Raw genomic sequence first — 122119 nt, forward strand, 5'->3', positions numbered from 1 at the left:
GCTGAGTAATAATCCATTGTACATATATGTACCACATCTTCTTAATCCAGTCGTCTGTTGATGGGCACTTGGGTTGTTACCGAGAAGGTGTTTTTTAAAACTTGATAATGGATCAAGAGAATGGAATGGTAGTTTGTACAAGATAGTTGAATCCAACAAACATTTAAAAGTTTTTTTTTAATCTTGTATACTTGAGGTATACAACTTGATGATTTGATGTATACATTGTGAGATAATCACTACAGTTATGTTAATTAACATATCAATCATCTCAACTAGTTAGCTTGTGTGTGTGTGTGTGTGTGTGTGTGTGTCTCGTCGGAACACTTGGGATTTACCCTCTTAGCAAATTTCAAGTATACAGTACAGTATTGTTACCTATAGTCACCATGCTATATATTAAATCTCCAGAACTTATTCATCTGGCATAAATGAAACTTGTGTATCCCTTGACTGAAAACACCCTACTTCCCCCAATCTTCCCCCTCCCAGCCCCTGGTAACCACCATTCTACTTTCTGCTTTTATGAGTTTGACTATTTTAGATTGCACATATACATGAGATCATATAGTATTTGTCTTTCTGTGTTTGGTTTATTTCACTTACCACAATGTCCTTCACATCCATCCACGCTGTCACAAATGTTAGATTCTTTTTTGTTTTTTAAGACTGAATAATATTCTATTGTATGTATGTATCACATCTTCTTTATCCATTAATCTGTTGATGGACAGTTAGGTTGTTTCCATATCTGGACTGTTGGGAATAATGCTGTAGTGAAAATAGAAGTGCAGGTATCTCTCTGAGATCCTGATTTCAATTCCTTTGGATAATGCTATATACAGAAGAGATGAGACTCGGTTATTACCCAACTTGGTTTTTCAGTGATTGAAAATGTGATATATAGAGTTGAACTCAGTACTTGAAATGTGGCAGAAGTGTATAGTAAGCCTACTATTTCCTATGATCCCAATATGAAACTTTAAATGTCAACCTTTAAAGTATATTCGCTTTTTAATCAGCTGCATCATACTACATCAAGTAAAATTCCCTGCCCTGCTGTTTTTCATATGAATGACTAGAACAGGCCTCCACATCTTGTCAGTGCAATCTTTAAAAAATCAACAGTTTTAGGACTGTATTATTTTCTCAGTAAATTCCATCTTATTGGTTTTAGCTCAACATTTTGGCTTATCAATTTCAATTCTGAATCCTAAGCTTGTTATTATAGCAATTCCCAAATGTGGCCTATTGGCAGCAGAATCACTTTGAGTGCATAAAAAACATAAAAATTCCTGGGTCCCTCTTCAGAGATTCTGATTCCCCAGGTGTAACATGAGACAAGGAAGTCTACATTTCACAAGCCCTTAAGTAATCCCCAAACAGCGATATTTGCAAATCACTGTTCTCTCATATCCATTAATCAAAAAAGTTGAAAACAAGTACTCAAACAAATACATATACATGCATGTTCACAGCACCACTATTCACAGTAGCAAAAAGGTGGAAACGACCCAAATGTCCATAGACAGATGAATAGATAAACAAACTGTGGTATATACATACAATAGGACATTATTCAGCCATAAAAAGAAATGAAGTACTAATTTATGCTATATGTGGATGAACCTTGAAAGCATTATGCTAAGTCAGAGAAGCCAGACACAAAAGATCATATATTGTATGATGCCATTTATATGAATTATCAAGAATAGGTAAATCCATAGAGACAGAACACAGATTGATAGTCGCCAGGGATTGAGGAAACGGGTCATGGGGAGCAGATGGTTAGTGGATGTGGAGTGATGAAATGTTTCTTCACTTGATAGAGGTGGTGGTCGTACAACTTTGTGAGTGCACTGAATGCCACTCAATTGTTCACTTTAAAATGGTTAATTTTATCTTATAGGAATCTCACCTCAAAAAAAGATGTGAACCAGGTGTTTAAGACATCTAGAAGGCTTAAATAGGTACTAGGATAGTGAAATGGGAAGAGTGATGGTACAGCATATTCTTCAAGTTATGATAAGACAAAGTGCAAATTCGTTTTGTCTTAGCCCTGAGGAAGGAAATAAAATTAACCCATAGCAGATGGGAACTGTATAGAACAGGGGTTGGGAAACTCAGCGATATGTTTTTGTAAATGAAGTTTTACTCGAACACGGCCTCGCCCATTTGTTTATGTTGTCTATGGCTGCTTTCAGGCTACAATGGCAGACTTCAGTAGTTGTGACAGAGGCTATATGGCCTGCAAGCCTAAAATATTTACTATCCGGCCCTTTAAGAAACAGTTTGCTAACCCTGTATAGAATATGCTGTCTTTAGGGCCAAACTAGGTTCACACTGAAAGACTCAAATGGAAAAGGCAAGAAAAATGCTAGCCCATAGTTATGGTGCCCTATGTGAAGAGTTTCTGGAGTATTCAAAGCTTAACCTGAAGAAGTGGACATGATTAGGAGTTTGGGAACCTAATGAGAAGAACATCAAGTGAACACTAAGACCCATAACAGGGAGGTATTTAGCTGTAACCTGGCTGGCTATAAAAATCTATACTAAAGCTTTGGAAGAAAGCTTTTACTTTCTTCAAATCTAAAACTCTCAATAAACACAATCCTTTGGGAGGTAATAGGTAGGACTTCCTGTGGGCTAGCTGAACTCTTGGATAGTTAAAATGTAGAAGTTGAACTAGAAATACCTTTTCAAATCATAATGAGAATATATTTTAAAAGAATTAGCAATTAGCTTAAAGGGAAGCAGGACACTTTCATACTTTGCTTTCATCTCCATTCACTGCTAGAGTTCAAAGAATACCTTAAAATAATAAAAAAATCTACACTTTCCCCTTTAAAGTTTTTTTCATAAGAAATTTTATCTTTAGACTCTGAATTTAGTTAAAGTCTCTGAAAGCAAGAATATAAGTGAATAATGTCTGCTTTCCCTATTTGACATATGAATTTCAGGAGTTTTCTAAAGCATGGTCAGATCAAAGAACTTTCAGGAAAAGGGTAAAGGTGGCCGTAAATTTTCTCCAATAAAATCTCTCTACGCCCAGTGCCTTTCCCCTTATACGGATGTGAACAGTTACAGTGCTGGGTCAAGTAGAGGAACAGAACTAGTAGAAAGGGACTTGGGTCCTCATTTCAATTTTGGAGCTTATAAACAGTCTTTCCAAAAGTAACTTTCTCTTGAGTTGGTTCAGCGTGGGCACTACTTTACACCTATGACGTGGAGGATGCGCAAGGACAAGAAAATCTCCTATGTTTTTGTCCAGCCAATAGTCTCTGGATAAATTTACATTATCCCAGGACCTTAAGAGCCAAGGCTCTGAGGAAGTAAGTCATGGTTAATTGGTAATTTGTATAAGATGGCAATGCTGCTTAGTTTCAGTATTTGCAGGTATTCTGCAAAGACCTTTAAAGCATGGAATAGCACAGATATTGTATTACTGCTTAAATTCTGCAAGGATTAGCGTCAGAGTATCACTCACGTTTGTCATATGGTCACAGTGATAAGCAAACAGACCCTACAGCTTCCTGTAGGTGTTATCATATTTATCCTCTTTCCATTTATTGCCAAATTTCTCTAACAAGTGGTCTATAACTGTTCATTTTCTTGCCTTTGTATTTTCTCTTCACTCATTTTTCTTTCATCTGTCCAGTTTAACGAACAGCAGCACTAGAGGAGCGTTAAATAATTTAAATTTACCGTCAGACTAACATAGTTTGGTTATGATACTCATCAGCTCAGGAGGAGGAGCTGTTGAAAACTACCCTAGATTGGGAATTACCATAATAGCAGAATAGAAAGTTAAGGAAATGAATGAATCTAGGGTCCTGCTAAGGACACTGAAGATGGCTGACAGTAGGGTCCAAGCTGGGTACGGTCACAAATGACACCTAATATGCACATGGCTTGTTCCCTCTCTCCCTTCAGGTCTTTAACCATACGTCATCTTCTTAGAGAGGCTTTCCATGACGATCCCTTTAATTCTAAACCTTTACCCCATCACCCTGACATTTTCTATTCCTTTTCCCACATTTACTTTCTTCCACAGCACTTATCACCGTTTCACAAGCTATATATTGTACTTATTTAAGTTGTTTATTGTTTGTCTCCCACTAGAATGTAAGCTCTGTAAAGGAAGGGGTGTTAGTCTATTCTGTTCACTGTTGTATCAGCAACACCCAGAATGGTGCCTAGAATATTATATTCAATAAATATTTGTTGAATCATTGAATTTCAATCTCAAAGTGAATAAACAAGTTGTAACCTGGCCCATATTTTAAAACGTATGTCCAAGTAACTTGCTTGATGCAGTTTTTAAATAAAGTGGGCACAGGCTTTCCTGCCAAAGAAAAATATGCTCCTCTCTGATGATACATAGTATCATGAAACAGTACAGACCTCAAGAAGCAACAGCATCTTTTACCTGTTTGCTTCTAAAATAAATGGCTTGGGACTTCCCTGGTGGCTCAGTGGTTAAGAATCCGCCTGCCAATGCAGGGGACACGGGTTTGGGCCCTGGTCCGGGAAGATCCCACATGCTGCGGAGCAACTAAGCCCGTGTGCCACAACTATTGAGCCTGTGCTCTGCCCGTGAGCCATAACTACTGAGCCTGTGTGCCACAACTACTGAAGCCCATGCGCCTAGAGCCCATGCTCCGCAATGAGAAGCCACCGCAATGAGAAGCCCGCACACCACAACGAAGAGTAGCCCCCACTCACCGCAACTAGAGAAAAGCCCACACGCAGCAACAAAGACCCAAAGCAGCCAAAAATAAATATATAAATAAATAAGTAAATAAATTTATTTTTAAAAATAATAAATAAAAATAAAATAAATGGCTTAATACCTACTATGCTGCTAGTCCTAAAAGGCAATCTCAAAATATTACAATAGATTATGATCAATAGCTCCATCAAGGAAGTCAAATCATTCACTTACTTAGGGGTACATTTGTCAGTTTACTCAACTGGCAGTCCAGGAATTCGAGTTTGTCAATTTATATGGTCTAGCATGTTGGTTCCCAATCCTCAGCAGCTTTGAAAAATGAAGTTCCTGACACCCCTCCCCACCATATTAAGTCTGTTAAATCAGCATCTCATATGGTAGGTCCCAGGAATCTGTCTTTTTAAAACATTCTCCAGCTGATTCTGCTATATTGCCAAGTTCAGAAATTATCATTCTAGAAGAAGCATTCCAAGGCTCCTCCTATGGTAAAGATGACTGACTGATAATACCTATATACTTAAAGCTTTTCCAGTTCAAAGTAATTTCTTCCATGCCCTATGGTGCCAAATTTAGGAGATAACAAAGTCTGAATTTTTGGACAGATAAGAATTTGAGATTTGTAACTATGATTAATATTCTTTAGGATAGTTTCTAAATTCTAACTTTAGAATTCTAAATTTTCTAAAACTTCTGGATATACTAAGCACAAAAATTAGTTATGGCCTAACTCTGTGTTCTAATAATAAACAAATTAGTTTTCTTTTGCTTTCCATATTTAACAATGAGAGTTGTAATGAAGATTTTAATTTAAGAAAACTGCAAAGGATAAAAGAGAAACTTGGGACTTCCCTGGTGGCGCAGCGGTTAAGAATCTGCCTGCCAAGGCAGGGGACACGTGTTCAAGCCCTGGTCCGGGAAGATCCCACATGCCGCAGAGCAACTAAGCCCGTGCGCCACAACTACTGAAGCCCACGTGCCTAGAGCCCATGCTCTGCAACAAGAGAAGCCACCACAATGAGAAGCCCACGCACCACAACGAAGAGTAGCCCCTACTCGCTGCAACTAGAAAAAGCCTGCACGCAGCAATGAAGACCCAACGCAGCCAAAAATAAATAAATAAATTTATTAAAAAAAAAACAAAGGAACTTTACTAAAGGAATAAGATCCTTGAACAACTCACAATGGGGTTTAAAATTTGCCTGCTCATGGGTCGAGTTTTGAGATCCTTTAAGTATACACATCCATACATTCAATGACCATGGGTCTCACCAGAAGCTAAAAATAATCAATGAAGGATTAGTGTTGATCAAACAAGATTAATGAGATAAATTATGTGAAAAGATCCTTGATTTCTCTAACCAACTAACAGATTATGTAAAAAAAATGATTTATTATGGTAGCAGTGATGAGATTCTAAAAATCTACAGAGAAATATTTAATATAAATACATTACTACCTTAATTTTTAAGGTTCCTATTTTGGGTTTTTTTTTTTTTTTTGAGTAAATGGCTATATTAAATAAAAATCTAGTTAAAATGTATTAAGTTGAAAAGGTGCTAACAGCAAAGCAAATAACAGAATAAAAAGGAAAAAAAGCGTTATTATCCACATTTTCATCCATATTCATTTACATGACACTAGACATTTTCATAACATTGGTCCCTGCTTTTAGCTGAACTTTATAAAAATACCTTGTATTGCTGTATTTGGATCCCAGCCTTCAGTAAGGTACCTGAATAAAAATACGATTTCAATTTTACAGAGTAGGTAAGGGTGAATTTTAAAATTTTCTTCTCAAGAAGACAGACTTGAAAATATAGCACCAATACCATTCATACCTACATATAAGGTATCCTGTTCTGTTAATTCCATTAGTACAACAAACACCGATGAGTTTATCTATAAAATGTAATGAAACATTAAACAATATGAAAAAATAAAAATGAAAATAGTGCAATAAAATAACATGTTTTATACACAATTTGTAACATAATAACCTTATGGGGATTCCCTTGTATGTTATTTGATAATATAAAGAATGAACCAGAAGAGGGCAGCTTGGAGACAAGGAAATCAATTAGGAGGCTACTGTCAAGAGATGATGGCTACTAAAGCAGAGCAATGAGGACAAAGACAGGCTTCAAAGGAAAGCTGTTTATGATTCAGAATCAAATAATGTGCTGTGTGTGGAATGTTTTTAAAAATGTAATTTCAGAGTTGCTCTTAGTTTTAACTTGGGTTGACTGAATAGATACTGGTTTCATTAAAAAATAGGAAATATAGAGAATAAGTTTTGTGAGGCAAGGTTGGTTTTGAACTCCACACATACTGAGTGCTTTGGACATTGGGTTAAGGGTGTCACAGACAATCTGGAGCTTGGGTGAAGAATCTGGGCTAAGGATAGATTTAGGAACCACTATCCTACAGGTGGTAGTTGAAGCTATGATACTACTCAAGGGAACAACACAAAATGAAAAGAGAAAAGGATCAAGGACAAAACCCTGTAGAACAACAATTAAGGGCAGCAGAGGAGAAGAGTTTTGGTTTTTTGTTTTGTTTTTTGCTTTGTTTAGATTAACTTGAACATGTTTATATGCCAAAGAGAAGAAAACAACTAAAAAATCCCAGAAAAAGGAATTAGAGCAAGACCCCAGGAGAATTAGTATAGAAAATTTTAAATGGTGTAAGAGATAGGAGAAGAACGGTAGAAACTGATGTTAAAGAAACCGAGGAAGAGAAGTTCAAGACTGGGAAGTGGTCCGTAAAGCCAAGTGCATTTAAGAGGTCTAACAAGGTATACTGGCTTTGGCAATTAGAAAGTCCTTGGCACGGGACTTCCCTGGTAGCCCAGTGATTAAGACACTGCGCTCCCACTGCAGGGGGCACAGGTTTGATCCTTGGTTGGAGAACTAAGATCCCGCATGCTGTGCAGTCCTTGGCAGCACAACAGGTGCTGGAAACTAGAATATTGTGGGTGGAGGAGTTAATAGGTGATGGGGTAGGGAGAGGATTCCATTTTCTACAAGTCTGACTGTGAAGGAGAGGAAAGAGAGCAGAAATCAGAAAATAATCCAATCAGAAAAAATCCAATTTCTGGTTTTGTTGTTGTTGTTGGAAAGGGGAAATGAAGCTGGTATGGGAAGGTGGGGAAAGGGTATACTAAAGATAAAAGAAAAGGTTAAATGATGAAACAAAGCCTCAGGAGAGACAGAATGGATGGAATCTAGGACACATATAAGATCAGCTGTGTAGAAAAAAAGGGTACCTTTTCATCTGAGAGAGGAGAGAAGGATACCTGCTGATGAAGTTAAGCTGGCCTGGCAGTCAGTGCTGCAGTTCATGACTGAGAGTCTACTTCCCCCGAGAAAGCAATGCCAGCAGCTGAAAGTACAAGGTCAAAAGTGGGGTAGAGGCCCCGCCCCCCGGCGCGCCGGCCCTAAGGAGGGCCGGCTCCACTCCCCGGCCCAGACAGGCGGGCTGGCCGCCCTGAGGAGGCGGGGAGGGGAGGCCTGGGCCGGCCGGCTGGCAGACAACGATGCCGAACTTCTGCGAGGCCCCCAACTGCACGTGGAAGAGCACGCAGTCGGACCCGGCCTTTTTCACGTTCCAGCGGGATCCAGCCAGATGCCAGAAGTGGGTGGAGAATTGTAAGAGAGCAGACTTAGAAGATAAAACATCCGATCAACTAAATATTATCGATGTGTGTGCCAGACACTTTGAGACTTATATGATCTGTAGAACTATACATTTTGCAGAGGCATCAGAAAACTAAAGAATGATTGGGTTATTTTATTTCTCAAAATTAACTGAAGCAGATACTTGTGAAGTCATTGGGAGAGTCCTTATAGGACAGTTCTTCGAGATAATGCAATACCAACAACATTTGATCTTACCAGCCATTTGAATAATCCACACAGTAGACACAGAAAACGAATAAAAGAATTGAGTGAAGATGAAATCAGGACACTGAAACAGACGAAAATTGGTGAAACCTCTTAACAGGAACCAAAACATAAGGAAATAAACAACAGCAATGCTCAGAATCCCAGTGCAGAAGAAGGGGGTGAAGAGCAGGATGGAGACATTTTACCCTTAACCCTTGAAGAGAAGGAAAACAATACTTAAAATCTTTATTTGAAATTTTGATTCTTATGGAAAAACAGAACATACCTCTGGATGGACATGAAGCTGATGAAATCCCAGAAGGTCTCTTTACTCCTGATAACTTTCAAGCACTGCCTGAGTGCCGGATCAATTCTGGCGAAGAGGTTCTGAGAAAGCGCTTTGAGACAACAGCAGTTAACACATTTTTCTGTTCGAAAACACAGCAGAAACAGATGCTAGAGATCTGTGAGAGCTGCATTCGGCAAGAAACCCTCAGGGAAGTGGGAGACTCACTTCTTTTCCATCATCACTGACGATGTGGTGGACATAGCAGGGGAAGAGCACCTGCCTGTGTTGGTGAGGTTTGTTGACGAAGCTCACAACCTGAGAGAGGAATCTGTGGGCTTCCTGCCTTATGAAGCTGATGCAGAAATTTTGGCTGTGAAATTTCACACTACAATAACTGAGAAGTGGGGATTAAACATGGAGAACTGTTGCGGCCAGGCTTACATTGTGTCCAGTGGATTTTCTTCCAAAATGAAAGTTGTTGCTTCTAGACTTTTAGAGAAATATCCCCAAGCTATCTACACACTCTGCTCTTCCTGTGCCTTAAATATGTGGTTGACAAGATCACTGCCTGTTATGGGAGTATCTGTCGCATTAGGAACAATTGAGGAAGTTTGTTCTTTTTTCCATCCATCACCACAACTACTTTTAGAGCTTGACAATGTAATTTCTATCCTCTTTCAGAGCAATGAAGAAAGGGGCAAAGAACTGAAGGAAATTTGCCATTCTCCAGTGGACAGGCAGGCATGATGCTTTTGAAATCTTAGTGGATCTCCTACAAGCACTTGTTTTATGTTTAGATGGTATAAATAGTGACACAAATGTTAGATGGAATAACTGTATAGCTGGCCGAGCATTTGTACTCTATAGTGCAGTAACAGATTTTGATTTCATCGTTACCATTGTTCTTAAAAATGTTCTATCTTTTACAAGAGTCTTTGGGAAAAATCTTAAGGGGCAAACTTCTGATGTCTTCTCTGCAGCCTGTAGTTTGACTGCAGTGCTGCATTCACTATGCAGCCAGTAGTTTGACTGCAGTGCTGCATTCACTAAATGAAGTGATGGAAAATATCGAAGTTTATCATGAATTTTGGTTTGAGGAAGCCACAAATTTGGCAGCCAAACTTGATATTCAGATGAAACTCCCAGGGAAATTGCACAGAGCTCAGCACAGTAACCTGGAATCTCAGCTAACCTCTGAGAGTTACTATAAAGAAACCCTTAAGTGTTCCAACAGTGGAACACATTATTTAGGAACTGAAAGATATATTCTCAGAACAGCACCTCAAAGCTCTTAAATGCTTATGTCTGGTACCCTCTGTTATGGGACAGCTCAAATTCAATACATTAGAGGAGCATCATGCTGGCATGCACAGAAGTGATTTACCTAATCCTGACACACTCTCTGCTGAGCTGCATTGTTGGAGAATCAAGTGGAAACACAGAGGGAAAAATACAGAACTTCCATCCACTATTTATGAAGCTCTTCATCTGGCAGACATCAAGATTTTCCTAATGTTTATGCATTGCTGAAGGTCCTACGTATTCTTCCTGTGATGAAGGTTGAGAATGAACGCTATGAAAATCGGCAAAAGCGTCTCAAAGCATACCTGAGGAACACTTTGACAGACCAAAGGTCAAGTAACTTGGCTTTGCTGAACATAAATTTGGATACAAAACACGATTTGGATTTAATGGTGGATACATCTATCAAACTCTATATAAGTAAGTCAGAGCTTCCTATAGATAATTTAGAAACCATTGAAAATACCTAAGAGACTTTTAAAATAGGCTCTCTCTTATATTTGATATTTTAAAAAATCTGTAAGAAATCTAAAAATACCTTACAGAAAAGTTGTAAGGTGTACGTAGGCCACTTAATCACTGAATATCTTGACCTGTAGGCCTCCCATTGAGTACATTAGTCATTGATAATCTGCCTGTTTAAATGGCCTGTTTGAAGTTCCATGCTTTGGAGACCTAACTGTTCTTCCAGAAGATAGCATTGAAAGTACCATGTTACACTGTGTGATCTCTGCTAATGGCACTTTGGAATTGTATTAGTTAAGTCATTTTAGACATTAACATTTATCACTGTGGATCCAATTGTCAGGTATTGAGTTATCAGTTCTTTGAAGAAATAAATTTTGAGGAGGTATGGGAGGAAGGAATACATTTTATAAACATTACAATGAAGCTCATGACTGACCTTTGAATAGTAGGAGTTTTAAGTATGCTGTTAAAAATCTGTAAGGGACTGTTAAGAAAATTATCAGACTGTAAGAGAAACATGTGAGCTTGCCAAACAAGGATTTCAGTGTAGATTTTGTCTTTATCAAATGAAGTTAAAGGAACAAGTTATAGTTAAAGTTTGAATGGAAGAGCCTGCCATTGTTGTTCCACATCTGGTTGTTGTTTATATTCCTTTATTGAGCCTACATCTTCATAAGCTTTTTGGCAGGTACATGTTGAACACTTCTGTTTCATGGTCAAGACAGGATCAGAGGCCATGGATACTGACAACTGATTTGCCTGTTTTTTTCTGTCTTTTTCCATGACTGTATCTACTGCCTCATCTTGATTTACAAGCAAAACCTAGAAAACCTACAAAAATAAGTGTTTTGTGGTTTCTAGGAATAACACAGAAAATATTGCTGTAATTTTTGGTGAAGAAAATCAATTTTGTATAGTTTTTTTCAACCTAAACAAAATGTGAATTTTGTTTTTTAAAAAAAAGTGGGGTAGAAAGTTTAAGGAATGATAAAAGAACAGTAGCTATGGGTAGGAAAAGGAAAGAATGGCTAGCTACATTACAGATCATGACATATCATCACCACAATAATCTGGTTATGTGATTTTTCACTACTAGAATTTAGTTACATTTATATATATATATCTGTTGAAAAAGCAAATGGCTAAACTGAACTAGAGTGGAGAGTATGCTGGGAAAAAGTGGAAGAAAGACAAAAGGCAAGGAAAGTTTAGATACTGGTGTGAATAAATAATAAACCAAGTAATGTGGCTAGACAAGGAAGAAAGTTAATCTATTGACAGAGACTACTGATGATAAAATGGTAGTCAAGAGACAGGGTCTTCATGAGGTGAGGGATTAAGTATAGAAAAATAAGGGAGAGGGAGAGATGAAGAAGGAGAAGAGAAGAAGGAGAGGAGAAAGTCAGACTTTAGGATTTTTAATACTGAACAGTCTTAGATGTTATGGTCCTGCAGACAGTCAGTTCAGGGAATTTGGGGTGCTGAACCTGTGATACACATGAAGTTTTCTGGGTGTTTACCAAGTATGACAGAAACTAGAGGCAGGGTAGGGTTTACTGATCTCTGGATCTTAAACGAAACTTTCATAATACTGTTTCGGTGCCGAGCTGCCAAAGACATTGGGACTTTATTTGGTTATTAAGGTTAAACATCAGTATTAGTTTTGGTGGCTATACTATTAAAAGATAAAAACTCTAAGAAACTCAGGCAATTAATGAATCTCAAAATAAAAAGATTAATAATGTTTATACTCTTCTGTCATTAATATATACATTTAGAAAATAAAATCAAAGCTTAAAAACTCATCAGAGACTCACACAAGATAACTGTAAATTTCAAAGGAGAACTAAAGGTTACCCCTTGAAGCATGAGTATAGTTTGGAACATGAAACAGTATTTTAAACTCTAGATAGTACATTTATAGAACACTACTTAAAAATATAAATCAATTTTGAATATTTACATTAGAGAGTGAGGTCCCAGCTTAAACTCACCCGATGTTTGGCAAGAATCATGTATGACAGTACTCTGTTCCCAATTTTCAGGATTCAGGGACTTCATCCCCCTCATCCCCATACTGGGCTACAACTGCCCTTCTCATGGCAGACCCTCTGGTTTTGTGACAGAAAAGCTCCGAAAAATGGGCAAAGAAGTAGAGTAAGAGGGAGACACAGCTGTATGGAATTGAAGATCCCAACTGTTTTGGATATGAGTATAGAACTCAGTATGGTTATTCTGTTACAACATATATAATCCCACTAGGATACAAATATAGCAAAGAACAGAATTTTACTTGGAAAGAGTGGATCCAAAGTGTAACTACCAGGAATTGCTCTTATATGAGGAAAGTTTCTCAAAGTAAAGAAATAAGGCAGAGAGCTTAATAAAAGAGTTTTCCATTTGGATCAAATAAACAGAGAACATCTTTGAAATACATTTCTAAAAACTTCAGAAATCCATGGGAAAATTAATTTTTATTTCAAAAAACAAAAGCAGACCATCTGTCTCCAAATTTAGATGACTATAATAGTTCAAATCTGATGCGATCAAAGTATGTTAAGCAGCAGGGTTTAGCAAAGGTCATTTCTCACCTCTCTCTCATCTTCTCTCTTTTACTACCATCATCCCTCTCCCTCTCCCCCTCCCCCTCCCCCCCAAAAAACCCCTCATGTCAAAATATTCTATAATTTAAAAGGGCAATTGTACATTTTTTTTGTTCTTTTCTAAATCAACCCCAATCAGAGTATCTCTTGTCTGTGGCCATATATTTCCCCTCCCCCTCCCCCACTTTGGGAAGAGAGGTCACTGGGAGGTAAAAGTAAATCTGTACCTCCAGATAAGAAAATTGCTGCTTTAGAGTTATTGCAACTAATTTGTTTAATGGTTTTACATTTAAAAAAGCACTTTCATATTTCATGGTCACATTTCACCATAATCTCAGGTGGCAGGCAGGAGAGGGACTATTATGATCATCCAGGTTGTTCAGATGACAAAACTGCAGCTTACTGAGTTAAAGGACTCTAGGGATATCTGAGGCAGATTCATCTTCTGAGGCTGACATCATGGAAGGTAACCGCACCTCTTGACAAAACAGTCCTTCACAGCACTGTCTGGAGGACTCGATATGACACTTTATTCTGGAAACAAGTAATATAAATTAAGGTCCTTCTTCCCTCTTACCCTATATAGATGGAGTTGCAAATTCAAGCGCCAGGCAGGATCACACACCTAAGTAAAACATGTCCCAAATAAAGAAATGATAAAATGAAAAGGTAACTTACACTAAGCCTCAGTGCTGAAGAGGCCAGAGGGGGGTGATGGTAAATTGGACGACTGGACAACTGTAGAGGCTTTCTGTTCATAGCGAAGAGAGCTGCAAATCACTTACAACTGACTATTGCCTTGGATGACTGCCATGTACAGATCTGGTTTTTCTAAATCTGATTTTTCAAGAAATATAGACTTTTATGTTAAGTCTCCTGACCTTCAAATGACAGCAACTTAAAAAAAAAAACCAAAAAACTGGGGCTTCCCTGGTGGCGCAGTGGTTGAGAATCTGCCTGCCAATGCAGGGGACACGGGTTCGAGCCCTGGTCTGGGAAGATCCCACATGCCGCGGAGCAAATAGGCCCGTGAGCCACAGCTACTGAGCCTGCGCGTCTGGAGCCTGTGCTCCGCAACAAGAGAGGCCGCGATAGTGAGAGGCCCGCGCACCGTGATGAAGAGTGGCCCCCGCTCGCCGCAACTAGAGAAAGCCCTGGCACAGAAACGAAGACCCAACACAGCCAAAAATAAATAAATAAATAAATTAATTAAAACAAAAACAGAAACAAAAAACAAAAAACTGAATCAAAACACTTTGGCAAATGAGATTTGGCCCACTAGTTTGAGATATCCGCTGGACTGATACTGCTTCCCTCTTCTTCCCCCCAAAACACATAATGCTCTTTAAACTTGAATATATTTAGGGTTGATTTTTTTCCCCCTCTGAACTATGTCTACGATTAGAGCTCAAATCCTACCTCTATTTAGCCTGTTCATTATTTGGGCCTATATAGTTCATAACAATTAGGTGTAGTTATAATAATGCATCTCAGTAAATACATGCTATATGTATTTTTAAAAACATGTACCACTGTATAATAATGATTCCAGGAGTTAGGTGTACTTAAGGAACACCACAGAGTACATATCATTTGCATATGCACACATACTCTATAATGTTGCTATTTAAGAGATGTATTGGGTTGGTCGAAAGGTTCATTTGGTTTTTTCCATAAGATGGCTCTGGTAGCACTTAGTTGTTTTTAACTTCCTTTGAAACAATTTTGTTAGATTGTATTGTGACAACAGTCATATCAGTGTGCATTAAAAAAAAACTCATCAAAATTGGTGAATTTTTGTGTAGCCATTTTGACGAAATGCAAAATGTTGCTGAAAAGCAACATTTTTGGCACATTATGCTTTATTATTTCAAGAAAGGTAAAAACGCAACTGAAATGCAAAAAAAAAGATTTGTGCAGTGTGTGGAGAAGGTGCTGTGACTGATCAAACATGTCAAACGTGGTTTGCGAAGTTTCGTGCAGGAGATTTCTCGCTGGACGATGCTCCGTGGTTGGGTAGACCAGTTGAAGTTGATAGCAATCAAATCGAGACATTGAGAACAATCAACATTATACGACGTGGGAGATAGCCGACATACTCAAAGTATCCAAATCAAGCACTGAAAATCATTTGCACCAGCTTGGTTATGTTAATCGCTTTGATGTTTGGGTTCCACATAAGTTAAGCCAAAAAAAACCTTCTTGACCATATTTCCACTTGAGATTCTCTACTTAAACACAATGAAAACGTTCCGTTTTCAAAACAAACTGTGACGGGCGATGAAAAGTGGATACTGTACAATAATGTGGAATGGAAGAGATCGTGGGCAAGCAAAATGAATCACCACCAACCATACCAAAGGCCTGTCTTCATCCAAAGAAGGTGATGTTGCGTATGTGGTGGGACTGGAAGGGAGTCCTCTATTATGAGCTCCTTCCGGAAAACCAAACGATTAATTCCAGCAAGTACTGCTCCCAATTAGACCAACTGAAAGCAGCACTCGACGAAAAGCGTCTGGAATTAGTCAACAGAAAACGCATAATCTTCCATTAGGATAACGCAAGACCGCATGTGTCTTTGATGACCAGGCAAAAACTGTTACAGCTTGGCTGGGAAGTTCTGATTCATCCGCCGTATTCACTAGACATTGCACCTTCGGATTTCCATTTATTTAGGTCTTTACAAAATTCTCTTAATGGAAAAAATTTCAAATCCCTGGAAGACTGTACAAGGCACCTGGAACAGTTCTTTGCTCAAAAAGATAAAAAGTTTTGGGAAGATGGAATTATGAAGTTGCCTGAAAAATGGCAAAAGGTAGTGGAACAAAACGGTGAATACGTTGTTCGATAAAGTTCTTGGTGAAAATGAAATATGTATCTTTTATTTTTATTTTAAAACCAAAGGAACTTTTTGGCCAACCCAATATTTCTAGACATCTTCTCTTTCTCCATTCTCATTGTTCCTAAATTCCTATACCAGAAGAGTCCTAGAAAGATGGGAGACCCTGCAAGGATTTTATTCAGTATGACAGTTTGGCCAAATGATTTCAAGGTTTGGACACATTTATCCGTATGCATTATTTCAGATTATAAGGTGAGTGGAACTTCAGTTCTACTTGTACTTATGCCATAATGTACCAATATAACCTGGAACATTAGTTTTGCAGCAGTTTCTTTACTCCCACCTCTCCCCTTCCCCAAATGTACAAGGTTTGTTAGAAGTTTTTGTTTTTGTTTTTGTTTTAATTAATTAATTTATTTATTTTTGGCTGTGCTGGGTCTTCGTTTCTGTGTGAGGGCTTTCTCTAGTTGTGGTGAGCGGGGGCCACTCTTCATTGCAGTGCGCAGGCCTCTCACTATCACGGCCTCTCTTGTTGCGGAGCACAGGCTCCAGACGCGCAGGCTCAGTAGTTGTGGCTCACGGGCCTAGCCGCTCCGCGGCATGTGGGATCTTCCCGGACCGGGGCACGAACCCGTGTCCCCTGCATTGGCAGGCGGATTCTTAACCACTGCGCCACCAGGGAAGCCCTTGTTAGAAGTTTTAAACACTTTCTAAATTTCTCTAGGATTAAAGCGCTAAGCACAACGCCTCACACAGAAAGCGGCCATTAAACACTTGCTGAACATTTGAATAAATGAAAGCGTACATAACACTGCTGTGCTGCTTTCCATACTAGCAAGTTTCCTCACTTCGCCCCCGCCAGAGTTTTCCAGGACAAGTTACGGAACATTTTATTTAACTCGTTATTTTAACACGGGGTGAGTCACTGGGAAAAGAAAATAAATCAATGTAAGTTGTTTCTTTCATTAAGCGAAGATGACATGTCACAAGTGCGCATGTTCAGCATGCCCTATTTTAAGAGTGCAAAATAATTCAATTGGTTACACTAATAGCAAGCTCTGGAAAGAAAAAGAACCCCTCGCATATTCGGGGTGCTCTTTCAGATGCCACATCCAAAGCACCTGAACTCTAAGAACCTCTCTCCTCGGGGCAAGGCAGAGGCAGGTCCCGCCGGCGGCCCGGGTCTTCGCGCTCCTCGGCGCCCCGCACGCGGGTCACAGGCTCCGGGGCGCATCTCGACGGCGCGGCGACCGCACTTCCACGGCGGGCTCGGAAGCATCCTCCCCCGGGAACACCCGCTCAGAGGCGACTCCGGTGGTCACCGCGGGCCCGCGCCGGCCGGGGAGCGCGCGGCCGATACTCACCCCTTGGGAATAACGCTTCTTCTTCACCACAACGCGAGAAGTGCGGGGCTCTCACGACCCAGGCCACCCCGCTCTCAGATCTCTTCCAGAACAGCCGCCGGGGCAGTTGCGGCCACTGGAGCACAGACGCAGGCGGCGGGTGATCAAAGCCCGTGGCTCCCGCCGGGCGCTCTAGGCGGAGACCGGGCCGAGCCCCAAGCCCACGCAGCCGGGTGAGCAGACGTAGCGCACGGAAGATTCCCGAAGGCACCGGCTCCTCGCGCTCGCCGGGCCCGACCGGCTGAGGGGCCGCACCGCGCATGCTCCCGAACCGCCTCGAAGTTCAGCTCCGAGGAGCAAGCGCCCGGCTAGCTTGTGGAGCGGACGTCGGGAGCGCTGCCGGGCGGTTGGTGACCTCTGAGTATGCGGTGAACGGTGCGTCCTGCCTTCGCTGCCCAGACGTAGCAAAAGTGCAGTCCATCCAGGTGAATATCTTACTGCCTCAGAAAGCCTCCCCACCCTTCCCTGTCAGACGCTCCAGTATTTTGTCTGGTTGGAGACCGGCTCTGTGGAAAAAGCCAGCGGGGTCCCCCGGCTACGAGGGCCAGACCCGCATGGGCCACTGGGACTTGTAGTCCCCGGGACCTGGCCCACCCATTAGTCATCCCCTTGGGAATTAATAGGGTTGAGGACCACTCCATTGTATAGCTTTCGAGAGCAGTGGTTGATTTGCTTCGAATCCGGGTCCGTATTATTTATTGAGTCCCTACTGTGTGCTGAACACCTTGCTAGGACTCGTGGAGGGTAGAAGATGAGTTCATGCCCCAGCCCACTGTAGGGTAAGCAGCAAGTGGCCTTGTAAGGTAGACTGTAATGAACAAAAACTACGTATTATTAGTGCTAGTGGAGGTCACAGAAGGACCAGAGTCAGAAAAAATTTCCTGGAAGATGTGGGGTTTGAATCCGGCTTTGAAATGTGGAATGCTCTAGATTACGGGAGAAGCTGGAAAAATCAAACGATGAAATTAGCGGGGAGTATAAAGAAGAGTTTGGTCTGGGTATAGTTGAAGGTTTATGAGAGAGTGGTGAGCAGGGCTTAGGTGGGGAAGTGGACACAAGCGTCTTTTGGCCTCACTTACAGAAAGGGCCTTTGTTTTGAGTTTCTCTCCAGTGGAGACTATAAGTACAGGCACCCAAGATACATCTTCAGGTTTAAATAAAAGATAACATCACAGGACTTACTTGTGTCCAGTTTCTGGACCTCATGGCCCTTGTTGCTCTATGAATTAATACATTTTTATCAATCCTATGATGAACTTGTGGGTAGCAAAATTACATTGCATTGTGTGTTGGATATAATGTTTCAAAATATACTACAGTTTTTATAATTTGTTTTGTCACTTATTCAATTTTTTAAAAAAATTTATTTTATTTTATTTATTTTATTTTTGTCTGCATTGGGTCTTTGTTGCTGCACGCGGGCTTCTCTCTGGTTGCTGCGAGCGGGGGCTACTCTTCGTTGCAGTGCGTGGGCTTCTCATTGTGGTGGCTTCTCTTGTTGCGGAGCATGGGCTCTAGGCGAGTGGGCTTCAGTAGTTGTGGCACGTGGGCTCAGTAGTTGTGGCTCACGGGCTCTAGAGCGCAGGCTCAGTAGTTGTGGCGCACGGGCTTAGTTGCTCCGCGGCATGTGGGATCTTCCCAGACCAGGGATAGAGTCCCGTGTCCCCTGCATTGGCAGGCGGATTCTTAACCGCTGCGCCATCAGGGAAGCCCTCAATTTTTATATACCACAAGTTTCAAGGGAAGTGGACCCAGTCTTTCTTGACCTACAGAAGCAGGTTGTGATGATTTCCGGCTTAGTCCTGAGAGCAATGGATGATTTAGTTTTGATGCCTTTCAAAGACGTGTACAAATTCACAGATCAGAAAATTCTTTGTCAGACCTTTGGTTCCTAGGTTTTCATTTTAGAAAATAAGATCACAGTTAACTAAAAGATATTAATTTTTAAACTTAGGTAATGGAACACCTGGAAATCTTGATACTTTTTGTGAAACACTGTGAAATAATGCTGTGTCACACTTAATTGTGGAATATTTTGGTTAAGTTCCACCTTTTCCATATCCCAGTACCAATAAAGGGTAGCTGGTGACATGTATTTAATAAATTTTTATTTTGAAAAAGTGCTATCCATTGCTTTAATTTTATCATAACTTTGAATGAGACTAATTTTTTCGCATAGCATCCCCATTCAAATCAAAGAAATCTGGGAGAACATGATTTGTCAAACATTGCTATAAGGGAGTTCAGAAAGGATTCATGATACTATGTGACAATAAATGAACAAAGATAAAGATGAAACTGGGTTTTGGACTGAATTCTGTTCTGCTAAGGAAGAAAAGTGGATTAATACATTTGAAGTTATTTTCAACAAGAACTGGGGAAAAACTGAAGGAAAAACAAATTTCTAGTTAGTTTATACTTAACCAAAGAAATATTATTAGATACCAGAATATGCATTTTGTGACCATTTCATACACTAGAGATTTTCCTGTAATTTTGTTCTGCTAACACTCCTGAAACCGAGTGGCAGGTGGTTGAATGTTAAATTTACACACAACATAGAATAGGCTTTAGGAATTTTTATTTCAGGAATCACCATAGTGATAAAGGCATTGCTGGATGTATTTGCAGAACCCAGAGATTTCTAAATGCTAAGCAAGGGGCAAACATTTATACTTATAAAACACTTATAAAAATTGCCTTCTGTTTGGTATGGACCAGAAAAGGTTGAATGAATTACTTCACTTTAATTCTCAGGCTTTGACTGTGGACCTCCAGTTCATCTGATACAAAAATAGCTAATCTTCAATTTCCTTATCTTTTAGAAAAAGCTGTAACTACAAGAATTGTAAATTAGCAATATCCTTGAAGAGAATTTTGGATTTAACTGTTGGAGCCAGTTTTTTTTTCTTTTTAGAAATTCCTAATTTTTTTTTTTGTTTTTTGTTTTTTAAGTTTTAATATTTATTTATTTATTTATTTATTTATTCATTCATTCATTCATTCATTCATGGCTGTGTTGGGTCTTCGTTTCTGTGCGAGGGCTTTCTCCAGTTGTGGCAAGTGGGGGCACTCTTCATCGCGGTGCGCAGGCCTCTCATCATCGCGGCCTCTCTTGTTGCGGAGCACAGGCTCCAGACGCGCAGGCTCAGTAGTTGTGGCTCACGGACCTAGTTGCTCCGCGGCATGTGGGATCTTCCCAGACCAGGGCTCGAACCCGTGTCCCCTGCATTGGCAGGCAGATTCTCAACCACTACGCCACCAGGGAAGCCCCTGGAGCCAGTTTTTTAACACAGAAAGTTGAATTTCTGTAAGAAGGTGGAAGTCTGAGTCATAATTTTTCCTTACTTACGCATGTGATTTTTTCAATAGGGCAAATGCAATTTTCATCCGGATCTTCAATTTTATCTACTATTTTGTCTGTAATCATTTATTTATCTTATAGTATTTATGAAACGGTAAATAAACGTTTAGAAACATCTACAGGTCTGCAAAAAACGTGATTAATGATTTCTTCTACAATAAGATTTTTATTTAATAATTTACTATAATTTAAGTATCTATAGAATGTGCCACTGCTAATGTTTTCGCTAGCTTTAGCAGATAAAATTTGCAGGTGTAGGCATCGGTAAGCCAGGTATTGATTTGAAGTTCATTTTAGAAGTTCTTGCAGAATGGAAAGTAAATTCAAAATTCTCTTTTCCCAGCATTCTATTCCTGTTGTGTCCATTCTTGGTATGTTGGTGGGAAAAATCTTAAAGGTGTTGATTCTTTTCAAGAGTCATAGAATCAATCTCTTAAATGCTTTTTTTACTGATTAAACAAAGGAGTTAGCTAACTTAGACCTGGTTCTCTTCTGCTCCAAGTCAGTTCAGTATTGTTAATCACTTTTTGGACCTCTCACCTTAATGTCCCGTAAGCAGCCTCTGAAAACTGAACTCTTTAACCCCTTCCCCAATTATCTTCGACAGTACTCAGAATGATACTCCCTCTCAGTTACTCAAGCCCAAACCTTAGAGTCCTTGATTCCTCCTTCACTTTGTCCTACACAACTAGTTGCTCACCAAATTCTGTGAATTCTGCCTCTTAACTGAATCTCCATCTTCCATTCCCGCTTCCACTTTTGGATTCAGATCTCCAGAATCTCTCATCAGGACTATTATAATGGCTTCTTACCTAGTTTTCCTGCCTCCAGGGAATATCTCTTTGTTTAATCAGATTTTTTTCTCACTGTAAAGTTTTATACTTTTTTTGGGGGGGTGGTCCCAAATATTTTCACTGAAGTTATTCCTATGTATTTTGAAAAAGTTTTGTATTGCTGTTATGAAAGTGATTTTTTTCTATTATATTAGCATATAGGGAAGCTGTTAACTTTGCCATACATTCTCTTGTATTCTGCCACTTATCAACTTTCTCATTTTTTCTAAAGTTTTTTGATTGAGTGTCTTGGAGTTTCTATGTATAAAACCTACCCTCTACAAAAAAATCAGTCTGTTGTCTCCTTTCCAATAGTTTTACCTCTAACTCTTTTACATGTCTTATTGGACTAACTAGAATTTCTGTTAAATACTAAAGGTGATCAACAACTAAATACTAAAGGCAATAGTGTGTTTCTTTGTTTAGTTTTTAGTTAAATTAAAAAATTTAAATAGCATGTTTATCTCAAGTATCAAAGTAATTGTTTTCTCTCAGTAATATGATATATAATTCTTAAAAATATTTCTTATTTATTTAGAAAGTGGAAATGAAAGAACCATCATGAAAAATATTTCAAAGAGAAAAGAAGATATTTTTAGAAAAGTAAGGTATTAATGGAGTTTGTAAGGATTTTGATTATACTAAATAGCTCAATTGTAAATGTAGGATAATCTTGAAAAAATGTGATATATTTGGTTCTATATACAAATCGTACAGTTCGTATGTTAAAAAAATAATAAGAGAGTTTACAGATGAATTATACTCTTTGGTCTGTCAATTATGTAATAAAGAGTATTAGAGGTGAGTTATTTATATATTTATTTATTCCCTTATTTAAATATTTATTTCTCTGTTCTCTCAACCAGCCAACAATCCATTTCCTGCTTTGCTAAAAAAAAAAAAAAAAAAAAAGTTTTTCTTTTTTTAATCAATGAATGAGTGAAACATTTTTAGGACTGGTATCTACGTGTCACCTAGAGTAACTCCAATTAAGATTCATATTTTATTCCTGCCTTCTAGATGGGGATGGGAAGTTATGAAAAGTATATCCAGAATGCTGGTGAGATTATTGGGAATTGAAGGAGACATCTATCAATCACTTGCTGGGGTTGATGTCCCATCACACCTTCAAGGGTTGCTGTCTCCTTGGTCAAGAGTGAAGTTAGGTATTTTTAATTTTGTTGAGGAAAATACTGAAGGTTTAGTAAGAACAGAACATCTTAGTTCATACTGACCTTACTCAGTAGTTCTTAAGTGTGGTACAGGAACCACTGGTGGATTTGGAGTTCTTTCAGAAAGTCTATAGACTAAGCTCTTACAGTGATCATGTCAGTATACCCTGCTTTGGCTTTTGACACGAATCCATGTTTTTACTGTGATTGGAAATCTGATGTGTGTCTGCTTGCTCTTCCCACTCCAACTGCACATTAATTTGGTTAGCATGTACAGTTGTTATTTAAGGAGTCTTTTGCTATACTATTTTTTCAACTTAAAATGAAAAACATCCATATTGTTCTAAAAAAAACATTTAACATTGCTAGTATGGTTTAATTTTAGAATATTGAGGTTTAAAAAGTGGTAAAAGAAATAAATGCTCATTTTAAAATATTGAATTTTTGATAATGGTAGTACATTCAGTTAGAAATACCAGTAGGCAACTAGAAATATGGTATTCAGGAGAGCAGTCATGGTTGGAGACAGATTTGGGAAGCCATGGGAATCCATGCACTCTCCAAATGCTTGGAATGTGCCCACATTTAGGCTATGAAGAGAAGTGTGACCAAGAAAGGATACAAGGAATAAGTGGCCAGAGAGGTAGAAGGGTAGAGGAAAAGGATATAGAAAGCTTTTAGAAAGTTATCAGATGCTACAGAGTACTCAGGTAATAGCTAACGTTGATATAGTGTTGAGTTTCAAAGTATTTTCATATGTTTGATCTCATTTGACCCTCCTAAAAGGTATATGAAGTAGGCAGTATATGAACACTAACAACTATCTACTGGATTTTATCATTAAAAGGTTCTTTTTGATATTACAGAGAGCAATTTTTTAACTTAAAAATCTATCGTATATAAAGAGCTCATACCCATTGATAAAAGGATGAAATTTAAGAAAACAGGCAAAGGATATGAATTGTCATTTTAAAGGAGATGACTTTCAAAGGGCTGATAAACCTATGAAAAGATGTTAAATGCCAAAACAAAAAGATACAAGGTAACCCTTCCCCCCTTTTTTTTGCAGATGTCAGAAGACACAGATAACATTGCACTAGAAGAAAATGTAGACAAGCATCTCCAGAAAGGTTCTCAATAAGTATACCACAGCTCTAATACTGTTGGACTTTATTTTTTAAAGATGTAAATGACTAATTCTATCCCAGGGTTTCATTTGGGAACACAGTTTCTTAAGGGATAAGTTCAAACAGAAACTAAACTTCCTATATAATACAAGTGGGTATAAGGAAATAATGGTAAAGTTAGTGCATGTAATAAAACTAAGTTTTGTTTTCTCTCTCTGTCTCTGCAAACATGGAGAATCTTTTCGTTCTTCAGGCTATGTTAGACCATAAAGATACAGAGATACAGAACCTGTTTCAGGAAGTTTCCAGGTCTCAGGGAGAAAAATATATAAATAATGGTTGACTCCTGCTTCATTTATCCAGCAAATATTTATTAAGCACCTACTATGTGCCGTCTGTCATTCTAAGTTCTGGGAATAGAGTATAAACAAACAACTAATAATTTTTAAATTTTATCATGGAATACTGCAACTAAGAATGAAGATTCTCATGACCTATACTGATTTAGCTTTATGCTTACCCTTTATTTCCACCATTTTCTATTTAACCTTTAACTACTCAAAGGCAGGGAGAAGAAAAAGAAAAATACAAGGCAAAATGACCAGTAGGTCCTCCATTTTCTATTGTACCTAGGACTGCATAACCCCTGTCTTTCTCAATCCATACAGTAGATCATCTGGTGGATGAGAAGAAAATAACATGAGGCTTGGAGTACACATAACAGCTGGAGCCTTCTTTATACCCAGCAAGACTGTTTCATTTCCTCTAAGAGCTGGCAGTATTATACCGAATTTACAAAACTGACATAAGTAGTTAAAATGGGTGCTTGGAGACTTACCTCTCTTTTTTTCAGATTCCTTCCTCTTCAGTTTAATCAAGTTGAAGTAAACTGGTTTTGATATTTGTATATTCTGTGGACTGTAGAGCAGTTTATATAGAATATTACTGTTTTCATGGATTTTTTTTCCTAAAAGGAAAAAGATAAAGGTTTGCTTATCTGTGCCTTTTTTTTTTTTTTTTTTTAGCCTGACTACAAAATTCAGTCCTGACCATGCATGAGTATTTATTCCAGATGGAAAAGGGGGAAGTTTCTAAGCTTTATTTTCTAGGTTCTAAGCTCTCATGGGGCAGTGACCCAGTCTTCATAATTGTCATGATCCAAAGAAATGCATGCTATTTAATAAGTACTTTTGATGCTATTGCTGTTTAATTATATTATAAGAAAGTGTCATGAACTCCATATTATGTTGGCTTCTTGATAGATTTAAATATGGAAGAAAATCAAAACATAATAGAAACGCTGAGAGGCAAAGTAAGAGAAAAGCTAAAAAATGCCAAGGTAATATTATTTTTTCTTTCCTATTTTCAAATTTACTGTTTAAATCAACATATATCATGATAAACTTTTCTTTATCAAAAAAGAGCTAAAATTCTATTTTAATATAGCTCCTTAAATCCAAAAAGCTTCAAGTTATTTTCCATGCTTTCTATTTCCAAACTTGAAGCCAAGAAAAGTTAAGTGATTTGGTTATGGTAACTAAATTTGACATCTCAGGAGAAAACATGTATATACTTTTTAAAAGAAAAACATTGAGAAGTCTTTGTTTTTATCCATTTTGGGCAAAAGACTTATGAACACGATTATGTCTATATCTGTGAACATTAAGTTTTCCATACTATTTATTTACATTGTGTTTCAGATTAATCAAGGCAAAAAATCTTCAACTCAGCTGCTCATTGATAATAAGATGTATCAGTGGTCTAAGGTGAATAACTTTTTAAAAAAAACTTTTTAGAACAGATTTATTGAGGTGTACTTTACATAGTGAAAATTCATCCATTTTAAGCGTATGATTCAATGATTTTTAGTAAATTTACAGAGTATATAATCAACATTATAATCCAATTTTAGACCATTTTGTCACTCCAAAAAGATCTCTCATGCCAATATTTACTCACTCTCTATTTCTACTTGACATTATTTCTTATCTTAAAAAATTATAATAAAATATTATAGGTGATCCCCGACTTACAGATTTTGTTCTGAAATACAATGTGTAATCACATATTTGAAACTTCAAATGACAAAATCACTCACATCTTGGGCGAACTGCATTATTTAGAGTAAAGGCTAAGCAGCTTTAACAAAAAGATTCAAAGTAAAATGTCTTAATTAAGATAGAAGTTTTATTTCTCTCTAGTGTAATAGATAAGTAGTCCAGGCTCCTAGGAGAGTTCTGCCATCTTCAACACTTAGTTTCCATCTCTGAGTCCAATGGCAAAGCTCCTGTGTCTTCATTTGCTAACCAAAGGGAAGGGAGGAGGAAGAGAGCCATAGGATTGCAGATTGATCTCTTACGGGACAAGACCTGAAAATTGCACACATTATTTCCACTAAAAGGAACGTGGGAAAAAATGTCTCTGTATCCAGCTAAAAGTAAGTTCTATTATTAGAAATGGGAGAAAAGACAGCAATGAACAACTAGTCATTTCTGCCATAAGCAATGAGAGTATTTTAAAAATACTCTCAAATTTTAAAATGTAAGGAATGTATTTCGGGTTTTCAAAAAACTCATCTTTGTCTTCACTGCAGGGTCCCTCTTGGGTACTTAGTAAAAATTAATTAAATTTAATAGTGAAAGCAGACTAAAAAAAGATGATTGTATACATGTTGTTCATTCAGCAAATGAATAAAAGTGAGCCTAACTTTGATTTAATTTAACTGTGAATAGTAAAAAATTGGAAGTTTGTCAAGATAAGTCCATTGAATATTAAGAAAAGAGGTAAAAAGGAAGAGAAATTGGCTTCTAAGAGTTTCCATTACAAACTGCTAGGAAGGGATATCTGCTCAGGAAGTTGAGGATTTTAGCAAATGATTTTGCAATGAGCAGAGACAGAGGGAAGTAAAAGTATATATGGACAATTTATATATCAGTATTGTTGAAAGGTACATAACTTTTAAAGTTAATGGGACAGCGATATTGTAGATACAAACAGGATGTAGGATAAGCTTTTGTATTTTACATATTTTTGAATTCTTTGGTTCCTAGAAACTAGCAGATTTCCTCCTTCCTTCTTTCCTTTCTTTCCCTCCCTCCCTCCCTCTCTCTCTCTCCCTTCCTTCCTTCCTCCCTTCCTCCCTCCCTCCCTACCTTCCTTCCTTCTTTCCTTCCTTCCTTCCTTCCTTCTGATTCCTCTCCCAAACCTCTCTAAAAACAGTTCATTTAAATGTGTGTGACAAAGAAGTGATAGGTGATTTATATTTGAAAGATTCAGACTTGACAGTATTGAAAAATGAGAGCCTATTTATAAGCAAGTTCATCACTAAGAATATGCCACTTTTAATACTTTTAATTATCTCTAAGTTCACAAAAGATTATTGGTGGGGTGGGGTGATACTTGTATGTGAGTGCATTCATACATGAGAGCACCCAAAAACAGGGAGAGAAAAAAGAGTTTGCCCTGAGTCCACATTTTGATCTAACTGTAAGGTAATGCTCTCAATACTCTGACTAGAGTGAAGAGATAGATTGGGAAGATGGAGAAGATTTGGACCCTATATTTTTATTTTTTAATTTTAAAAATTTTCTAATTGAGATATAATTGACATATAACATTATATTACTTTCAAGTGTACAACATAAGGATTCAATATTTGCATATATTGGGAAACGATCACCACAATAAGTCTAGTTAACGTTTGTCACCATACGTAGTTACAAAAAAAAAAGTTTTTTTCTTGTGATGAGGACTTTTAAGTTTTACTCTCTTGACAACTTTCAAATATGCAATATAGCATTATTAACTAGTCACCATGCTGTACATTATATCCCCAAGACTTACTTATTTTATAACTGGAAGTTTGTACCTTTTGACCCCCTTCACCCATTTTGCCTACTGTTCCCTGCACCCCCTGCCTCTGTTAACCACCAGTCTGTTCTCTGTATCTATGAGCTTAATTTTTTGTTTTGCTTTTTAAAAATTTCACCAATAAGTGAGATCATATGGTATTTGTCTTTCTCTGTCTGACTTATTTCACTTAGGATAATGCTCTCAAGGGCCATCCATGTTGTCACAAATGGCAAGATTTCATTCTTTTTATGGCTGAATAGTACTCCATTGTGTGTGTGTGTGTATGTGTGTAAATCTTTGTCCGTTCATCGGTTGATGGACACTTAAGTTGTTTCCATATCTTGGCTATTGGAAATAATGCTGCAATTTTATTGTTTTTTTTTTTTTTAAAATCACAGTTACCGGACCTTAAAAACAAAACAAAATACAAAAATAATTCATGAGCCAAGCAGACTCAAAGTTAAATATAACTTGATACTATCTCTCCTACTGCTTTTGGTTCTTGAATAAGATACAGTTACTATTACCATATTACAGAAAACTACTTCTTTCCCTTAAAAGCAGAAAAAGCTTTCACTTCAACACTGAATACTGGTTTACCATTGTTTAACCTGCAGACTGAAGTCTCACTGGATGAAGGTCTTTCGTTTTTTATCCTGAGTGGTGAAGAAGACTCAACTTTAGGCCAGTCTGCAGAGCAGGTTGGATTTGTTTCCCTTCCTCCTACATCCTCATTCTCAGGAAAAATAACTCTTTATTAAAGGCATAGAATGAAATACTTGATGGGAGGTGAAATTTTTATTATTGAGCTGCCTTCTCTTTGAATTGAGAAGCTGCTCATAATAATAATTCCTAACATTTATTGAGTGCTTACTGGATGCCCAGTGATATTCTAAATTTTAAATGTGGATTGTCTCATTCAATCCTCATAATAACCTTGTGAGGTAGGCATTATTATCATCTCTGTTTTATAGGTGAGGAAACAGGCACACAGGGGTAAGAATTGATAGAGCCGGGAAGTACAGGCTATCAGCTCCAAAGCCTGTGTTTTCTTTTGTTCCTCCTGTTCATTTCTCCAAGTGCCCACGTTGTTCTCCATAATCTCTATTACTCTTCATTGATTCCCCATTCTTCGTCCCTCCTTGTACAATCCCAGACCCTTCTAATTTCTGTCAGTTCTTCCCAAACTCTTCAGCCCACTGTTATTCTTGGGCCGTCCTTTCCTCCAGTCCTAATCAGTGTCACTGGTCTTTCCCATCTCCTGATTTGTCAGTCTCATTGGTCTCCCTTCTGCTCCTATTCCTCTCAACTTTCTCCATTCCTCTCTACCTTCAGATCTCTCTACAGTTTCCTTGAGCCCCCTCCTGTATTTCCAGAGTTCTACCCAGTATCTTCTGACACCTCCCAGTCATTTCCAAATCCTTCAGGTCCTCCTTTTGAATTTCTCTTGGGCCCCCCTTTGCCTTTCTACATACTTCTCAGTCTCTTCCATTCCCGTTTCTTTGTATCCTGTATCCTGCTCCAGTCTTTACATTCCTTTTGTTGTTGTTGTTTGTTCCACAGAAAAGAGCTTTATCTTAAAAAAATCTAACAAATTTAGTATATACATTATAAAAACTTAATGCAGAAAACCATGAGGAAGAAAATAAAAATCATGTGACATCCCACTGCTCTGAGATAAACCACTATTACCATTTTTCCATACTGTTCTCTATGCTTATACCCATATATGCACACACAGACTTTTATATAAATAGAATCACAGTATAGCAATTCCATTTTTCCAATTGCTCAGCCAAACCTTGCTGTCATCCTTGGATCCTCTTTTACTCACATGCCTCATATCCAGTTTGTCACAAATCCTGTTGGTTCTACCTTCAAAGTATCCAACCCACTTCCAGAACCCAGCCCACTTTTCATCACCTCCCCTGGCACAGCCTAGTCTATGCGCCCGTAACCTCTCATCCAGATCATTGCCATAGCCTCCCTTTATTTTCACTATTGCCCCAACAGTCTATTTGGTATACCATACAGTAGTCAGAGTGATTCTGTTAAAATCTAAGACAGAACATTTTTTTTAACACCTTCTAATGGTTTCCTATCTCACTCAAAAAAAAGCTGAAGTCCTTATAGGGGCTTCCATGGCCCCCTTAGTACCTCTCTGACTTCCTTTCTCACTAGTTTCCCCTTCTCCCACCCAACTCCGGCCATACTGGCCTCCTTCCTGTTCCTGCCTCAGGGACTTTGTACCTTTTAACTGTCTAGAAAGCTCTTGTCTTATCCTTATGCTGTCTCCCTCACTACCTTTGGGTCTCTGTTCAAATGACACATAATTAAAAATACTGTGCCTGAAAACCTTATGTAATAGTACCCCCCAACCCCCCATCCCAGTATTCTCTAGCCACTTATCTTGCATCATTTTTCTTCATGACATTTGTCACCACCTCACATGTATTTCTGTCTCTTTGTTTATTTTCTTCCTTGAACATATTAGGCACTCCATATTTGAGTGAATATTGAATAAATGAGTATCAAACATGCACATGCTCTGCCAAGTCACCTGATATCCCAGAATCCCATGATATAGGTTAAGGAATGGACTTTTCAGGGGAAATAAGAGAAGGTCCACCCAGCAGAGTGCACCAGGGTGAAGCGCTGTGGTTATGGCTGCTTTTCCTTCTCACAGGGAAGACATGAGAGAAATTAGGTCAGTGGGGCAAGTAGACTATTTGGGCACAAGGAAGTCCAGGCTTGGATGTGGGTTGTTTAGAGAAGTTGTTTGGAAAAGCCATCTGCCCTGCACCTGGTAAGTTTGGGGACAATGGGAATCTACTGTCCTCATCACAGGGAGGGAAAGCTACTGTTTTGTGGGAGGCTGTGACTGTGGCTCCTTCCTACTAGGAGAAAGGGGAGAATATCTCTCTTTCTCTCTCTCTCTCTCTCTTTTTTTTTTTTTTTACCACATCATACTCAGGTGCATTCATTTAGACTTATGCATGGAAAATTAGGTGGTTGCCTTCTGACCTCATGCTTCATGTCACGTAACAGCTAACAGCACAGACACTGGTCTGCTGTGAGCTGCATAGTGAAGACCAGCAAGGTGATTGTATTGGTTGAGATCATAGCTTGTCTCAGGCTAAAAATATACGTAGATGTAGTGGGGTAGGATTCATGAAAGAGACCTACATGGTCATAAATAAAAGTCTGGGATCCAAGGTGAGAGGCTGACATGACTCAGCCATCAGGGCAGACCTCAGCTCTGAAGGCAGGTTGAAAGCCCTGGCCCACACCAGGGGTGCGGTGAAAGTAGCTTGGTAATGGGACCTACAGCAGGAGCAAAGAGCCCCTCTTTGTCTATGATTGGAATATTCAAAGAGATCCCCTATGTGAAGGTCCCCCAAATCTTGCTCCTAGGTATCAGTGTCATATCTTGTTTGACTTCTGAAAATGATGCCACAAAGATTTCTGGATATAAAATACTTTCTTGATTTCATGACAGGGATATAGGGAAGGTATGATGATGTGATGACTTGATATGAACCTAGGTGATGCTTAACCATGTTACTCACTTAATTTTGTCAGAGTTGATCAAGGCCATCTGCGGTTATCTATTCAATGGAATTCTATTATTAATTCTTTTTATTTAATTATTTACTCCTAAATGTTTGTTTTTGAAAATTAAGGGATTTTTATTTGCACGACTCACATACTCTGTCTCCTTCTCTCTTTCAACATATGTAGATTTTAAGTTAGACAACTAAAGTTATCCAAAATAAATTGGTGATTTTTTTTGTGAAGAGACTCATATAAAATTTCTGATATGATATAAAAGTATACATTTTTATATTTAGTAATATATCTGTTTCAATACCTACATTCAGATTGTTTGTAACTTTTATATATCATATTTCAGAAATGTATCATAATCAATCACACTGCCACAGACTTCTATTTGTATCTTTACTTTTCTTTCTTTTTTTTCTTAAATATCATCCAGAAAACAGCATGACTACTCCACATCACCTTAGGTGGTACTTCTTTCTGAATGGTGGGAAAAAATGGGGCTGAAGACCACATGGCTTGATGTCTCTAGACTTTGCCCTACACTGTGAATTCTCAACAGTTGAGATATCATAGTCCAATATTTCAGAACATTTTCCATAGGAGAGGAGAGACTTGAATTGTAGTTCTTTTTCAGTAGTCTTTCATTGAGAATTTCAATGAAGGGCTATAGAAAAATCATATTTTATAATATTAAGCCTTAAATGAGTTCCTCTGTGTTCAATGAAAGTTCATTGTCACACAGTTTCAGCTTGAACTTGAACTGGGTGGCATAGATCAGAAAGACTTCACAGCAAGATTCTAGTACCTTTCATTTATCTGCATGTTAATCATTGAGGACAAGCACGTATACTTATTTTTCTTTTTGGTATTCAACAGAGATCAGTAAATGATAGTTACCACAAACACTTTTCACTTGGTGATAATTTACAAAACTTTGCTGAGGGCCGAGATGAAGATTTTATGGAAGAAGTCATTTTCCTAGATTTACTTGAAGTAAAGGCTGCCGATTATGAAGATGATCAGGAACAAGTAAAAAAACAACAGGCAAATATTTTTGTTCCAAGCAATTCTCCGGGTAAAGTTTTTACAAGAAAATATTCAAGTCATTAATGAATCATATTGTAGGATAATAGCTTCTTTGTATGCTGGATAGATAAAAAGTACTGATTTAAAATTATAGAAATTTTTCTATATTTGTTCTTCATGCTTTCTCTGAGTTAAAGGGAATTGGTTTAAAGAGCTCATTCATTGTGTGTGTGTGTGTGTGTGTGTGTCTGTGTGTGTGTGTGTATAGACTTTCTGCTAGGCTTTAGTGGTAGAGTATATGATAGTTCCCTTTTGCTTCTTGTTTGGTCAATACCAGTTTAATATTTTGGACTTTAAAGTAATATCTAGGTTTTGTTATTAAGTGATCAACCAACTTAAACTGCCAAAAGATACGATGCCACGCATTTTAGAAGAGGAAGGATTCTATGTTCACAGAAAGCCAGAAATATATAAAAAGACCTGCAACAAAATGGAAAACCGCCTGCTTAAACTAGAAGAGGCAAGTTCACTAGCTAACAAGGGAAACCACTCACTGATGGTGTGTTACATTTGTTTTTAGTGTAATATTTACTTACTATATTCTTAAATATTTTTGATAGGGGAAGTGTTGGTTTGAAGAAAGTGGAGAAATAATGTCATTACCTTCACCTGTTAGACGGTCATGGAATTTCAGACTAAACATAAGTAAGGAACCTTTAAATCCAGCACTGAAGACCATATACAGGAAGGTAACCAACAACAGTTTATTTATGATTATGATTAGAATTCTTGTAATATCAATTATAACTTATATACTTATTTTTGTGGTGTTAATTCACCTTTTAAAGATATTAGTAAGTCTAGTAAAGGCAAAACTATGATGAAATATTAAATATCCATTAAAATTATGTTTTCAAGGAATATTTAATGATATGGAGAAGTGCTCAGAATAAAAGTTAAAGTTAAAAAAAAAATGCAAAATTTCATATGATCCTGATTTTATAAAAATAGATAACGAATGAATGAATGAATTTATCAATGAATAAATAAGTACGTACATATACGTGTATATAGATAAAAAGACTAGAAAATATATCATAGTTAATAACTATCTCTGGATAGTAGGACATAGGATTATTTTTATTTTCTTTGTTATACTCTTTTCTATTTTCTAAATTTCAGAAATGAATTTATGTTATACTTATAATTAAACTAATTTACGTGTATTCCAAAAGACATTATGAAAATTAGCAGTCCATTAACCTAATGAGAAGAAATACTTAGACAGAAATAGTTATGTTAAAAATTTGGCTTGAAAAAATTTAAATAAGAATTTTGTACAAAAACCTAATTGCTCAATCACTTGCATTAACCATTCCATATATAGGAAATATGGCTGTAGGTAGATACAAAGTGGAAATGATACTTCCTAAAAATACAGTTGACCCTTGAACAATGCAGCGGTGGGGCACCAACTCCATGCAGTCAAAAATCTGCGTACTGCTCTCTCTGCCTCAAAAATAAAGAAATTAATAAATTACTCATCCAAGGGCAGGAACCTGAGACTGTTTGGGTAGACTCAGGACTCAAACGCTAGTTCTTTTGATTCCACACATTGTGATCTCTAATCGAACACCAACTTTTCCCCACACTTAGTTAATTTAAAGATCTGTAAAATGAAAATATAGATACTGTATTTATTGAATAAATCTGTGTATAAGTGGACAAGCTCAGTTCAAACCCATGTTGTTTAAAGGTCAACTGTACTTACAGGACTTCATTCTCTATTCCCTCTGTTGCTTTAAACCTGTGAGTTACTTCTCCTCTTCTAGTAATTATATGCCTTCTGTAGTTAATGCTTTTTCTTTACAGTTGTCATCCTGTGTTTCTTGCATATTCCAGTAGCTGCAACATTTTAACAGCAAGAGCACTTAGTTCCTTATAAGGCTGTTACTTCTCAGCCTCCATAGGAAATGAGATTTCTCCCTAAACTGAAGAGATTTATACTTTTGGAGGTCTCTTTCTCTTTCTGTAACATGTGAGGATCTTCTTTCTTTATGATATATGCTCTCTTTCTTCTCCACAGTTTCTATTTCTTTCCCAGAGAGACTAGAAAATTAAAAAAAAAGTTCCTTATGTTGTAATATGTTTTTTATATCTTTATACCACTCATAAATTTCTTTCAGGATTTTCTAAAAATACACCAAAACTTTTTGCTGCTAAGAAAATCTTTTACCATTTTACCATGCAAAATGCTTTTAAGCTTTAATTAATTGTCCTACTTTTAAAATTAAAGACATATACAAAGATTTTTATCATGAATGAGTGTTGACATTCATCAAATGCTTTCTCTAAGCCTATTAAGTATTGTAATAGTATTTTCTTAACTTCTAATGTGGTGAATTACATTGATTTTCAAATATTTCTGAAATAAATCCCATTTGTGATGCATTTTCTTTTTATGTATTACTGAATTTGATTTTCTAATATTTTGTTCAGGATTTTTGCATACATGTTCCTGAGATAACTTTTTCTTTGATTTTTCTTCCTTGTAATGTTCTTGTCAGATTTCCATCTAGGTTACACTGGCTTCAACACAATTTGGGGAGTGTTCCCTCTTTTTCTCTTCTCTGGGAGAATTGTATAAGATTGGTGTTATTTCTTTCTTAAATGTTTGGGGGAATTCACTGCTGAATCCATCTTGGCCTGGAAATTTATTTGTGGGAATGTTTTCTATTATAAACATATTTTTTTAAAAATAAAAGACTGTCCAATGGAAGCACATCCGGTGTTTGTGGATTGGAAGACTTAGTATTGTTAAAATGTCCATACTACCCAAAGCAATATACAAATTCAATGCAATCCCTATCAAAATCCCAATGGTATTTTTCACAGAAATAGAAAAACAGTTCTCAAATTCATATGGAACTTCTAAGGACCCTGAATAGCCAAAACAATCTTGATAGAGAAGAGCAAAACTGGAAGAGTGACATCATCATTATGTCAGAATAAGAGTTTTCTACCATCTTCCTCTCCAGAGAACACTGATTTTGACAATCATCCATGGACAAGACTGCCATTACGGAATTCTGAGTCCAGTGGAGAAGTTCCAGCACACCATTGAAGTAAATGGTCTAGAATTCTGGGTTGGTTATTATTCTTCTTTTAGCACTTTGAAGATAACTTTCCACTTATTTCTGAATCTCATTGTTTCTACTGAAAAGTCAGCTTAAAGTCTTACTGTGGTTTTCAGTTTTTCTCTTTGTCTTTGGTTTTCTACTATAATATGTTAAGGTGTAATTTCCATTGTAATATGTTAAGGTATGCTTTTTCTTTATATTGATCCTGCTTTGGGCTATTAGGGCTTCCTTAATATATGCCTCCATGTTATCCATCCATTTTGGAAAATCCTCTGCCATTATCTTAGCAAATACTGCTTCTGCCCTAATCTCTTTATCTTTGTGTTCTGGAACTTCAAGTATACATATCCATTTTATCTTCTGCTTTTGCATTGTTTTTATCCCTTTTTCCCTCTGGTTTAGTCTGAATATTTTCTGTTGCCCTGTCTTCTAGTTCACTTAGCTAACTTTCTACTGTGTTTAATCTCCTGTTAGATCCATCTAACGAATTATTTCCCCTTCTTCATTTATCTTTTACTTGAAAAGATTTCTCTTTTTTTTACCTTAAGGAAAAAGCATTCTGTGATCTTTGTTTTTGTGTTCCTTCTAATTTAGGCTTAATATCTAAATACTTTTAAAATTTTAAATTATTTCTATTACTCTATTGTTACCTCATTTCTGAGTTTTCCAAATTCTGCTTTGTGTTTTTTAATGTCATAAAATTTTCTTAATGTCTTTTGGCTTGTTTTGTAAACCACATTTCTATTTTTATGTTTTTGAATGTCTTTCTGGTATGCTTTGACTGTGGGGATATTATATTACTGTTTATTCATTTTTATTATAGAACCTTTGTATAGATTTAATCTTGAGCCTTTTCTGCTGTTCATTCTTATATTAAATCAGTTTTCCTGAAATTTTAGGAAAAAAGCTTGTTTCAGATAACTTTTCTGATGTCACAGAATTCTGTTGTTTTTGTGTAGTGTTAAACAATATAGTGGATGTATTCTCCTTCCCAGATTTTTTTCTGTACCTTCTATTAATCTCTGTGGTGTCCCTGACCATCTCAAGTTTTATTCCACTTCCAGTAGTTTCTCTTTAGTGTGAAGCCTTGTCATAAAACTTTCTAGGGAGTAGGCTCCCCTAGCTGCTTCAGAATTCCTTGCTGTAACCCATAACTGGAGTAGACAAAACCTGTAACAGTTTTAGCTGCTGGCTTTTTTTTTTTTTTGGCTGCATTGGGTCTTTGTTGCTGTTTGCGGGCTTTCTCTAGTTGCAGAGAGTGGGGGCTACTCTTCGTTGCGATGCACGGGCTTCTCATTGCGGTGGCTTCTCTTGTTGCGGAGCACGGGCTCTAGGCGTGTGGGCTTCAGTAGTGGCGCATGGGCTTAGTTGCTCTGCGGCATTTGGGATCTTCCCGGACCAGGGCTCGAACCCTTGTCCTCTGAATTGGCAGGCGGATTCTTAACCACTGTGCCACCAGGGAAGTCCCTTTTTACTCTATTTTTATAACACATTAATAATAGCTACTTTAAAGTCCATATCTGGTAAGTCCAATATCTGGGTCCCTGAAAATCTGTTTTTATTATTTGTTCTTCTCTCTTGATTTTGCGCTTTTAGTCCTGTCTTTTATTATAGTTGGTATTTTTTTTATTATATTCCATATATTATATATGAAAAGTTGTAGAAACTCTAGATCATATCTTCTTCCAGAAAAGTTCCTTCCTCTACTTTTTAGGCATATTGAGTGGGGATAATCATCTTAATCCAATCAGGGACTTAACTGATTTCAGACTGGGTTGCAGTTTTGTTAAGGCTCAATCTGTATCTAAGTCTTCTGTTTACCTAATCTCTTCCCTGCTTGACTGTAACCAGGGTAAGGTTTTCTTTTTGTTTTGTTTTTTTAAATCACTAGCACATATCCAAATGCCTAGCATATAGCAGACACTCAATGAATACTTATATTATTTGTAATGGAACTCATCACTTCAGTAGATGTAAGCTTTTAGGGTCCTGTATAATTTAGAAGAGAAAGACACCAGTTGACTGGCATAATCTTAGAAAATCCTATTTTCTGCATGGTGCCTATCACACCCTGAGAGCCTGGCAATGTCTCTGCCTCATCGTAATTCATAGTATAACACACTTACCAAGATTTTATAAATGACCCCCTCACCCCCACCCAACAGTGCAATATCTTTCTGTTTTTCCCCAGTTTGGTTACTATAAAATCCATCTCCATTAAAAAATTAAAAAATAAAAGGATAAAAGAGGAAGGAAGGGAAATCCCATATTTATTTTATCTTGTTTTTTGCTGTTACATGACATAACTTTTGCACGTTATGGTGACAGTGTGTTTTATTTAAATTTTGCTCAAGATATAGCACAGATCTTTTAACATAGTTATCGGAGACCATTGCTCTTGGAGAAGGAGATCCTTGAAACAATGGCAGTTTGCTGAATGAATGAATGAGTGCATGAATAACTGAATGAACAAAGCGATGATAAGTAAATGCAGAAAATATAATTTTTGGATAAACATTAACCACTATCCAGATTAACCTTTGTAACCATCTGGAATCCCAAGTTGGAAACCATTGGGCTGAACAAGTAATTTTTCCTCAACTGCGTCTGTTCTAGCTTCATCCAAGCTAATTTCAGTGTTTCATGGATTCTTAGAGTTGGGAATAAACGTAAATGTCACTTCACCAAGCATATAAACTGAGTATTAAAATTCATTCTGTAGCAGCATCCTTAACAGGTAATGTTCTCAAATTAGTGTCGCACAAATGCCTCTGCCTGCCTTTCCCTTCTGTCTTCTCTACATTTTTCACTCTGCTCAGCCAGCCATGGAGGCCAGGTTCATTTGGGGTTTCTCACTGGAATAAAAATAACATAAGGGCCATTGAAGCAGAGATAATAGCTCCCTGAGTATCAGAATCCTCTCTTTGCTGTTGCCTCGGCCAGGTACTTTAATACTCTGTCATACCTCTATTACCCCAGGTCTTATTTGCTTGTTTTTTGTTGACTAGTTTTGCCTAATTATTTACTATATGCCCTTTACTCCTTCTTCTGGCATTCCTCTTATACATTTACCTGGATTTTATACATGTGCATGAAAAAGTTACGTTTACGCTACCCTGTAGTTTATTAAGTATTCAATAGCATTATGTCTAAAAAAACCCCAATGTACATACCTGAATTAAAAAATACTCATTTGCTAAAAAATGCTGTCATCTGAGCTTTCAGGGAGTCATAACCTTTTTGCAGTAGTAGCATCAAAGGTCACTGACCACAGATCACCATTACAAATATAATAATGAGAAAGTTTGAAATATTGCAAGAAGTACCAAAATATGACACAGAGACGGGTATTGAGCAAATGCTGTTGGACAAATGGCGCTGACAGACTTGCTCAACAAAGGGTTGCCATGAATCAATTTTTACAAATTAAAGAATTTGTAAAAAACAAAGCGCAACATCTGAGAAGTACAATAAAGCAAGGTACAATGAAATGAAGTATGCCTGGATCTAAAACTATATGGCCACTATATTTCCAGAATCACCCATCTAATGAATTCTTAATTTCAGATATTTTCAGTATATTTTTAGCTTTAAAGTGTTCATTTGACATTTGATTCTTCTGTATATATTCCAGTTTTCTTGTGGAATGCTCCATGTTTTCATCTTCTCATCTTTTCATGTATTTTATCTTTTACTCTTTTTAAAACACATTAATAATAGCTACTTTAAAGTCCATATCTGATCAAACTCCAATATCTGGGTCTCTGAAAATCTGTTTTTTTAACTTGTTATGCCATGTAACAGCATGGATGTTTTTGTACTTTCATCTGGTTTTTGATTCATTGTTGCCTAGATTTTTGTTCTTATGGTCTAACACACTTACCTAGTTCTAGAAGTTCACATAATTCCTTCAGTCAACTGCTGCTTTTAACCAGTGTCATGGAGCTTACTATCTCCCAAGAGAACTCATTTCAGTATTAGGCAGTTCCAATTGTTTATTGTTTTCTGTGTGAATTAAAATCTGCCTCCTGGATCACTATTGCTCTTTTGGCTTTGGCCATAAAGAACTCATAAACTACTTCACTTATGTGACAGCTCTTCAAATATTTGAAGCCTACTTCCACCTTTAGCTTTTGCTTTCCAGTCTAAACTTGCTTCCTTTGACTATTGTTGGATATTCCGCCATCTCAGTTACCCTTCTCTAGCATCTGAGCACCACAATCAGTAGGTATTGAATAGGACAGGACCAAGGGCAGAGGCTTGTGTTATTCCAGTAGAAACCCAAAGCAAGTAAGCAACATGGCTATTCGTCCAGTACTGAATCTGCTTAATAAGACAGGCATCTCTAGCTTAGCAACTTGAATTTCCAAAATTATTCAGTTATAATTTGGTTGTTTAAAATGGAAACTATTTATTTCCTTGGTGGTTTTGCCTGGTTAATGAACAATTTACTACCGATTACTGAATTTTATAGGTGGAATTCAGTGCAGGTTTCCCTCTCTGAGTTGGCCTTTACATTGAGAATAGAGACTTACAAGATAAGGATAAAACAAAAACAAGCTTTATGACTATTTTCTTGCCTCCCCTCAACCCAAAGAGGACAAAGGAGGAGATTCCTAGCTCAGGAGAGAGGAGGGAGGGAGAGACGTAGGCATCATCCTGGTGACCTACAGTCCTTGAGAAGCACTGGATATGCCACATCAGATCAGGGGTGGGACAGCAGTTTTTTCAGTGTAATAACAGGTGTAATAGCAATGACACAGACTGGAGGGTATGTTCTACTACTACAGATTGATCCAGAAAGAGCTCATGCTGTTTTTTTTAGGTGGTTGCAGTCATGGCTTATATCAGGAGTGGCTAGCCATTCATGAATTAAGCTGTACGTGCTAAGTAACCCAACTAACCTTCTCAAATTGTATCACTAAAAACTAATCACATGACTATTCAAACATAAGTACTTAAATTCAAAGTAGTGTACTAAAACACTGTTGAATCATTTTTAATACAATGTAAAGCCTACGGATTTCAACTAATTTAGGGACAATCTGGTTTACAAATGGAGACAGTCTCATGTATAAAGAAAGATGGTCTCCTTATAAGGTAACATTTGCTTAGAGAGTCCAGGCCCCTCCTGGGAATTTTCCAGGGAATTACCAACATATTCACTTAGGAACAATGTTTTAATAAGGGTTTGTCATTTAACTCTGGCCACAGATGACTGTTAGAACATCACATAGCGAACTATTGACCCACCAGTTCTAAACGCTATTTTTCATAGTGCTCCTATAGGAAATTATTTAGTGGCTTATAACTTGAAAGTTCAACCTCTACCAGCACACAATAGTAAGGTAGATGACAGTAATTTATAGCAAGACGATTAAAATGCTGCAATATAAATATATTTTATGAAATCAAGGGCTATAATCGATCTTGAGGAAGGAGCAAATAATTTTTTTTTGCTTTTCTCTATCTCTTAATTTTCTTACAGTTAACATATTACTTTTTTAAGAAGTTACTTGTAATTTCAAAAGAAATAGAATAAAATTAATATCTTGTAAATATTTTTCTTTAAAAGGCAGTGAAATCTGATCTAGAAAGCTCTATTAGGAACAAAATGGAAGGTCAAAGGGAAAGGTACCAATTAGATCTCAACATTGTGGGCTTGCAATTCAGTCATCATCCTCTCTTCAATCAAGAACAAGTATTATGTGCTAGGCTGCTCCAACTTTATGAGTGTTTTCAGGACAGGCAGCAACAGAATTTATCTCAGCTGCTTTATGAGAAGGTGAGAATGGTTTTCATTATATTTACAGAGCTGAACTTTTAATATTGAAAGAGAAAAGAGACTTCTTAGTACAGAGCAAGCTATCATTGAATATTTTCCCTTAGCACTTTGAATATTTAATCAAATAAAAGAATGGTTGATTTCAGTTTTCCTGAAAAGAAACTATAGGAATTAACTGGCCAGGGAGGCAGCCTCAAACATATCCTGCAGGATATTTAGCATCTATAAATGTTTGCTAATCAATGGTATTCTTGGTCCTATGACTCAAGAAGAATATTTGAAATCATTACTATTTAAAAGAGCCAAATGGCTGTTTTCAATCTTGTAAGAGTGTATTTTTGATAAAAATATTAGTGACCTTGAATCTCTCATCAAATATGAAGAGTGTTAGTCTGAGAATGATTAATCCAAGTAGTCATCTAATGACGTCATAAAGGGTACATAAAATCTGAAGAGAAATCGAAGGAGTACCCACTGATTATTTTTATGAATTTGCACCTCTCATCTAGACTCAGTGCTGAGTTTTTGATACATGAGCATTTTGTTAACTAGTGTTCTCTCTGAAAAGATATTTTGATAGGTCTCATTCAGCTACTTAATACAGTTAAAAATAAATATTTAGTGAGGTATTTAGTTAAATATTCAAACCTAATAGAGTCACCAAGATATTCCAATAAGCTGGAAATTAATTGTACCTTAATATATCTGCTTTTAAAAATACAAGTGCAAAAACTACAGGACTTAATCCATTTGATTGAATTTTCACGTAGCAATTGTGTGGGAGAACTTAACAGATGAAGACCATGAATTAATAAGGTCAGAATATGTCCTAAAACAAATATTGAATATTCTAACTTTTAGTTTCATATGACCATTGTTTTTATAAATGAAGGAATCAACTCTGAAATTAAGATGTAGGTCATTGAAAAAGTGACTTGATTTATAGATTTCTACTTAATAGACAGTTTTCCAACAATATTGTGTAATTTTTGAAGTCTGATCTAGCAATATCAATTATATTTCACTAGAGTACTATCTACTACTGTACATAAAAACTCTACATTTGTTTTTCATGTAGCATGGCTCTCTGTATAAAATAACATTTGGGGATCATTATTTGTAACATGTTTATTATTATTATTATTATTTTGATTCTTAGGAGCCCAAAGTAATTTCTTAGCTGATTTTTACTTTTCTTCAATTTATTCTTTTATGTGCACATAAACACTTTCTCCAATTTCCTGGTAAATTGTAAAAAGAGTAATTTGGTAGGTCATGTACATGCCCTTCTAAAATGAAAGAGGGGAAGAACAGTAGGGAGGAGGAGAAAAGGCCAAGTGTTACAGAGTGTGTCCATTGGTGTCCTACCAAAATACTGATTTATAATGTATGTATCCTTTTAGTCCGTTGGTGTGAAATATATGGCTCTGCTTGTTCTCAATGGGTTCAAACCAAGTTCAAAGTAGTGGGAAACTCACTGACATCCAAGGAATTCTGAAACTGGAATATGTCCCTTTATATGAGTATGAATCTCACTTAAAGAACAAGGAGAAATGCTGCAGACAGTGTTAGAGAGTAGAAAGGCTCCTCAGCTTTGCAGCGTTTTGCTATTTTTCCCTCTAGTTTTTTAAAAATTACACAAGTAATACAGGAGTACATTCTCATTGTAAATGATTCAGTGTAGAAGTTTCAAAGTGTGAAAGACCTACTTCAAACTTCACCTCATGGTTTGAACTACAGCTTTAATGTTCTCTTTTCCATGTATCTGTGTGTATACATATGCCTTGATAGTATTTAACATAAATTGGATCTTCCCATATGTATTATCTGGCAACTTCGTTTTTTAAAATTAATTCTGCATCTTGGAGCTTTTTCCATATCACTATATATAGACCCATAATATACCTGTATTTTAATATGTTTAATCACTCCCCATTCACGACACTTAGGTCATTTCCATCTTATTATGATTACAAATAATAAAGCAATGAACATCCTTGTACCCATATATTCGAGCACACAAGTGAAAACTTCTTTCACACAAGTGAAATCTAGGCTAGATTCATAGAAGTGAAATATTTTGGTCAAGGGTAAGGGTGCATGAAGTTTAAATTTTATTAGAGAGTAATGAATTGCCTTTCCAAAAAAGGTTTTCAGTTTGAATTTCCACTGACAGTACAGGACAGACCCCACTTCCCAGAGTCCTAACCAGTAGTTGATATTATTTGCCCATTTTTCTGTAGCTTTGTGTATCTTTATAAGAGCTTTCATATATATACACATATACGTATATACACATGTACACACATACACACACACACTGGATGTAAGTCCATACAAGACATATGTCTTTTGAATATGTTTTATATATTTTTGTCCCATTCTGTTTCTTGCTTTTTTAACTTCATTTTTCTTATCTCTTGGAAATATTTAAAATTTTATGAAGTCAAATCTGTCAGTTTTTTTCTTTGGGGATTTTAAGTTTTGTTGTTCACTTACTAAGCTTCCTAGATTTGTATCAATCAGCATACCTTTGGTTACAACTCACAGAAAACTCTCTCTCAATTGCTTTAAACAATAGGGAAAAAGTATTACCTTCTGTATCAAAAGTCCGAAGTTAGGGCAGCTCTACAGTTGGTTAATCTGGTGGCTCAACAATATCATCAACAACCCTGGCTTTTCTGTCTTTCTAATCTTCATCTTCAGAAAGTTGACTTGGTTAGCTCTTCTCATGGGAACTAACAGAGTGGCTGCTCCAGCTGAAGGCATGCTGGCCAGACACACAATATGCAGCCTAGAGTCTCACTTTGAGAGCCCTCTCCAACCTTTCCCTTACACCACAGCAGATTTCCCCTCATGTCTCATTGCCTAGAATTATATCACATTATCATGCCTAAACCAGTCACTGGCGAGAAGAATGACATTGCTACAAATGGCTAGACTCATCAGGGTTTACATCTAAAATAAATGGAAGAAGATTGAGCAACTGAACAAAATTGGGGCTCTGCCTACCAAGAGAAATGAGTATTCAAGGGCGACCAATAGTGTCTGGCAAACCAAAATTATAAAGATGCCTTTCTAAGGATGCTCAGCATCACTACTCATTAGAGAAATGCAAATCAAAACCACAGCGAGGTATCACCTCACACTGGTCAGAATGGCTATCATCAAAAAAATCTACAAACAATAAATGCTGGAGAGGGTGTGGAGAAAAGGGAACCCTCTTGCACTGTTGGTGGGAATGTAAATTGATACAGCCACTATGGAGAACAGTATGGAGGGTCCTTATAAAACTAGAAATAGAACGACCATATGACCCAGCAGTCCCACTACTGGGCATATACCCTGAGAAAACCATAATTTGAAAAGAGATATGTACCACAATGTTCATTGCAGCACTATTTACAATAGCCAGGACATGGAAGTAACTGAAGTGTCCACTGACAGATGAATGGATAAAGAAGATGTGGCACATATATACAATGGAATATTAGCCATAAAAAGAAACAAAACTGAGTTATTTGTAGTGAGGTGGATGGACCTATAGTCTGCCAAACAGAGCGAAGTAAGTCAGAAAGAGAAAAACAAATACTGTATGCTAACACATATATATGGAATCTAAAAAAAAAAAAAAAAGGTTCTTCTGATGAACCTAGGGGCAGGACAGGAATAATGACGCAGACGTAGAGAATGGACTTGAGGACATGGGGAGGGGGAAGGGGAAGCTGGGACGAAGTGAGAGAGTAACATTGACATATATACACTACCAAATGTAAAATAGATAGCTAGTGGGAAGCAGCCGCATAGCACAGGGAGATCAGCTTGGTGCTTTGTGACCACCTAGAGGGGTGGGATAGGGAGGGTGGGAGGGAGGCTCAAGAGGGAGGGGATATGGGGATATATGTATGCATATAGCTGATTCACTTTGTTATACAGCAGAAACTAACACAGCCTTGTAAAGCAATTATACTCCAATAAAGATGTAAAAAAAGAGTCTATATATTCTCCTAATAATGTGTGTGTGATATGTAATTTCTAACTTTTTATTCTATCTAGAGCTTATATCTGTGTTTTGTGAGGTCAGGCTTCAACTCAATTTCTTTCCCCTAAAAGATTAGCTTAATATTTCTACTGATTTAAAATTCTGCCTTTATTGTAAACCAGCTTCACATATTTACATAGATTTAAGGACTATCTACTCCACTGACATATTGGTCTGTTTCTGCCCTGTTTTAATTACTATGTTTAATTATTAAATTATGATGTGTAAGGACAAGTGCCTCCTCATTGTTTTTTTCCTAGGATGTATTTGCATATTCTTATAGAGCTGATCTTCCATATGAACCTAAGAATTAGCTTGCCAACTTCTATTTTAAAGATCCTATTACCAAGGCTTCCCTGGTGGCGCAGTGGTTAAGAATCCACCTGCCAATGCAGAGCACACGGGTTCGAGCCCTGGTCCAGGAAGATCCCAAATGCCGCGGAGCAACTAAGCCCGTGCACCACAACTACTGAGCCTGTGTTCTAGAGCCCGTGAGCCACAACTACTGAAGCCCATGGGCCTAGAGCCCATGCTCCGCAACAAGAGAAGCCCACGCATCTCAACGAAGAGTAGCCCCCTCTGAGAAAGCCCGCGTGCAGCAATGAAGACCCAACGCAGTCAAAAAGAAATAAATAAAATAAATAAATTAAAAAAAATAAAGATCCTATTACCAAAAGAATCTAAAAAAAAAAAAAAGTGGATATATGTATAACTGATTCACTTTGCTGTACACCTGAAACTAATACAACATTGTAAATCAACTATACTCCAATAAAAATTTTAAAAAAGATCGTATTACCATTTTTATTGTAATTGCATTGTTATATTAATTTTGAAAGAAATTTTATCTTTATAAAAAATTGGGTTTCCTCATCTAGGAATGTAGTATGTCTTCACATTTGTTGAGGTCTTCTCATGTCTGCCAGTAAAAGTTTATATCAGTTGACTCTAGTCTTGGAGTTGCCACAAACTGTCCCTAACTGTGATAGACAACTTTTGCACGTTTTAGGGTTTTGTTTCCTCTGGTTTTATTTCTCTGTTGATATTCTTGGTGGATATTTCTGTCTGTTTTATACTTTCCTCCGTATATTTTGCTGATTTTATTTTACTTGTTATCCTATGTTGTTATACACTTATTCTTTTATTGTGAAATATAGATGTGTAGATATAATTATAAAATACATGTATAGGTATGGTTGTGATGATGGTAGTGGATATGGATAAAGAGAGATAGATATCTTTTCTGTAACCATGGGATTTTAGATAGAAGATAAGATAAGATTCCTGTGCTCAATATGCCATCTTGATTGATTGGCATTTCTTTATATTAATTGATAAACTAATTACTTAGAAGTTTCAAGGTATAATGTTTGTTTCTTAGACAAATATTGAGGCTCTTCTCAGTTCTGCCCCAAGGTGCTTATATAAAATATATTTTGGAAGACAAGACAGTAATACACAAAAAGTTATACACTTGTGCTTCTGCTGCTCATACCTAGACCTACAGGTGAATTGGCGTGATGGTAACAAGTGGATGAAATGTACCAAAAAAGCTCTTTTCTTTGTTGTAGCTTAAAGCACTGAAGGATGCTACCAAATTAGCAAATGAAAATTTGGAAACAAGCCAGCTGACCAGAAAATCTTTACAGGATTATTATTGGCAGATAAGGTAGGTTTTAGGCCATTCATGTATTCATGAAGCATTTATTAAGTAATTTCTTTAGACAGGGTATAGTACAATGCTATGGATGATATAAAATAAGAAAATAACAATATCCTTACTCTTTTTCTTAAACTGAAGTATAGTTGATTTACAATATTTTGTTAGTTTCAGGTGTACAGTAAAGTGATTCAGTTGTATTTTTTTCAGATTATATTCCATTATAGGTTATTACAAGATATTGAATATAATTCCCTGTGCTATACAGTAAATCTTTGTTGCTTGTCTATTTTAGGTATAGTAGTTTGTATCTGTTAATCCATTACTTATAATTTGTTCCTGCTTCCCTCCTTCTCCCCTTTGGTAACCATAAATTTCTTTTCTATGTCTGGAGTTTGTTTCTGTTTTGTGTATAGATTGATTTGTATTATTTTTTAGATTCCACATATAAGTGATGTCATATAGTATTTGTCTTTCTCTTTTTGACTTACTTCATAAGTAAAATATTCTCTAAGTCCATATGTTGCTGCAAATTACACTATTCCGTTCTTTTTTATGGCTGAGTAATATTCCAGTGTGTGTGTGTGTGTGGGTGTGTATGTGTATTTTTTTTTTCTTAAGCCAATCATCTGTTGATGGGCCCTTGGGGGTTGTTTCCATATCTTTGCTATTGTAGGTAGTGCTGCTATGAACATTGGGGTGCATGTATCTTTTTGAATTAGAGTTTTCATTTTTTCTGGGTATATACCCAGGAGTAGGATTGCTGAAGATCCTTAGTCTTTAGGCAGTTATAGAAATGGTTCCAACCTTTCGTAAAAACTCATTTTTGTGTAAGAATATTTCATAGAAGTGTCACATGAAAGTAGTTGTAGTTTTACAGTCTATTTTTAAAAAATACATGTTGATTAAAAACTACTCTGAACTTATTAATACCTTTCAATTGACTTGGATTATATTTATCTCAAGTGTTTGTATATGTTTGAGAATTAGTCCACATACACATATGTGCAAGATATATTATTAATTCAGTCTAAAAACAATACTCAGATAGTATATAGAGTTAAGGACCCCTGTAAAAAAACGTGATCTACAAGTTGGGAATCATTGGCTGATAGACTCATTGGGAAGAGAAGTTAGGAAAGAATAAAATAACTGGAAAATTAATTTCAAGTCAACACATGATTATGTGTCAAGGAATCTCCAAAAGCAGGAAAGCTCTCTGGGAGGTACTTATTGGGTAGAAAGTTAAACTATGCACAAAGATATGACAACTGTGAGAGTGATTTGATAGTTAAAGAATTTCCCTGACTCTCTGCCCATTGACCTGAAATGGCTCTACAAGCTCTTAACCACTAGAGGCAAGTTGTTTTAAATAATTGGTTTCCTAGAATAACCTAGTTAAATGCAAACAATATTACTTGAGGAAGTTGACATATGCCTTGTACAAGTACTGGCACATAGTGTACTCTCAATAAATGTTAGTTGAATGAATGAGTGAATGAACAGAAACCTTCAGTATTTACAAAACAAACTAGTGTTATTTATAAAATTAACTACAACTTAAGGCAAAGAACAGTCATTGGCATAAGGAACACAGAGCAAGTAAGGAAGGATTGAGGAGCAAAGAGAGTGGTAAATATGTGGGTAAGTCTCAATGAACAATCCTGTAGTGATGTAATGATGTCTTACAGTGTATAAAAATACAGAGAGAGTTAAAATATAAAACTTTTAGAATGGAGTAAAGAATGGAGAAGGGTTAATGTAATTAAAGATATTTGCATTGACTAGGAGGAGAATAAAGGTAAAGCTTAATATTAGACTTTGATAAATCAAGGACTTAGATTTTAACTTGTGACCTCTAAAGAAAGAGAATTAAATATATCTTCCAAATCAATTGAAGAGGAAAATAGGGTAATAAGAAAATACTCAAACAATCCAAAAGAAGGCAAAAAAAAAAAAATAGAGAGAAAAGGGACTGTAGAGACTGATGAGACAAGGAGAAAGCATAAAAGAAAATGGTGGAGTTAAACCTAAATATATCTAAGTGAGTTAAGTGATCCATTTTTATCTAGACTGGATTAAAATAATTGGATTTTTTTCTGGAATTTTTCTTTGTGGCAGTTATGTCTGAATTTTATTTTATTTTATTTTTATTATTTTTGGCTGCATTGGGTCTTTGTCGCTGCGCGTGGGCTTTCTCTAGTTGTGGCAAGCAGGGGCTACTCTTCGTTGCGGTGCGCGGGCTTCTCACTGCGGTGGCTTCTCTTGTTGCGGAGCACGGGCTCTATGTACATGGGCTTCAGTAGTTGTGGCACATGAGCTCAGTAGTTGTGGCGCACGGGCTTAGTTGCTCCGTGGCATGTGGGATCTTCCTGGACCAGGGCTCGAACCCGTGTCCCCTGCATTGGCAGGCAGATTCTTAACCACTGTGCCACGAGGGAAGCCCAATAATTGGATTTTTAAAAATCCAGTTATATGTTATTTAGGAGAGACTTATCTAGAGCATAGGGATATAGAAAGTTAGAGAATAAAATAATGGAAAAAATATGCCACATAAACACTAACAAAAGAAAGCTGGCATAGCTAAGCTAGTATAAGATAAAATAGATCTTTAAGGCAAAAAGCTTTACTAGAGCTAGAGGACTACATCAGAATATATGGTTTAATTCAAACGTGTGCATACACACACACACACACACACAGACATATACATATATGCATATCATATGGCTTCAAAATACATAAAGCAAAATTTGACAGGAATATAAGGAAAAATAGCAATTCACAAATGTATTGGGCAATTTTAACACATTCCTCTCAGTAATTGATGGAATAAATAAACCAAAAAATCTTATTAAGGATATAGAAGATTTGAACAACATGCTTAATAGACTTGACTTGGTGTATTTGTAGAATATTGTACCTAACAACTGCAAAATACCACTGTCTTCAAGAACACATGGAACATTTACAAAAATTGACCTTACGTTATCTCAACAAATCTCAGAGTCTCAATATATTCAAAGGATTTAAATCATTTAGTGCAGAAACCCAATACAAAAATGCAAAAAATATTGCTAGGAAATCTCCATATGTTTGGAAATTAAGAAATACAGGTCTAAATAATTTGTTAGCCAGAGAAGACATCATATTGATCATTGGAAAATGTTTTGAATTTACTGATAAAAAACTAATACGTATCAAAATTTGTGAGATACAGCTAAAATAATTCTCAGAGGAAAATTTGATTATTTAAATACATATGTTAGAGAAAAAGAAAGGTTGAAAATTAATGAGCTAAGCATCTTTCTTAGAAAGCTAGGGAAAAGGATAGAAGGAATGAAATAAAGAGAACAGAAATTAATAAGAAAGCTAGGATAGAATCAACAAATCCAGATGTTTGATAAAAAATTGATAAACTCGGGACTTCAGTTTATGAGGTTATCTTATCCTTGAAATTAAAACCTAACAACAATACAAAAAATACTGCAACCCAATTTCATTCATGAAATAGCTAAACAGAATTTTATCAAATAATATAGCTAAACTGTGGTCATTCCAGGAATGCAAGGATGATTTAATATTAGAAAGTCAATCAGCATAATTTGCCTTACTATAGTGTGTTTGCAAAGTCAGGAAACCAGTAATAGTATATTACTTCAACATCCAAATAATCCGCTCACTACCCATCAGGCAAAGTACCTCTAAATTTGAAGCAATGGTTCTAATTGTTACTCTGAAAAAATGTATAAGAAATATACTACAGAATGTCCAGAAAATCTGGAAATACATGGATGTTAGCAGAGCAGTTTTGAATAGTGAAAAATCTTTAAGAGGTATGAATCTCTAAATGGAATTTCATTCTCTACAACAAGATGTGGGTAAAATGAAAAAAAAAAGGAAGGGTGGAAGGGCCCAGAAGAGTTAGTACAATACATTCTTCCAGGCCATTTGTAATGACTTGTACTGTAGTTCTAATCCACTAACATATTTTTTAAAATTTATTTATTTTATTTATTTGTTTTTGGCTGCATTGGGTCTTCATTGCTGCGTGCGGGCTTTCTCTAGTTGTGGTGAGCAGGGGCTACTCTTCATTGCGGTGTGCAGACTTATTGCGGTGGCTTCTCTTGTTGCAGAGCACAGGCTCTAGGCACGCAGACTTCAGTAGTTGTGGCACGCGGGCTCAGTAGTTGTGGCTTACGGGTGCTAGAGCGCAGGCTCAGTAGTTGTGGCGCATGGGCTCAGTAGTTGTGGCTCACGGGCTTAGTTGCTTCGCGGCATATGGGATCTTCCCAGACCAGGGCTCAAACCCATGTCCCCTGCATTAGCAGGCAGATTCTTAACCACTGCACCACCAGGGAAACCCCACTAACATATTTTTAATCTAACATTATTGTAGTAATACAAAACAGCTCTATGATTTAGAAAAGGAAAAGGACTTCTCCCTGCTACACAGTATATTATGGACTTGGAAACAGATGAAATCCCTTCGACAACGCCAAGGGTTTACAAGCACCTCGATAAAGTTGCAGTTTCAGAGGTGAGTGGCTGCTCTATTTGTTCTTATAGGTCTCCTGAGGAGCTGCCCACGAATAACTGGGAATTCACAGTAACTTGGAAAAGAAAATCCAGAAGCTAGTCAACTATTTGACGTAGTCAACAAAGAACTTGTATTTTGAATGTATAAACAATACTTACAACTTAATAAGACAACTCAATTTAAAAATGGGCAAAATATTTGAACAGACACTTCATTAAAGAAGGTATATGGATGGCAAATGAACACAGGAAACAATGCTCAACATTATGTTATGTCAATAGGGAAATGTAAACTAAAACTGCAGTGGGATACACTACACACCTATTAGAATGGCTAAAATCCAAAAAAAAAAAAAAAAAAAGAATAGAGAGAAGAAAGAAAGAAAAGAAAAAGGCAATAACAAATGCTGGCAAAGCAACAGGAACTCTCACTGATGGCTGGTGGAAATGCAGAATGGCGCAGCTACTTTGGAAACAGTTTGGCACTTTTTGATAAAGTTAAACATAGACCCAGCAATCATACTTCTAGATGGAACATGTAAGTCACAAAAACATATCTAGTGGAGGAGATAGTTACAAATTAAAAACTTTGCTTGTTAATCACTTCTTAAGCTGTTTGTGAAGCCACAGTGAAATATTGTGAACCCACAGTGAAATAACTGGTTCTCTCCCACAAGCCATTGTCCTGGGTCTTTTGTTTTTCAAAACTATAAAAGATTACTATAATTTCAGGCAATTAAGAAAGATGTTTAGCTTTGTTGATTGTTTTTCCTGCTGTAGTAGTTTTTAACAAAAGTGCTTCTGACAGTTTCTAAACCTAACCCTGCATGGACTTTGTTTATCTTAGGCTCCTGAATTCATGTAAACTTGCTGACTTGCCTCTCATCTTTTAAACCGGTCTAACACACTCGTGCATTATGAACCCCTCTTCAGAAAAGGAGAGTCACAGATGCAATAAGCTTGTTCAGAACGGTAGCTCTGGACCAATATTGCCTGCTCACCACCTACTCTTATTCTACTAAACTCCAATCCCACCTGAGGCCCTTTGCATTTGTTCCTTCTGACATTTACCATTCAACTTTCCCAGTGGACTTTGGCTTGGGTTTGCCTCTCCAGATTGCTCCTGTAGACTTCTGAACTAAACCCCACAGTGTCAGTGATGAGTCTGGCCGCAACAGGACTAGCTAGCCCCAGCTACCCTAAAATGGGGCATTTCACTTGAGCAAAGTATCATTCTTTTTTTTTTTTAACATCTTTATTGGAGTATAATTGCTTTACAATGTTGTGTTAGTTTCTGCTGTATAATAAAGTGAATCAGCTATATGCATACATATATCCCCATATCCCCTCCCTCTTGCGTCTCCCTCCCACCCTCCTTATGCCACCCCTCTAGGTGGTCGCAAAGCACCAAGCTGATCTCCCTGTGCTATGCGGCTGCTTCCCACTAGCTATCTATTTTACATTTGGTAGTGTATATATGCCCAATGTTACTCTCTCACTTCGTCCCAGCTTCCCCTTCCCCCTCCCCGTGTCCTCAAGTCCATTCTCTACATCTGTGTCTTTATTCCTGTCCTGCCCCTAGGTTCATCAGAACCATTTTTTTTTTTAGATTCCATATATATGTGTTAGCATACGGTATTTGTTTTTCTCTTTCTGACTTAACTTCACTCTGTATGACAGACTCTAGGTCCATCCACCTCACTACAAAGAGCAAAGTATCATTCTGATCAACTAGAAAAGCTGATGTTTGAAATGCTCCTGGGAACTCTGTTTCCAGGCTAAGTGTATCACCAGCAACCTCAACACAGGCCTTCACCTTGTAAACCCTAATTGAATAAGCTTGTAGCCAGGCCTATGTGAAAGACAGTACTTATGACAGGAAGACCTGGGACCTAGACACTGAGCTCAGGTTATCTTTTCTTCATATATTTGGTTTTGGGCATATCGAATTTGATAAGCTTTTGAGACATCCCTAAATAAAGCAACTGAATGGGCAGCTGGATGTATGGTTTGTACTAGAAAGAAAAATGCTGAATTTTGTGGCAGAGTAATAGTAATTGAAGCCATGTGTGTGCATGAATCTGGTTAGGGAGAGGGTAGAGAATGAGATGAAAAGAGGGCCGAGAGCTAAGTCTTGAGAAACTGCCTTGAATGGCTTGATAGAGGAGGAGAAACCAGAGGAGGGACAGAGAAACACCAGTTAGAGTGTTTTGCCACAGAGGCAAAGAAAGGGGAGTATTTTAAACAGGAGGGAGGGTTAATAGTGTTTAATGCTTCTGAAGAATCAGTTAAGTCTAGGACTAAAAATGTTCATTGGATTTCCTCACATGGAGGTTACTGATTGAGAAATTAGAGCAGGTTTTATGAAGTGATGGTGGCAGAATAAAATAGCAGGAAGTTGAGGATATAGTCCTGTCTTCTCATTCAGGCAATAAATTTTCCTTGTCAAACGTTACCAACACTACATTAAACTTAGAGAAACTGCCTGGGTAAGTAGCCACAGACCTTGTTGTATATTGGCTACTGAACCCAAACCACAGCACTGGTAAGTAGCACGGTGAACCCAGATTCCTGTATATTGTCTTCACCTGTGTTCTCTGTTAGGCTCCTACTTACCTGGAAGGGATCCAGATAACTGTCAGAGGGGCTTTTAAAAGATACAGAAAGAGCAAGCTATTCAAGCAGGAAAATCCATGTCATTTCCCAGAGCTACTGAATAGAAAGGAGGAAGCTGTGGAACCAAGACCACTGTCTCAGTGATCTCCTCAAAAAGAGACTGCCTGTTAAAACACCTATTGTCTGAATACTGTACATTGCCTAAGTTACTCCACCCTGGAATCACCTGGGAGAGATCTAAAAACCACTATTATGATTTAGTTGGTACGAAGTATGGTCTGGGCATCAGGAACTTTAAAAATATCCCCAGGTGATTTTAACATGTGACAAAGTTTGAGAGCCATTGGATTAAACAGTAAGTTAATTGACTTTCATATTGATTACCCTGAAGCAGAGGAAAATAATAATAATATTTGTTGAGTGTTTGTTATACTCCAAGCACTGGGCTGAGCACTTTACATGAATTAGTGCATTTAATTCTCATAACAACCCAATTTTCAGATGAGAAAAGTAAGGCATAGAGTACTTAAGTAACTTGCCCAAATTCCATAGTGTCAGTAATGGGTCTGGGCTTCAACACAGGTAGTCTGGTCTCTAGCCCATATAGGTAGTATCTACACTAGGTTCCCTATATTTTACTGCAGAAGGCAAAAAGCATATGATATTTTACAATGATAATGAGATATAATTCACATACCATACAGTTCATCCATTTAAAGTGTACAGTTCAGTGGTTTTTAGTATGTTCACAGCATTGTGCGAGCATCACCACAATTAACATTTTATAACATTTTAGGCACCCCCCCCCCAGTAGAACTATCTTCCTATTAGAAGTCACTCCTCACGTGTGTAGATATAGTTTTTATTTTTCTTGGGTATATACCTAGGAATGGAATTGCCAGATCATATGGTAACTCAGTGCTTAACATTTTGAGGAACTGCCAGAGTGTTTTCCAAAGCAGCTGCACCATTTTCTATTCCCAACAGAGCATATAATACTTATCAAAGAATCTCCTTTTTAAAAGATTAAAAATAAAAAGCTGAACTTTGAACTGAAAAGAATAAAGTCAACTCCCAGACCAATTATTTTCTGAAAGGGTTCCAGAGAACTGGGGTTTTGCTGGACTACTAATAGAAGAGGAATAATAGTAATACCTACTTCGTAGGGTTGCTGTGAGAATTAAATGAGTTAATATGTGTAAAGTACTTAGAATAAGCCTGGCATGTGCTTAGTAAGTACAATGTAAAAGTTAGCTGCTGCTACTACTACTAGTAGTAGTGGTGGTAGTAGTAGTAGTTATTAGTGGTAGTGGTGGTGGTGGTACTAGTTGTAGTAGTGATAATAGTAGTAGTAGTTGTCATCGTTGTTAGTGGTGGTGGTGGTGGTGGTAGTTGTAGTGATAGTAGTAGTGGTAATAGTTGTCATTGTTGTTAGTGGTGGTGGTACTAGTTGTACTAGTGATAGTAGTAGTAGTTGTCGTTGTTGTTAGTGGTGGTGGTACTAGTTGTAGTAGTGATAGTAGTAGTAGTTGTTGTTAGTGGTGGTGGTACTAGTTGTACTAGTGATAGTAGTAGTAGCAGTTGTCATTGTTGTTAGTGGTGGTGGTGGTGGTAGTTGTAGTAGTGATAGTAGTAGTGGTAGTAGTTGTCATTGTTGTTAGTGGTGGTAGTGGTACTAGTTGTAGTAGTGATAGTAGTAGTAGTAGTTGTTGTTGTTAGTGGTGGTGGTACTAGTTGTAGTAGTGATAGTAGTAGTAGTAGTTGCCGTTGTTGTTAGTGGTGGTGGTGGTGGTGGTAGTTGTAGTAGTGGTAGTAGTAATGTCATGAACTGCTTACTGTTTATGCATAAACCCCAAGGAGTATAACTGAGATTTACCACTTAATATTCCTATAGTGTCCTGCCCTTACACATGCTCATGTTCTCACAGCTTAAAAAATATGAGAGGGACTTCCCTGGCAGTCCAGGGGTTAAGACTCCACGCTTCTACTACAGGGGGCACGGGTTCGCTCCCTGGTCGGGGAACTAAGATCCTGCATGCCATGTGGCAAGGCCAAAAATTTTTTTTAAAATATGAGAGGAAGCAAAATGAGAGGAAACATGGCATGTGCCCTTAAATTTATATCTTCCATCCCCCTTGGTTACTTATTCTCACCAGAGAGGTTTCTTGATGTCCTTAGAAAAGGCTGAAGACACTAAGTAGGGAGAAATCTGTGAAAACTAAGAACAAGTTTATGAAGTTTTATGTATATACATATATATGTGTGTGTATCATACTGATAATTTCCTTGGGATGTAAAATTATTTTATGTAAGAAATTGTGGTGTGTGTGTGTGTGTGTGTGTGTGTGTGTTGGCAAGATCTCTAACAACTCTCAAATCCATTATTCCTGCTTTAAATAATTCTATTTATTATTAATTAGGATGAAAATGAATAAATGTGATGAACAAAAACAAGAAGAATTGTCAAAAATGTCTGAGACTCAGAAGAAAACTGAAGGAAAAGCATTTAAGAATGGGGAGAAACAGGAGGTATTTATATTGCAAAATAACATTCAACTCATCTTAACTAGTTATAATATTTGTTTGGTAGAATAGGAAATCTTGGTATTTGTAACAGTTACCCAAGAAAATGACAAATATAAGAAATAAAGTTTAATTTTAAGAATAATTGTCCTAAGCAATGAACTTACATTGTAAATTATATATTTATTTTTCTGTTTCTAGAGCTTCTCATATTTAGCTTCAGAATTTGAAGAAATAGATATTGAAAGAATAAATCCAATTACCTTGATGCCACAACTTTCTTTCACAGCAGAATTAACAAACTTATCTAGATGTTCACTGTAAGCATTTTTAAAGGATTATTTCTTCATTATATATTGTCTAGTAATTGTATTGTTTTTTTAATAACATTAGATTTCTTGAGTGAGTACCATATACCAGGCACTTAGCATGCTGAGTTTAAAAAATATATTTGCACATTTAATTGCCATCATAGCTCTATGGTATTATCTTCATCTTAGAGATGGGGGTCACACTTCTAATTCATGACTGAGGTGGGACATAACTCAGTTTAGACTGATGATTGTTTTTTGTTTTGCTACGGTAGTAATTTTTGTTCAGGTATAGATAGGTGGAATATAAAGCCACTGTGAAAAATAAGGTTATATGGTCACCCTTGCTTGTTGAAGGACCTCCTGGCTTTCATAGAAAGTGTTTGGTATAGAAAAGGCCCTCTGGACAATTTTCTACTTTGACAATGCAAGCTTCTTTCCTTCTCAGTTGTGACTTCTTCCTTGAGCTTTAAGGTTTTCTCCCTACTCCTAGGACATCCATGCATAAACAGATGTCATGCCGATTCCCATTTCTCCCATCTCTAAGCCTTTGGATCTCATCTCCCTTAAAGAGGATGTAGCAACTTAGAGCACTGAACTAGGTACAACTTTCCAACATCTCTGTCCCATGGAACACTTGGTACAGATTCATCTCTGAGTACTGTGCATGTGCATCATTTAGCATGGTGTTGGAAGGTAGTGTGTGCCCAATAAATACTAATCTTCATTAAATGAATGAATAGGTGGTTAAACTTTTAAATGAACATAAAGAGTAGCAAACACAAAGGCACAATTATCATTACCTTCTTTCTGACTAGAGAAGTGCAGCAGTGAAGCAATGTTTTATTTGTTCTATACCTACTTCCAAAAAGGGCCCAAGATGATTTATTATGTAAGACATCCATGCAAAAGGACCATCTAAATGAGGACAAGAGAATAACCATAAAATGGAAGTTGGAAGTAAAAAGGAGAAAGAGAAGGAGGAAGATATCTGTGCTGGAAAGCCTAGGCTAAAACTTAGTGGAGGTCAAGGCAAAAGGCAATATAATGCTTTATATCTTTTCAAAGCTATTGTTGTCATGTGGCACTGCTGTCATTATCCATTTAAAATGTCTAGTTGAATAAGAATTGATTCTCTAGAAAACAATAATATACTGATGTCAAGGATAGAGGTGAAAGGAGTACAGGGATTAAAGAAAAATTAAAAAGAGTTTACAGGTGAAGAAAAAGGCAAGATTTCATGAGGATAAATATAATCCCAAATTAACAAATTTTCATAATCAGTTCATAAGCTCATTATTTAAACTACTTTCAGAGGACTTATTTTATGAAACTATTTCTTTAAAGGTAATTGGGAGGAAGGTCAAAAAAGGCCTACAGGGAGACAGGAAGAGTAAGTAATCTTTTGTCCCATAACCCTCTGAGAAGGTTACAGAGAAGATGAGCAGATATGGGGGCAGGGAGATACTGGCCTATAGGATGATTAGGATGGAGAACAGAAGGGGATTTTATTTTTCATCCTATGGCTTATCTTCCAGCTAGTCTTCTACCTTCTGAAAAGCAGGATCAAGTCTTAAATATCATTAGGTCAGTTGCCTTGCAGCTGAGAAGACATTCAGTAAATGTTGGTTGAGTGAACAAATGAATGGATGGATTGAAGACTCTCTTTGGTAGTCTCATATCATTGAGTGGATCAATTTCTTCCCCAAAAAGTGTTTTCATAGCAGCCCCAGGAAAGTAACCTCTCTGGCTTGCCTGTCTGATCTTTGGGTTCAGAGAAACAATGTCCTGGGGAAAAAAAGGTATACAACCTAAAGCCTAAAGAGATTCACAAAGACATTTAAGAGGACACAGCAAGCCTATTGACTTAGAGCCACCTCCTTGAGGTTATTGAAGACATGGTGTGTGTGAGTGTGTGTGTGTCTTTTAAAAGTTAGAAAATATTTTTGAATTCTCGATTCAAGCTCCCCCACCACCATTCCTAAGTCCCTCAGCTTTCTCCTCTCATAAGACATCTTATAATGGGTAAGTGCTATAATCTCTTTAAGTTATAATTTAGTAAAATAGCTGAATGATTTATGGTACCTTAATTTTAGTTCTTTTTGTATTTTTGAGTAAATGTCTTTTTAAAAAAACATTTGACGAGTAGGAAAGGCTTTTATCCACATATAGGCAAATGTTATTGGGCTCAAATGTTATTTGTCCTCTAAAATGATCATATTTTAACATGTTGAGGTGCATTTTGAAAAGAATAATATTTTATATCTGGTTTGCTTTTCAAGGGTCCATTAAAGGTTTATTTAATTTTTAGGCACGAACAAAGGAGGAGAGCCAAAATTCAGAAGCTTAAATATTTTATTAAAATATTATACAACAATAAACAGGTTTCTTGCACTTCAGTATCTCCCCTACAGTTTGATTTTAAAGTCATGTTTCAACAAATTTTCAATATTCAGTTAATATATTGGCCTGAAACAATTTGTTTGGAGGTATGCCATTGTCATTTAATTTTGTATCTTATTTTATGACATACATAATTTTAAATTTCTTGTTAGCTACTGTTATATGTGATGAGTAAGTCATCTTTTCTTTCCTGCTAAAATTCTTGCCAACCCTAGATGTGCAGCATTATTATTCATTTGTTAGTGAGGTAGAAGAGAGTTGTTTAAACTATGAGTAGTATAGCTATTGTAAGTGTTGAATGATTTCTCCAAATTGCCCCAGCCTTGACTTGGTGATTTCAGTCTCTTGATATATATAAATATATATATATATTTGTTCATCTTTTTTAAAAATTTTGGATCCCTTTAAGAATCTGATGAAAGAACACACATACAGCAGACCCCTGATTCCTGCCCAAACACCCCACCATAAGAATCCCTTCACTAAAAGAAGAAGAAAATAGGATGATGGAGAAAAATTAGAGACAGTAAAGGAGTTTAGACAAGATGGTTAATATAAAGGTTAAACTTGCACCTAGAGCTGAAAGAAAAGTTAGGAGGGAGTAAAGATTTGTTAACTAATGAGAACCCGCTGTATAGCACAGGGAACTCCACTTCGCTGTACAGTACAAACTAACACAACATTGTAAAACAACTATACCCCCCCAAAAAAATAAAAATAAATAAAAGTAAAGATAAAAAGATTTGTGTATGTGAGTGTGGGGTGGAGTTTGAGGTATGGGGAGAAGATTATTATTACAAATCTAAATCAAAGTTATTTTTCAATGCCTAAAATAATTTTGTGCTATCCCTGATCAAAAGCTGTATTCATTTTGTTCATCTGAGCTGTCAAGTTACTATCATCTTAAAATGTACCTCTGTTGAAATTTCTATTTAAAAAATATACTGACTACACTTTCCTACTATTGTACCTAAAATAAATTGTGATATAATAATCCAACCACTTGAAGTTTAAAATCTGCCCCCTCCCAAAATAGATAAGTGTGTATTTTGAATCCCGCATCATCCCATGAATTAGCACATGATCTTAACAAAACAAGAGGCAGGGAAAGAAAGGAATCTATCTAGGGATAAATCGCACCATTAACTTGCTAAATAAATCTATATGCCCTAGACGAACAGATTCTAACCTACATTTCTAGTTTTCTTCTTACTATTCTTCTTTACTCTTTCTTCACTTCAGCCAAACTGAACTGCTTGTTTTTTCTGTACATCCTTGCAATTTCCTACTTAGAGTTTTGAATATTCTAGTTTCTCCACTTATGATGCCTATTTTCATTCTTCACACTCCATCTCAGCCACACAGTGGTGTTGATAGCTTCCATTAGGAGACCAGTCTGTCTCTGGGGAGATTCCAGGTAGAATTCTCTACATTTACATTTGCTACCATCCAGGATCTGGCCTCCAGCTCTGCAGTCTCAGAAACTGGATTTAACAGTTCCATGAGAATGCATCTACATATCCTAAATAAATTTACAAGGATGATGTGTAAAATCAGAATGCCAATTCAACATTTGAATATATTTATCAGTTCATTGTCTCATTTTAGTTAGTCAATTTACTAATTTACAGTAAGAAAATTTTTTCACAGACCTAAATACTTTAAGTCCATTAGCTATAACCCCTACAAACCTTTCTGTATTAGGGATGCCTTTGTCAAAGGGACCAATGTGTTGGGTTAAATTCACTCTAACAGGGACAGTATTTAGATGACCAGAAAAATATTTGCCTCTTTGTCTTTCCTTTTCCCCTGCTTTCTTGGTTAATCAACTAGCCTTTTGATTGGTACATTCTTTTTTATCTTTCACGGGGCATTTACCACCCCCCCTTGATTTCCTTCTTCTTAGAACACATATCACTGTTTCCCCAAACACTGATAACACAGTGTAAGTCAAAATGAGATTTTTCTATTGAAAAAAATTTAGGTTTGTAGTTATGGCATTGATGGAATTATAGTAGAAATCACAGCATACAGAATCAGAAGACCTGGGTTAGTACCCAGTGGACATCTATGGGACAGTCTACTCAGCAACCCCCTTACTCCTTCTGGGACTTTTCCTCCCTTCCCTGCCCCATAGCTTGTTTAACCTGTCCTTGGATTCCATGAGCCAACAAATCTCCCCTTTTCTTAAGCACTTCACCTGGGTTTCTATCACTTTTAATAAAATTTAATATAGTTTCATATAGAGACTCCACTTCTTCATTTACAAAATGGGAAGAATAATACCTATTTCCTATAATTTTTATCAGGTTTAAATGAGATAAAGAATTTTAAAAGTGCTACACAAAAGTAAGTTATTCGGGTATTGTGTTATATGTACTATATTCACAGAACTGTATTTGTAATCCTTTTATTCAATTGATTTTCTTTGAAACCAGTAAAAGGCATTATACTTTTAAATACATAGGATTATCTACTTTTCTCACAATCATGTGGATCAAATGCTATAGAGCAATACCTATTTTACATTCTAGTATTTTTAAAAGCATTATGTTAGTGATGATCTTTATTTTAGTTCTTTTTCTATTTTGTACTCTCAGTGATTTATCAACCATTTCTTTTATATTTAGGTTTATGAAATAAGTAAAAGGACAAGCTTATTGGCAAAACTATATTTACCCTTACCTAAAAACACAGAGCTAAAAGGCAAAACTGTTTTGGAATATGTAGAATTTAGCTCTGATAAGCTGGTCATACCTGCATATGGAGAAGTAGGAAGCAGTAAGTTTATTAAAAATGTTTCTTCCCTCCTATTTTCTTCATGAGTTCCATATCCTAAATGACCCTGGGTCATTTATATGAATAAAGAATCCTATATTTACAATATTAGGTTAAAAATGAATTAAGTTCTTCTTCCAGACATTAAACTAATTTTTAAAACTTTGACTTGAATCAGATCTTTGGGATATCTAAAATTCGGGATTAGCTCCTTTGCTTTTCCTAGGACATCTGAGACAAGGGCGCTATGCTCTCTGGAATGTGAGCTCCACTCCTGAATGGGTAGGCTGCTCTGCCTCTGCCTCTCCTTTAGTAAATCTTAAAGATGCTCCAGGACAGGTTGATTCATCTTTGAACTGAATAGGGGAGGGAGGAAGAGAAAGAGAGGGAAAGGAAGAGGTAAAGGAGAGAGGAAAGAAGAAGTGATGTTTTTGTTTATTGTTGTTCAATTGATTTTACTCCTCCTGCAATTAAATTTAAGTTAGCATGTCTGCCAGAATGCTGTCATTCCTCTTCTCCACCAGCTCCCTTCTCTTTCACCTTCCTAGGGGTTTTGCAATTGCTGCATCCAGCTGGTAAAAAGAAAGGGAGTATGAATGAGTGAGCAAGGAGGAGAGAGAAGAAAATAAGTAGGCAAAGGAACCAGGGGAGAACAGAAAATGAGGGAGGAATGTAGTCTGCTTAGACAGAGTCCAGATGAAGCAGAAAATAGGGTTGTGGAGACCCAGGAGAAAAGACTTAAGAGTGAAAAATTTAGGGAGCACTAGGAACTTGGCAGAAGTTTCAAGGAGTATCGTTAAGCTCTCTGGAGACAGAAGGAAGATGAGGAGAGGGGGAACACTCAAGAATGTAGGAAAGGAGACAAACAGTAGCTCTTTTTCTGCTGCCAATATTTTTTTCTTGCTGGCAGCCACTCCCAGAAAGAATGGGTTAAAAACTTCTGTGTTCAGATAAATATGTTCCTCTCTCTTTTGTGGTCTGTTTGAAGCAGTCTACCTTGAGGGATCTTAGATGTGAGGTGAGGGAGAGCTCCAAGATTAGAACCTGTGGTCAACATAAACTTTGTGTTCCTGAGGTTCCACAAGTAAATGTCTAGAAAAAAAATGTAATGTGCTCAAATATTCATTTGTTTTTAATGCCTTTTATAAATAGATGTGCCCTTTCTTCTTGAGGGAAACGGAACTGAAGAACTTTGTCTTTTGACTTCAGGAAAACTAAGCTATTCTCTATCATGGGCCTTAGATGAAAATGGTGTTCCTCTGACACCTATGTCACAGTCATTAAGATCTGCTTACTGCAGGTAATAAACGTTTATGCTTGAAAAATAATGCCAGTCCTTAGCAAAGCATCACACAAGACCTACAAAAGGGAAAACTCTAGAAACAGTAAGAACAGTTTAGTTTACTTGGATGTTGCTTTATTTTTCATTTGTATTTATAAGTATGTAAAATATTTGTATATTTTATTTATTATCACTCTACTAAGACAATAAGTATCTTTGTATGTAAGAGCATGTATGCTTCAGTGCTTAGGATTAGAGCCACATGGATGATGAGAGAGGCAGTTCCACAGTCCTTAAATTGTAGGCAAAGGCCAAGACTGAAAGATTTTATTTCTGGGACCTTTATATCTCCCAATCATTCTGGATTATGAAAGAATCATTTTTTGCATTATCAATTTGCTGGAAGAAATTGCCGGACATAGAAATTTCATCTGTATCCCAGGACTTCCTAGAGGAATTGGGATTAACTGCTAGACCACATCCACAAACAGGATTACTAGAAGTAAAGTAAAATTCTATAAAAACGATGATAATGCTGGCTTACCTATTGTGCTATGTTTGAGTAAAATGGTAAATATAAAGGACCAAAAGATCCCATCATTTAAAAATTAGTGAATGATGATAACAAGAAGATAGCCTTTCCCCTCCCCATCTAAACACATATGTTTTTAAAAAAACATGGCTATATCCAACTATATGACATTATGGGGAAGGCAGAACTATGGAGACAGTAAAAAATGTCAGTGGTTGCCAGGGGTTAGGAAGAGAGAGGGATAAATAGGCAGAGCACATAGGATTTTTAGGGCAGTGAAACTACTCTGTATGATACTATAATTGTGGATACATGTCATTGCATATTTGCCAAAATCCATATAATGTAAGATACCAAGAGTAAACCCTAATGTAAATCATGGACTTTGAGTGATAATGATGGGTCAGCATAGGTTCATGGATTATAAAAAGTGCAATTCTTTTATTGCAACAAACATAATAAATTATAACCCTGGTGCAAGATGTTGATAGTGAGGTAGGCTGTGCAAGGTGTTTTAGGAGAAAAATGGACAATTAATAAGGGTAATTCATTTTGGAACTAGTGAATAAGCTTTTAATACGCTGAACCATTATTTTCTTGTGTTTCTTAGTATTTCCCTAGCACAGTCCCCACTACAGCTATTTTTAATCTTTGCCTCATCATACTATTCTTTGCCTTTTTCTTGGAGTCAGATGTTTGTTCTCCTCACTCTAAAGCTAGCTTTTATACAAGTAATTTGGAACTTTCCTTCATCTCCGTTAGGATTCTGCTGACATATTTCTATCCTTTTCTTATCTTTTCTTCAACTTTTCCGTTTCCTATGCTATGAGTCTTTTGTATCCAAGAAGCCTTCTGTGCTTTGAAACAAAGAAAAATCCAAGCGTTTGATTAAACCCTGAAAACTCTTTCTGGTTGTTTTTCCCACCCAAGTCCTCATATGGGTGGTCTACTGGTCTGCATACATTGCCTCTAATTTTAATTCACACATTTCGTCCTTAACCCTACTCAGTTATTCCTGAAGGCTACCAGGGACCTTCTGGACATATTCATTGGCCAGTCCTCCTCGTTTTGCTTCTTGAAGTCTCTTGTCTCTTGGCTTCTGTGATGCTGCACTTAACAGTTCCAGTTAGTTGGGAACTCAAGTTTATAAAAGATTGAGAGTAATTATGCAAGATTGGAACAGATGACAGGTTTCAACAGGGAATGAATTGCAGGAGAGGTTTTCAAAGTTCAGAGTACTTTCTAAAGTGAACTAGAACTAAAACTTTACAGTTGGGGCCTGTGAGATCAGAGAGGGAAGTTACAGAACTCTCCTCCTCTACAGTTGTGGGAGCTCAAGGACTGGTGAGGAGCAGTGGTTCTAGGAACGGGGTGGGTGCTCCAAAAGGCAAGATTGACTTGTGAGAGTCAGAGCATGGAGCCAAAGGAGAGCAGAAAGAAAGTATGCTCATTCACTGTTTCACTCACTCATTCATTCATTTATTCATCAACTACTGACAGAGCCAGAGACAAAGAAGTGAACGAAAAGAAGATCTTAGAATGCTTCAGTATATAACATTAGGCACACCTCTCCAATCCCATATTGTCTAGAGTTTTTGTTTAATACATTTTTAAAACATAAAACAGTTTTCTTACACTCACTAGTTAATTATTTTCTGACGTGGTTAATTGACTTTTATGTTTGCCCTCATTTCTTACCTCCCACAACTTTCATTCTGGATTTACTTGCTGAAAGTTGCTCCTTTAATGATTCAGTTTTCATGGCTAGCAAGCTTGTTTAGTCTTTGTATATCTGAAAATGTATTTATATTTTCCTCCTTCTTGAATAATTGTTTAGATGGGCATAAAATTTGAGGCTGATATTTATTTTCCCTATTTGAAGCTATAGTTGCATTATCTTCTGGGATTTATCATAGCTGTTTAAAAGTCTGCCATCAGTCTAAACGTTCGTATTTTGTAGATTGTCTTTTCTCCCTGGTACCTTTAAAATTTTTTGCTTAATTCATAGAGACAAAGCCAGGGGCTGAGGGGAGGGAGGGATGGAGAGTTATTGTTTAATGGTACAGAATTTCTGTTTGGAATGATGAAAAATTCTGGAAGTACGTAGTTATGGTGGTTGTACAATACTGTGGGTATACTTAATATCACTGAATTATATTACTTGCTTAGCATTTGGTTTTGAAGGAGGGGGTGCAGATGACCGAGGAATTTTGCCGTAGCCCACAGCTAAACACCTGTAGGGCCAGCTGGGGGAAGCATTATAGCAAGAGCAGGAGATGTTCTGTGGTCTTTATTACTTCCCCTGAGGCAGAAATCTGGAGACTACCTTGAAATACAATTACAACCTCATTTTTTTAGGCTATAATGGGATAAGTTTCTCTCCCTAATCTATTCATTGACATTTAAACTGTACCTCAGCCTTTGTTCTCTAGGGGACCTGGGCTAAGAATCTTCCCAAGAGAAGGAAAATTTGTTACATGATGGTGTTAAGGGTGTCAGGCCCTAGATATCTCTTATGACAAGGACATTAAAACAGTTTAAATATGAGGGCAGACATAGGAATTAAAGAAAGGAAGAATACTCAAACTTTACCTATTTGTAATTTTGCTTAACATCCTGTCATACCAAGCATTGGCTTTGTTAGCAATAGCTTCCAAAGATTCATCATAAAAATATGAATAGATACTGATGGAAAGTAGACAGTGTAAAATGTATGTCCATGTTTGGGTTGACATCAGTGAATCTGAGTCAGAACTGTATTTCTGGAATCCTAGTTTATGGGCTGGAATTTTTCTTGAGTACTTTACAGAAAGGATCTTAGAAATCTTCTAGTCCAAATTGCTCTAATTCTACATGATGAAACAAATTATCTATGAAGAGAGAGATTAAATAACTGGGATAATTGATGGCTGAAAATAAACCCTTACTGTTTAGGGTTGAATTCCTTCTGCACTTAGCCTATAGTTGAAGTCACTAAGGATGCATTATGAGTCTAGCCTATCTTTTATAGCTCTCTTAACTTGTGAAGATGGCCTCATATGATCAAAGATATTCTTCTGGCCCATACTTCCCAGTTAATTGTATTACATACTCTATATTATGTTTCAACTGTAAAGATATAGCCTAAAGATTCTTTTTTATATTGTGGACTTTAGATAGCAAAGATGAATATTTACAGACTTTACCCTTAAGAAGCTTACTTGTCTCTTAACGGAGGGGTAGACATTTATCAAAAAGCTATGATACAGTTAGAAAGTGAGAAGAACCAGGAAAGATATCACATCTAAACCTTCTATTTTATCCTTAAACACAGGACAAGTTTTGTCTTTAAATACCTGGAATGGGTAGGTTTTACCCCATATAACAGATTTATCACCTGCATATTATATACAAATTCACAAAATAGTTTTCTTTATGTTAGTGTGTTAAGGAATGTAGATGCAAGAGGTGTTCCTGGAATTCCATGGCTTATTAATGCACAGAAGCTTTTTGAATGGGCAAATGAGGTCAGAATTGACCCAAATAATCCAGAATATTCTGATTTAATGGAATTTGTTACGGTAAGTTATAGCAAATATCTGTACTGTAAATATATTTTATTTCTTAAGCTCTACACTCTTATACTCCACAGTTTGCAGTGTATTTTTCTAGGCATTAGGAGGCATTAAAAGTAAATCTGAGGACAGTTAGAGTTTTCAGCCAGTTCATAGTATTGTAAGGCAGTTAGAAATTCAGCAACTGAAATAATTACTACTTTAGGCCTGATGATTGGTACTCTGCCACTATTTAGCAGCCCTTGCTTGGTGCATCTTGCATCTAGGCTGACATCTATTGTACATCTACTGAATGTCAGCCATATTATTAAATGCTGAGGATTTTAAAGATGATTTATAGACACACTCCTTCCCTCAAAGACTCTATTATCTATTCACTTCTCCTGCTCCTCCTTACAGCCAACTGAACTGCTCTGTGTGCTCCAAACAGGCTTTCTTCATACCTTTATTCATGTCATTCCCTCTGTTTAGAAGGGCACCTATAGCAGCTGTCTTACCCACCCTGCAAGTCTGGTAAATCCTTCCTTGGCAACCTCAGTTAGATATGGGCTTTTCTTTCCTTGCCCTCCTGTTAACTTTTTTTCTTTTTATAAACTCTTATGGCTCTAATATCATTCTGCCTTTTACCTTAGTTATTCGTCCATGTGCTTTATCTTTCCTTGTGGAACTACAACTAGTAAATCTTTGTCTCTCTTATGGCAGCTAGCACTTTTCCTTGCATGTACCATGTACTCACATTTGCATTTATTGAATAAAGCAGTGCATGCATAGATTATTGCAATTAAGTTTCTTCAGATCAGAGCTTCTCAACTGATGTGCTGAATTGATTACAGGTGTACAGAAATACTGATCCTCTGTCAACTCATAGGGCAACTAGACACAAAAACTCTCATCTTTTAACCCACTGTGCAGTACACATGTTTTCATTTTCTGTATAAATCATGACCAGGAAAAGGTTGAGAAAATGCATAGGCAGGATTCTGCATTTTTTTTTTCAGATTTTCTGTACAGATTCAGTTGCTCTATTTCCTATTTCTATTGCAACTCTCATATCTCACAGTTAGGGGGAAAAACTGTTTTGAAATAATTCTTGAATTTTAAAAAATTAATATTTTAAGACTTTACATTATTTGTGTTTTATAGTACATGAAACGTAAAGAACAGGATATTCCAAAGTATTTTCGTCTCAAACAGTTGCAAGATGAATTTAACTTTGTTTCTGAAGAGGAAATGAAAAAGAGTAAACGTTTCCAGCTATTGCAACTTAGAAATGCAGGTCAATTAGATGTTTTCCTTCTGCAGCAAATACCCCTCTATGACAGAGAGATTCCAGATTTACTCTTCCAGGTACTTGGTTTCTATTTGAATATAGTTTATTCTATGATAAGTTAATGTTTAGCTGCTTTAAATATATCTTAATTTTTTTTAAAACTGATAATCTGTAGACAACAATTTTCCTCTCTTAAATTTATTTTTTAATTGAAGTATAGTTGATGAACAATATTTATATAAGTTTTACAGGTGTACAATATAGTGATTCACAACTTTTAAAGGTTATACTCCATTTATAGTTATTTATAAAATATTGCCTATATTCCCTGTGTTGTACAACATATCCTTGTAGCTTATTTTATATATGATGGTTTGTACCTCTTAATCTTCTACCCCTATATTGCCCTTCCCCACTTCCCTCTACCCACTTGTAACCACTAGTTTGTTCTTTATATCTGTGAGTCTCTTTTTTTTTGTTGTTATATTCAGTTGTTTGAAACAATATGTTTTGTTGGACATATTAGGCAACATGTTGGACATGGATAGGCAACGGTCATGTCCATGTTGATAATACTTTCTCTTTCACAATTAAGTCGAGCTTGTTTCATGGGAATTTTTCTTTCTTGATTTTTTTGGGATCCCCTTTTCTTTAGGCATTAAAAATGTGTAGCTCTCCCAAATTTCAGAAAGTCCTTAGCTTAACTTTGCAACTTAGTTGTCCCAACAACCTATTTCACAGCCAGACTCCTTTAAGTATATTATAAATTTATGTAAATATTGTGGTTTTTATTGTAAAATGTATCACCAATTTAATAGCAACTTTGGGGGATAAGGGAGAGAAACACTGCCAGGTTAAACTTACACTTGATTATAAAGCACAAATCAATTTCAGAAACTTTAAAATGTGGGGAAAAAAGAAAGAAAGAAAAGTTCATCTTATGCTGTGTAGTGATGGCATGCTGGAGCCTGCTGGCACCAGCTGGTAAGAGCCTGTTGTGTGCATCTCTTCCCAGCTCCACCTTCAGTGATTTCATGTTGGTTGCTTTAAATGTATTGCTGGGAGAATGTCTACACCATAAATCAGCAAATGCTGCAAACTGGGGCTTCCCCTCCCACTCCCAGAGAACTGGCTGTTAAACATTTACCAGCACTCCACTAGGCTTAAAAGAATGGAATGATAAGAGCTAATTCCTGTAGAAAAAAACAATTGTACTAATCCTAACACTTGTGCTTGCAAAGAGATGGTTCAAGAAGAAGGAAACCAGTGTTTCATCTCTGAAGAAAACGCCTGTGTAGTAGAATTACCACTGTAGGGTGATGTCAGCCAGCTTAAAGATAGCAGATGCTGATGAAGGATATTGAGGTTTATACATCTTATGAGTCAGAAAGAGTGAATGCCTTATACTAAAATTGGTTATAACAGGTTTATTAATTTAACTCTGGTGAATTATTATCAATTGATAAAAAAAAGATAAACTTTTTGATATTTGTTTTCATTTGATTCTGGACTGAAGGGAAAGAGCAGCAAGCCACTTAATATTAAAAATAGCAAAAGTTACTTATAAAAAGGTTTATGTTTTTTTCTTGTTGTTGCCACTCAGCCATCCTTTAGCTGTTATACCCTAATATAGAGGAGACACAAACAAAACTATACAGGACTCATTACATTTAAAACTCAAGTAATAGTGGGAAGACAGTCATGGCTGAACAAAGTGGATTGTCTGAGAATCTCTTTTGGTGTGGCTCAGAGGTGAAAGAGGAAATGCAAATTAATGATTTTTCAATGATAATATCATGGCACCACCGGTTAGCACATATGACTATTATAGTCATAGGATTTGCAGATTATTCATTATTTTCACAAACATGGGTGAGTAGAAATATATGTATTCACAAACAGACCAATTGATATTTGGCTTTGGAAAACATTGCTCATCTTTTAATTGTGATTCATCTATTTTGAGACCTTAGGAATTTCAGTTAGTAAACTGCAGTGGGAAGGCCTTGGCTTAGAATGGCTGAAAAGTTACTCAGTTTCCTCCTGCTTCTCTCAATGATTAAATTCAATTCTACAGTTCCATAAACTACTATGGGCAAAGCACAATGCTCAGCATAATTGAGGATATAACATCATAAAAAAGGAATAGTTTCTGCTTCTGAAACTAGGGGCTTTGCTAACTTTCCTTATCTTATACAAACTATTCAGAGAACACAAAAAGAGGGAAAGCAACCCAACTCATTTTCTGAGGTTGATGACCTTCATGCCAAAATTGGGCAAAGAAAGCAAAAAATGATCATTTTAGGTCAATTTCACTTTTGAGCATAGATGTGAAATTACTAATAAAATTTTAACAAATCAAAAAGCAATATATTATGTATAAATATATAATTATACACCATAATCTAGTAAGGTTTATTTCCAGATAACAGAGCTAAGCTAATCTAATTAAGGAATCTATTAATATAATTTACCACATTAACAGACTTAAGGAAGGAAAAAATATGCTCCTTTTAAATGCCCAAGGGACTTCCCTGGTGGTCCAGTGGTTAAGACTTCGCCTTCCAATGCAGAGGGTGTGGGTTCCATCCCTGGTCGGGGAGCTAAGATCCCACATGACCGGAGACGTCTTCAGCCTGTCCCCCTCCTCCTCCTCCTCCCTCCGTCTTACTCCCCCTACCTGGTCCTCCTCCCCCTCCTCCTCCTCCTCTAATTTGTTTACAAGAAATATGAGGAATAAAGGAACAAGTTAAATGGCACCACAAAGAAACAATTAGACAAATTTGGAATGTGGGCCAACTGGCTAGCAAGTACAACTGTTTCTCTCTGTTGCATTTTGATCTCTTTAAAAAGTCATCATTTTTAGACCTAAATAGACATTTCTCCAAAGACATACAGATGGCCAACAGGCACATGAAAAGATGCTCAATATTGCTAATTATTAGAAAAATGCAAATCAAAACTACAGTGAGGTACCTCCCCACACTAGGCAGAATGGGCATCATCAAAAAGTCTACAAATTAAATAAATGCTGGAGAGGGTGTGGAGAAAAGGGAACCCTCCTACACTGTTGGTGGGAATGTAAATTGGTGTAGTCACTATGGAGAACAGTATGGAGGGTCTTTAAAAACTAAAAATAGAGTTACCATGTGATCCAGCAATCTCACTCCTGGGCATACATCGAGAGAAAACTCTAATTCGAAAAGATACATGCACCCCAATGCTCATAGGAGCACCATTTACAATAGCCAAGACATGGAAGCAGCTTGAGTGTCCACTGACAGATGAATGGATAAAGAAGATGTGGTACATGTATACAATGGAATATTACTCAGCCATAAAAAGAATGAAATAATGCCATTTACAGCAACATAGATGGACCTAGAGATTATTATACTAAGTGAAGTAAGTCAGAAAGAGAAAGACAAATACCATATGATATCACCTTCAATTTAGGAAGTGCATTACAAAGTCTTAAAAAGAGAGCTGTGCAATTATGTGCTCATACACATACATCCCTTGATGGTATTAGGTTTGCTAGGAATTTCCAGGCTGGAATCAGTAGCAATTTTCTAGAATTTTGTAAAGCCATCATTTGGCTGTCTCATGTAAAGCTTGTTCTCAATAAAATAAGATGAAAGAAAAAAATATCATATGATACCACTTATATGTGGAATGTAAAAAAATGATACAAATGAACTTATTTACAAAACAGAAACAGACTCATAGACATAGAAAACAAATTTATGATTACCAAAGGGGAAAGGGATTGGGGGAGGGATAAATTAGGAGTTTGGGATTAGCAGATACAAACTACTATATATAGAATAAATAAGCAACAAGATCGTACTCTATAGCACAGTGAACTTTATCCATATCTTGTAATAACTTATAATGGGAAAAAAATCTGAAAAGAATATATATATTATATATATATGGAGATATACAATATATATATATGGTGAAAAAACAGCAATTGGTGAAATTTGGATATTGGACTATTATGTAATATTGATAATTGAATAGTAGATATATTGGAAAATTGTTAGTTTTGTTGTCTGTGATTATGGCACTGTGGTTGTGTCCTTAGTTTTTGGAGATTCATGCTGAAGTACTTATTTAGGAATGAAGTGTCATGGTGTCTGTAATTTATACTTTGAGATATTTTAGCCAAAAAAAAGAAAACAAAAGAAACAGATTAAGCAAATATGGCAAAATATTAATTACTTAATCTAAAGGGTAGGTTCATAGATTTTAACATTCTTTCTAATTTTCTGTATGTTTGAAAAACTTGAGGAAAAATTAAAAACAAAAAATAAATAGCATTCTATACACCAACAAAAACCCACTAAAAATGTAACTTAACAAAGATACACCCTGCAATAGCAATAAAAACTCTTAGATTCATAGGAGTATATTGAACAAAACATGTACAAAAACTTAATGGAGAGAATTATAAAACATTTTTGAATGGTGTAAAATTAGATTCAGACCTCACAAAAGAAATAAATACCATGTGTAATGAAGATTACACATGAAATGCATAACTTTAAATGTATATCTTAAACTTGGGCAGGAAAGTATTTCTTAAACAAAACACAAAAAGTATAAATTATAAAAAAATAGGTTAATAAACTTGATAATATTAAAATTTAAACCCCACAGATTAGGAAAAGATATTTGCAAATTATATATTAATTAATAAAAATATCCAGAGTATTTAAGTGACTCCTATAAATTAATACTTTTAAAATAAATAAAGTGATATGAAATAGTAATATAATATATCCTTAGGTAAAAAGCTGTTACTTGTCAACAGGATTAATTTCAAGATTTCTTGTGGATAATTAGAAAAACAAATAAATTACTTTCAGATAATTTACTTAAGATAAGAGATACTTCATAACTTTTGTGTCATCTTTAATGCTCTCTATAATGTAAAATGATTTCAGTGTGCAGTTAGGAACATATCCCACAAATGCAGCTATAACAGATGCAATTTATTCTAAATTATATAGATGAAGCATCCTGACAAATAATCTTATACCAACTGCTAGATGTTAAATTAAAGTTATTGATTATGGTCAGCATATTTTGACTACTTACTGTATGTCATGCACTTTATAGGTATTGTTTCAGTTAAATCTCACAGCAATCCTGTGACATATTAATAACAGTAATATTATAATTATTACAAAAGAGGAAACTGAGGTCTGCAGTAGTTAATCGACTTTTTCCCAAACCACAAAGTTAATAAATGGCAGGGCCAACTTGAATCCAGGACTATGGCCTCCAAAGCCCACTCTCTTGACCCTTATACTCTACCACTTTCCATTTCTTTTGTTTCTAGTGATTACCAGGTAAATGCATTCATGAAGAATAGTTCTCAATCGTCTTTACATTTTCTTATAATTTTCTCAATCGCAAATTTTTTCTCAATCATTACTCAGTTTTAAAAGATGAATGGACCTCCTCCTAGAAGCAAACAAAATATGTGTTCTTAGTTAATTCTCAGTGGGAGAATCTAAAAGAAATATTCTCTTCTCTCAATTCCAGAACGTTGCCAATATCTCCTACACATGAACTGAAATGAGTGGTTAATATTTTATTGCAGTGTATCGTATCTAAACTCTGTTACATTCAAGAAGTGAAACTAATTTAATTCTCTGTTTATAGGAATATGAAAGTCAGATAGAGAAGGATATGTCCATTTCAGATATGAATTCTATTACCGCACAAAGGATTAATTCTGCCAATTTTCTGAAAAAGGTAACAACAACAAAATAGTTTTATCAATATGTTTGAATTTACTTTTGTGAAAACTGGTCTGCTGGATGCACAGTACTCTACTCTTCCCAGAGAGTCAGATGGACAGACCTGCTTACTCATCACCTCTTTCTGATCACTGAGGGGTTTTCTGTTCTATTCAGACTTCCTTTTCAGAGTTAGTTACTGACCATCTGTAAATGTACACTGTTGATGTGCATTATTGATGCAGCAGTTACTTCAATTGACAGCAAACTCATTATTAAAGCATATCCCAACTGTTTCCGTTTACAAATGAACGTTAAAGACTTCCCATCTCTTTTTGACCCTAAAAGTTCACTTTGGGAAGTACGCCAGCATTTTGCCAGAATCCCTAGTTTTATTAATAACTCATAATGCCGTACACCAGAGCAGTTCATGGGACAAAGGGATGGAGGAGCTACTAGGAGACAGAACACCCTAACAAAGCCTAAACCAGGTTTGAGGTGGAATCCCTCACTGAATTTCACCCCTGATTTCTTTCCACTGACCCCTCATCGCTCCAGGGACTGTATATATAGATCCATAATGCCCAGCACAGTGCTCTTCACTCAGAAAATGTTGAGAAATGTTTGAACAATTAATGAAGTAAAGGATAAAATTGCAGGCTGAGGAGGTTTCTAAGACTTCTGCAAGAGTAGAATCTATAGCCTTTGCTATAGGGCACCAGAGCAGCCTTTTAGGGTAACTTGAAAAGAAGCAGAGAGCCATGGAAAGATCTAAGAGATACATACAAATCCCTCATGGAGACAGGAGAGAAGCAACCTTGTGTGACTAGAAGAGCCCTAGGCAGGTGTGTGAAGACCTGTTCTGACCATCCTGTTTGTCTTTGGGAGGGTAATCTATGCACTGAGTCCTGCTTTATTGTTCTATAAAAACAGACAATAAAAATGCCTGCCTTGCTTTACTTCTGAAGTAAGGGGCAAGTAAGATAAAACCTCAAGTGCTATGCTAGTTTGTACTCTGCTCCTATGGAAGTGTGGCAGAAATGCAGACCACGATAGCTATTGTAGCCTGAAAGAGCACCTCCTCTTTATCGCTGGCAGGCGTTTTTTTCCACTCACTCTTGCCCCTCTTACACCTTCTTCATTAGCTCCATATATATTTTTTTAAGTTGAGATGTGATTTAATAATGATATTTATGTCTTAGGAAATAAAGAGGTGTTCTTACTTATAAGAAAAGAGAATACGTATCCTTCTTATGCCTTCTCTTTTTTTGGTGTATGAGGAAGCCCAGAAGGGAGGGCAGCAAAAGATCAGGAAGGTGGTAAGAGAGCAAGTGTCTGAGGATTCTTGACCTTCATATAGGAATTCTGGGAAGGAGCTTTAAGAACATTGTGTGATTGGGTTTCGCCTCCTTGTGAAGACTTCTTTGCTATCTCAGGATAGTTTAAAACTACAAGTTCAAGGGATAATTACTTTAATTACAGGTACTGGAATCCTGCGTTGACACTGGAGGCCTAATAGGGCCCTAATAGGGCCACCGGTGTTTAAATCCTGCTGTGGGAGGGACTGTGAGTTATATGCATTACACTTCCTGCCATGTTACTGGGGTCAGTGGTGGCTGAGGCCGGGATGGGAGCAGTAAAGTCCCAGCAGTCTCAAGGATTGCTAGATAAAGTTTTGCTGAAATATTTGCATCTAAGAGGCCAGTGCTTCTCCTCAAGCTGTCCCTTTCATTAATTTACTCAATAAATACTTATTGAGCACCTGCTATGAATCAATCATTACACTAGACATTGGAATTACAGCAGTAAACAAAACACACTAAAATCCCTGGCCTCCTAGAGGAGGTCGTTCTGGTGGGGGAAGTCAGATAATGAACAGAACATTAGTATGTTAGAAAGTGATATGCGCCATGACAAGTGAAGTAGGAAGAGAGAACAGGAGTGTGTATGGGGGTGGGGGTCGGGTGTGATTTTAGATAAGGGAGAGCCTTCCTTAGATCAAGGAAAGCCCTCGAGAAGCTAACGCTTCAGCAAAAGACCTGAAGTGAACTGAAGGAGCTAGCCATGGAGCTTTTTTGGGAGAAGAACATTCCAGGCTGATGGAACCACATGTGAAAACTGTGAGGAAGGAATATGCGTGGCCTATGGGAGGAACAGCAAGGAGCTCAGTCTGTGTGATAGCAAGGGAGCAAGGGAGAGGGAGAGAGAAAGAGAGAAAGACAGAGAGAGAAAGTACAAGTGAGAAGGCTCAAGCACAATGATGGGGTCAGAGGGAAGAGGGGTGTGGTTCAACTTCAAAGGAAACAATTTGTACCCCACATGGCGGGGTAATTCTTAGGAATTATAATTTCCCATTCTCTTATCACCCCATTTTCCTATCGAATTTAAGCAGATCATTAGGCTCTAGGTTACATTATCTCCGGGATGATTTGTGGCAGGACAGAAAGCAGAAAATTGCCTCCAGACACACTTCTTCCTGGTTTCATTTCTAAAAGTCTAAACCTGTTGTGAAACATGGGGTTAGAGGAGAAAGGGAGGGATTTCCTCAGACTAAAAAGAAGAATTTCAGAGTCCTTGGAGGAACCAAGGTCTGTGGGTTCTGCAAGTAGCAAGGGCTTAGGGGAATGGCTGTGTTCAAGCACTAAATATCTTACCAAGCTGACAGAATGAGAGCTTAAGGTCAGAATAGAATGGACTCAAAGGAAATACAGAAATGTGATCACATTTCCTTGTGGATCAAGATTTCTGTGTGTACAAGTGACTGTTGTAGAAACACATTCACAGGATAATCATCTCCGTTGGTGAAGATTAGTTCTGTCTACGTATACTATGAGTTAGGTGGAAAAAGAGATGAGAGGGACATTAATGAGAACGTTAGGAATGATTTTAATAATGGTAGCAAACAGAACCATACTTTCACTTATCTAATTCCCCTTTCCATTCATTGCTTGAAAAAATTAGGAGTAAAAAATAGTGACACCAGTAGCATTGTATATGCTTAATCTTAAAATATAAACTGTGCATTTCTTTAAATTCTAAAATTTTTTTTGTAGATGAGAAGGTTGATAATGAAAAGAATTGCCAAAGTTAGCAAATTTAACTTATCAGATATTGTGGCTGATTATGAAGAAATTGTATCTGCAAGGTACATACTAAAATTATTATTATTTGAGTACAAAATATAAAGCTATAAGATAATACCTTCAAAGTCCTCTAATAAGTTCTCTATTTTTATATTAATTAAGTTAATGTCAAAATGCAATTACAAAGCATATAATGAAATACAGTGACCTGAATATTTTTGGTCATTTTAAAATTGCATTTTGGACATAACTATATGATTTGTATTTTCAATTGTATAATATTTTAGATTTTAACCCTCTGCTTATTGATAGTTTTTAGGGCAAGAATGAAAAAAAAAAAAAAAGAAATACCTTTGTCCCAAATTAGTTTTGCCCTAAGATTTCCCTGTCCCGAGACTGCTACTGGAAAAGTCATTGCTGGTAGCACCACACACTAAGCCTGTAATCTCTCCCTTTCAAAACTGAATCCTCAGCCATATAAGGGCTCTGTGATCCACAGGCAGCAGTTGGGGGAGCCTTTGGCTGAAGTAACTCAGTTCTCATACTGTCCTATCTGGGAAACTTAAGGGTAGGAACAGGAATTAGGGATGCTGCGTTTGGGGAAACCGCCCTGGGGCCACTTGCAGATTCTTAGTATTAATAATAAGGTTTTAATTGGTGTAAGATGCTGAAATCTATTTTTTTAGGGGGGGTTCTATTCTAAAATATACCTTGAAGTAATTCTTTCATGGGCACATTTTTTAAATGAAAACTTACTTTTAAAAAATTTTTACTGGGGTAGGGACTTCCCTGGTGGCGCAGTGGTTAAGAATCCGCCTGCCAATGCAGGGGACACAGGTTAGAGCCCTGGTCCGGGAAGATCCCACATACCGCGGAGCAACTAAGCCCGGGTGCTACAACTACTGAGACCACGCGCCACAACTACTGAAGCCCGTGTGCCTAGGGCCTGTGCTCTGCAACAGGAGAAGCCACCGCAATGAGGAGCCCACGCACCATAAGAAGAGTAGCCCCTGCTCGCCGCAACTAGAGAAAGCCCATGTGCAGCAACGAAGACCCAACACAGCCAAAAATAAATAAATTTTTAAAAATAAAATTTTTACTGGGGTAGAGTTGATTTACAATGTTGTGTTAGTTGCAGGTGTCCAGCAAAGGGAATCTGTTACACATATACATATATCCACTCTTTTTTAGACTCTTTTCCCATATAGGCCATTACAGAGTGTTGAGTAGAGTTCCCTGTGCTATACAGTAAGTCCTTATTAGCTATCTATTTTGTATATAGTAGTGTGTGTGTGTCAATGATGAAAACTTATTTTTTTAAAACTTTTTATTTTTTATTGGAGTACAGTTGATTAACAATGTTGTGTTAGTTTTAGGTGTGCAACAAAGTGATTCAGTTATACATATACATGTATCTATTCTTTTTCAAATTCTTTTCCCAGTCAGATTGTTACAGAATATTGAGCAAGAGTTCCCTGTGCTATACAATAGGTCCTTGTTGGTTATCCATTTAAAATATAGCAGTGTGTACGTGTCAATCCCAAACTCCCTAACTATCCCTCCTCCCCTCCCTTCCCCCAGGTAACCATAAGTTCATTCTCTAAGTCTGTGAGTCTGTTTCTGTTTTGTAAATAAGGTTATTTGTATCTTTTTTTTTTAGATTCTGCATATAAGTGATATCATATGATAGTTCTATTTCTCTGTCTCACTTCACACAGTATGACAATTTCTAGGTCCATCCATGTTACTGCAATGGCATTATTTCATTCTTTTTAATGGCTAATATTCCATTGTATATATGTACCACATCTTCTTTATCCATTCTTCTGTTAATGGGCGTTTAGGTTGCTTCCATGTCTTGGCTATTGTAAACAGCGCTGCAATGAACATTGGGGTGAATGTATCCTTTCTGACCATGTTTTTCTCCAGGTATATGCCCAGGAGTCGGGTTGCAGGATCATATGGTAGCTCTATTTTTAGTTTCTTAAGGAACCTCCATACCATTCTCCATAGTGGCTGCACCAATTTACATTTCCACCAACAGTGTAGGAGGGTTCCCTTCTCTTCACACCCTCTCCAGCGTTTATTGCTTTTGGATTTTTTGATGATAGCCATTCTGACTGGTGTGAGGTGATATCTCATTGAGGTTTTGATTTGCATTTCTCTAATAATTAGCAATGTTGAACACCTTTTTTTAAAATTAATTTTTATTGGAGTATAGTTGCTTTACAATGTTGTGTTAGTTTCTACTGTACAGCAAAATGAATCAGCTATACATATGCATATATCCCCTCTTTTTTGGATTTCCTTCCCATTTAGGTCACCACAGTGCATTAAGTAGAGTTCCCTGAGCTATACAGCATGTTCTTATTAGTTATCTATTTTATACATAGTATCAATAATGTGTATGTGTCAATGCCAATCTCCCAAATCCTCCCACTCCCCCTTTCCCCCTTGGTATCCATACAGTTTCTTCTCTACATCTGTGTCTGTATTTCTGCTTTGCAAACAAGATCATCCATACCATTTTTCTAGATTCCACATATATGCGTTAATATATGATATTTGTTTTTCTCTTTCGACTTAACTTCACTCTGTATGACACTCTCTAGGTCCATCCACATCTCTACAAATGACCCAATTTTGTTCCTTTTTATGGCTGAGTAATATTCCATTGTATATATGTACCACATCTTCTTTATCCATTCCTCTGTTGATGGACATTTAGGTTGCTTCCATGTCCTGGCTATTGTAAATAGTGCTGCTGTGAACATTGGGGTGCATGTGTCTTTTTGAATTATGGTTTTCTCTGGGTATATGCCCAATAGTGGGATTGCTAGGTCATATGGTAGTTCTATTTTTAGTTTTTTAAGGAACCTCCATACTGTTCTCCATAGTGGCTGTATCAATTTACATTCCCACCAACAGTGCACGAGGGTTCCCTTTTCTCCACACCCTCTCCAGCATTTATTGTTTGTGGATTTTTTTTTAATAAATAAATTTACTTATTTATTTATTTTTGGCTGCATTGGGTCTTCGTTGCTGTGCACGGGCTTCCTCTAGTTGGGGTGAGCAGGGGCTACTCTTCATTGCAGTGCGCAGGCTTCTCATTGCAGTGGCTTCCCTTGTTGCGGAGCACAGGCTCTAGGCACGTGGACTTCAGTAGTTGTGGCTCACGGGCTCTAGAGTGCAGGCTCAGTAGTTGTGGCACACGGGCTTGGCTGCTCCGCGGCATGTGGCATCTTCCCGGCCCAGGGCTTGAACGCATGTCCTCTGCATTGGCAGGTGGATTCTTAACCACTGTGCCACCAGGGAAGCCCATTTGTGGATTTTTTTTTTTAAAATTTATTTATTTATTTATTTATGGCTGTGTTGGGTCTTCGTTTCTGTGCGAGGGCTTTCTCCAGTTGCGGCAAGCAGGGGCCACTCTTCATCGCGATGCGCGGGCCTCTCACTATCGCGGCCTCTCTTGTTGCGGAGCACCAGCTCCAGACGCGCAGGCTCAGTAATTGTGGCTCATGGGCCTAGTTGCTCCGCGGCATGTGGGATCTTCCCAGACCAGGGCTCAAACCCATGTCCCCTGCATTGGCAGGCAGACTCTCAACCACTGCGCCACCAGGGAAGCCCCCCATTTGTGGATTTTTTGATGATAGCCATTCTGACTGATGTGAGGTGATATCTCATTGTAGTTTTGATTTGCATTTCTTTAATAATTAGTGTTGTTGAACATCTTTTCATGTGCCTCTTGGCCATCTGTATGTCTTCTTTGCAGAAATGTCTATTTAGGTATTCTGCCCATTTTTTGATCGGGTTGTTTGTTTTGATGATATTAAGCCACATGAGCTGTTTGTAAATTTTGGAGACTAATCCCTTGTCAGTCACATTATTTGCAAATATTTTCTCCCATTCTGTGGGTAGTCTTTTCATTTTGTTTATGGTTTCCTTTGCTGTGCAAAAGCTTTTGAGTTTAATTAGGTCCCATTTGTTTATGTGTGTTTTTATTTCCATTACTCTGGGAGATGGGTCGAAAAAGATATTGCTGTGATTTATGTCAGAGAGTGTTCTGCCTATGTTTTCCTCTAAGAGTTTTATAGTGTCTGGTCTCATATTCAGGTCTTTAATCCATTTTGAGTTTATTTTTGTGTATGGTGTTAAAGAATGTTCTACTTTCATTTTTTTTTACATGTAGCTGTCCAGTTTTCCCAGCACCATTTGTTGAAGAGACTGTCTTTCCTCCATTGTATAGTCGTGCCTCCTTTGTTGTATTTATAGATTAATTGACCATAGGTGCGTGGGTTTATTTCTGGGCTTTCTATCCTGTTCCATTGATCTATATTTCTACTTTTGTGCCAGTACCATGCTGTTTTGATGACTATAGCTTTGTAGTATAGTCTGAAGTCTGTGTTTTATTATCAGTCTTTGGAGGAAAATAGGTGTGACCATAAAGCTATAATTGCATAGGTTTGTGTTGCCAAGGTTGGCAGCACATATAACTAACTCCTATTCAGAACCATGTAGAAAAGTTGAGTATCTAACCACTTTCAAGAGAACAATTCCTAAAAAATGAATAATCCTTTGATATAACATCATGTTTCATGGAATTACCTCTCCATGCCCTTGTTTCTTCTTGGACCATACACCCAAATGACGTGGAGCAATCACATTCTCTCTTAACATAGCATCTCTTCTATGCTCAGGAAAAGATTCTTTCCTTGGGTCTAAGACAACTTCGTCTCCCCTCCACAATGGAGAGAACATGGTTCAGAATAATGGCCTTATTTATAATAATTAATTTTAAAAATTGATATCTTTCAAATTTTAAGTTATCTTGTATCTATGTGATTGATCATTTTTTACTCTTTAGCCATTTGACACGTGCAGTTTGTAAGCTTCTTGAACGACGAAGAAAGTTAAAGCCTCAGAGGCAAGAAAGGAAAAAAGTGGCAACACAGACTATCTGTGATGGAGATATTAAGATTCTTGTCAGAATATTGAGGGCTTATAATATTCCTACAAGGAAAGCAATAGTTAATAGGTAAGGCAATTGCACCAATTTTTGGAGTTGCAAAAGATGTCTTAAATGTAAATTTCTATACTGTCTTCTTAATAAAACTTTGTACTTTATTAATACTCAATATACAGAAACTGAATGAAAGTTGAAATCTTCGTTTGGATAGTCAAACTTACTGTCATTGCTGTGTATTACAAATTTTCAGAAGTTTGAGATGCCTAAAGTACCTTTAACATGTATATTTTTGGGTGCTATATCAAATAAATACCTTCTGTCCCTATTCCCTATTGTGAAAACTTAAGCTGCTATTGCTTACTACACTGTTCTCTGCCACTGTCCCCTCACAGTATTGGAAGTATATAGACTACAGGAGAGAGTAAGCTCCTTTTTGGATTTATCATTTTAGGTGACTTCTACAAAAATCAGATCTTACCTATCTCTTCTGCAGGCACTCAGTGTGTTTTATTTGCGTTTCTTGGGCAGAGGATATGTAGGGTCAGAGTGGCCAAATTAAGGCATCATGAATATTAAATACTCATGAATATTTAGTATAACCTGAATATCAATTGTTTCATATATTTAATCTCATGTATAATTTATATATTTTGAATATTTAGTGCCCAGGTACCTCAGGAATACCGAGTATCCCTCTCTGTCTACATTTAACACTTATGTGCTCTACTTGCTTATTTTATGTTTACCACATCCCATGAACTCTACATATGAAAAACAAATGTTTTGCTTACTAGCTACGAATCTATAGTTAAAACCTCTTAAAGGTTTTGCCTGTGTTTTATATTATAAAATACGACTTTATTTATGATAGAATTGATATTTCAAAACAAATGCACATTTCAAGGCTGTTTTGTGAAATAAGGACATTATAAAATTACCACCATTTTCTATAATAATCAATTTGTAAAAGAAAGAATATTGTAACACCAAAAATAGGAAGAATATAGTCTCAAAGTATTACTTGTCCTATTTTTTTTCCTTTTGCTGAGGGTCAGTGAAAACTCTGTCACAGACTGGTTCCAATCCATAGTTCAGCATTTAGGAGCTACCCTTTCAGAGTAGTGATTGTCACGTATTTATCTCTAACCACCTATGTTATGAAGATCCAAAGCAAACTCTGTAAGATCCAGGGTAGCTGACTTATATATCTCTATAAGCATAAGCAAAAACCCAGCTACTCCCACCAAAACTAATATTAAAATTAATTAAAATGCACATCTCTATATTGTTTTTCAGAAGAGCCTTGGGTATGCCTACTTATTTGATGTCATCCATGTCTCGCCTCAGACATAAAGAAACAATCAAATCCGTAGCCTCAGATGAGATCTTAAATGAGATAAGTATTTAACACTTCTATAAAGTGCCGTTTTGATCGTGTTTTCCCTGAATTGCAACTGGCCCCTAACTGGACTATCCGTCTAATTCTAGTTTACTTTCCATAACACAGTGAAGGTGCTCTTTATAAAATGTAATTCTAACCATTTCATTCTCTGCTACCCTGCTTTCAGGGTCTATAGAATAAGGTGCAAGCTCCTTACAATGGTAGCTCCTTAGAATGGCTACCAAACTCTGTAATGATCTGCTTCTTACATACCGATCAGCCACATTTCTCATCAGCCCACAGCAGTATCATATCATACTACTACTTGTTCTAGAAGGCCTCCGTATATGCCCTTTCCTTTGCCTGGAATGGCCACCATACTTCCGTGTTATTGGCCACATGAACTACTGTTTAATGTTTCAAAGCTCAAGCCCAAGCAATGTTTTCTCTGTGAAGTTCTTCTTGTCCTCACCCCAGAGAGTTAATCATTCTCTCTCCTGAGTAACCATTATACCTTGAATATATTTCTTACATTTCACTGCAATTATTTGTTTACCTGTTTATTTTCTCCTGATAGACTTAAGATAAAAATCTTTAAGGATTTCCATTTATTTTTGGATCCTAGCAAAGTAGTACCTGATACTGAATAGGTTGAAGAAATGTTAATTGAATGAATGAATGAATAATGGTTGTTTGAAAAACTGGAAAAAGTAAGCCATCCAGTTATCAGACAGTAACTAATCTCTACCTTTTATCAACTATATAAAATATTACAAAAATCTAGTCAGTGTTAATTATGTGTTTCAGGATACTGTGCACCCCTTTGTGGAAGTTTCCTTTCAGCACACTGTGTACCAAACCAGTATTGCAAGTGGATCTCATCCATGCTGGAACGAAGAAATTAAAGTAGATTTTATGTAAGTTGGAGTCCATTTTTCCTCAGCTTCTAAAATAGAGCAGTAACAAAATTATTTTCGTGAGCCGTTTATTGAAAATAATGATGGATATAGGCTTAATTTTTAAGTTTTTAAATTATGAAGTATTTCTTACATAGATATTAATATATATAATGTATATGTAAATGTAAGTTCTGAGGAAAAATGATAAAATGAATACCTGTGTATCTACCATCTAGCTTAAAAAATGGAGTATTACCAATATTTTTGAAGGCTCCACTGTGCCAATAACTAATTGTATCCCCTTTCTTTCTCCCCAGAGGTAACAACCATGAATTTATGTTTATCATTCCCTCTCTTTATGATTTTAAATCATAGGTATTTATCCCTAGCTATGTTTTATTTACCTGTGGATGTTTTCCAACTTTATGTAAATTGAATGATCTTTTGCAATCTGTTTCTTTACTCTTATTTTGAGAGATTTATCCATATTCATACTTGTAACTATTCCTTCCTTCCTTTATTTTCACTTCGGTATAGTATTCCACTGTATTAAAATGCCATAATTTATTTATACTTTATCCTGTTGATGCAGATTTGCCTGGTTTTAATGTTTTGCTATTGCAAATAGTATTGCTCTGAACATTCTTGTACTTGTCATCTGGAACACACATATAAGAGTTTCTTTTTAAGACAGCAGTTCTCAAAGTATTTTGTGCACTGAAATCACCTGTACAGCTTCTTTAAACAGATTTCTGGGCCCAACTCCATAGTTTCTAATTCAGTAGCTCTGGGGTAGGGCCTGATACATAATTCTAGTTCTAACAAGTTCCCAGGTGTTACTGATGCTACTAGTCAGGGGATACTTTGAGACCCTTTGCTCTAGGATCTGTATCCAGGAGTGGAATTGCTTCAACTTTACTAGCTAATGCCAAATTTTTTTCTAAAGTGATTGTGCCAATACATACTCCCAACAGCGATATAAAAGTTCCTATTGTGCCACATCTTCAATAATATTTTGTATTTTTAAAATTAATTTTTCTAATACGGTGGATCTAAAGTGATATTCTTATTGTGGTTTAATTTACATTCCTGGATTTCTAATGAGATCGAATTTCTTTTTTTTTCCATTTTAAACAAATCGATAGGCTTTATTTTTTAGAGCAGTTTAGGTTCACAGTAAAATTGAGCAGAAAGCACAGAGTTCTTATACATCCTCTCCCTACAACACACACACACAGCCTCCCTAAAGTGTCAGTGTGGTACATTTGTTACAATCAATGGACCAATGTTGACAGATTATCAAAGTCCGCAATTTACATTAGAGTTCACTCTTTGTGTTGTACATTCTATGGGCTTTGACAAATGTATAATGACATGTATCCACCACTGTAGTATCATACAGCATAGTTTCACTGCCCTAAAAATGCCGTGTGCTTCACCCATTTATCCATTCATCCTTCCCCTGGAGCCTCTGGCAACCACTGATCCTTTCACTGCCACCATAGTTTTACATTTTCCAGAGTGTCATTGCATTTCAGGGTTCTCCATAAAAGCAGAACTAACAGGGTGTGTGTGTGTGTGTGTGTGTGTGTGTGTGTGTCTGACTCTCTTTACCCTCTGTAATAGGGGTGCACCTCATCCAATTGGTTGAAGGCTTAATAGAAAAAAGACTTACCCCACTTAGGAAGAGGGAATTCTGCCAGCACACTGGCTTCAGACTTGAACTGCAGCTCTTCCCTGGGCTTCCAGGCTGCCAGCTTACCCTGCAGAGTTTGGGCTTGCCTTCCCCCCACAATCACGTGAGCCACTGTTACAGAGCGTAGTTTGCCTTACTCAACGTCTGACTTTTTTAATGTGGAAAGAACACTTAACGTGACATCTACCCTTTTAACAAATTTTTAAGTGTGCAGTATACTACTGCTGAATGTAGGTAAAATGTTGTACAGCAAATCTAGAGCTTATTCATCTTGCTTCCCTGAAGTTTTACGCCTGTTGATTAGTAACTCCCTGTTTCCCCCTCCCCCCAGCCCCTGGCAACCACCATTCTGCTGTTTGACTCTATGAATTTGACTACTTTAGATGCCACATATAGGTGTAATCATGCAGTCTTTTTATGACTGGTCTATTTCATTTAGTGTAATGTCCTCAAGGTTCATCCATGTTGCCACATATTGCAGAATTTCCTTCTTTTTAAAGGGTGAGCAGTATTCCGTATATATACCACATTTTCTTTATCCATTCATCTGTCAACAGACATTTAGCATACTTCTGTACCTTGGCTGTGTGAATAGTGCTGCAGTGAACATAAGAGTGCTAACATCTCTTTCTGATTCAGTTCTTTTGGATAAATACCTAGAAATGGGATTGCTAGATCATATGATAGTTCTATTTTTAATTTTTTGAGGAACCTGCATAACGTTTTCCATAGCAGCTGTACCATTTTACATTCCCACCAACAGTGTGCAGGGGCTCCAATTTTACACACCTTCACCAGCACTTGTTACTTTATTTTATTTTTTTGATAATAGCCATCCTAGCAAGTGTGAAGTGATATCTCATTGTAGCTTTGATTGCATTTCCCTGATTATTACTGAGTGTTTTATTATTAGCAATTTTGAGCGTTTTTTCATGTATCTATTAGCCATTTGTATGTCATTTTTGGAAAATGTCCATTCAAGTTTTAGTACATTTTAAAATCAGATTGTTAGCTTTTTTACTGTTGAGTTGTATGAGCTCTTTATGTATGTTGGAGATTAACCCCCTTATAATATATATGGTTTGCAAATATTTTCTCCCACTCCATAAGTTGCCCTTGCACTCTGACGATTATTTCCTTTGCTGTGCAGGTTTACAGTTTGATATAGTTCCACTTTTTTATTTTTGCTTTTGTTGCCTGTGCTTTGGTATCATGTCCATGAAATTATTGCCACAACCAATGATGTCATGAAACTTTTCCCTGTATTTTCTTCTAGAAGCTTTACAGTTTCAGATCTTACATTTTAAATCTTTAATTCATTTTGAGTTGAATTTTGTGTATGGTATAAGATAAAGATCAAATTTGATTCTTTTTTTATTAACATCTTTATTGGAGTATAATTGCTTTACAATGGTGCGTTAGTTTCTGCTTTATAACAAAGTGAATTAGCTATATATATACATATATCCCCATATCTCCTCCCTCAAATTTGATCCTTTTGCACATAGTTTTACCAACACCATTTGTTGAAGAGATAGTCCTTTCTTCATTGAGTAGTCTTGGCACCCTTGTCAAAGACCGGTTGACCTGACATAGATGCAGGGATTTATATCTAGGCTCTCTATTCTGTACCACTGGTCTATATGGCTGTTTTTAGGCCAGACTGTTTTGATTACTGTAACTTCGTAATATATGTATTTTGAAATCAGGAAGTGGGATCTCCAGCTCCTCCTTCTCAGGGTTTATATTTGATGCTAAAGCTATATAAATAGGTTTTTGTAATTGAAAATAAAGTACACTGATCAAGACAAATTTAAAATGTAGAACTTAAAATTGTTCTCTAAACTCAATTAGCAATTTTCAGTTGTTACTTCCTATACATCTTTAGCTCTCCCTTGGGTAAAAGGAATATAAAGAACTGTCAACTACATCTGTTATCAAAGTCCTTTCTCTTTTCCTGGTGCCCTTACCCCCTTCTCTTGCCAATCTTGTTCAGCTCCCTCAATTTCTGCAGATCATATGGTTCTTGACTATTTGCATGGTTTTTTGATGGCATCCCTCTGACTTCTTTTTTTTTAACATCTTTATTGGAGTATAATTGCTTTACAGTGCTGTGTTAGTTTCTGCTTTATAACAGAGTGAATCAGCTATACATATACATGTATCCCCATATCTCTTCCCTCTTGCATCTCCCTCCCTCCCACCCTCCCTATCCCACCCCTCTAGGTGATCACAAAGCACCGAGCTGATCTCCCTGTGCTATGCAGCTGCTTCCCACTAGCTATCGATTTTACATTTAGTAATGTATATATGTTCATGCCACTCTCACTTTGTCCCAGCTTACCCTTCCCCCTCCCCGTGTCCTCAAGTCCATTCTCTAGTAGGTCTGCATCTTTATTCCCGTCCTGCCCCTAGGTTCTTCATAACTTTTTTTTTTTTAGATTCCATATATATGTGTTAGCATACAGTATTTTTTTTCTCTTTCTGACTTACTTCACTCTGTATGACAGACTCTAGGTCCATCCACCTCACTACAAATACCTCCATTTCGTTTCTTTTTATGGCTGAGTAATATTCCATTGTATATATGTGCCACATCTTCTTTATCCATTCATCTGTAGATGGACACTTAGGTTGCTTCCATGTCCTGGCTATTGTAAATAGTTCTGCAATGAACATTGGGGTGCATGTATCTTTTCGAATTATGGTTTTCTATGGGTATATGCCCAGGAGTGGGATTGCTAGATCATTTGATAGTTATATTTTTAGTTTTTTAAGGAACCTCCATACTGTTCTCCATAGTGGTTGTACCAATTTACATTCCCACCAGCAGTGTAAGAGCGTTCCCTTTTCTCCACACCCTCTCCAGCATTTATTGTTTATAGATATTTTGATACTGGCTTTAATGAAAGATAGCAGTTGTCCTGAAAGCACATAGATTTTCTTATCTTACACTTTATAAAAGAAAATAATACAGGCAATTTTATAGTCCTTTATGAATAATGCTTTTATAAAATCAATTAAGCATTTACATATATTTTTCTTATTTACAGCTTACCAGGACATGATTATAATGTCTCAAGCTTATCTAAAATAAAAGATAATATATATATCAACATTTTTGATGAAATGATTATTGAAAAACATGAGGTAAAGTAAAATAATTATAATAATAAATGTTGAAATAATTATAAGTTCAGACTGAATGAAGTCTATTAACATATTTGTAAATTTGGTTTTAGATACAATATCTATTTCCAACATTTTCTAAAAAGGATATGGGGCAACTTGAAATAAAATCAGACATATGACAAGTCAATTCAAAAATAACAGGGATCATAAACCACATATAAGAGGAAGAGAGATAAATATACCAAGAATTTGGGAAAAGTATATTTCTGCAATTGAACGTTACATTTACATGTGAACTTCCTGGTAGCCAAGCTTTAGTGTATTTTTAAGGTTTGCTGCACTAAGCATATTTACTATGATAAAGGTATATACATTAAGATGCTTTACATTGTTTACTGACATGTAGCAAGATATCCAAAAGCAGTGGTTATGAACTGAAGGCAGGAATCTGGGGTATTGGCAGCTTTTTTCAAACTTCGGCCCTTCCCCAGATTCAGGTAAATAGCAACAACAATCCCAGGGCTTGGAAACTGAATGCCATGGCTTTCTTGATATTCTTAACAAAATTGTCTATTATGATCACAGAGTACTGCCAGTGGGGTTGGTCGTGGTGGTAAATGCCAAACCCATTTATGTCTAGTCCCTGCTTCCCTTACTACACATACTTTCTCTAATTTAAAAACTAGGATTATTGAGGCATAATTAGCATATAATAAACTGCACATAATTAAAGTGTATACTTTGACAAGTTTTGACACATATATACCCATGAAACCATCATCAAAGTCAAGATAATGAACATATCCACCACCCTCAAAGGTTTTCCCCTGCCATGTTAGAATACCTCCCTCCTTCCTTTCCTTCCTCCCACCCCAGGCAACCACTGATCTGCTTTCTGTAACTATAGTTTACATTTTCTGGAATTTTATAGAAATGGCATCATACAGTATGCACTTTTTTCCCCTTGGTCTGTGCTTCTTGGCCATCTGGATGTCTTCTCTGGAGAAATGTCTATTTAGGTCTTCTGCCCATTTTTGGATTGGGTTGTTTGTTTCTTTGATATTGAGCTGCATGAACTGTTTATATATTTTGGAGATTAATCCTTTGTCCGTTGATTCATTTGCAAATATTTTGTCCCATTCTGAGGGTTGTCTTTTCGTCTTGTTTATGGTTTCCTTTGCTGTGCAAAATCTTTGAAGTTTCATTAGGTCCCATTTGTTTATTTTTGTTTTTATTTCCATTACTCAAGGAGGTGGATCAAAAAAGATCTTGCAGTGATTTATGTCAAAGAGTGTTCTTCCAATGTTTTCCTCTAAGAGTTTTATAGTGTCCAGTCTTACATTTAGGTCTCGAATCCATTTTGAGTTTATTTTTGTGTATGGTGTTAAGGAGTGTTCTAATTTCATTCTTTTACATATAGCTGTCCAGTTTCCCCAGCACCACTTATTGAAGAGACTGTCTTTTCTCTATTGTATATCTTTGCCTCCTTTGTCATAAATTAGTTGATCATAGGTTTGTGGGTTTATCTCTGGGCTTTCTATCTTGTTCCATTGATCTATGTTTCTGTTTTTGTGCCAGTACCATATTGTCTTGATTACTGTAGCTTTGTAGTATAGTCTGAAGTCAGGGAGTCTGATTCCTCCAGCTCCGTTTTTTTCCTTCAAGACTGCTTTAGCTATTCGGGGTCTTTTGTGTCTCCCTACAAATTTTAAGATGATTTGTTCTAGCTCCATAAAAAATGCCATTGGTAATTTGATAGGGATTGCATTGAATCTATAGATTGCTTTGGGTAGTATAGTCATTTCCACAATATTGATTCTTCCAATCCAAGAACATGGTATATCTCTCCATCTGTGTGTATCATCTTTAATTTCTTTCTTCAGTGTCTTATAGTTTTCTGCATAGAGGTCTTTTGTCTCCCTAGGTAGGTTTATTCCTAGGTATTTTATTCTTTTTGTTGCAATGGTAAATGGGAGTGTTTCCTTAATTTCTCTTTCAGATTTTTCATCATTGGTGTATAGGAATGCAAGAGATTTCTATGCATTAACTTTGTATCCTGCAACTTTACCAAATTCATTGATTAGCTCTAGTAGTTTTCTGGTGGCATCTTTAGGATTCTCTATGTACAGTATCATGTCATCTGCAAACAGTGACAGTTTTACTTCTTCTTTTCCAATTTGTATTCCTTTTATTTCTTTTTCTTCTCTGATTGCCATGGCTAGGACTTCCAAAACTATGTTGAATGATAGTGGTGAGAGTGGACATCCTTGTCTTGTTCCTGATCTTAGAGGAAATGCATTCAGTTTTTCACCATTGAGAATGATGTTTGCTGTGGGTTTGTCATATATGGCCTTTATTATGTTGAGGTAGGTTCCCTCTGTGCCCACTTTCTGGAGAGTTTTTAATCATAAATGGGTGTTGAATTTTGTCAAAAGCTTTTTCTGCATCTATTGAGATGATCATATGGTTTTTCTTCTTCTATTTGTTAATATGGTGTACCACATTGATTGATTTGCATATATTGAAGAATCCTTGCATCCCTGGGATAAATCCCACTTGATCATGGTGTATGATCCTTTTAATGTGTTGTTGGATTCTGTTTGCTAGTATTTTGTTGAGGATTTTTGCATCTATACTCATCAGGGATATTGGTCTGTAATTTTCTTTTTTTGTAGTATCTTTGTCTGGTTTTGGTATCAGGGTGATGGTGGCCTCATAGAATAACTTTGGGAGTGTTCCTTCCTCTGCAATTTTTTGGAAGAGTTTGAGAAGGATGGGTGTTAGCTCTTCTCTAAATGTTTGATAGAGTTCACCTGTGAAGCCATCTGGTCCCAGACTTTTGTTTGTTGGAAGATTTTAAAATCACAGTTTCAATTTCATTACTTGTGATTGGTCTGTTCATATTTTCTATTTCTTACTGGTTCAGTCTTGGAAGCTTATACCTTTCTAAGAATTTGTCCATTTCTTCCAGGTTGTCCATTTTATTGGCATAGAGTTGCTTGTAGTAGTCTCTTAGGATGCTTTGTATTTCTGCGGTGTCTGTTGTAACTTCTCCTTTTTCATTTCTAATTTTATTGATTTGAGTCCTCTCCCTCTTTTTCTTTCTTTTTTTTTTTAAATTTATTTATTTATTTATTTATTTTTGGCTGTGTGGGTCTTCGTTTCTGTGCGAGGGCTTTCTCTAGTTGTGGCAAGCGGGGGCCACTCTTCATCACGGTGCGCGGGCCTCTCACTATCGCGGCCTCTCTTGTTGCGGAGCACAGGCTCCAGACGCGCAGGCTCAGTAATTGTGACTCACGGGCCTAGTTGCTCTGCGGCATGTGGGATCTTCCCAGACCAGGGCTCGAACCCATGTCCCCTGCATTAGCAGGCAGATTCTCAACCACTGCGCCACCAGGGAAGCCCTCCCTCTTTTTCTTGATGAGTCTGGCTAATGGTTTATCAATTTTGTTTATCTTCTCAAAGAACCAGCTTTTAGTTTTATTGATCTTTGCTATTGCTTTCTTTGTTTCTATTTCATTTATTTCTGCTCTGATCTTTATGATTTCTTTCCTTCTGCTAACTTAGGGTTTTGTTTGTTCTTCTTTCTCTAGTTCCTTTAGGTGTAAGGTTAGATTGTTTATTTGAGATTTTTCTTGTTTCTTGAGGTAGGCTTGTATAGCTATAAACTTCCCTCTTAGAACTGCTTTTGTTGCATCCCAAAGGTGTTGGATCATCGTGTTTTCATTGTCATTTTTCTCTAGGTATTTTCTGACTTCCTCTTTGATTTCTTCAGTGATCTCTTGGTTATTTAGTAACGTATTGTTTAGCCTCCATATGTTTGTGTTTTTCACGTAGTTTTCCCCGTAATTCATTTCTAATCTCATAGCGTTGTGGTCAGAAAAGATGCTTGACATGATTTCAATTTTCTTAAATTTACTGAGGCTTGATTTGTGACCCAAGATGTGATCTATCCTGGAGAATGTTCCGTGTGCACTTGAGAAGAAAGTGTAATCTGCTGTTTTTGGATGGAATGTCGTATAAATATCAATTAAATCTATCTGGTCTATTGTGTCATTTAAAGCTTCTGTTTCCTTATTTATTTTCATTTTGGATGATCTGTCCATTGGTGTAAGTGAGGTGTTAAAGTCCCCCACTATTATTGTGTTACTGTCCATTTCCTCTTATAGCTGTTAGCAGTTGCCTTATGTATTGAGGTGCTCCTGTGTTGGGTGCATAAATATTTACAATTGTTATATCTTCTTCTTGGATTGATCCCTTAATCATTATGTAGTGTCCTTCCTTGTCTTTTGTAACATTCTTTACTTTAAAGTCTATTTTATCTGTTATGAGTATTACTCCTCCAGGTTTCTTTTGATTTCCATTTGCATGGAATATCTTTTTCCATCTCCTCACTTTCAGTCTGTATGTGTCCCTAGGTCTGAAGTGGGTCTCTTGTAGACAGCAAATATATGGGTCTTGTTTTTGTATCCGTTCAGCAAGCCTGTGTCTTTTGGTTGGAGCATTTAATCCATTCACGTTTAAGGTAATTATCAATATGTATGTTCCTATTACCATTTTCTTAATTTTGGGGGGTTTGTTTTTGTAGGTCCTTTTCTTCTCTTGTGTTTCCCACTTAGAGAAGTTCCTTTAGCATTTGTTGTAGAGCTGGTTTTGTGGTGCTGAATTCTCTTAGCTTTTGCTTGTCTGTAAAGCTTTTGATTTCTCCATCGAATGTGAATGAGATCCATGCCGGGTAGTGTAATCTTGGTTGTAGGTTCTTCCCTTTCATCACTTTAAGTATATCATGCCACTCCCTTCTGGCTTGTAGAGTTTCTGCTGAGAAATCAGCTGTTAACCTTATGGGAGTTCCCTTGTATATTATTTGTCGTTTTTCCCTTGTTGCTTTCAATAATTTTTCTTTGTCTTTAATTTTTGCCACTTTGATTACTATGTGTCTCGGCGTGTTTCTCCTTGGGTTTATCCTGTATGGGACTCGCTGCGATTCCTGGACTTGGGTGGCTATTTCCTTTCCCATGTTAGAGAAGTTTTTGATCATAATCTCTTCAAATATTTTCTCTGGTCCTTTCTCTCTCTCTTCTCCTTTTGGGACCCCTATAATGTGAATGTTGTTGCATTTAATGTTGTCCCAGAGGTCTCTTAGGCTGCCTTCATTTCTTTTCATTCTTTTTTCTTTATTCTGTTCCACAGCAGTGAATTCCACCATTCTGTCTTCCAGGTCACTTATCCGTTCTTCTGCCTCAGTTATTCTGCTATTGATTCCTTCTAGTGTAGTTTTCATTTCAGTTATTGTATTGTTCACCTTTGTTTGTTTGTTCTTTAATTCTTCTAGGTCTTTGTTAAACATTTCTTGCATCTTCTCGATCTTTGCCTCCATTCTTTTTCCAAGGTCCTGGATCATCTTCACTATCATTATTCTGAATTCTTTTTCTGAAAGTTTGCCTATCTCACTTCATTTAGTTGTTTTTCTGGGGTTTTTTCTTGTTCCTTCATCTGGTACATAGCCCTCTGCCTTTTCATCTTGTCTGTCTTTCTGTGAATGTGGCTGTTGTTCCACAGGCTGCAGGATTGTAGTTCTTCTTGCTTCTGCTGTCTGCCCTCTGGTGGATGAGGCTATCTAAGAGGCTTGTGCAAGTTTCCTGATAGGAGGGACTGGTGGTGGGTAGAGCTGACTGTTGCTCTGGTGGGCAGAGCTCAGTAAAACTTTAATCCGTTTGACTGCTGATGGGTGGGGCTGGGTTCCCTCCCTGTTGGTTGTTTGGCCAGAGGCAACCCAACACTGGAGGCTACCTGGGCTCTTTGGTGGGGCTAATGGCAGACTCTGGGAGGGCTCACGCCAAGGAGTACTTCCCAGAACTTCTGCTGCCAGTGTCCTTGTCCCCACGGTGAGCCATAGCCACCCCCGCCTCTGCAGGAGACCCTCTAACACTAGCAGGTAGGTCTGGTTCAGTCTCCCCTGGGGTCACTGCTCATTCCCCTGGGTCCCGATGCACACACTACTTTGTGTGTGCCCTCCAAGAGTGGATCCTCTGTTTCCCCCAGTTCTGTCGAAGTCCTACAATCAAATCCCACTAGCCTTCAAAGTCTGATTCTCTAGGAATTCCTCCTCCTGTTGCCGGACCCCCAGGTTGGGAAGCCTGACGTGGGGCTCAGAACCTTCACTCCAGTGGGTGGACTTCTGTGGTATAAGTGTCCTCCAGTCTGTGAGTCACCCATCCAGCAGTTATGGGATTTGATTTTACTGTGATTGTGGCCCTCCTACCATCTCATTGTGGCTTCTCCTTTGTCTTTGGATGTGGGGTATCTTTTTTGGTGAGTTCCAGTGTCTTCCTGTTGATGATTGTCCAGCAGCTAGTTGTGATTCTGGTGTTCTCACAAGAGGGAATGAGAGCACGTCCTTCTACTCTGCCATCTTGGTTCAGCTAGGGGCACATACTTTTAAGATTGTATTTCTGCTTCATGAATTGATTCCTTTATCATTATGAAATATTCCCCTTTATCCCTGGTTATATTCTTTTTCTTAAATCTACTTTGTATGTTATAAATATGGTGATTCCAGCTTTCTTTTAATTAGTGGTTGTATGTATATCTTTTTCTTTCTTTTCTTCTTATTTTTTTTCTTTTAACCTGTGTCTTTATATTTAAAATAGGTTTACTTTAGACAGCATATAGTTGGGCCTTGCTTTTTTGTTCAGTATAACAATCTCTACCTTTTAGTGAATGGCTATTTACATTTTGTGTAATTATTGACCTGGTTGGGTTCCTTCTTCCTATTTGCTTTCTGCTGTCCCATCAGTTCTTTGTTCCTTTTTCTTTTTTTCCTCCCTTTTTTGGATTAATAGAGTTCTTTTATGATTCTGTCACACTTCCACTCTTGGCTTATTAGCTATACTTCTTTTATTTCTTAATTGTTGCTCTAGGTTTTATTATATATTCTTTATCACAGTCTATCTTTATATAATATTATGCCACTTCATATATAGTGTAAGAACAGGATATTACTATACTTCCATTTCCCTTCCTGTGCTTTGTGTTAGTGTTATCATACATTTTCCTTATATGTATGTCATAAACTCCACAGCAGGTCATTATTATTGCTTTAAATAGTCAATTATCTTTTAAAGAAATTTTTTAAAGTGAGAAAAAAAATCTTTTCTATTTACTCTTTGGTTTCTTTTTAAAAAGGAAGAGAATTTTTTATACTTACCTCCATGTTTGTGTGAAATTATCTATCACATGATATAGAATGAGTAATAGAAAAATTATTTATTTTAATAGGATCACTGTTTCAAGAGCTGCAGTGGTCATTCATATATAAGAAAGAATTGGCTTGGATCCATTGTCTTCCCTTTCTCTGCTCTCCTGCAACAATCTGAGGTAATAGAAAATGATTCTTTGCTAATTATTCTAAATTTTTGTCTCTGGCTAATAGAAATACCTGTGTCTTTGAGTCAGATTCTGACTGGCAGGTTGATAAGTCAGTCAAAATGATCCTGTATTCAACTGCCCCATGGGTGTTGGAGTATTTGAAGGTTTTAGCTGTCTCTGGAATAGGAGACACCCACAAATTTATTTCATATATTTTTAGAGTGTTCATTGATGAAGAACAGGACAGGTAGCCTTAGACCTTAAAGCAACATTCATATTTGCTCGTAATAGTTTTGTAAGACCAGATTCATAAATATTCTGATTAATGACATTCCTTTGTAACCACGAGTTCCAGGAGTTTCAGCTCCTCAAACGCTGTTTATTGATAATGGTGAGACTGATGATTAACATCTGTGTCTGTGGTACCCCCAGAGGGCTCTGCTGTTGGGTTTTGCAGCAAGAATATGCCTACATGGCCAGCAAAATATAAAAACCCCAGTCTAGATTTCATTTGGGGCCTTGTAACTTACAGAGATATGCCAGTTACAGATGATTCAGAAATGAATTTTCTACCTCAAGGAGTTCACTGTCTATAGAAGAAAACAACCATTTCAGTACAACATGATAATGCTGTAGGGCTTTGATAGGGGCATGAGATTGGTACTATGAGAACACTGAGTAAGGAGTACCCTACCCTTCCTGGTTCGGAGGGGTTCGGGGTAGGTAAGAGGGGAATGAGGAGGAGGATGAAAGATCAGGGGAATATTTACAGAGGAGATAACTTTTAATCAAGTCCCTAAAGATGCATTTATCAAGCACATGAAGTCATTTGACTCAGAAGGAATTATGTGTGTATCAGTTAGTACTGTATTCAGTCATATGCAATAGAAAACCTGACTAACAGTGGCTGATGTAAGAGGTCTATTTATCTCACAAAAAAGAAGTCTAGATGCCAGTGCATCTGCTCAAGAATATCATCAAGGATCCAAGCTACTTTTATCTTTCTGTTCTACTCTCCTTATCATGTGACTTTCATCCTCATAATTGCACCTCCAGCCTCATAGTCATGCTGCAGACAGGAGGTGGGGTGAAGCAAGAAGGGGCAGTGCCTGTATCAGGAAAACAGACACTTCCCCAGAAAACCTCTCAGACTTCTCGCATTTTACTTATGTGACTTGGTCACTACATGGCTGTCATGTTACCACCTAAAACTGTTGGTAAGAAAGGAGAAGAGAATAGAGGAGAATAGAAACGTCTGCGTATTATGCAATCACAGGATGTCATGAGGGAGCACGTTGAAAATACAAGTGCTGCAAATAAAGAGCAATGGAGAGTTTAAATTGTTGGAAGTATAGGGCTTCCTACGTTTGTAAATCCCTGCAGATGTTTCTCAGTCTCAGGCCAGATGCTAGGATAGAGAGGTAGTTAAGAATGTGAGCTTCAAATGTGGACCAACCTGGGTTGTAATCCTGGCTCTACTACTCATTAGTGGTGTGATCTTGCACGAATTACTTACATGCTCTGAGCCCCAGTTTCCTTATCTATAAAATGGAGATAAGAGCGGTGTCTACCTCATTGAATAATATGATCTATATCAAGCACTTGGCAGAATGCCTTGTACATAGTAAGTGCTCAATAACTATTAGTTATATTAGTATTATTATTAGTTATTATTGTAAATTATCTCCTCCCAAACATGCGCACACATACACACACACACACACACACACACACACACACACAAGATCCCTCCTCCAGTGGACTTTGGGGCATCCTTCCTGCTGTTACATTTTTTTTCCTCTTTCCAGACCCAATGCAAAATGTATCATGGTCTTTTAGCATTTTCTCTGAGCTTAAATTAGATGTTCTAAGAGCTTTTATCACTCTGGTCTGTTAACTTGCTTCATTGTTTCATCCCTTTCTTACTTCTGCCTTCTCCACATACTACATATTAGACAGGGACCCAGGATGTCAAGGTTGCCTGTGAACAGATCATCATGGAGAACCTTACCATCCTTGTGCAAGTACCTATTTGTAGAATCAGCATGAACCCATGCAAGCCTGTTTCCTGCAATGGAGAAGACTGAACTGAGCTATACTATATTTGACTGATTTTTATTTTCATCATGCAGAATCCATTATACTGATTTACTCTTTCAGATTAGTGGAACATTTCAAGTAAATATTCCACCAGTTTTGCTTGGGTATACTTGGAATGAGACTTATGTGTCTCCTAAAGAAGATTATAATGGACAGAATTTAAAAGAATGTACCTTCTTAAATATTTTTGCTACTATTGAACCTCAAATATCATATGCCATCTGTAATCCAGAACTAGACAAGGTAGGTTTTACACTGAATTATTTTCATATATACTATCAAAGAAGTGTTCATTTCAAAGCTGACAAAAATGAATGTTGGTTCTTGATGTTTTCCTGTGGGGACAATATAGTACAATGTTGAAATATTTTAAACTTGATTCTAGTTTTCAGGTCAAATAGATGTTTTGGAGAGAGCACAGATTTTTAAAAAAAATTGTAAGGCATTATTTCCTAAACGAAGAATCACAACTACTGTTTTTAATGATGAAGGGATACAGATCTTAGTAACAAGATATATCAAGGCATTGAATCCACCTCAACAACTCCTGGATATATTTCTTCATGATTCTAATGCAACACTTGTAAGTTATATTTATTTTAGTAGCTTTATTGTGATATTCGTATACCATACAATTTGCCCTTCCAAAGCATATAATTCAAAGGCTTTCAGTATATACACGCAGTTGTGCAACCATCACCACAGTAAATTTTAGAACATTTTGATCACTCCAAATTTATATTTATTTTAACTTGTTTACTTTTTAATATTAACTTTGAGTATAACTTTCTTATTAAAGTTACTTTACCTTCAGAGACAGTTTCCTGAGAGAGAAACCATCTATGTTGCAATGTGTCCTCTTGAGCACCAGATGGAAGAAAACATTTCTTCCTGATCCCCTTCACTTCTGCCCACTTGTACTAGAGAGTCACTGTTGCCACACCAGTTCATGTGACCATATCAGCTTCACAACTTTTCTGTCAAACTTTGAAAAATGACACAGAAAAATTCCTTTGACTTCCAGGCAAAATTAAGTTATGTTTCTAAAGGAGTTGTGCCCTTCTAAGGATTGCTTCTTGTTGTATGTGGGAGTGAAGAAACTACGTTTTTTTGTTTTTTGTTTTATTTATTTTTGGCTGCGTCGGGTCTTCGTTGCCGCACGCAGGCTTTCTCTAGTTGCGGCGAGCGGGGGCTATGCTTTGTTGCGGTGTGTGGGCTTCTCATGGCGGTGGCTTCTCTTGTTGCAGAGCACGGCCTCTAGGAGCGCGGGCTTCAGTAGTTGCAGCACGCGGGCTCAGTAGTTGTGGCGTATGGGCTTAGTTGTTCTGCAGCATGTGGGATCTTCCCGGACCAAGAATCAAACCCGTGTCCCCTGCATTGGCAGGCGGATTCTTAACCACTGTGCCACCAGGGAAGTCCAACTATGTTATGTTTTGCTCTGTAAACCGCCAACATAACACTTCCCACCCCATCCTTATGTGGCTTTATGCATATCTGTTATTTACCAGCTGACAAAAGAGACATGTACCTGTATTCATTATGGACTCAGAAGAGAATATAGCTTCTTCCACTTTGAGAAAGGAAAATATGAAATCAGAGATCTAGTCTCCCGTTTAAGAAAAAAATAAGCTTTGCAGACAGCTTTACTTTATAAGGTTGGAACAGCAGCACCATCCATGAAATACAAACCACAAATTTTACTGTTTCTGAATTTCCTATATTGTTATTAATTTTGGTCTTAAGTTGATAGATTCCACAGAAGGTGATAAGTATCTTTTACCTCTTCCTCCATTAGAAAATTAGGTTAATAACGGATTTCTTGATCAAGAGCATCACCACTTACTAAAACGTACATGGAGAGAATAATCAATAAACAGGCTTTCTAGGATTTTTTTTAAGTCTTCTGCAACATTTATTGATAAACAGGAAAGGGATTTTATTTACAGTTTTAAAGCTCTTTTTTGTCACTATTATTAGTAATTTTCTATCTATGTATGGTAATGTCCAGTTTTAAAAATACTTTATGATTTAAGACTTTAAATCATAAAATGTCTGTTTAGCTGATTAGTTCTCCCCTATACTTCTAAAAGAGAAATTGTACAGTACAAGAGTCATTCATTGGGATTAGATTAGTTACCTACTAGTCTGACATTTTAGGAAGGAGGTAATTGGTTTTTTTTAATGATGGATAAACTTGTGCTGGTGTTTTGGATCTTATGATGCTGAGCATGTTCTGCACTGGTGCTAATGTTTAACATAATTTTATATTTACAAACATACCTGCTACCCAGAGGCAAGTATTAATTTAGTCCATATGGACTATTGACCCCTCTTGAGACTGCAACATACACACTCCTAAACACACTCATACATAGTGTGTTTAGACTTTAAAGTATCTTAACTCATTTCTGGACACGAATGTGTTATAAACCTCCTGATTTCTAGCAACATATAAAAAAACACTGCTATTAAAAACACTTCACAAGTCATTGTCAGCCATTGCTGGCATTCTGTCACTAGAGAATACACAGCAATATCTGGTATGTTGCAAGCTTTCGAGATAGCCTGGATTTCAAAAGTTGGTCCATTAGTTGTATCTGATGGATGTAAATTTGCCTCCTAGTTCACTTTGTGTCAAGAGCTAAAACTGTGAACTTTCTCTTATTGGTGGGTAATAACTGAAAATAAAGATTTTATTTTCATGAAAAAATAAGCTTTGATTAAAGGGTATCTATGAGAAATCATTTATACCTTTTATTTATTCAGGCTTGATTGAATCAATAGGCTCTTCTCAGAAAATTTATATTATTTCCCAGTATAAAGCTCTTACCTGGATTCTTTAAGCTAAAATCAAAAGCCCTAGTTTAGATCACCTTTTGCTACACTCTGCTTTTCCATTATGGGTTTCTTCTTGCCTGTTTCCTGACACCCAAAGTCCAAGGAGATAATAATGCTCTCAGATTTCTTTCAAGGACAATCTTTGCCTTTTTAAAAAAGCATAAATCCTAGCTCCTTTGCTTCTCAAGGATTGTGAACCATGTTTAATTAATTGCATGAAGTCAGAAACATGACCAGTGTAGGAAGTCATAATAGTGCATACTTAAATGGTAGCTATTGTAAATCAGTGAAAATTTTGGTGAACTTTCTGTGTTAGCTCATTGTTTATTTGTATTCCTTTCTTCTTTCCTACTCTAGTCCGAGTCCTTATCTCCAGCCCTATAGGGGGAACAATCCACAATAGAACTTCTGTTGTTGGAAAAAGTAGGCTGTACCAATAACTTCTTGCTGCAGCAACTTATAACTAGTTTTTATTAATAAAAATATTTCTGATAGATTTTGAACCTAAAAGTAAATCAAACTTTTGCTATTCTTCAACATCTTTTTTCATTTTTTAAACAGTTATACTTTAAAGTATACATGTAATGTATCATGTTTAAATTTTTTATTTATTACAATGAAATGTAATGGTTAACATGCATGCTCTGAAGTCATGCTAACTTGGGCCCATTCCCAGAGACCCATATATTGTGTTAGTGTGTGACCCTGAGCAAGTTATCTTAGCACTCTAAGCTTGTTTCTTCTTTTGTAAAATAAAATTAATAATAGTGTGTACTTCATAGGATTGTAGGATACACTAAATGTGATGACAGTGCATGTAAAGCACTGTGCTTGGTGATAGGCGTATAGTATGCTCTCAATAAATGTTAGTTAATATTATTTTAGGACCTCGTTGCTCGCTTTGTATCTTTGATTCCTATTATGCCTGATGCACTGGATGAAAATGATGGTTTTGATATATGGATGACATCAGAGGTAACAAATTACATTTTATAATTTAAATGTATAGTATTTCTTACTTGCTTTTCTTTTAAAGAAAACTTTTAAAAAATATTATGCACTTATGTAGTAATTTGCCTCGTGCAATTTGAAGGCATTTGATAATGTAATACATCATTTTCAGCTCTATAACAACCCATAAAAATAATTCTTAAAGACCAAAATTCTTATTCAACATTTTAAGTAGCTCATAATATTTAGATTCAACAGGAATTCCAGGAGTACAATATTATGACAGTCTCCAGAGAGAAATATGGCTTGTTCACTACAGAGGTGGTCAGACCCTGAAGTCTAGCAGAAATACCACCACTACCCAGAAGCTTTCCCCAGTTTTCCCACATCTGAATGAAGAGCTTGTATAGCAGTGCTCTTGCTTGGCACTTGGATTAAAATTGTCTTTAGACTGGTTGCCAAGTAAAATACAGGCCCCATGCAATATTTGGGACATATTTATACCAAAAAACTACTTGTTTATCTGAAATTCAAATTGAACTAGGCATCCTATTCCCCACCCCCCACCGCAAGTGTGGCAGCCCTAATTAGAACACATTTTCCATTCCACCTTAAACTATATTTAGTTGCTTATATACTGGCCCTATACCCACACACTGTACATATACATCCCAAGTTTAATCTTCTTGAATGATAAGGAAGATTTGATTCTTATTTAGTTTTATATTCGTCACTTGTACATACTTTAAATTTAGCAAGTATTCAATATTTTTAATGGAAAATACCAGCATGATGGGAGCCTAAGAGAAGGACACTTTCCATCTGGAACTGATAGTCCTGACACTTATCTAGAATGTTTTAGAGGTTAGATTTTGAGCAGAAATGGACTTAGGGGGCACAGGACTAACTTAGTAGGTCAGCTACCCTGCCTTCTGCTAAGTGGGAATAAGGGAGATACAAGCACGTGGTTTGTTTCAGGATCCAGTGATTCAAATCTGGTAAAACTCAAAGAGGTGTCAGTTAACTCTAGACTCTTCAAACTAATCAGAATGTGTTCAGGGGTATTATGATCCTGCAGAACATTGAAAGATAGCCTCTAAAGTAACTAAAAATAACCATAAAATAACCATTCAGGCAAATACTAGTGCTCCCGAGTGCCCTCCAATCCAAACAATACCCATAATCAACAGGTTACCACAGTCATAGGCTTCCTCTTGGCTAATGTCTTCCCATTGACATGAACTGTTTGGACTTGGGATACCCATGAGTGAATAACTAATTAGATTGTCACAAGACAAGAGTTATTTCTCCTACCCAACAAACAGTCTTGGAGTCAAACAAACCTTGGTTCAAATCCTACTTCAACCATCTGATAGCTGTGTGACCTAAGATAAGTTATTTAGCTTCTTTGGACCTCAGTTTCCTCATCTGTGTCATACAGGGGTTTTGAAAGGATAGGCACCTGGAATGCAGTATGTTAGTTACCTGCTCTCATCCATTCCCTCCTTCTCTTATGAAATCCAATCAGGGGAACCTCCTTGGCCTGACATTGAAGACTACTCATAATCTGCTCTTCATTCTCCTGTTCACACACATCTTTCAGAAGAGCCACGTTACCGTCCTCCCTAGCCTCCATCCCTCACCATCACATTCAGCCGGTGTGTACTGACGTGGCCATATCAGTTGTTAAAACATTGAAATGCTTCCAGACTGGTAAATAGTCACTCCAAGAGCTCCCTGAGCGCCCCCTCCCCAAGCTCCCTGACCACCACAGCCCTTTCTCTGGGACTAATGAAATGGAAGCACATGTGCAGTCTAAATGGTGCAGCCGCTACTCAGCAATAACACATCATTGCCATATGAACATTTGGGCCTGTATATTTTATTAGATCCTTTGATTTTTCAAGCCAGAAATCCAGAGTTTTATATGAGATCTTCCAATTTTTAAAAGCATTTCGGGGCCAAACGAAACACACCTATCAACTAGAACTAGGTTACAGACCACTGGTCTGCCACCTCTGTGCTGTGCTTTTTCTCTCCTGCTACCACTGCTTTACTAGGCACCCTGTATTTGATTACACCCAGCCCAACTGTTCAGCTCTTTCACTTAAAGAAGTTTCCATCACTCTTTCTGATTGGGCTCCAACTCAGATCTCTTCCTCTCTTTCAGTTGAGAGCACTATATTGGTACAGGACAGAGTGTAGCTCCATTGACCAAAGGATCCCTTCCTCCAAAAACACTATGTGATTTCCCGTCAGGTGAAGTTCCTTAAAATATCAGCCAATATATCCCTGTTTTCCCAGGGTATTTGTCTCAAACAAAAATGCCCCATTTTGGAGGATAAAATTATTGGGTCACTTACACAGTATCCACATTAATTATCCCATGGTAAAGGTGACCCTTATGTTCCAAGTTAATGTTCTCTCTTTCTAATGCCCTAGTGTTTTAACAGGCAAAGGGTGCTGGAGCTTTCGGCTTTGCAGTCATCTTAGTGACCTGGCAAGAATGTGTGTGTGTGTGGGTTTGGAGGGACTCTAAATATGTTGGATGCTTGCATTACTCAACTTTCTCTCCTCCCTTCCTTTTCTGTGTCCTTCTTGCTTTTGTTTTGCCTTAGCGCTGCATCAGTTTGGCTATTGGAAATAAGGAGGAGCATGCCATACTTCTCTGTAATTTCTTCCTGTATTTTGGAAAGAAAGCTTTGGTCCTCCTAGGAACCTCGATGTTGGAAGTAAGTGCTGGACTTAATATTTAAATAGTGTAAACAAAACTAATTAGCTTTTAGCTGCAAGTTTAAAAGACTTCAACCCCACGTTTCCTTCTTTTCACAAGCTAATTAGGAAATATCCTAGGCGAACAATTATTTACTTAGGAGGATAATGTTCGTTCATGAAAATTTCTACAATGTAAAGAATAACTTCCTTTTGGTTTTCTTCTTCGTAAAGTAGTACAGGTAATAGTGCTACTTCATGGAGCTACTAAAAATATTAAATTACATAGTAAGTATATGGCACTGGGAACAGCACCTGGTTTATGTGGAAAATGCTCAATAAATGGTGGTGGTAGGTGATGTAGTAATAGTTACAGTGGTAGTTATAGTGGTTGTTAACCATCATCACCACCATCATCTTTATGTGTCCCTAACACTATATTTTAAGATCCTTAAGAAGTACTTCTTCCCGTTTTCCACTGCTCAATTTTTTATTGTGGGCCAGAAATTTATGTTAACCTACCTGAAATTTTTACAACTTAATTATATACACCTGCATTCAAACCTCCAGAAGGCTGTATTCTTTTGGACTGTTTCTATTTCTACTATGAATATCTTGATAAGTGTCAAAAAACTTCCAGTCTTGTTTTATGGTTTTTGTCATGATCATTTATTTCTCTGTATTCCCTTAATTTCCCCATATGATCCCCCTGCTGTAGTTTTGAGTGCCACTAGATGGCAGTAAACAGTCAACAATATGTCAACAAACATTTTTACAGTTTTACCTCTGAGTCGACACTAGGTGGCAGCACTCATCTGTGCGTTTCATCTCTGCTACCGGTTGAGGTGAAGCCTCTTTACCGTAAAGAAGATGAGCACAGTGCTAAAGAGCAGGAGCTTTGGAGTTCGGGAAACCAGGCTACACAGCACAGTGTTGAGAGTATAGATTTGGAGGTCAAAGAGGATTTTAAAACCCAGCGATGACGTTTACTAACTGTACGATCTCAGCCTTATTCCTCTGAGCCTCACTTATCTCCTCCCCGAAAAGGAGTAATTCCATCTACTGTTACCCTAGACAAGCTCTTAACCTCTTATTCTTCATGTGAAAGATGGGCATGATAATCATCCCTACCTCACAGAATTTTGAATTCATGTGAGAAGATTAGTGTGAGTGCTGAGTACAGTACCTGGGGTATAGAAATACTCAATAAATGTTAAATAGTCATTATTGTTGTTACCTGAAATTTTTATTCTTTGCTAAGTAAGAAAGGTTTATGCTTCAAAAGTATGTGCAGAGCAAAATAACAACATAATGACTACTTTTATTCCTCAGGTGCTTTCCTGTATAATTTCTCTCTGGCCTCTAACTCTGTATCTTGTTCACAAAATTAATTTTATGGCTTTTCAACTTCACTTGGCTTTTCAGAGCCTTAGGCAAAATTCCATTCCCTAACTCTGCACGGTGTTCACCCTTGGTCTCCAAGTATATTCTACATAAAGCAGGGCTAATCCATATAGCACCTTTGTGTGAATTACACAAAAGCGCCCCTACCTCAAAACCCTTTAGTACTAGCTATTGGGAATTGGTCATAATATACTGATTTTGTTAGGACAACCAATTTTATTGCTGTGACGGTACACCCTTCAGGACCATACGTGGCAGCACTAGCTCAAAATTTCTCTCATTTGAATCCAACCTGAGGATTTCAGTTGCTTTGGTTTTATCCTTTCCAAAAAAATTGTAAAGGTCCTAAAAAAGGCTTTTAAAAATCAGAGATACCAGGGAGTTCCCTTGTGGTCTAGTGGCTAGGATTCTGGGCTCTCACTGCCGTGGCCCGGGTTCAATCCCTGGTCAGGGAACTGAGATCCCGCAAGCTGTGCGGCAAGGCAAATAAATAAATAATACAGGAATAAAGAATAACTAAGGTAACTGGCAATATTATCTATTAAAAAATCAGAGATATCATATGCTTACGCTATAATTTCCACATACAAAAATGAGTTAAATCAATCATCCACCAAAAATGACTTTAACTCTTTCTTCGTACAGGGGCATGTGGCTTATGTATTAATGCCAGAAACTGATGAATATTTGCTTTGGAATCCATTAACTGGGCAATGTCATAAGCAGTTTGACCCATTTTGTCCCTTACAAAGTGTAGATTGCTTGTTTGATGGTGAAAATGTAAGTATATGGCGGGGGTGGGGGGTGGTGGTGGATCTTGAGTTATCTCCTCAAGAGTTAAACCTGTGGTTCTCTACACTGACCATATATTAGAATCATGTGGGAACTTTGAAGAAGCTATAGATGTTCAGCTAGAGTCCCTGGGGTGTAGGGCCAGGGGAATCTTTTCTCCCCAAGTCTCCTTGACGTGATTCTGCAGTGCCTCCGAGGTTGAGAACCAGCGAGCAGTCTAATGTGCACACACCCCTGGAATCTCTGTACCTTCTGCCTCAGAACCATCCTTGGCTTCTGCCACTTCACTGGGGAGTAGGACTGTAAAATTTTGCTCCGTCCTAACCCACTATGGGCTTAGTACTCCTGTGGGCCTCTACTGATTTTATGTTGTTGTATTAATAGGTCTGGTTTAATATTCAGCAAAATAATTCACCAAGGGCTGTATATTTTGACTATTCAAAGGAAAGTTTCTGGAAACAGTTGCTTCCAAAAAATTATCAAGGGACGAAAGCACAAAGCATACAGGTAAATTATACTTTTCAAGGTGTGTCTCTATGAAAGTTACCATTGGTTCTAATCTTAGGAATTGTGACAGCTTTTATTATGTTTATACAGCTGATTGCTTATTGAATTATTTGGCAGTATTAATAAAGCCTAGTTTTCTCTGCCATCCAGCCTGAGTTTGGGCTTTTGTGATCCTTTTTCTCTACTTGCAGAAAAGAGGAATTGAGAAGAAGGTATCATCTTAATTGTGAATTTAGGTTTTAAAATAAAATTTTTAAAATGTTCATCATGAAACATAAAAAATAATGTCAAGATGGTGTAATAAGTTCTGACTTTGACCTAGCCCTTCTACTACATATCCATAACAATGATAAAGTATAAAAATTGAAAAACAGAAGGCTTATCTGGGCTCCAAACCATGATTGTTATCTCATGGAATAGAAACAGGACAGAAACACTAGCAGTGAGTGGGGCCCAAAGAGGATGGCACCAAGGTCTGAAAATGCTTCATGAAATCCAGAGAACCAGAGCCAGTCTCACTTTTTGAAGCCAGGGACTGTGTTGCGGCTCCCCTACTTTGCTACTCTTGGGAGAAGATGGAAAAGAAAAGCAGCAGACTCACTGCCTGGGGCTCAGGAGGTAAGAGACCAAAGTACAGAGCTGAGAATCAGGAACCAACCTAATCACCAGATGGCTTGTCCAGGGGATCTATGATGTACTCACTAGTGCTTTGGGAAGGCACCCAAATTCCATTTCAACAGCTGTTTCTGGATTGAGAGCCATGGTATGGCAGTGTGCAGGCAATTGCAAAATTCAGAAAACTAGGAGCTATGACCCAGAGGAAGAAAGAGAGGGGGGATGAGAAAAAGGACAATGGAAAAATAGGAAGAAGACAATTCACAGAAGCAGAAACTGTAGGGCTAAACGTCACTCATAATGAGGGAAATGCAATTTAAAACAATAAAACACTATTTCACCTGTAGAAGATTGGCAAAACTTTTTAAAAAGTGTGATCACATCTAGTATTGGCAAAAAGGCAGAGAAATGGTGGGAGTGTGAATTGCTATAAACACTTTAGAAAGCAATATGGTAAGGTTGGTAAAGCTGAAGAAACTCAGCCTTTGATCCACCAGTTCATCTTCTAAGTATATGCCCTAGAGATACACGCACAGGGAGACAAGTACACGATGGTCATTACTGAATTGCTTAAAATAGCAAAAAATAAATAAATAAGTAAAAGGAAACAATTCATCAACCAGAAAATGGGCACATGAGTTATGAATACTCATACTATAAAATATTCTATACAGCAGTAAAAAAAAGAATATATGAAACTAATTTACTATAGTTCTCAACTTGGCTATACATGCATTATATCAGAATCTCTGAGGGAAGAGCCCACGCATTGGTATTACTTAAAGCTCCCCAGGTGATCCCACATGCAGCCAAGGTTGAGAACTACTGACCTAGAGCCATTGTTATCAACATGAATGAATATAAAAAATGTAATGTTAAGCAAAGTAAAGAAGATGTGCAATGACACACTTATATGAAGTTTGAAAAATATATGTTGTTTACATATATAGAGATATATAGTGATAGTGTAAAAGCTTGCATGGGAATGATAAACACCAAATTTAGGGTGAAGTTTACCTTTGGAAAGAGGAAAAAAAAGAATGATATCAGGGAGCAGTATACAGAGTACTTCAAATCTATCTGTAATGTTTTACATCTTTAAAAAAAACCTAAAACAAGTATGGAAGAATGCAAAGATTAGATATAGCTTGGTGGTACGTATGTTGGGTGGATGTTCATTACATTTTTCTCAGTGCTTTATCTGAGAATGTTTGACATAGTTCATAATATCAAAAAGAAGGAATGGTGGTTGTGGGGAGAAAAATCAAACAGTATCAAAGTGTATAAAGTGAAGAGTTTCTCTCCTCTTCAACATCTTTTTCCCACTTTCTAAGAAATAGCCACTGTTGGTAGCTTCTTGTGCATCCTTCTGAACATTCTCCTTGCAGATGTTTGCAAAGTCATTATAAGGAAGGGGAAATGTGCTTATCTCTCTTGAGCAAACCACATTTATGGCATCCACAGACCTTGCTTGTTTTTCCCATCCCAAAGTTGTGACCAAAGTATTGCTGCCTCCTAGGGGGAGAATGATTTATTTAGAGTTGAGGTTTTTTGTTTCTATTAATCATTCTCTTATTAATTCAGGTAATGCTTATTGAGTGCTGCAGCGGGCCAGCACTGTTTTAGGTATAGGTACCACAAGGAAAAAGACATGTCTCAGTGCTCTTGGAGCTTGTGTTCTAGAGGAGGAAACAGAAGGAAATGGGCACTTGCTGTACAGAGCGATAAATGCTATTATAGAAGAAATGAATGTGCTTTTGGGAGCACTCAGCAGGAGACCTGAGGTGAAGGGGAGTTGCAGGGGCTTCCTGGGGAAAAAACTGATGACTAGCAGAGTGAAGAAGGGTGAGCGGGAGCTGGTCTAGGTGAAAATTAAGGAGGAGAATGGTCCCAGCACAGAGCGGGAACAGCAGGCATGAGGACCTGCAGTGGCAAGCAGATGTCTGTCAAGGAGCTGAAAGGCCAGTTTGGCTGCTGCCTGGGAGTGAGCAGAGGACAATCGGAAGCCAACATCACCAAGGCAAGGGCTGCCATAATCAAAATTGTACTTTTAAAAGCCACTAAACCCTTTGTCAAGTTGAATATATAAATATAAAACTCATAGTTGCATTTGACTTGTATCCCTACTGATTTCTTTCCTGTGGGTTAATGGCCCTTGATCTTCTGCCTTGTCGCACACATACCGGAATAAACCACTATCTGTGGTGAACACTGTTGTTTTTTTTTTTCTTAATCACAATTGAGAACACAAATTTGAGCGTGTATGGGTATTCAGAGATGGAGTTAACAGGGAAATCCTCTCGAAGTTTTAAAGGATGTGAATTCCCTGAAAGGGGCCTTTGCCCGAAAAGAAAATAGACTAACAGTCCATAAATTTATCAAGTCAACATAACCCAGGCCTCTTTTTCAGGCCTGAAAGTGGCCTAACTAATCCATAAGAGTTGCCAGGATAGGGGTGCAGGGGATTGTTTTGGAGGGGCAGACAGTGGTTGGTGACAGCAATCAGGGAATTCAGTTTACCTGTCCTGTCTGTGATAGTTGGTGGCCCCTGTAAGATGATGCTGGCGTTTATGCTTCCCTTTCTCCAGTATCTCTCGTCTCCTGCCGTGTTCACTGTGGGGAAATTCACTGTGCTTGAGCCTATGCTCTAATCTAGTGGTTCTCCAACCACAGCAGGCACCAGAACCTTCTGGAGGGCTTGTGGAAAAATGGATTGCTGGGCCTTACCCTCAGAGTTTCTGAATCACTGGGTCTGAGGCTGCTGGTCTGGGGGCCACATTTTGGGAGCCACTGGCTTAGATCATCACCTGACAGACTGAGCCTCCTCAAATCACTGCTGAAATTTTCTAAGACCTAGAGGCCTAGTAAATGTTTCCTTCTTGTCGTACAACCCTCATTCCACTCAAGAGGGGGAAAAATCTGTCCGTGTCTCTATAGCTCCTCTATTTCTCAGCTCAGAAATATCCAAAGTAAAAACCGTCCAAACCCAACCCCTCACTCTTGTCTATATGAGCCCTGCAGGGAGGGGGAGGAACGGGTTAGGTAGGGGGGAGGGGGTTGGAGAAGTCCTCTCCTCCTCCCAGAAAATCCTGCTCAGGGGGCAACATGGGGAAACATGGGAGAGCATTGCTCTCTGCTGTTGCTGGGGTGCCTGGAGCAAAGGCTTGGAGACGGGGAGATTGAAATGGACTCTGCGTGTATGTGCAAGTGTGTGCGCATGCGTACATGCAAACACAGAGACCTGACTCCCGCCTGCTGAAAGGAACAAATAATCAAAGAAGGAAGACGATACACCTTGTTACAAGAGTAATAATAACAATAGTATCTGATCTTTGTTGAGCAGTATGTGCCAGGCTTCACATGTATTACTTTATTTTAAAATCTTTGCAGGATCCCAGGGAAGTAGGTACTGTTATTGTCCCTCTTTAAAAGAGGTGGTAACTGAGACTCACAGAGGTTAAGTGACTTCACCAAGGTCACAGTTAATAAGTGGAAGATACCAGTGCAGCTTCCAAGATTATCTGGTAGAATCAATAAGCATGTCAAATGCTTGTTTGAATAAACAGATGGGGATAGCAGATCTGTCTTTTTCTGTCGTGAAAAATATCTTTTGTAAATCCATTCTCCCTTCCATGCCCTGGTGAAGTAGTATTAAAATCAAAGGGAACACTGTGATCTGTGTTACCTTTGTGCCTCTACTATTGAGTGTTTTTGCCACATGAGACTGGTTTAAGTTCGCCCTTATTATAATCAGCACTCCAAGGGGCGACTGACGTAAAGATGGTCTCCCTAGAATCTTTTCTAACTTTCAGTTTTCTGTATTTCAGCCTGAAGAAATAATTTATTCTGATACTAATAAAAGCATGGTAGAAGATCTAAAGAACAGGTATGATCTTTATTTATATATTATGATTATCATGTTTTCTCTCTAGTGTCTCATTCAGCCACCCTTCAGTCCTCTAACCCAGTCTCTCAAAATACCCATTAGATTCAGCAACAGAAGCATGAAATGGAGATTATAATAGTTACTTCCACTGAGTCATCTGTCTCTTGGTGCATGCATCAAAAATCAGCCCCTCTGCTATCCACGGCACTCCTTGAAAAAACATGCCAAGTTAAATATGGTTGCATCTGGAAAACATTGTGGGCTGCTGTTAGGAAGTTCTCAACACAGACACCTGTTGAGCCGTATAGTAATAATAATGCAGTAGCGAACACTTCTTGCAAGGACAGGAAGGTAAATGGCCCACAACTTGGTATGTGGTAAAAACAGCCAAGCTGGGTGGCAGCAACATCACCACTGTCCCTCGTAGGCACCCCTCCCCCTCCCCCCCCCCCCCCCCCCCCACACACACACACACGTCCGGAGGAGTTGTTGAGTCAAGCCCAAAGGGTCACAGTCTTGCAGCAGACCTCACTCCTACTCCAGATGTGTCAGAAGCTTCTAGATCTGACTACCTCCAGTGACTCATGCTGACACAGCAGGCTGGCATGTAAGCCGCTACCAACTAATTGAAACAGAATATGACAAAAATCATTTTGCCACTCCCTTTTCTCACTAGCACACAACTCTCACCTCTTATTCCCCTCCTTCTTCCCCAACTCTTAACAATAAAAGGAAGAAAAGCACTAGGAAAACGGTCCCCAACTTCTGGTTTTCATCAGAAATTGCTTCTAGAACTATTTGAAAATATAGGTGCCAGAGTCCAAGACCAGACCTGTTGAATCACTATCTGGAAGATAGTGAAATATTTTGATAAAGTCCTACAGGTGATTCTGGCGTATAGCCGTGACTGAGACTCTCTGCCAACTCGAAACCACTTAGTTACTTTATAGACTCAGCCAAGAGGAGAGGCCCAGCAGCTTCTTCTGTAGCACACAATGATTCTGCCCAGAGGAGAAGCTTCCATCAACCAACTCACACTGTGCTCCACTTTCTCCCCTCCCCGAAAGAGTTCCGCAGCAGGCACAGTTTTAGAGGCGGCATAGGTGGGCAAAACTCCCTGCCCTTGTGGAGCATCCATTCTGGTAGGGGAAACTGCTCATCACACCGGTCAGTCCAGGGCTTCATTTCCTCCCAGTTCTGCTTGCTGAATTAACTGATCCAGTTACCCCATTCCTGCTAACATTATCCCAGACCAGATATCTGAATTTTTATAAAGGCATTTCTTGGAAACACAATGTCTTATGTCAAAGGAGGGTCTTGGAGAATAGGAATGCCAACCCAGTAATCAGATGGTAGGCAAATCACACCCAGTAGGCAGCTGCCTACATACGGGTAACTGGAAAAAAGATGTGCCTTTGAGAGCTAATTGCTGGCTACCCCAGGAAGCGTCTTGCTTTCTCAAGCCAAGCAAGAGCCTGCTCTCCCCTGGACTTGACTAATGCGAATGATGGCAGATATCCCTAGCCATAGAGGTCTGGTTTTCTCCTAATCAAAAAAGTATCATTCTCTAGTGAGAGGCCCGCGCACCGCGATGAAGAGTGGCCCCCGCTTGCCACAACTGGAGAAAGCCCTCACACAGAAATGAAGACCCAACACAGCCAAAATAAATAAATAAATAAATAAATAAATATTTAAAATGCATATCTGCTTATAAAAAAAAAAGTGTCATTCTCATACTCGAGAAAAAGTGACAAAACTTTTTTCACATTTATTTAAATGAGTTGTAATTTATCATAAAATAATCTTTGCATTCTTACCTTAGGATTGAAAGAACTCTGAAATATAAAATAATGGAATGGCGACCTAAACAGTCAACACGTTGGAATAGACAATGTACTTTCATTTTAAGACAAATCCTTCCTAAGTTAGAGCTTGGCACCGGAAACTTTGTTTCATCTGAAGACGAGAGTGAATTTGAAAGACTGCTACAATTTTATTGGGTGTGTATATGATTTAATGCATTAATGTCATTTGTTTTATCTATGTTATTAATTGCCAGATGATACTAATCTTAAATATCCCTGAAATGCCTTTTATCTTGACCTTAGGTGATACATGCTATGCCATTAAAATGCATTTACTTATAGACTGAGAAATTTCAAATGTAGTGAGTAACTAGTACCATGACCAGATTGCATGACATTTTCTTGGAATCAGTTTTTTAATGTATAAACCACAAACTTTGGAAAGAGATACCCAAAAGGAAACCACCTGCAACTAAGAAACTAAAAAATGATTTCTAGATGGTAGTAATAGAATGGATTCCATGTCCTTGCTTCTGGGCAAGAGGACTACAGGCAAGCTTTAATATCTTCTACATGCAAATTATTCTCAAATTTATACATCCAGCCTGGACTTCTGACCCCCTCTTGTATGTTCACCAGCACATTTGACATCATCCTGGATGGTAGAAAGGCATTTCAAACTCAGTTAAGTCCATAATCAAACATGGTGGGCATCTGGTGTATTGTTAGGGTCCTTCTTTTCTTCCCCTATGATATCCTTAGTTCTGGAATCCTCTCACCTCCTTTTCCCTATGAATTGTTCCAGTGGGTTTTTGGAAGCCCCAGCCTCCCAAGAGTGATACTCCTTCCCCCTACTATCCCATAGACTAGAAGATGTCTCCTCGGGAAACCCTGTAAGAGAAGAAAGGAAGGAATCTGTTGGGAGTTTATACTCAGGCTGCCAGGGAGGGATCTGCAGGCACTATTCATTCATGAATAGGGAGGAAGTTGTTTTGTTTTGCTTTCTTTTTAATAGAATTAGGGGGTAAAGAGATAAGCAAAGCATAGTTAAGTATAAGCCAAGGTTTAAAACTTGGAGTTCCTTTGTAAAATTATCTGCTATTTAATAACACACATTCATAAACCTAGACCGAATCCTGCAGGTTGGGTTCAAATCCTGGCTCAACCACTCATTAACTTTGACCAGATTACCTAACTTCTCTATACCTTCTACCCCACTGCTCAAGATAAACAAGGATAAAAAGAGTTACCTGCTTTGTGGTTGTGGTGAGGATTAAGTGAGCTGCTTAACCACAGCACCCAGCACTTAATAAATGTTAACTATAATTTGTATCCTATGTGGCAGCCATTGTGCTAGACACTTGGGGTTATGACAGTAAACGAGACAGATACAATCTTGAGCATTCACAGAGACTGTGGGCTAGTTAGAGAAGTAGACCAGAAAACGAGTAATTGCAGTATATTTTATTAAGTAAGCTAGGAAAGGACAGTGTCCTATGCAACCACAAGAGAAGAGCACATCAACAGATTTAAAGATCAGGAAAAGCCTCCCGAAGTAAGCAAACTAAGTCTTGAAAGAAGCTAATGATTGTCCTTTGTATATTCTCAAATAGATACTTTTACATGGGACCATGTTCCATATCCTTTAATCCTGCCATATAGTTATCAATAAATATAAACTGAATCAATGTTAAATAAATTCTTCCAAAATGCTCCCTTAAATCTGTCACTTATAGGATCAAGGTTTCCTTGTTGGCAGTTTGCTATTCCAGAAAGGGTGCAAATATGTGGAATGTTAAGTGTGCAGGCTCTGGCATTAGACAGACCTGGTTCTGCTCCTCTCTCTGTAAAGTGGGGATTATAACAAAGCCTACCTCATAGGGTTGTTTGAGGATTAAATATGTATGTGAAGTATTCAGCATTGTGCCTAGAACATAATAAGCACCCATGAAATGATAACTATTATTATTATTTTATGACTTCCATTTCTTTGAGGCTTCTGTAATCTCTTTGCATACAGTAATTCTCCATCACCTACGTGACTGTAATGTGGTTTTACGTGTTATTCTGTCATTTGTCTAGGTTGCAGGATTTCCTATCCAGATGCCATACACTGATGTACAGTCAGTTATTGATGCTGTGTATCAAACTGGAATTCATTCCTCTGAATTTCCACAGACAGAATTTGCTCTAGCTGTGTATATTCACCCCTACCCAAACAACATATTATCTGTTTGGGTCTATTTGGCTTCATTAGCTCGATATCAGTGAAAAGGAATAAGGGAAAAGGAAAAGATTGTACATAGGCCCCCAACCAGAAGCCAAACTTTTCTAGTACTTGGGATTTTCCTATTTATCCTCAAATCCAGACAAGTGTGAGCCCAGTTTTTGGTTCACTTATAGAGTTGGGCACAAGACTCACTCCCTGAGTCTTTGAGGACAAGCGTAAATGACCTCCTCACCGGAGACCTCGTCAGGGAGGACACTTTGGGAAGTCTGGCGCCTTGGATTGCTGTCTACGGTAGGTCTTATTCTGGGAAAGAAGCAATTCTGGCTTCTCTCTGAGCCAGTGTTACTCAAATTGGGGGCCCCACACCACCTCCATCAAAATCACCTGGAAAGCCTTATTGAAAATGCAGAATTCCACATCCCACCCAGGACCTACTGAATCGGGATCTCTGGGAGTGCAGCTCCAGAACCTACATTATTTTAAATAAACTCCCCAGGTAATTCTCTTGACCAGTTAAGAGTGAGAACCCTGCCTTATAGAGTGTTGTCTTTACTGAAGTGAGGCTAGTACATTTGATGCTGGTTCTGATGGAATTCCAGGCAGAAGTTATTCAAATAGAAACCCAAGGTCATTGCTTCTCATGAGATAAAAGATTATTTCACTGGTTAAGAATAAGAGGGAAATATGCCATGTTGGGTTGAGGACAGCTTCTGGGGGCTTCTCAAAAATTTTCTCTTTAGATGCTACTGACCTGAAGTCATTTCATCTCCAAGTATTTGGAAGGGACTCCCAGGAAACACTACCTAAATGCTTTCCTGATTCTGTGAGAAAGGGAGAAAATGGTCTTACCAGATCTCAGAGCTCCTTTTTTTCTTATTGAGCAGCCCCCCATTCTGCCTCTGGCACTTTTCTGCTGCTCTTCTTTCACAACGGTGGCCCCAAGGAGACCCATCTAGGGCCTCAAGAAAGAGTGGATAGGTATCTAAGTAGGAAACACTGTACTTTCTTGTATTTGATTGTTCTGTGCTTCATTGAGAAGAGTATTCATACAGTTTATTTAAATGTTACATAACAACTTATTTTTTTTAATCAGAAGATACAGATTTCCAAAGGTTTTGTATGATGAGAGCAGTTTTATATGAAGTAAAAGTAAGAAAAAGAAAATTCACTTCTCCCACTGTGGTAGCACTGGGGCTTCTTGAGTCACTCCCACAAGCAGAGAGCAGAGACCCCAAATTCATCCTCAGGGAACCCTCAATCTGTATCCCCTCCCCCAATATACCTGCATAGGTTGATGCCAGAGAAGACCTCATTTATTTGCAGGGTGTTAGTCTCGGACCAAACTCAAGAGTACTAGAAGAGTAGAAGGAGTGGGTATGTGGGTAAAGAGAATGCTTTCTCTGCAAGGTTAAAACCTAGTTATGTATGTCCTCTGGCATGCATGAGAAAAATGATCAGAATTTTTGTTTTTATTTGAATGTTTGTGTTTAAATGCTATAGGAAGTTTTGTTATTAACAAGTCTCCCACACTGATTGGGGTAGCACAAAATTGTATCTATGAAAAGGCAAGTTTGCCAAAGAAATGCTGAATTCACGCAGTTCATTTTTGTGACACGCTGAATGTTTACATAGCTATTTTGTTAATCGTTTATCGTTTTAGAATTGATAGGCCACTTAAGAGTAAGGTAGAAAGTGTTCATAGGCAAGTGTGTATTGTATTCTGTATTATATGCATTTTTAAATATGTGTATGTGTTTCTCAACTAAAAATTTTTCCTAAAAATTGTGATTGTCTATAATGAACCATTTTTTTCATTTTACTGTTTTAAAAATACATGATATTAAATGTAACATGCAATTATAAAATTCTATGTATCGTTCCACAAATAATTACAAAGCATCCATTATGTACCAGACACTTTATATGTGCTGGAGGACAGTTGTGAAAAGACATTCTTACAAGGGAAGTTTACACTCTTACAAGGGAAACAGATCATAAACAAATAAACAGTAAGTAAGTGAGATCATTTCAGGGTACGATGAGTGCTATAAAGCAGTGGTCCCCAACCTTTTTGGCACCAGGGACCGGTTTCGTGGAACAATTTTTCCTCGGACGGCAGTGGGGGAGTGGAGAGGGTGGGGCGGGATGGTTCAGGAGGTAATGTGAGCAGTGGGGAGCGGCAGATGAAGCTTCGCTCACTCGCCCGCCACTCACCTCCTGCTTGGCGGCCCGGTTCCTAACAGGCCGCTGACGGGAGGCTGGGGACTCCTGCTGTAAAGGAAACAAAAATGTTGGCATGATGGGGAAGGACTTTGATGGGGATGGAGGATATAAGCAGAGTAGTGAGGGAAGGCCTCTCCACGGGGATAATGTTTGAGCAGAGATTTAAAAGATGATTTATCAAATAGAATTGCATTCAGTTGCATGTAACAGAAACCTAATCACAGTAGCGTAACCAAATAGGGATTACACAACTGCCAAGTGCGGAGGAGGCAGTCCAACTCTAGTGCAGTAGCTCTGTGATGTCAGAAGTGTACTAGTCTTCATCCGTTTTCTTCACCATCTCTAAGGAGACTTCTATCCTCTTTCTCAGTGGATCTCAAACTTCAGCATGCCTAAGAGTCACCTGAAGAGTTTGTTGAAATACAGATTGCTGGGCCTAACCTTCAAAGTTACTGATTCAGTGGGATCTGGGGTGGGGCCTGATAATTTGCATTTATAACAAGTTCCCAGGTGATACTGAGACTGCTGACCTGGGAACCACAGAGGCCATAGCCTCGCAGTCATTTTCGTGGCAAGAAAATGCAGAAAGGGAAGGAGGAGGTAGAAAAGGCGGCTGGTTTAGCTCTTTTAAAAAGCTTTCCGGGAGGCTGTGTCCAGTAACTTCTACTTATATTCCATTGGCCAAAATTGCATCACTCCTAGCCACAAGAGAGGCCGGAGATCAAGTATTTTAAATGGACATATTGCTCTCCCAATAAAATCAGGGTTCTGTTGGTGAGGAAGTAGAGGAGGATGGCTATTGGGTAGGCATCTGTGGCTTCCACAGTTGAGAGGAAGCCCGTCATGCAAAGACCTGTGGCAAAAGCATTTCAGGCAGAGGAGACTGCAATTACAAAGGCCTCTAGTCCAGAAAGAGGCTTATATGGAGAGGGAAGGGTAGTAGCACATAAGGTTGGAGAGGTAGACAAGGACCAGATCACATAGGTCGTGGTAAAGAGTTTGTATTTTATTTAAAGTATAATAGCAAATCAATCATTGATAGATTTTAGGTAACTGAATAAAGTAGTATTTTTCCTTTTTTATATTTGAGAATACTTTAAAATTATTTTTGGAGGTACTTATTACTTGTGCATAAAAATGATCATGCAGGTTTTCTTTTAAAGTGCAGGTTTTCTTTTTCTTTTTCTTTTTCTTTTCTGCTTGGGTCCCTGTCCTACTCTTCTCCCCTCCTCCACCCACATTATTCACTCCACCCACCCTCTTACCAACATGTATCTTCCACTTACCAACATTCTCATGTATACATATATACATATATGCATATGTTCCTGTTTGTTTTATAAAAATGGGACCACATTGTGTATGCTTTCCTGCATGTTATTTTTCTCCTTCAAAAATAGTGAAAATACTCCAAGTAAACTAATTCATTCTTCTTAAAAGATCCATATTATTCTAAAGTGTGGGCAGGACCACTACGTGCACTTAAGCAGTTTGTGTGCCACACAACTCACAATTTATGTGCAAGGACCCCTGGAGTTGTATATTATGTGACAGCCCTGGTTGTGACTATTATCTATTATAGTTTATTCATCATTCTCCTACTGATAAGAATAACTTCTGATCCAGTTGATCAAAGTGTTGTTTAGTTTTTCTATATCCTTGCTGTTTTTCTGTATACTATTTCTATCAGTCACTGAGAGAGGAGAATTGAAGTTGCCACCTGTAATTATGAGTTTGTCCATTTCTTCTTTTAGTTCTATCAGTTTTTGCTCCATGTATTTTGAAACTCTGCTGTTAGATGCACACAGATTTAGAATTTATGTCTTCTTGTTGAATTAACCCATTTATCATTGTGCAATGCTCCTCTTTATCCTTAGCAATTTTCTTTGCTCTGAACTCTATTTTGTCTGATGTTTATATAGCCACTCCAGCTTCTTTGGATTAGTGTTTACTTGGTGTATATATTTTCATCTTTTTATTTTTAATGTATCTATATAATTATATTTGAAGTGAGTTTTTTGTAGATAGCATATAGTTGGGTTATGTTTTCTTTTTTAATACCTTTTGACAATTTCTTTTTTAATTGGAATATTTAGACTGTTTACACTTAATACAATTATTTATGTTTGGACTTAGGTCTACCATTTTATTATTTGTATTCCATTTGTTCCATCTGTTTTTGTCCCACTGTTTTCTCTTTCCTACATTATTAGGTTATTTGAACACTTCTTAGTATTTCATTTTAATATATCTATTATATTTTTTACTATACCTTTTTGTATATATTTTTAAAGGTTTCTTTGAGGATTGTAGTATACATAACTTTTCACAGTCTACTTAGAATTTTTTTTTTTTACCACTTTAAGTGGATTGTAGAGCTATTACCACCTTATATGATTTTTTTTTTAGGTTTTTCTTTTTTTCTTTATATTTTTTAAATTTTAATTTTATAATGGAGTATAGCTGATTTACAATGTTGTGTTTCTTTTGGATGTACAGTAACTTGATTCACTTATACAGAGACATCTATATATTCTTTTTTTTTTCTTTTTCCTTTTTTTTTTTTAATTGGGGTATAGTCGTTTTACAATGTTGTGTTAGTTTCTACTGTACAGCGAAGTGGAGTTCCCTGTGCTATGCAGCAGGTTCTCATTAGTTATCTATTTTATACGTATTAGTATATATATGTTAGTCCCAATCTCACAATTCATCCCACCCTCCTTTCCCCCATTGGTGTCCATATGTTTGTTCTCTACATCTGTGTCTCTATTTCTGCCTTGCAAACTGGTTCATCTGTACCATTTTTCTAGATTCCACAAATATGCGTTAACATACTATATTTGTTTTTCTCTTTCTGACTTACTTCACTCCGTATGACAGTC

General features: G+C 37.3%; 1 protein-coding gene and 1 pseudogene across 1 annotated transcript; both read left to right on the plus strand.

The window, feature by feature from the left end:
• Window positions 1–8267: 8267 nt before the first annotated feature.
• Window positions 8268–10677, plus strand: LOC137767741 (52 kDa repressor of the inhibitor of the protein kinase-like; annotated as a pseudogene).
• A 7196-nt stretch (window positions 10678–17873) lies between these two features.
• Window positions 17874–117055, plus strand: CC2D2B (coiled-coil and C2 domain containing 2B). The gene is given in 36 exon segments (XM_068548990.1): window positions 17874–17948; window positions 22259–22323; window positions 23962–24022; window positions 25282–25358; window positions 25720–25778; window positions 27713–27731; window positions 28489–28572; window positions 32312–32510; window positions 32845–32981; window positions 33082–33210; window positions 41177–41386; window positions 47000–47097; window positions 51488–51628; window positions 56664–56772; window positions 56968–57086; window positions 59389–59566; window positions 62111–62261; window positions 63411–63558; window positions 67494–67632; window positions 68770–68973; window positions 74573–74665; window positions 77703–77794; window positions 82597–82767; window positions 83998–84118; window positions 84887–84996; window positions 89728–89824; window positions 97085–97183; window positions 99335–99517; window positions 99660–99857; window positions 102998–103087; window positions 105682–105795; window positions 107825–107959; window positions 108356–108478; window positions 112921–112979; window positions 114802–114979; window positions 116867–117055. Coding segments are annotated over 35 exon segments (4356 nt in total). The 5' UTR covers window positions 17874–17948; window positions 22259–22281.
• Window positions 117056–122119: the final 5064 nt, after the last annotated feature.

Source organism: Eschrichtius robustus, chromosome 7 (assembly GCF_028021215.1).
Source record: "Eschrichtius robustus isolate mEscRob2 chromosome 7, mEscRob2.pri, whole genome shotgun sequence".
Taxonomy (NCBI): Eukaryota; Metazoa; Chordata; class Mammalia; order Artiodactyla; family Eschrichtiidae; genus Eschrichtius; species Eschrichtius robustus.